The 111,501-nt window shown below is 44.1% G+C and overlaps 8 protein-coding genes across 26 annotated transcripts; 3 read left to right on the plus strand and 5 right to left on the minus strand.

The window, feature by feature from the left end:
- Positions 1-3,019: 3,019 nt before the first annotated feature.
- Positions 3,020-4,902, minus strand: LOC106751300 (receptor-binding cancer antigen expressed on SiSo cells-like). Its single transcript, XM_014632171.1, has 4 exons — positions 4,465-4,902; positions 4,118-4,270; positions 3,945-4,055; positions 3,020-3,863 (listed from the first exon to the last, which is right to left on the minus strand). The coding sequence occupies exons 1-4, from the start codon at positions 4,627-4,629 to the stop codon at positions 3,672-3,674; spliced, it is 621 nt and encodes a 206-aa protein (XP_014487657.1). The 5' UTR covers positions 4,630-4,902; the 3' UTR covers positions 3,020-3,671.
- Positions 4,903-4,997: 95 nt separating this feature from the next.
- Positions 4,998-8,470, minus strand: LOC106751304 (waprin-Thr1-like). The gene is made up of 4 exons (XM_014632181.1): positions 7,368-8,470; positions 6,713-6,781; positions 6,426-6,596; positions 4,998-5,681 (listed from the first exon to the last, which is right to left on the minus strand). Exons 1-4 carry the CDS (start codon positions 7,372-7,374, stop codon positions 5,587-5,589), a joined length of 342 nt encoding a protein of 113 aa, XP_014487667.1. The 5' UTR covers positions 7,375-8,470; the 3' UTR covers positions 4,998-5,586.
- Positions 8,467-11,776, minus strand: LOC106751303 (waprin-Phi1-like). 5 transcript variants are annotated; one of them, XM_014632178.1, is made up of 3 exons: positions 11,709-11,776; positions 9,334-9,611; positions 8,467-8,672 (listed from the first exon to the last, which is right to left on the minus strand). In XM_014632178.1, the coding sequence occupies exons 2-3, from the start codon at positions 9,563-9,565 to the stop codon at positions 8,467-8,469; spliced, it is 438 nt and encodes a 145-aa protein (XP_014487664.1). In that variant the 5' UTR covers positions 9,566-9,611; positions 11,709-11,776. The 5 variants fall into 5 exon arrangements, with proteins under 5 accessions (XP_014487664.1, XP_014487662.1, XP_014487666.1 ...); XM_014632176.1 differs by lacking the exon at positions 11,709-11,776 and adding an exon at positions 10,143-10,433; XM_014632180.1 differs by lacking the exon at positions 11,709-11,776 and adding an exon at positions 9,850-10,126.
- Positions 10,582-85,709, minus strand: LOC106751295 (phosphoinositide 3-kinase adapter protein 1). Of its 8 annotated transcripts, none has more exons than XM_014632156.1 (19): positions 84,349-85,709; positions 41,457-42,557; positions 38,329-38,388; positions 35,846-36,263; positions 35,404-35,625; positions 35,010-35,284; positions 19,547-19,703; positions 19,085-19,472; positions 18,453-18,749; positions 18,091-18,226; positions 17,722-17,912; positions 17,259-17,328; positions 16,458-16,766; positions 15,295-15,735; positions 15,066-15,179; positions 14,745-14,839; positions 14,337-14,556; positions 13,595-14,185; positions 12,299-12,416 (listed from the first exon to the last, which is right to left on the minus strand). In XM_014632156.1, exons 3-19 carry the CDS (start codon positions 38,336-38,338, stop codon positions 12,322-12,324), a joined length of 4,029 nt encoding a protein of 1,342 aa, XP_014487642.1. In that variant the 5' UTR covers positions 38,339-38,388; positions 41,457-42,557; positions 84,349-85,709; the 3' UTR covers positions 12,299-12,321. The 8 variants fall into 8 exon arrangements, with proteins under 8 accessions (XP_014487645.1, XP_014487642.1, XP_014487644.1 ...); XM_014632158.1 differs by lacking the exon at positions 84,349-85,709 and having other exon boundaries at positions 41,457-41,597; positions 41,657-42,975; XM_014632157.1 differs by lacking the exon at positions 84,349-85,709 and having other exon boundaries at positions 41,457-41,615; positions 41,657-42,975.
- LOC106751301 (J domain-containing protein) lies at positions 45,187-56,350 on the plus strand. 5 transcript variants are annotated; one of them, XM_014632174.1, is made up of 5 exons: positions 45,187-45,359; positions 46,679-46,920; positions 48,418-48,519; positions 48,633-48,749; positions 48,994-56,350. In XM_014632174.1, exons 2-5 carry the CDS (start codon positions 46,837-46,839, stop codon positions 49,216-49,218), a joined length of 528 nt encoding a protein of 175 aa, XP_014487660.1. In that variant the 5' UTR covers positions 45,187-45,359; positions 46,679-46,836; the 3' UTR covers positions 49,219-56,350. The 5 variants fall into 5 exon arrangements, 3 of the variants coding, with proteins under 3 accessions (XP_014487660.1, XP_014487659.1, XP_014487658.1); XM_014632173.1 differs by having other exon boundaries at positions 45,187-45,346; XR_001375038.1 differs by lacking the exon at positions 45,187-45,359 and having other exon boundaries at positions 45,419-46,920; positions 48,994-53,119; positions 53,207-56,350.
- Positions 61,804-96,640, plus strand: LOC106751298 (guanine nucleotide exchange factor for Rab-3A-like). Of its 4 annotated transcripts, none has more exons than XM_014632169.1 (9): positions 61,804-62,072; positions 89,775-90,316; positions 91,214-91,511; positions 91,597-91,845; positions 92,179-92,417; positions 92,668-93,051; positions 93,572-93,674; positions 93,762-93,828; positions 94,397-96,640. In XM_014632169.1, exons 2-9 carry the CDS (start codon positions 89,973-89,975, stop codon positions 94,474-94,476), a joined length of 1,764 nt encoding a protein of 587 aa, XP_014487655.1. In that variant the 5' UTR covers positions 61,804-62,072; positions 89,775-89,972; the 3' UTR covers positions 94,477-96,640. The 4 variants fall into 4 exon arrangements, with proteins under 4 accessions (XP_014487655.1, XP_014487653.1, XP_014487651.1 ...); XM_014632167.1 differs by lacking the exon at positions 61,804-62,072 and adding an exon at positions 80,482-80,731; XM_014632165.1 differs by lacking the exon at positions 61,804-62,072 and adding an exon at positions 80,482-80,663.
- A 95-nt stretch (positions 96,641-96,735) lies between these two features.
- LOC106751299 (methyl farnesoate epoxidase-like) lies at positions 96,736-100,282 on the minus strand. Its single transcript, XM_014632170.1, has 8 exons — positions 100,198-100,282; positions 99,539-99,836; positions 99,117-99,305; positions 98,838-99,018; positions 98,603-98,720; positions 98,057-98,237; positions 97,708-97,967; positions 96,736-97,620 (listed from the first exon to the last, which is right to left on the minus strand). Exons 1-8 carry the CDS (start codon positions 100,280-100,282, stop codon positions 97,439-97,441), a joined length of 1,494 nt encoding a protein of 497 aa, XP_014487656.1. The 3' UTR covers positions 96,736-97,438.
- Positions 100,283-104,550: 4,268 nt separating this feature from the next.
- LOC106751290 lies at positions 104,551-110,080 on the plus strand. Its single transcript, XM_014632151.1, has 5 exons — positions 104,551-104,592; positions 105,500-105,565; positions 105,630-105,796; positions 106,849-107,682; positions 107,788-110,080. Exons 1-5 carry the CDS (start codon positions 104,551-104,553, stop codon positions 110,078-110,080), a joined length of 3,402 nt encoding a protein of 1,133 aa, XP_014487637.1.
- The last annotated feature ends 1,421 nt before the right edge of the window (positions 110,081-111,501 follow it).

Consider the following 111,501-nt stretch of genomic DNA (forward strand, 5'->3'; position numbering starts at 1 on the left):
ACAATAGTATCTCTTTGTGAGCCACGTTTACATGATTTTAAATTTATGTTTCAATATGAGTCATAATTGAGTTTCTTGTCATTTATAATACAACTCTTATCACACACTGTACTATATTTGAAGATAAGGGAGCACTTCACATCTAAAATTCATACATGTGGTTATTGTAAAAACCAATAATCTTAAGAGCTCCACACTTATGCATATGTAACGAGAATTATATATTTAAAACGTATATATATATGTCCCACGTAGATATATATATCTTACAGGTCGCTTATATTTCCGTTTGATTACACAGAGCGTCGGCTTGGTCGATCAGTGTTCTCGCGCAGAGCACGGCCGTTTTCCTTCCAACTGACGAAACTACCGTCCGTCGAATCCGTCTGGGATACGCAGTGTATTCAGGATCACACCTCTGTATAATGTTTACTCAGCTCGAACTTATCGGTTCAGCTATCAGTTTGGCTATATCCCGTTTCTCCGGCGCACAATGCACTTCGCTGTCTTTCCCCGTCGCGGTGCACGTTTATTTACTATTGACATGTCTAATATCTCTCTCTCTCTCTCTCTCTCGAGTTCAATTGGAATCTGCGTGTCAAGGCCTGTGTCCACAAGAACTCCCGACTGATATACACGGGTCCGACCGAGTGTAAAGAGGGAGATCAATCAATCCGGCTGGCCTTCAGCTGGTCTCCAGCTGTCTCCAACCTGCTAAAGTCTGGGCCTCGCGCTGACGTGCGCGCTTCTTCCTCCTACGTGGATCGGCTCGGTGTCCCAATTCACTCGAAATCAGGCGGACTAACTCACCGACGCGCCGTCGCCGTTGTCGCTCACGCCGCCGGGGAATAGCTCACCTCTGATTGTTGACATTTCGCATTTGCGTGTGTCGTCGTCGGTAGAGGTGACGGAGACGATTGGCGACTTGACACATGGCTGTGAATCACGTACACACGGACATTTACACGCTCGGTTCCTCTACGCGACAGAGTTCGTATTTGCGCGTCACCTGATCGCCCTGTTATCAAAATGAATCAANGCGACTCGACACATGGCTGTGAATCACGTACACGCGGACATTTACACGCTCGGTTCCTCTACGCGACGGAGTTCGTATTTGCGCGTCACCTGATCGCCCTGTTATCAAAATGAATCAACCGCAACTTTTCGCGTCGCCTCTCGGGGATTCCTTTCCTTTCCTATCGCTCGATAAAGCCCGTCTCGGACGGTCGCGATGACGACACGGGTAGGATTTTACGCGTATGTATGAATGTGTGTATGTGTATATGTATGTATATATACGTGCGTATCGTATGCCCCTCGTCGATGCGCGNATTTTACGCGTATGTATGGATGTATGTATGTTTATATGTATGTATATATACGTGCGTATCGTATGCCCCTCGTCGATGCGCGTGCACACGTGTGCACGGTGCTGTGATGCGTGTGGGAGTGAACTGGGAGCGAACGCGGCAGCGGGAAGCTCGAAAGCCGCGCGCGTTGCGTTTTGTCAGGCGCGATTGATTTTGCAAGCAAGATCAAACGATGTTACGTCATGTTCTGCTGGAGCAAAAAAGGTAGGAGCGGAATTCAATGGGAGAAGGCGTATCGCATCCGACTGAATTTGCCGGATTAGTCTTCCGAGAAACAATCTGTGCGAGGTCTGTTATATAATAGGTCTGTCCCTTTTCACTGAACTGGCTGCACTAACTGATGCTGGTTCTCTTCCCTTCTTTCTTTCACCAAGCCNTATAATAGGTCTGTCCCTTTTCACTGAACTAACTGAGGCTGCACTAACTGATGCTGGTTCTCTTCCCTTCTTTCTTTCACCAAGCCTTATTTATATTGTATATCTGTCTCTTCTCAAGTTCTACAAGTGTGGTCACAGTCGTTTTCTGAACGGTTTGAGCACTTTTCGGCAGTTGCACGAACGCTCGCAATCGAGAATCACTGCTGCATGAACGCTCACAATCGATAATCGTTNATGTGTCCACAGTCGTTTTCTGAACGGTTTGGGCACTTTTCGGCAGTTGCACGAACACTCGCAATCGAGAATCACTGCTGCATGAACGCTCACAATCGATAATCGTTACTTTTATCGAAGATTTTGTTTTTGCACGTTGTGTAATGTGATCTCGTTTGCTGTTATTATTTATTACTGCGCAGGGTCTGAGCGGTGGTCGATTGTGAGCGTTTGTGTAGCTGTCCAAACTGTTTAAAAAACGACTGTATATTAATTCAACGAAAAAGAACAGATCTAATAAATCGTACAAACACCAATTATCAGTAACGATCACACATCAATGTTATAATTTTCCCCTCAACAATTGTTACATAACATACGCGTTATACTATATTTACATTGTTGAGTGGGAAATTATAACGTAGATGTTATGTCACTGTTAATTAGTGTTTACTGGGTCGGAATCGGATGTCGGAACGCAGCCGACGGTCTAATGAGAGAATTTATTTTTCGAAAACACGTTCTCATTGCACCACCGGCTGTGTTCCGACATTCAATAGTTACGACATACGATATTGCATNAAATCGGATGTCGGAACGCAGCCGACGGTCCAATGAGAGAATTTATTTTTCGAAAACACGTTCTCATTGGACCACCGGCTGTGTTCCGACATTCAATAGTTACGACATACGATATTGCATAACAGGCCTAAAAGAAGTTTTGTCACATATCGTAGAATTGTTTAAAAATTGATTTAAGTTAACATTTGATTATATCAATTGTACAAAAAATATTTATGCATTTTAGTGTTTCCTGCGTTTGTAAGTGCATTTTCTCTGTGCTACATTAACGATATTTGTTGATTTTTACTTTCTAGTGTTTTGTGTTTGTGTAATGTAATCAGTTACAGCATGAAGTAACATTATTAAGCGAGAAAATATTTCGCAAAAGAATGATTGGTCTTATATTTACCAAGGAATACCTTCGAAAGGTAGTAGGTTTCAGGATTCACTCACCGAATTTGATATACGGGTATACATAGGATATCCTGAAAATTGAATTTTTAAATCGAAACAATTGCGTAGTTTATTACGAAATACTTAAAAATCCATGATCACCGTTATTCTAATTACGTATGGATAACAAAAAAATCATGACAAAATCTACAACAAGTTAAAATATTTACTAACATTTTTTTTCCTTTGTAAGATCAGCCTCCTATAAATTCTGCCAGTACGAAGATTACAAATTCGTCAAGATTACAGCGACATTCGTGGTAAGATGAAAAATCCACTCGTTAAATCGCGTCGACTTATTATAAACTTGCAAAACAGTTATTCTGTCTTATGTAAAAGCTAAAACATATCACACTCGATACTGTACAAGATTCACATGGAATGTTTACAAATATTATGGTTTTTATGAGGACAGACATGTCGACATCCCGTTTACTCCCGAGAAACGTTGAGAAAACCTACACCCGAGTGTTTAAGTATTGAGAAACCGTTGCGAGCGTTCGCACACGTTCAGATGAAGTGCACATAATGCAACTTCATCGTTCTATTTAAAAATAAACGTATTTTACTCATGATATAATTAGCATGACTGAGCCAATTTCTAGATGGAGAATTTCCAATATGTGTATGCCATTAGATTGTACATTATTATGTATTTTGATATTAACTTCCATGTGTTTGTGATTTCGCATCAGGAGCACAGTTTTGCGCCCAATACTGGCGGTTTTACTGTACGATCCATTCTTTTCTGCTGCTGCTCAATCAGCCGTTGTTCTCTCTCCCTCCTTTTTTGCTCTCGCAGCGCTTTGGTAGGGTCGCCGAATTCTTCCATAGTGTCCACTTCCCAGCCAGTAGCGTTCTCTTCCCATTCACCTAATTCATTCTGTACATGACCCAACATGAATTTTTGAATTATGTTCGAAAACAAGATCTAAATTATCCGAATTTTTAAGTATAAACTTACAGTTGGGACAGGATCCATGGCTATGAATTTTGTGGTGTTACGAGATAAGCCATCCATGTGTTTATCCTTTATCAGGATTTTTGTTTGTCTAGTGATTTTTGGGGTCATATCCTACATAAAGTTCAAAGGTCGTATTTCTAGCTTATCAAGATAACAGTGTTATTAAGAATTACCTCAAAAAAGTTGAGCTGCTCTTCAGTGGATGTTTCCAGGGGTTTGTTTACTTGCTGACGATACTGCTCTATTTTTGCTTGTATCGTATTAACTGGTTTGTCAGGTATCACGACGACTGGATTTTCCTCCCATTTGTCCCACTGTTCTAATTCCTGAAAGAAATTTCCGATTAGCTGAATCCTAAAAAAAAATTACCAAGAAATTAAAACAACAAAAATCTAAAAAATTGAACCCTTTTCTTTTCTTTAAAAAAATCATAATCTATTTACTTTTATATCATCATCTCAATTCTTGTCATTAAAAAACTGATTATCGCCAAGATATGCGAGAAGTGTAGCCAACTCACCGTTGAATTATTTAAAACATTAGGTACCACGCCGACCGTGGATAGAGGTACGGAGTCGCAGGAGGATCTTCTTCGGCGGCGAAGGCAGCACATCGCCCTCTTAAATATGCCGAAGAGCAACACGAACAGGGCCTTGAGCCGATTTATCAGAAACTCCACAGCCATTTTCGAAGGAGAGCTAACCTCTCCCTCGAGCCGGAGGAGAGCTAACCTCTCCTGGGAGCAGGTATTTACGTGGTTATCGGGCGCGAGTGCGAAATCGGCGATCCATTCTGCGAGTCGAGTCGGTGCGATTACAAATTACATCGTTTCACGATTTTCTCGTTCGAGTTACGTCTTCTTCAACGAAAAGAATTAAATTTCAGTCCGCTATCTTACAGACGCACATAACCTGTAGGCTCTCGCGACGATCGCGCCATCTGTCGGCGAATATCGCTCGGGTATCGACGGGGATCGAACGATCTCGATTCTTAAACTTCGATTATTGAAACTGACGACGAATGAGAAGGCAAATGGCGGGCAACGCACCCAGGTCTTAACGCAGTGGCAATATTTTATTGCTTTAAATCGTTACAGGTACAGGTATAAACCTAAAATATCTGAATGTCTATTATGGTAGAATTGATCTTCCGTCGGATTGTATTATAAGTTCGCTGTCAAAGCTACGTCAAGCTTAATATGACGGGCGGAACGACCGTTCTCAAAGCAGAAGCGCCAAAATACACAATCGAGTCTCTTAATTGTCAATCCGTTTTATTCCTTACACTTCTGCTGGCAACTGTCGATCCGGTACATGTCGTTATATAACTTTGATGGTACTTAATGATACGTTCTACCGAATCTACTGTCATCGATAAACATAGACTGTAGGATTATTCAGTAACTTTCAAGTCGGCAAGGTCGTCGTTATCGTTTCGTTGTCGTTATGTAGCTCTTTCCACTATATATTATACCTGCGCAGAGACAACGTTACGATAAACGACTGTCGTTACAACTGTCGTTATAAATCACAGAATAGGCCTGCTGGAGACAGCGAGAGAATGAGTGTAATTGTTATCTGTGCAGTGGGATTACGTGCGAGACAGTCGAAATTTACGAAGGGATTCGGTAACGAATGAGACATTACGCCCGTGTACACTTCTCACGTCTGATGTTGCGGTCGAAAAGGCACTTCTCGTTCGTGTTGCATTTCACTCCGTTGCAGTAAACGGCTTGCTCTGCAGCGAAAATGGCAGTTTGGCGATCGAAAGACTCGGTAATTTCACAATTTATCTACTTCATGTATACGCTTTTGTATTCAAGGTGACTTTCACCAAAGTCTGATTGAGCTAATCGACGATTTAAAATTGCTGTCACACAGAGAGAAAAAATATCTAAAGAATAAAAAATTTGGTGCATACTAACAAACGTAGTTGAAGTTTGGGGCGATTTTCGAGCGAAAACTTAAAACAAATTATTTTTCAAGTTTAACCTCGGTAAGAAAACAAAGATATGCACAAAACAATAAAATTGTACAAAACGTGTCAATATTAACATAAATAAACAAGAAAAACGAAAAAGATTGCTCGCGTGCGGAAATTAACACAAATTAAAATTGTATATTCTATTTGAATACAAACATTTTTTTATGTAGATTTATCAAATAAATATATTATTAGTATCACCGATTAAATATTTTTTACTTTTTAGATTTTTCTCTCAGTGCAGTCAATTGTTACCTGCTCTATTTTTTGCTCTATTTTTTGCCAACACAGACATATTAATTTTCCACTTATTGTTGAGCAAGTTACAGAATTTGACGAAAGTCATCTTCGTAACTTGCGATGTATCGTTTATGTTTAAACTATGATTTATCTTTTTTTTTGCGCAAAATTTAAATGTTTCCTTTTCTTGGGTGGAAGTACCGCTCGAGATTCGTTGTAATTGAAAAATCGAGCGTCATGCGAAAGTTTCATACGTACGGTTCGACCCCTTGTATCCGCTGCCAGTGCTGACGACGCTAGGTTCGGCGCATGACGTGTAGCCGCATTTGTTCGTGCAGCACTTCTGATTCAGAGGACACTGCGAATCACTCATACATCTGGTGCCGCAATTGCTCACGGTGTTTTTCAACGGGCAATTGCCGCTTTTATCTGACGATAAACGATAAATGATAATTGCGTTGTGACGACGAGGATCAATTGATTATGCAGATTCATTTTTATCACCCGTTATTTCTTATATAAGCGTAATTAAACTATTTGCTTACAAGTCACCTGAGCATACGCGCTGGTTACCAGCAGAACCAGCAGCACCACTATGAGGAGCGAGATATTTCCTGCAAAATCAAGTGTTAGTTCCAATATACGTGGTTATAAAAACAATTCTATCTGTAAAACGGAGACTCCTTGACGCGTTGGAAACACACTCGTCGTAAAACAATAACTTTTCGCATCTACTTCGTAGCTTGAGATGTATCTTATCTTTACACTACGATTTGTCTACTTTTCTTGCGCAAAACTCTCTACTCCTTTTATCCCGAGTGGAAATATCGCGCGAGTTTAGATGGGATGTAAATTTGCAAAATCAATGTTTACAATTTCCGATAATTTATAATGGGACAATATTGCATATTTGTGCCGCGATAACTGCGCGATATTTTGTAATCGTAAATACTGACACACTGAAGAATCTTGGAATTAGTATTACAAAAATAAAGTACACATTTTGGCACACGTTTCGGTACACGTTTCGGTGACAAAATTATTAAGAAATTGTTACCGATTTTTCTCCATGCACCAAGACCATGTGACCAAGACGCATGCTAATGACGTTGTTTGGAAATTACACGGTGCACTTACGGTTGCGTAAGGAAGCGCGTAATATCGATCGCGGCGTTCAAGGCTGCACGCTTCAATACTTACGGTTCATTTTGCAAGTCGCTCTCGAATAACTCACTAAAACTCCGGCTTCGATGTAGCTTCTAGCGCACGAGGATAAGAGCACCGGCTCTTAAATCCTTTCCACCACCACCGTGACGATGATTGAGTAAGGCGAAAGGAGAGGAATAGCGAGGAATATAGCGAATAATAAACCACGATTACTTTGGCTGTACTGTTTAATAACACGCGATGATCCGGGAAAACGGTTTTTCCCAGATATATCGATACGACTTTCTTTTAAACCGTCACGGTTCCTCACATGTCGCGCACCGCTACTTAAGAGATATCAGCGAGAGGCATGTGCGCGAGATTACTCGCCGCTCTACAATCCAGCCACGTAACTGCGTTTATTCGCTACCCGTGACACTCGTTCTTTTCGTACGGACACCCCACCCTCTTCTACTTCAGCGCAAAACGATCCGTTCTCCGAGAGTACCGGTTTATTTCATTACACATTCTTGTAACGGTACGATAATCTTTATAATGAACAAGCGAGCGGGATTGCCGATTCTTTCGTTGGTTAAAATCTACAATTAGTCGCTCGTACGTCCTATTCAAATCGCGACAAATGTCTTCGTTTTAATGCTGCCTCCGTGCAACCTTGGCCTTTGCCAATGTTCTCTTAGAGTTATCAATAAGTGCCGATACATTATTATCATTACGTCTCGACGTAAATGTGCGCGGACACTTCGATAACCTCGTCTATGATTTGATCGATGCAATCTTTATTGATTTTAGTCGTTAATATTTTGGTAATTCGATTTCGAGCAGATTGGAATTACCGATCAATTTCTCTAGCGACAAAGAAACTCTGAAAGAATTCGCACGCTGATAAGACGAAGCAGGATGCAGTGTTTAGTCCAAGACGTATATTTCATAGAAAAGTATATAAATATATTGTTGGCACTAGAAGTAGCATGGCACAAATATCGAATATTCGTCGATCTCGATCAAGGTGAGAAGTAAGGGATATAAAACTCGCTTTATTACCGCTGCGCAGACGCAATTTTTGCGCAATGAATGGCAGCGCTGGGTTAATTATACGCACAGAGTGTGTAAGAATGATTAGATCAGTAGCTTCTTAGTAATCATATCCGAAACGCGGCGCAACCGGTTCAACTGGAATTTCGACAGATTCCACCACTTCAATGTCCGGCTTTTGGCAAGCTAGGGCTCCGCATCGGTTTTTGCAACACTTCAGGTTGCCTCTACAATCGCCGTCGCTTCTGCAGGTCGACGTGCACACCCATCTGCCTGTCGGTACCGACGGGCAAGTTCCTGGTTTCTCTGCGGAGAGAATGATTCGAAATTTTCTTGTATATAAATCGATAAACCCGCGACAAAGTTGATATTTCGTTTTTCTTTGCTTTTTTTACGAAGACTGTTACAGCGTTCCATCAGACAGATTTCGATATGTTTTCAAGGACCATCTCGCGCTTAAAGTCGATTCGCGCGATTAAACATTTTCATAGAGAATTTAAAGTAGACTTTCTTATCCTCGAAGGATATTTCTGAAACGGAGAAAAATAATTCAGAGGGACGACAAATTTTATGCTGCCGTAGCAAATAAATAAATACACGAGTGTTTTCTAGGTACCGCCCAATATTTTAAGAGTTAATTTTTAAGATTTAAAAGGTCATTTTATGAAGAAATGAACATATGTTTGTGTGAACTCTTTTTTATGAAATGACTTCAAGAATCAACTCTTAAAATATTAGGCTGTGCTTAAGAAACATTTATATATTTATTTATTTTCTAGTAAATATGCATCACCTCTCTAAATTATTTTTCCCCGTGCATTTAATATTTTTTCTCGTTTCAGGATAAGTCTATAAACACGTGTATTTTTTATAAAGTTTTAACTTTGTGTGATTGAAAATTAATCAGTTACGCGATCGTTGTCGTTTCAGATCGAACAGTTTGACGTGACGACGAAGGATTTCTTACCTGGTTGGTTAGGTCGGGCCATCGTGACAGGCATGGAGCATATGGAACCGCCGCATTGGGTCGGGCAACATTTGCCGAGTCCATCGCAGTGTGAGTCAACGAAACAGGAATGTCCGCAGAATTGCACAGGTAAGGCGGGTGGGCACGATCCTTGCTTAGTGGGATATCTATTTTGGCCCGCCGCGACAGAGATCGCCGCCACAAAAATTAGACACACGATCAGCAGCTTCATTCTTTCGTCGTCTCCGGGAGCCGCTCGGGATCTCGTTATTCAGAGGCTTTGCATACGATAAATATTTCATTACATTAGTATAAGCATACAGGTGGAATATAAAATAAAACCTGTTTATTCAGCGGTAAGAATATCTATTGCGTATATCAAATAACGCTCGCCAAATGTCGCGACTCGATCATTTTTAATTAATATCGTTGGGGATTATTTGGAGAGTAATATGTTAGATTAATAACGATCAATCACACGATACATAATTTACGTAACGGCGAAGAAAGACACACATTCCGGTTATTTTCACTTCTCAAATACGGAAAGTCGAATCGGGTCGGATCGAACGATGACAAATAATATATTTTTACGAAATATATCGCGAGATGCAAGATCATTCGCGTTTTTTCACTCGTGTATCTCAACTTCTTTCTCTTATCTCCGACTGATTCTTGCGTTTCACTATTTCGCAACGCGTGCAACATCGCTGCATTCGTGCAACAGTCACGCGGAAGGACAGCGAGTTTTTTTTCGCACGGCACTTGAAACGCGCTTGAATATTTGCTGCTATTTGTTTATGTCATACTTTGTTAACGTGGTAAGTAGTAGCCGGTATAGTAACAGTGGTGATCGATGCTTTGTCGTTTTTGCCGCTCAACAGAACGGCACCTCTGATATATACGCCCATCGTCGTCAGCTTCGTTTTTCCCCTTCCACGACGATCGTTAAATGCTTCCCCATTCACGTAACTTTACATGACGCACTTTACATGACCAAAATATCTGATATAATTAATATTTATTCTAGAGTTGCGTGTGTTTTTTTTCTTTTTTTTTTTCTTATAAACGTAGCTTCCTTCGTATAGCAATAATCCAAATTTTTTTACTCAGGAGCGTTATCAATATTTTTCCATCAAAAATGATAGATAATATATAAATGATTATTTATATTTTTTATGCAATTTGGAGGCGATATTTTAGAAATTTACATATATTTAAATATGTGAAAATATCAATTTTTTACGAAGTGAAAATGATTCATTTTTTTTTAATACGATTGTAACGGACAAATTTTTTGAACGTAACCGTTGTCGCCACAGACTTTATCTCTGTATTCGACGAGCCAGATATGATTTCGAGCACGGCCGCGTATTATAATCAGAAGGTGGTGGCAAACCGCAACTCTGATTGGAATTCTAATTAACAAGAAAGTCCCAATTCGGCCGGAAGGAAAGAAGTGCGGTTTACCGGTCTAAATGTTTGGAATTTTACGCGAACTTTCCGTTAACGTCATTTTGACTTTCAAGGTATCAAATTTGTCCAAAAAACAAGGTTTTCTTTCTCTTTTGTTTTTCTAAACGCGATGTTCGTTGCGAATATATCGAAAGAGGCGGTGTACCACATCAGCTCGTTTAACATCAATGGGTCATAATAGCTTATCCCGCGTATGAAGACATAAATTCAAATTAATCAACGTCGTTGTTCCTCTCAGCTTGTTATCGCCGCATCTCGTGAGTCGTAACGAAAATGCGTGGAGAAATTAAGGAACGCTATTGGATATGTATTTTTTTCTTCGTGCTATTTTATCTCTTTCGCTACATACATAAATATATATAAAATAAAGTCACATCGGCGGGAATAATAAAAAAGTGGTATAAAACATTCGCGATTCACGCGTTGGTCTTAAAATTAAAGATAAATGCGTTCTTGGTACTTTAAAAGTTTCGCTGATTGCGAATGTAGCGCGATATATTCTTGGAAATTGAATCCAACTAACTTTGCCAGCTGAGATGTCGCGGTATTTTTTTTAAATTAGCTTTTGTACGAGCTAATCGAATTAACACCGCTGCTTTTGTACGAATAACATTACGAGGCGAGTGGATTCGTATACTTCTGAAGTTTTGCAAATTAACCTTATCTCTGAAAACGAGTATAGGAGCGATAGTAATTATATACTAATATCGTCAGCCACGCAAGAATATCTCCTTCGGCATATCTAAACTACGTGACGTATAATTACTGAGTACGAGTACGATATACACAGATAAATCTCAGTGATTAATGTTAATTGTGATCTGAGTTTAATTATTAATATTACGAAAGTTCAGTCGTCGCTTAATGCGCAAAAAAGGAAAACGCGTTACACAACGTACACACAAGAAGTTCTCTTGAGAGATACTTGCGCTCGCGCTGATTTCCGGTTCCTACTTCTTAGTCGTGACTGCAACAGACAATGGAGAACTCATTAAACACAAATCTTAAGGTAGCTTACGACTGCGAAATTACGAAATACGCATAATTCTACTTTGATATCGCGACATATTTATGTATATACGTACAGATTGCAAAATCAAATAAAAAAATTAAGCATTACATAGCTTTGGGAAAATCATTGAAATTCACATTACGGCCGAAATTTTTATCTTACTCGCGATTTCAATGGTTCCTCATACTGTTCGAATAATTTCTTTCATTTATAATTGACTTTTAATCTAAGAAGACTTATTTATTTTATTGCTTTTATTAATTTTGTTCGAATGATTCGATTAGTCGGTATGCACGACCGCATCAACCGCAATCAACCGCTCGGTTTTTTCAAACGGTCTAATGATCGGCCGAACAAGGATCTTTCACTTCACAGACTCGCTATTTCGAGAATACACACGTGTATGATGTCACTGAAATCCTTCTGAATCGCGATTCCGTGAAAAATTTCTTTAGTCCTTTTGCGAACGATCTTTCTCTTCAGAAGATCATTTCAGAGAATCATTGAAGTCTTCCGCAATAGGTCAGTGATTCATCTCGCTCGAGAGTCCACGTGCGATTCGATGTCCGACGCTTATCTAGACTTGCGAATCTACCTGGACGAGAGCGGATCCGGCTTGTATGAGAACACTTAGTCTTACTCATTTTACTCATTAACCCTCCGTTAGTCGCAATACTTTTCATCCATGAATGGTCGCAATATATCTTACAGATACGCTAATATTTTCATTGTTTTCCTTTGCTTCTTGAAACAATTTTTTCTCTCATTAGCACTTAGCACTCGTTAGCTAATAAAATCAGATACTAGAACACGTAAAAAACAATAAAGAACAAAAAGAATGAAGAAAAATTGACAAGGACGAGTTCGACTTACAGACCGTATAGCAATGACGATACGTTATAGCCGGAACGTCTGTTGGATATTGTGACTAACGAAAAGTTAATAACAACGACCGTGGATTAATCGCTCATTAACATCGTGAATTTCATTTAGCTTCAATGTCTCTCTCTCTCTCTCTCTCTTTCTTTCTTTTTTTTTTCTATCTATCTCTCTTGTTCTTTTATATTATAAAATCTAAATGATAAAAGTATAAGAGAAAGTGAGGAAATAGAAAAACATTGTGTTGCAATTATTTCCAACGTTAATTATACCCCACGTTAATTATCAATGATTTTACACTCTTGATTTTATATCTCTTTATCGAATCAATCGCGTTAACACGTTGATTGCCACGGGTCCATTAGTAACCGATATTACCGCGCTTCATTAATTTATGAGATATAACCGATTGCATGTAACAAATTAAATATATAGTCGATAGGGAATCAACGTACACGGAGAGAAAAGATTGGCCGAATTAACGTGACGAAGAACAAACAAAATATGTCTTACAATATCAATCAAATCCGGTTATAAAGGTCACAAAGTCTGTTTCCTTCAACCAAAACACGCTTCGTTAGTTCATTTTAGTTCATTTTATCACGTTAATTAAATTAAGCTGAATTAAATTCAACGTTAGTTAAATTCAACCCATTTTTTCCTCTTTGTACGTTCCATAACTTGTTTCATTGATTCCCTTTCGGCTGTACATATTTAAATAAACTCTTCTTCTATGTATCGTGAATTGCACCGTGTCTACGGTGATTCAAAGTTCCTAGCACCGAGATAAACGATGAAGATCAGCGTGGCAGCCAACGTGTTAATAATAATGCGTTCCTGGTCGCACCAGACACCTTGTGTCCGTGCGAAATTATTCAACACGAGAAGTCGTACCTCTCGGCGGTACAGGCGGCGCGGGCAGTTTCTTTGGTATGGCACCAAGGACCTTGACGGAGTCGTGACCCATATTAACAGCGAGGTTCATGTATTCCGGCATTCTGCTGCTCTCGCCGGCCTCAATATGCACGTTCGCCGAGCCCGCCGGCTTATCTGTCTGCTCGTATTTCATCGTGGTGTCCTGCTCGCTGCGAGCAACGAGTGCGGCGGAATCGACCTCGTCGGTGACAACCGATTGCGCGAACACCGGCGTTCTCGTCCTCGAGGTGTCAGGAAGACACACTTCGGCGACCTCGTCGGCATCATCGCGATGTTCTCTCGCGATGTCCTCGTTCCTCGCGCAAGCGGCATCAACGTACGTCGATTCATGGCTCGTCTCGCTCGGGACAGATGTTCCCAAAGGGAAACTCGACGTAGACGCAGGCTCGATGTTCGTGTAACTATTGTTGCCGATGTGTCTCGTCACCTCGGCCTCGTCCAGCTGGTTCGACGGGACGACGACGTTCTGGGCGAAGTCGAGACACTTGGAGAATTCACACGGCGAACTCGGTGTGGCCGGTTCTCGCGGAGAGCCGTCCGCTTTGAACGCTGCAAGAGAATCGAATGATGAATTATTCATCTCGAGATATTTAGCGGCGGAGTGTTTGAAGGAACCACGTCTCGGCTCTTCGAGAGTCCTTCAGACTCCGCTGCGTCTCGTTCGGCGTGTAGTGTTCGTGCAATTGTTGAATGGCGTTACCGTGAACAGGTAATCCCGACGGTGGGAACGCGATATAGTACTCATTGTCGTCGGCCTGAGACGGCGATTGCGCTACTCGGAACTCGAGGTCGCGCGCGATGGAGACACTCGGCGACGGGGAATATCCGGGTGCAGGTGAATACCTGCCCGTGAACGGTTTAGGCGTCGGTGGTATCTCGTAGGACGTCATGCCGGCTTTCTCGTCCCTGAGATTTTGCAGCTGAAAGCAATTAGCACGTAAATATGACTATGAAATATGTGAATCTTATTCTGCCGATATTATCCTTCGCCTTTTTTTAAATGTAGAAGAAAAACATTTCGAAAAAAGACTTTAGAGTTAATGCGATAATGAAAGTCGCGCGTTTGGCTAAATTAATGATCTATAATTATATGATACGTTAGACATACTCTTCTCTCTTCGGAGTCGGAATGGGTTCCGCTGTCGCCCAAGCTCGTGCCGCTGCAGCCGCTGACGGTGCTCATTCTACCGGATGAGGACGAACCTGAAGAATAGGATTTACCATGAAAATTGCATGCAAATACCTAAAACACGAAGGGAACATTAGATATATTTCAGATATTCTAAACGGATATCTGTTACCTTTATTCTCAAGATCATATAAGAGTAAGCTCTTGATGGTATATTTAATATAATATTTAATACGATATATATTTTATACAATATTTGATACACAATTATTTTTACTCTGTTTAATTAATTATACTTACTGGAGACACTACGAAGACTTAAGCTACTGACAGGTCGGCGATCGGCTAAACCACCATTGACGCTTTCGGGCTTGCCCGAAGGCGAGTCGACGGCAACGCTGGCGGATTCCTTGTCTGTAACAAAAGTTGGTCGGATGTGTCAGTTGTTATTTCACTTTGGCGTCCGATCGGTTGAAAATAATCAGATAAATCTACTTGGCATATCTTGTGACACTTGTAATGCACTTGCCTTTCTTCCCTTTGGAGAAAAACTTTCGTATTTTGTCGAAGGGCGTCGCGGTCTTCATCTCCTCTTTCATCTTCTTCTGTATCCTATCGTATTCCTCCCGCATCGCCATGAGCTGCCGTTGCTTGTCCTTGAAGCTCTGCTGCACGTCGTTGCGCTTCTGCCAGTTCTCGACGAGCCTTTCCACCTCGGAGATCGTGAAGACGTTGTTCTTGAAATCGTTTATGATCTCCAGCAGCTCGTCCTGAGGACCCGACGGTTCTCTGGACTTTGTGCTGCTGTTGGACGACGTTCTGCCATAGGGAGGAGGCTGGCTAACTTTTTGACCGGAATTATCCTCCCGTACCGTCGTAGAACCTTGATGATACTCCAGACGAGTGCACTGCGTAGGTGTGCCTGTTCGAGATTGCAGCTTCGTCGAGTTCGTAGTTGACATTTTCGCACCTGTGTATGTATATAATTTATCTTATTAGAAATTTATGAGGCATTACTCAACGATATACATCGCGAAAATTATAAAGTTATTTGATGATTTGAATATCAAAGGGAAATTGAATGTTATAAAATAATGTATAGCATTAATGTGTTACGATATAGAGAATGTTAGATTAATTGATAAATAACGTAGCAGTGTTCTCGGGTGCTCTTCGCCAGCTAAAAGTCACGTGACCTCGGGAACAATAACTCACGTACGTATTCAATTACTCAACTATCAAAATCGTCCTTGACACGGAGGTAAACGGGTCGGGAGATATCGCGCGCGATTTTCGATTCTTCCAAATCGATCGAAACACACGTAAGACGCGTTATATTATTTTGGGCGTGCAATCATTTTGTTGGGACCGTCTTGAGTAGTGGCAGTATTTTTGAATTGTGAAGGTAACTATCTCTTGTTTTTTTGGTTGGTTTAAAAGAAAAAAATACATTTTTTAAGCTTCTTTGTATTCAATTCGTTGACATCTATTTATATAATTAATCAGAAACAAGAAGATCCGACGGATGATAGTGCGAAGTTACAAATTTAGTCAGAACAAATATAGAGATTAATGGCACGTATTCATAACGTCTAGTTGGATTAAAAGTCAAACGAGGAAATTAATATATCGGGATCGCCATTGTACGCTGTAATGAGTAACGATTGTTCGTATAAAAGCTCTTAAACTCACCGGCAGGGTACATTTTCATGTAACCCTGGAAAGTGAGGTCCAGTCCATTCGAAGAGTTATAGGTCGTAGGAGTGGACGGTAATATTACTGGTGTAGGTGTTGGCACGACTGAGTAATTAGCAGTCAAGGAATTGCTCATGGTTGTGCTGGCGGTTGTCGTTTGTAAAGTCTGAATCAAAGTCGTTACTGGTCTCGCGATTGGCGGCACCAAGTAAGCCTCACTGAGGGGTCTTGGTCGACAGTAATCCTCGTTTTCGTTATTGGCTTCGTTCGCGCTAGCCGATGGGACGTCCGTTGCTGAGTCCTGATCTGTTTTAAAACAGCTTCATAGTACACTCGTTTTCAAAGCAGAGGGAATAATTCGAATAAATAATTTCTACAGGAAAAAATCTCATTTTCTGTAACTGAATAGGGGAACCAAATAAAAACTCAGTGACGAGAAATGATATCTCTATCGCAATTATGCGACATTCTTGTGAACATCAGCTGCGTTACTGCTTATAGCTGTACAACTCGGTTGAGACAGCTGAGAGAAATTTATTGGGTAGAAACCTCTTACAGGAATCTTCCTGTTTTTATAACCGGGTTTCGTTTTATGTGGTTCTCAGGCAACAAAGAAAATTTAGTTATCCTAACGGAGTTGTTTTTTGCGTGTACTTTAGTTTTTAGACAAGTGATGTGTGAGATTTTAAATGCTATGGAATTTAGAGGTCGGAATCTGATTTTGTATAATTAATTTTAAAGTTTTTTATTGCAGAAATTAATACGAGAGTATTGTTTCGTGATATTTCGATATCGTACCTGTTGGTCGATTCGTCGTCTCGCTCATGACTTTGAGGTAGCTGTACATGTTGGTGAACTCGTTTATTTGCTGGAGTTCCATCCACCGGGATCCCAAGTCACGCCCGAAACATGCAATACAGAGTAGATACGTTGGTTAATTCACCGGTCGCGCGAGATTGCACGATTCGAAGAGCGCGAAATTCGGACAACTACGGAAAATCGAGCTCAGCGAATTCGGCGCAAAAATTCGCGGGTTGACAGATGCAACGTCACACCGGTATTAGACGGTGCAGCGTCGCTATAGGCAAGCGTGTTTCTCTCCGAAATATTTCTATCTCTATTCTAAGGTTAGATCTAAGTAGCGTGTACGCGCGTGGCGTACGTCGGGACTTGAGAAAAGCGAAGAATAAAGTGGATCGCGGAAGTACCGATTGCGTGTTCGATAATTTGCGACGTCTGTCTAAAGGCGAGGTTTTTGTACCATGTAGCCCCGCAGCTGATGCGCCAGCCTCGTGTGTCCGCCCTGTTCCGCGAGATCGGCGGGAGTCAGCTCGGATACGTTACGCAGGTCGCACGCTAGCTCGCCGCCTGGACATTCCAGCAATTGCCATGCCAATTTCTCCAGGCCGAATCGCGCGGCGAAATGTAGCAATGTCGGGCTCTCTTCGGGACCTGAAATAATAAGTCATAAAATCGAAGATATCTCGGAGACCAGAACTTTTCTGTTGCCTTTTTCTTTCTACTAATACGCGAGTTCTCCCCGAATTAATCGAATTAAAATTGTACACTGTTAATGAAGCTGGATCACGTGTGTAATTTTCATCGAATCGTTAAATTAGGGACCACTTACTCGTGTGATTCTTATGGGTAGGCACCAAACCACTCGGCGTTGATAAGAGATTAAAGTGGGGTGGGATGTTCTTCTGAAACGCGTGGACCATCCAATTGTCCAACTGCTCCCTGTCGGTAGAACTGAAGCCGAAAGTCTGCAAGAAGGAAAACAATCTGAATGAACTATTCGTCGCTTTCTAATCCAGATTAAATAAACGTCTGACAATATATCTATTGTGGTTAGATATTTTTTATAAAATATATTTGACTATATTTTTATACTGAGGAAGAGAAAATGAGAGAGAAATCAGACTTGACTCCGTTTTCGTGGTAGTTCAAGATGAAAAATTAATTCGCGTAGAGATCCGCGAGTTAAATTACCTGGCACATGAATTCGAGAGGATTGTCGTGAGCCCTGAGGATCTGATCGAGTTCTCGGAGCCTGCTCTCGCACTTGACTTGCCTAACGCCAAGTGAACAACCGTTCTTGGATATTCTTACGCCGACTAGCATGGATACCTCGAGGCATCTTTCCGGTATCGAGAATTGCAGCGCGTAAGGATTCCTCCTCTTCACGTTACTTATATCGATCGCATCGCCGCAACGGTCGACGACCACCGAGACTTGATCTTCGGGAGTCAAGGGATCGTTCAACAAAACGATTATCCTGTTTTGTCCCTGAAGACAAATAAAATTTGTTATGTCGAATCCTCGTCGATATTTCGAAGAGTCACGTCTCTGTCGCATGTTTCAAAAGATCGCGAAGGACGTTACAGGAATAGAGACTGTCCTTTTATCAGTCGATCGCCTTGAATTAAATTTTTGGCAAAAGTACAAAGAAAAATGGACTTGTATATTAAAAGATCAGAGATGACAAGAAAAGGAAATAGAAGAGAAGAGAAAGAAGATAAGAAAGAGCAGATATGAAAAGGGGAACGATAGAGGAACCTTCTGCTTCGTTTTAACTCGAGAAGCTCACTCGAGTACTTCGAGTACCGCCATTATGTACTTACCAGCTTGACCTTCTTCGGATGCACGGAGAATGCAGTCTTGTCGGCCCTAAGCGCCGGCGGCGGCGCGGTGCCCAGAATGCCGACCGCCGCACCCAATAATTCGCCCACGAACGTCTCGTCCTGGTCCTTCACGAAAAACTTTCTCCACTGATCGTAACAGACCAAGCTGGACTTGTGACTGTCATTGACGTGGCTATCGTGAACACCCAGCATCATCGCCAACACCTTCTCGGCAAGCAGATGTCTAGTCAGATGAACTGCCTGCTCCGGACTAATACGGACGCGTTCCAACAGAACTGGACAGACGACGATGATCTGGAGACGGGAGGAACGGATCCTCTCTTCCGTTCTCGGGGCTATCGGTTCCTCGATCGCCACGTGATGCACTCTGAAGACGGAAACGCTACAAATCAGAGATGTACCTTCGTGATAGACGGGTCACGAATTTAAAATACTCATTACCTGTACGGTGGTCGCCCTTGCTGCCGACTGATTTGCTCGAAACATGCCGACAGGTAGTTGATCCACAATTTCGAAGCCTCGCTACCTTTGCTAGAGACGAAGAGAACGTCGTCTTTCGCGTGTCCGTCCCTTGACAAGGCCGTCGCCGAATGCGATCCTGAAATGAGATGAATCACTAAAAATTTTAAATACTTTGCTGAGCAATCCTCCCTCGCTTTCCTCCACCTTCTATCTGGCTTTCTGGGGTAGCGATGGAAATTGTGTGGATAGCTTTATGCTATCAAGTAGAGAAATATGGACGACGAGAATATTTTTCTATTTTTTAGAATAACGATAGGTGAATCATGTGAATAGTTTTATCAATCGGTCGACGTATTACTTCACATTTTTATCAAAGCCCGCCTTTTGCTCCTTTTTTCAGGAACGGGTGCACATGCGGCTAACAACTATGATTAAGTCTTATCGTATAGGGAATTCTGTTAAAAAAAAAAAATATATAAACTCTATCGTTGCTTTTATCCATGATGCCGATTGACTATTTCAAAATTTCGATCTCGACACGAATCGTTTCTTACGTGTCTTGCCGGCTAGAGGTTTTAATTTAATTATACTAATTAAATTTTATCACTGTCGTAATGAATATGTAATAGCGACGATGGTGTTGCTACAACAGCAAAATTATTTTTCTTTGTGTATATATTATATTCGTATATTATTATCGCGCGATACAATCGTTTTAAACAGTGACAATATTCTATAGTCTTAAGAGTACCTCAAAAGATATAATCTTAATGTAGTCTTAAGGATAATTATCATTTTTTCTGTTTTGTTAATTTTAAAGAGAAAAACACGCAACTTTTCTTTTTTTATTCTTGCTACGTTCATATGAAATTTATCGATATAACTAATTAGGACATTTATTTTTTGTTTTAGATCTATCAGAACTTGCGGCTACACGATGAGTGCGGTTTCGGTGGCCATAGATGTCGTACCGGAGGAGCCGGTTCAGGCCGAGCGGGGTCGGCTCGAAGGTAAGTTTACTGACTTTCCATGCTTTCGCATTAAAATCCTTGCGAAAATTGTGACGTATTTGTCGAGATAAAAATCATTAAATTCAAATGGTCGCAAAGAGTTAACTCCACGCATTTTTCTCGTCAAGCCTTTAATACCCCATGTATAATCAGCAACATTATATTTTTTGTTTCAGCCTTGTAGCAGAACGTGGCCGACCCTGAGTTCCCGATATTTTGGTGAATAAAAAACATAAGTATGACAAGTATGAGAGGTGGTGGATTTGTCGGTAGTGAGTGTTTGCGAATTTTCAGTAAAGTCAATACGATTTACCTACACTAAGAGAAAAGTATTTAGAATTTGTGACTATAATTGCATAGGGAAGTAATTATAGTTAAGAAAATCATTTTTGTAGTAAGCGCCACTATAGTTAATGTTAATTACTTTATGTGTATATTGTTATTATTATTTTTTGTTAGAACAACCAGAAATAAACAGTTTAATTGGCGCGGAAAATAATTATAATTTTAACGAAATTAACCATTTTTCTCTCAGTGTAGTTTATAGATATTTGTATGTTGGGTTTTGCATGTATATATTTATGTCGTCATGAATACACATCATAAATACACCGCTTGAAATAATCAGAAGGTCACTTTTAAATATCATGTTTTGTTACTTGTTAAATTTGGTTCACAATATAAAGTTATCCGACAGAACTGTTTATTTAATGAGACCTATCGTAATTATTTCGAGCAATATAAGATGCGCATCAGGATTGCACCACCGTACGTCGGATTCGCGATCACTTATTTCCTTCGTCATCAATTTTGCGATTGTCGCGATGTTCGTTTTCCTAAAAGCTTCATATGTAATCGGTTACAGTTTTATTTCAGTCTAAATTACTTCTGTACTCGATATTTATTGTTCCTTCCTAAAAATTAGAATTTACGCGAAATCCGAAGCACGTTTGTTGAAAGCGTAATCGTTTCCGCGAAACGGGATTACTTCTTTTTTTCATTCTTGATTTTATTAAAAGCGCCGTCGTTTTCAGTTTGCGACATTTTACATATGACTCGGAGCTCGCGCAGTATATTCTCATTCATGAAAAAAATATTGTAGTAAAAAATTGTCGCAAAATTTAATATAATGCTGGACCATATTATGACTAAAATTATGATGTGTGTTGTAATCTTTATCGATGTACATCATGTATACATATTACTAAAAATTAAGAATAATTTCGATAATAATTTCGGTATAATCCAACATTATAAACTTTTATAGTAATTTTTGTTACAATATTTTCCCCGTGTAATAATTTAATTATCGATTTAACTTCGATCATTAAACGCGTAAAGTATTATCGCGGTCGCGAGTGCAGTGAAGTGCAATCGACGTGGGACGACGTTTGCACACCTGGAGATTGGATGCTAAGGAGACTGAATACCTGGACATTGTTGGACATCGACGCGCAATGGTGAGCGTTGAAATTAAACGCTCGCAAAGAGCCACTCTACATAGTGCATGCTTACATGTAAATCGTATTGATTGCTGATGACAAAAGTCATCATGCGAAGTTTGCGCAATTGAGAGAATGCGAGATCCTTGAAGAAGACTTAGGAATTGAAAAGCCCGCGGCAGTGCGTATTTATAGTATCTAATATATTTAATTTAGTGTGACGCATACCGCGAAACACGCAATGTGCCTGGATATAATGAGTTTTGATGAAGTAATGTAGCAGATAACGTAACCATTTCGCACGCGATAACAATGGCTGCGTTTTGGGTTTTGCGAAATCCCACCGTATAAATTCCAGCGTGCACAATGTGTCGCATCGGTGACCCGAATTAATCGAACGAACTCAGTGTGATATTGTAGACACGTAATATTGGTCTGCATTCGATAACGTAACGATTTGAATTTCAGCGATTTCCAGTCTTCAAAGAGAATTCGTATTAATATCCTAGAATATAATGAATATTAATATTTTCAAGAATCATATATGGGAAAAATTCAGTTCCTGCAATTAAATAGGGAATATATGAAAACTCGGTGAAGAGAAATGTTATCTCTATTACCGTGATTGAGAATACTCAGTGTGAAAATTGTGTGTGTGTGTGTGTGTGAGTGAATTAAGTAATTACTACTTTTATTACACAAAATAGTGTATCATACAGCTATAGAAAACTTCATTTTAATTATAACTAATTACACGATAGAAAATATTAAGAGGAAATATCGAGACGCTCGAAAATCTACTTGGTTGCTTTTAAATCATATTTTTCTTTTCATTAACCGTAATATTTTTCCAATTTGAATAAAAATCGTAGACTAGTTTTGAAAGAAACATTTTGCAACTTTTCGCATTGTTTCTTTCACAATAAGTATACAAATTAAACACTTTATTAACTTGCTCCGGTCTCCGTACGGAACATAAAGATTTCCGTAGGAGATTTCTATTCAGTCAATTGTTCTCAGTTATTTCAGTTATCCGAGTTTTAATATAGCTCAATGTGCAGACCAATATTTCCGGTCGCGATAACAGAGATATCATTTCTCGAGTCTGATTTCTCCCATTCAGTTACATAGACTGAGATTTTTTCCGTGTATTTGCACTATATATCGTAGATTTATAAATCTTAATAGGTAAGGCGCGAGACAAATGGAAAATTTGTGTGATTTTTATTCCATTCGCGGCCACTTTTACGCCCGGTACGTGACACGCGTGTAGCTTCCGTTTTTGGCACACTTCCGGTCTTAAATCCGTAATTGCTGACCGACTTGAGGGTTTCAATGACGGTGAATTTCACAGGAGAGAAACAAAGAATAAACAAACGTAAATCTCTGCCTATTTGGAAAGGAAGAAAATTTATAAGGATTTTCAGTTTTTGTTCCACATGGAACATGTAGTCAACATGCAGTCACTTTAATTCGACTACCTTTCCAGTTTGCCTTTTAAATTTACTGTATTACTTGAGAGATGCTTTATTGTGTTATCTTCGCGACACATAATTGTCATAAATCGTGTTTCGAGGATTTTGTCTTGATTCTTAACCGTCAAAAGTATCCGGCGGTCTCGACGAGAGGAATTGCAGCGATAATATCGCGAGAAATACAGTCGGTTTGTAACGTACGTCGTGGGTCGCTCTTGCACGATGATAATTGCTACAAAAAGATCAACGCTGCTTTCTTTCTCCCTCTTTCTCTCGACGAGACACAGGTCAGATCGTTTCAAGACGAGCGATTCGCTACTCTTTCTTGCAATTATCGAGACGATACGCGCCTCACTCACAATTCGCACGAGATTCCGCTGATTCACATCGTTTCTCGTTTTAACTTACGTTTCACGGCGGACAGATCCAGGAAATTCGGTCTGTTCCGTCTCCTCGACCGGGGACTGGCGCAGATCGCATCCATTTTTAAAATCTTCCCCGTTTCTTGTAGATGGAACTTGGTGCTGATGTTTTCAAAGGATATAGCATCGAAGAAAACGTGTCTTTACTACCTTTCTCTCTTTTTCTCTCTCTCTCTTTGTCGCACGCAAATTAATTTTTCAGCAGCCGGAAGCAAACATCGAACGATTCCCGGCGCTAAAATCGCCTGGTATATTCCTTGCACATTTTTCTAACACGTTTTTCCTCGTGGTATCGAGAGACTTCCTCTCTCCCACTCACAGCGACACGAGGATGAGTCCGCGAACGACGACGAACGACTGTCCGATAGTGTCTGCCTCGAGAGGATATCGTACCGTTTATTTCGAGGCCCCACCCGCGCGCATTGTTTTCACGCTTAGCCACGGCGAGGTGAATTAGGCGATGCCCATAATTTTCCTCTGACGTGCGGCGCATACGAAGTCTCGGCTTCTCCATTCGAATCGTCCGATCTCCGCCGACTACGTCAAACAATGACGGTATTATTATACAACCGACCGCGGCCAGCCGACCGACCGAAACTGGCAACGGACTTAATTAGATACCTCCATAATTATGTCTTGTCTGCGTAATTTATTTGCGTTGCCTCTCTGTAGGTGTTTGTCTCTTTCTCTTTCAAGATACTTTTTATTTATTTACGTTTTATTGTCATATTTCATAAAATATAATATTCCTTTTTCTCTCGAGTCGTAAACTCGGATACCTCAAAGTTCAACTCAATTGAGAGATTTTCACGAATGAAGTTGGCAAACTTCTATTCGCAGACCATACGAACGCGCCGAAGGGAAGTAAGTTATCAAGTGATCGATTTATTACAATTTTAAGTACCGACGCGGTAGTTTGTCTGGTTATCGAATTGGTAGGTAAGGAAGATAGTTTGCGTCAATATGACGGTACCTCAACTTCATTCACATTCGAGTCGTATTGTTGGTTTTGCATTTGATTAACATATCGCGTATCCTGCACCGGGTGCATCGGAATGATAGCTGACGTCTTCAGAAAGAATTCGTGAAAGACGTATCGCAAATTTGCGGGGGAATAAATAACGTCGTACATTCTTTTTCTTTTATTGTCACATTAATACACGGGAAAAGAATCTCAGTATACGGACGAAACAACTCCGTTAGTGTAACTGAATTTTCTACCTAATTTGCTACTTAAGAACCAGACGAAAATTCGTGCGTGAAGTTTCTACTCAATCAATTGCTCCCAGTTATCTCTTTCGACGAGTTTTAATATAGTTCAACCTTTTCAGTAGCGATAACAAAGGTATTTTTTGTCACTGAAATATTTCTTCAGTTACACGACTAAAATGTTTGTCTATGTACATATAACTGAATAGGAACTAAACGAAATTTTCATGATAAGAAATGATATCTTTGTTATCACGATCGAAAATACTTGTTTATATATGCTGCAATCGAGTTTCTGTTTGGTCTCTATCAACAAAAAATCTATTTATACTAATAGAGTTACTTTTTCGTGTATAAATAGTATCTTCTGCGTAACATATATGAAATTTCGGAAAATTACATTATTCTATATAATTAATTTATAATATTTATACTTTTAATTATAATTATTATGATAATAAAATTTAACATACATTTCTTCAAATATCGTAAATTTTTGTTATAAAACTTTTTGGGGTAAAGTTCTTTGCAAAATCGCTTTATTATACTCGTTTCCTCATAATTGGCTAATTAATTTTATTATTATGAGCGGAATACGTGAGTTCGTTCCGAAAAATAATTACCGAAATACTCGGCGCTCCGTTTGGCGTAATAATCCTCAGCTTTTATCTTCATTTTCATCTGCCTTTTGCGATCAAATAAATCAATACACCGATCGAGCTCATTCGCACATTTCCATTCACTAAAAAGGAAATGAAATTATTAACCGTGTCTGAAACAAATGATCACACGATACACGATCCGACTCGACGACGTGATGTTCTCGCGTCAAGGACGAAAATTAAAGCCGGCATAATTTTGGCGAGTTTAGATATCGCAAGCACGTCGAAACGATTTCCGCGTAACAATGCGAAATATATTCTTTCCGCAACTGGCGCATCGCAAATTGGATTCGCCAAAATAATGCCAGTTTTAATTATTGTTTAAGGAATTTGATGGGGGAAAAGTACACGAGCCTAGCGAGGATAAAACCGATCTCCAACGTGACGCGCGACGCTACTGAACGGACATTCGCGTCCGCTTCTCGTGTCTGCATCGCGGCGTGCTTCTCGGCGCAAGCGCAACGCATGCGATGAGAAATTCTCTGGATCCACGTGGCGATCCATCGATCTTGAACTTTATTAACGCACGAAATATGTTTTCAGCGAAATTCGAAAGACAAATTTTATTTGCATCATTTCCGGGTGAAAAAGCTAATGAAAAAAAGGAAGGAGGAAATGTTCGAAGTTTCATGTCGATCGTCGTTGTCGATCTCACGTCATTCGCTCGTATTGCGACTTATTTTACGCTCGTTATGTTTGAAGAAATGTGGCGCGCATGATGAATAAGCGAGAAAATATAGCGTTGGTGAAACTTGCTTTCAAAGGATTGCCGCACGGAATTCCGCAAGATAATTCGCATTATCGCACACTGATAAGGATGTGCCAACTGATATATCCCAAGAGTCGTACCTCCGTTATTTCAAACTCTATATCAGATTATGCCTAAAATCTAATTCGTTCTTCCTCTATTTAGATCAACGCAATACTGCATTATCAATCATTCATTATTCAAACTACGCGTTTATATTTAACGTGCGATTTCGCTCGTTAATTCGAGCAACGTTCGTCCGCGAGGGGGCCGAGAAACATAGAGAACGGAATCACTCCCGAGGTCTTTATCGTCCGTTTACGCTCGATTCATAATTTCCTAAAAGTGGAGACGCAAAACAGGGCTCCCATTCACAGACGAATTGAAATTCCGTTGGCGCGACTCGACTTTTAAAAGGCGCCGGTCAGTTGTCGGACCCTTTCACTTCTGTCACTCCTAAATCGCTTATCGGTCTAATAAATGCTTGACCGTGTGTATAATATTGATCACTTTTTCGTAGAAAAATTTGATAGAAGCGATACCAAGACAGAAGGAGCGGTTATTCAAGAGACTTTACTTCCATGAAAGCGGAAAGATTGAAAAATAAAGAGAAAAGATTTCATTGGAGCGTTTTGCGTTAATCATCGACGGAAGGAACGTTCGAATTACTCGTTTTCAAATTCGCGTCTCAGAGTCACGAGAGATGAGCGTTAGCTGCTCGTTAGCGAAGGAGCACCTGTCGTAACTGTCGCGCGTCTGAAATGCGGCGAAACCGCGACACGATGTTCGAAGTAGCGTGATAGCAACGCGTCCGCTTCTAGGTCGACGTATAAACGTCGCGCGCATATCTAGCCGCGGTTGTTACAGAAATTGGGCTGCTTCAATTAGCCAGATCAGAAGAGAAGACTGAGTCACTCGGTCGGGGGACCGGCGAGAGAATAATAACCGTCTTGAGGTCCACGAGAGAGCGGTTCCTCGTATCTTACACTCGAGATCGTCTCTGCCCTGCACTCGCTTCCGCTCCGATGCGATCCGTTGGCGTACCGTGATTCTAACCCGACTCCTATGTTAAGCCTTTAATCCTATAAAACAGTAGGAGCTAAGATAACAAAACAGATTCCGGAGTCGAAATTTTAGACCTATCTTAAATCTTTAATTTCGCGACATAGTAGGGTCTAAGATAGCAAGATAGATTCAATGTCGTATTTAAATAAAAGAAATATTGCAATTAAAAGATTAATTTTCATGAGAAAAAGAAAAAAAGAGAAAAGAATAAGAAGAGCGAGGCGGATAGCGCGGAAACGTCGAGCGGATGCGAAATCATCGTTTGCGCACATACGCCGACGCGCTCGCGGTCGTGTATAACCGTGGCATTCGGATCACGCATACATGCGCGCGTCATTTATAAATTTCTCGGAGGGACAGAGGACGATAAGTCTCGGCGGCGTTTATAGGTTCTCCGCTTTCTCAGAAATCACGACTGACAAGAGAATCGTCGGCCGTTATGGGGAATAATGACCGATAAAATTTTCTCGTCGGAACGTGGCGTTCACACACGCTCGCATCCAGGCGGGGACCATTCTCGGCGACGTCTGCGGCGAGCGTTCGGGAGCAATCTCGCTCGTTGAGAGAAGTATCTTTCTACATGTGGGAAAAATCACGGCTCGAACGTCACGAGAAACGAGAATGCCGCGCATCCATTTGCCGTCAGTCCCGGAGGATGTCTTCCTGTAATCAACTCATGGGATTTTCGAGAGAGATCTAGTCGCGGGCTGTCTTTAACAATTCTCCCTACAGAGACTTAATCTTTTGTTAGCCGGTCGGTCCGGCACCTGAAACAATGATGCAGCGAAACAGCCGCGGAGAAATAGAATTGTTATACCCGGTAAGAGGATTTGATTTTTCTCATTGTGCTTTCCTTGGCGTGCCCCATCTGATGTCACGGCTTATTTGTAGAATATTTTAAGGATTTACTTGAGCTTCCCCTTCTCTGCCCTCTTGGCCTCTCGGCCTCTCCCGGGGAACGGAGATTTCCCGCACGTTACCGGGTGTAAACAGTGTTAGAGGTGATGCAAGGTGAATAAATTCTTCGGCAACGTCGAATGTTGTTTCAGAGGTGGAATCTCGTTAGGAATGGTTTTAGAGTCTTGCTTCTCTTCTTTCTTCCCTTCTTCTTCCTCCCCCCTTTTTTTAAGACGGAATATGAGAAGCGTGTAAGGATACACATGACTCAAAGATACAACCGCCGCGCTCGCGAGAAGGTACGCGCGCTGCGTGAAATCTCCCCTCAAAGCAAATAGTGTGTCTTCCTATCTGGTCGGGTGCGTGTCTTATTTTAAGCTAGAAAAAGTATAAATACGTGTTCCGTCCATTGCCCTGATCCTCTTTTTATACTTTCGGCGATCTGATGGAAAACAGTCGCGTGCGATGTCGAACTCGATCAGCTCTCAGTGTACACCCGCGGTCGGTGATTTCCGTCGGAATGTACAAAACACCAGGAGAAAGCACATTTCCGCAAAAATGTTCTCTTTTATTAATCTAATTACTATCTGGAACGACGAAAGGTTAATTAACAACGGGACCTGACGCCTTACGGTCACAGGTTCCCTACAAAAATAGCCGACGGGGAAGCGATCGAGATTATCTCGTTTACTTCGAGCACCGGTTCATGAATCCGCAGGGAAAAAGCACGACGAAACTACTCGCCATTATTTAATTATATAGTTAAGACCGTGCATCGTGCATATACATTTATAGCCGTCGCGCGTGAATGTGTGCACGCACCCGCAGGGGGATACGCAATACATGCGCGCGTCGTATTGCCGATGCACCTCGTAAACAACTTTATTTATGAAGCAATGGCTCATGCTTCTCTCTGATCCTGCGACACGTGAAATGTAACGCGCAGACATTTTCCATGAAATTTTCTTCGGTGTCGCGCAAAAATATTCCTCACGTTTTTTTCATAAGGTAGCGTAAAATGAATTTTTCTAGAATTCGTTGAATTATACGTAGATTTAAATATGATCTAATTGTTGGCGCAATTATAAGTAAATTGACATTCGGAGGCTGAGATATTCGCAATTAAAGATGACACTTTTTATACGTATTCCTTCAGATTGATGTCCTATTTTTAACATCTATTTTTCATTTCTTCCAAACCACTTTAGAAACAATTTAGAATTTTGTTAAAAAACTATTGTAATATTAATATTCAGACTAATATAAAGACATTATATAAAAATTTCTGAATTATTGACCATTTTATCTTAAAAATACAGCGGTGCAAAGTTCATAACTTATAGTAAAACTCGAAATACATACATATACACGTATTTAAACACTTTTATATACTTCTTTCTATTATATGTGTATCTCTATTGAATCGAACTAATGCATAAAAATGGTATTAATAAAAAAAAAAAGAGAGAGGAATAATATTTTCGTATTTGTAATATTGTGCATATATGTTTATCTCCACTTGCTTCAAATTAAAATGAATTATTTAAGTAGTGAGATAAAAATATAGGAACGTAATTTTGCCTGATAAGTGCTAAATTTATAAGCGGCCCCCTTGATGCGCCACTAAAAATACTCTGCGATACAACTCTACCTTAACTCTTTCTGGCAGGGTTGGCGCTTTATTTTCCAAATGTTCCGCACTCCGGGAAACATCGCGAATCGATTCGATAGCAAATATAATTCGTTCGACTATTCGCGGACTCGCGGCGCGGGATCGATGTGCGAGCGGGAGTTATCGGCGAATAACGGCGGACGCGCGAGACTTTCGGTTCGCTGGATAAATCGCAGTTACCGGACATCGCGTATTGACCAATCAAAGCTCGTTTATGTACTTGATGGTCGTTCCAACTCTGATCGCGCCTCTCGAATCCCTTTTCAAGCACGAATCTAAATTGACGTTTCAAATAAAGCCGGCGCAACGTGTATTCCCGGTGGAGAAATTTTCAGTACCGCCTTCCCGATCTGCAAAGCGCGTTCCACTATCGACCTCTCGATATCGGTCCTTAAAACCCCTGCATAGCTTCCGATACATGTGTACGTGTGCGAGCATGCGCATGTGTGAGTGTGTGCGGTTTCTATTTCTCCATGTAAAATAGCGGCGCCGAGTATACATTGCGCTTTGAACTTCCATGCAACGTTACGTCAGTCAGTAAAATAGAATACGTGTTACCGCCAATTTGTTAATACAGCTCGCGAAATTATTTATTTATCGATGTCGAGTTAATGAGAACACATGTGTGCGACAAGTGTTCGTCGAATTTAACGAAATAACGCGATACGTCTGGTAAAGTGCGAATGATTGGCGGTGGTGAGCTTTCGAACGGTTTTACGGAGAAGCCGCGTAGTTTCACGCACGTTGGTCTCTGGACAAAATCTCGTGAGCGAGATGTTTATAGCGCACGCGCGCGAAAACATTGAAGCGAAAATAGCCCTATACCTGTCCTCCGGATGTTTGCGCCATACTTGGAACGACGATGACGACGATTTCGCGCACACCCCGTCGCCATGAAGAAATCCGGCAACAAAAGCCGAACGGAGTGCGAAACCGTGGCGCAGGTGCGAGTGGAACACGCTTCGACATGCAGAGCTGGGCATTAATTGCTGCTAATTACACCGAGGCGATTCCTGCGGTTTAATTAACGCGATTTTCGAACTCGCGCGTCTCGAGAAGTAAGGGGGTAATTAAGGAAGATTAATTCCCCGAAGATGTATCATCCGAGTTTTTATTATCGGCACACGCACGCGGCAGAAAGAAAGGTCAAGCGTGGATAAAAATAAAGATAAAAGCAGATGCGAAGAGAGAATCTCGCTTGAGATCGCGACGCGACGTTGTGTATCGTCAAAATACGTTGCCAACTCGTTGCTTTATTACAAAAACGCCGGCCGGGCTTGTTTTAACGCTTCGATGAGAGCGAGCGAAAGATTTAATCTCTATATATTATAATTGTGTCTATTATTATTAATTAAATTAATTGAGGCTAGTCTCCTCCCCCTGTCCTCCCCCTTCTCACTACCGTCGTATCGAATTCAGCGCCGAAAGTTGATTTACCGTCGTGCCGTGAGAGCTCGATGTCGCGACGTCTCATGGTAACTAACTGTCAGCGCCGGAAGCGCCGGATTCGTGCTGGAGTAACACCAGGAAGTACAACCGGTAAATAATATGAGGATGGAATCGAATGCAGGCGGAATGCTTAATCTCGCGGTTATTGACCTCCGCCTTCCAATAGATTTATGTGGCTCGATCTATCGCTCTCGACGCACGCTCGTTTTGTTTGTCTCTATCGCCACGACGTTTGTTCCTTTGACGGGCGATACGAATTTTCAATTCTCGCGAGTTAATACCTCGCACAATAACCTTTTTTTTTTTTTTACATAAAACTCTGTCAGTCAACTCTTTTCATCGGTCTTTTTCCGCTTTCAATATCTCTTTTTACATTTCAGTGACGTTTTCCGATATGTCTGTTTCTCTTTGTAAAATCCCCGACATTAGGGAAATTTGTCATATAAATTCGGCGTGTTGAAATTCAAGAGTGAGTGAAACATCAAATTACTAGTTCTGGCGAAGGTAGGTCCATTTGTGAAAATAACCGACGAGTGGAACGCGATTATTCATTCGGACCTATTTTTTCTCGGGTTAGAGAGGAAAAAAAGTTTACGGCACGAGGGAGCGTATTCTTTCGATGCGTCTGTAGGATGTGTGAGAGTTCCTACACGACCTCGTGTCAACATATGGACGGATATTTCCGTTTCGTGCTGGCGCAGCGACACGCTGTGCGACGTGTGCAACGGAAGGCACGTGAAAACACACTGGCATTCTACAAACGAAACCAAAACCACGCGAGCACGTTCGGGTATCTGCTTTTCCGCAGCACGCGCGATAACGTTTACATCGCAAATAAATAGCTCTTAAAGAGAGGAAGAGAGTGAATGAGAGACAGACAGAAAAAGAGAGAGAGAGGAAAAATGCGAATTCTCTGAAACAATTTCGCGAATAAATATGAAAACCCCGAGCGAAAAATCATCGAAACCGTGTGCGTGTTGTCGCTGAAATGCGTCGTTAAAAAGAAACGACATTCGACTTGAAATCTGACGGAGTGGCCACGTGGAAATTTCTCCGCTGCGATCGGATGCGCTGATTTGACCCAATTACTAAATCAATTAATCGAGATAAAGAAAATAATTGCTCGGTATAAGATAGATTCCTGCGTTATTTATTTTTACATACTTTATTACACGAACGGCCAGCGGCGCAAATGGAATCGCTATTTCTTTTTCGCGGTCCTGCTGCGTGAGTTTCTGCAATTCATTTCCGGCTGTAATTAAATAGCGGCCGGATGCTGGCCGAGGTCGTGTTTTCGCGTGTAAAAAACACGCACGGCACGATCTAACTTCGTCCATTTGACTTTCTTGATTGAGATCCCGCGATAGCTCGTGCATGTGCATGTTTTCACAGACATTTTCTGTGCGCGACATAATTGAGATGTTAATTCTTACAGGGTGAAAATGAATTTAATTTCGTTTAATTTCATGCTTTACTCTCCGTCTCTTTCTCTCTCCCTGTAACTTTAGACTTTCTTTGTGTAATTTTCTCTCTCTCTCTCTTTCTCTCTCTTTCTTTCTCGTTTTGTAACTTTAAAACTGCCCGAGCCTCGACTTTCCCCGTACGAGGGGAAATTAATTTTACACATGTCGGCGAGTCCTCCGTTGTCCGTGTAATCGCTCACGTAACGTCGTAAATTTCATAGTGTTATGGCCGCTCGTCGACCGACGCAATCGGCCATCGGAAAGCGGCAAAGTCGTTCGCCGAATACTAAAGGTTGTGAACTTCCGGACCGGATTTCAGTCGACCTATGGTGAGCGTGAGCGTTTACCTGCTAACCGGGATTTTATCTCTTACGTGATCGCGAGATCGCCGGATATCCTTTACGGGTTATTTATCTTAAAATCTAATTCGAATTTCAAAGACGATCGCGCCCGTGTGCGCGAGTAGAATAAATTAATCAAAATGAAGCAATTATTATGGCGGTATCTGTCGCGATCTGTTCCTGCACGATGTGCGTAGAAGGGATTAATGGCATCGACCATTTTTGTCACGACATGAAAGAGAGCATCGTCGCATAATAGAGCGAAACGTCCAAATTTGTGGCCAAGATCCTATTTCGCCAACTTCATAATTATAAAAATTGTTGACATACTTAAATAATTTAAGTTAATTTATGCCCGATTTTTACAATGGTAAATTCAATTGTGCAAACTATTTCCGTTTCCCTGTAGAAAACTCTGATCAAAATATAAATAATGTCACATAAAATATTTCTGCGTACATACGTATGATATCAACGATGGATCTATCTTTGGTGGACTCGAAAAAGTTTGGCCGAGTTAACGGCAGTGAAAATACTTCATTTTTAGATGTAAATGATAAAAATAGTCGTAAATTTTTGGGTGGCTTTAGTTTTCTTTCTAAATGCCTCTGAAAGTTGGGCAATTTTTCAGGAAACACGTAATATTTAACGGGCATAAATTATGAATCCTGCCAAATTCTGCTAAGTTTCTATGCTCATGATATACTTTGCATGATACTTGAACAGATCCAAAAGAGATCAACTGCGCATGTGCTATTTTAAATTAACTATGACGTTGTATTTATCAAAATTTTGGGAAACAATATTGAAAAATTATAAATCTTAACATTTTTTCCTCATATTGAACCACTACTTTTTTCTCTCAAGTCCAAGAAGAACTTTCTGCTTTTTACACAGAGACGCTTAGTTTCCCTTCGTACAAAAGCTGTCCATTGAATGTGGACCATCGTGCGACACCTCCTACAACGTCACTTCGCATCATTATGATTGAAGGGTCCGAAAGCGACCCGAAAGTGTCGCGTGAACAGAAATTGGAGAACAATCGATGCCAGGGTGCTGCGATCGAAATTGTGTCACAGTGCCTTCGTCTTTTATAACGCACGGTCGTGGCGCACGCGTGATTTGCGCCTCATGCGGGCGTGCGACAGACGGGACGTGGGAATGCGAGAACTCTCCACTCGAGTGTGCCGTCCTCTCGCCATAGAAATAATAATCATCGTCTTCAATGAGAGGAGGGAATTTGCGCGGCTCTGCGATTTCCGCGGTCTCTTTTTTGTCGTGCCGAAATTCAGACGCGGATTGGAAAAGTCTTACTTGCGATGAGGTATAAACAATGTTATGTAATTTAAAAAAAGTTCATTTTTCTTCATTTTTTCGTGGAAAGAAATCGAAAAAAATTGCGAAAGAATGAAAAAAATTCGCCGTTTATTTTCCGAGCCTATAAAACTGTAAAAAATTGGAAAATATATAAATAAAACAAAATCAAAGAAAATGAGAAAGGATGGTAGGCTCGTTTGATTTGGGAAAGTAACGTGACTAAATGACAAACGTTTCGACAAAAATCGTTGAAAAAGTGAAGAAACTCACCCTTGTTGGACGAGTTCTTGTGCCTTCTGCGCCTGGTCCTGGCGCAGGCTACGGGTCCTTCTTCGTTGCAAGGACCGCCATCGGTATCGTCGACCGAAGCGGCCGCCGCGTCTGTTTCCAGCGCGTTTCTGGATCCTGTCGTTTGTTGTCGTACCATAGTCGCGGCGTTACCAGATGAGGCTGTTTCTTTTCCGAGGAAAGTGCCGATCGAGTGCCTTCTTCGGCAAATTGTGGTCGAGCCGGCCGCTGGTAACGTGGACGAAAGATTGTAATACCTAGAAAGGATTCCAGGCTAGGATTTATTGTTCAGCGCGATCCTTTTCCTTTTTGGAGGAAACACGTTGAGAGTGAGTGGCGGATAATAATGCGGCTAAAAGACAATTTTTTCACTAACCTTGCATCGTTAGCACTGAGGAAAACCTCCGCAGTGTCATCGTCATCGTCGTCGTCGTCGTTGTTATTGTTGCCGTTGCCGTCAACGTCGCTATTACGATCCTTGGAATTGCCCGTCAAACCGCAGTAGACCATGTCGTTGGATAAAAGTTCGCTCGCGGATTTCAGGACTCTTCTGCCTCGGCTAGGTCGATGTCGGTCTTTCTCGGAATGCGAGTGCGACCTACATCAATATAACAATTAACATACTCTCTTAATAACAGAAAGCGCGAAGATCGAATCGAGCTGACGAGTTCCAAGTTCGATTAACAAACTTGCGATTAATAAACGCGGTAATCCACGTACAAACGCAACGTTAATTTTTTTTTTTTAATTTCAATCACAACATCAAAGAGATTCGGATCAGGCTGCTTTCGATCTTCTTGCTGAAGAGCGGTGCTTACCTGTGAGGCAAATATGGCGACGGTGGCGCGACGTCGGACGGCCTCGGGTCGCCCTTGAGGAACTTCTGGGTCCTCTCATGATCCGCGTTCGCGCTCACGGACCTGAAGAGGTTACGGAAGCTTCTCCTCTTGCCACATCCCGGCTGCACCGCGCCGTTCTGCGACAACATCGGCGCACGCTCCTCCGTCGGCGTGGACGCGCCCGACGCGTTGCCGCGAGCCTCGTGATGCGTCAAGACGCCGGACGTGGATTCCGCGAGGGCGGCATTTTGAGAGGTCGCAGCGCCCATCCTGTTGTTGGGTCTTCTCCGGAACAACGAGGTGAGGCCGTGGCCCCTGGTTGACGTCGCCGTCGTCGTTCTCGCCGACGACGACGACGACGCCGCCTCGCCGGACAGCGAGAAGTACGACGGATTATCTGTGAACATGCGGATCGGATGGTCGCAGTTCGTAAACTGAACTCGCAGCAGAGAGACCTTTGTCTCTGGGATTTAGCGAGGAGCTAGCGAGTGTTTATATGTTCGCGACCTTCGCGCAAGTCTTTGGCGTAAACACCAATACGAGGCGGGTCTGCGGGTCGGCAAATCAGGCGAAATTGTGCGGATTTCCACGATAAGTCCATTGTTAACGCTTACGGCGTCACTCAAAAGCAGGTAAACGGGTCAGTTCCTTTCGCAAGAGCTTCCGTTTTTTTCTTCCCTTCTTTCACCGAATTCGAACCCTGATTGTGTCAAGCAGACGAATGTGAGGCGAGATTCGAATTGCCTACTTCGGAACTCGAGATATTAAGGTCCTAGTGTAGTTTGCATGTTTCCTCGGCACGAACCGTGCTACGTCGTGCGCAGCACCCCGGCGATACACACGTGGTCGGAACGCGTCAGCACGCCCGTCGAATACGGAATGAGGTGTCCCTCTCTCGAGACGACGTCGACGTCGACGTCGTCGACGGCCGCTCTTCTCACGGTTTGAGCCCACGACCACGACTAGACCAATAGAGAGTCCACCTGCGACTGTGGGAGCCGCAGTTACGTACGTTCATGGGACACCATGAACGAGCCTCACTACGATGGGTCTGATCAGTGGGGGGTGGACCGGACCGGACGTTGCTTTGTTCCCCCACTCGCTAAACTGGCAGGAATACGCGGTAGCTACACCGGAAATGCACCACCGCGATTCACGATCCTCCACGCCGTTATTCCACGCAGAGAACGAGAAGGAAGGGAGGGAGGGAGGGAGAGAGAAAGAGAGAGAGAGAGAAGTGTTTATTCAAAGTTCCCTCAAGAACATGACAAAAAAAGTACATATTATCAGTAATAAAGAAAATGCATTGCAAAACAAAATAAACAAAATATCAAAATAACAAAAATATATATAATATCAAAAATAAAGAAAGGAAGCGTATTACAAGTAGTTTAAATAATTAAATAAGGTAATACTGTTAGGTTTATAGAATTATAGATGAGATAGCGAAACGTCTCACCCCTTATATTGGTTATGCATTGATCTCCAATAAATATATAAAATATTTGCTTCTAAAGCTCCCAATCGAGCTTGCAATTTTAATATTAAGTGTGATCTGGTTTCAACGGTCCGCGGCAAGGCATCAAAAAGACCTTTTGAGAATCTCGGCTCAGCACATAGGAATAATCAAAATGCTAGCAGGTGTTCTTAGGTCACGCAGAATCATTTCTAAATCTAAGTTCTCGATACAAAGAATGAGGCTTCCCAGAAATTAGAATAACTGTATAAACAAAAATAATAATAAAAATATAAACAAGGTAATCCGCAAGTACGTCTCAGATTAGCTTCCGACCAGCGGAGTCTCTCATAGAATGGTGTGATATATGTGTCTTTTCTGATCTTAAAGATAAATCGTACACATGCAGAGAGAGAGAGAGAGAGAGAGCTCGATTCGCGTTTCGCACCTACGTTTTTCTTCGGCGAATTCGAAAGAGCTTTTCGCTCTCGTTGTCAGCTCAGAAATCGTCGAAGCGAATATTTTTCTCGCGACACGTAAAATTAGATGTTTCTGCGAAAATAAGATTGCGCGAGACGTCGTCGATCACTCGGAGTGTGCCAAATCCATCGAGTTACTCCTCGGCCGTAGATTTTCTTGAGAATTGCAGTCGATCTCAAAGTCCACTAGTGATCTTTCAGTTGCGAAATCGAGAAGTCCTCGCGAAATACCGACGAACCGTTCGATCGAGAAACTCGACGAACGATCGTGCGGCTTGGAGGAGCCGGCGAGCCGTCGCGAGTTTAAATTCGACACCGCGAGCTACCGCCAAATTGCATTACGAGCACGATTCGCGGCTTCGCCGAAACGACCGTGACGTACCGGCTGCTGTTTGTCCGCGTACGGGGTGTGAGAGATGCGGGAGAAGCGCGATTATGCGTGTGTACGACGTGTCCGGCGTGCTGAGCGCGGGTCGCCGTCGCGATCTGTATGCCGCGATCGCGCGCCGCCAAGGGATAAGACTCACCGACTGCCATGATGACCTTCTCTGCAGAAGAGCGTCTCGCTAGGGATGCCGCGGGGATACCTGTCGACACAAAATCAATTATAGTCAGTTCGCGTCGCCCTCGCCGCCGAAATTCCGCAGCGGTCGCCCGCGGATTTTCGCCGGCTTTCACCTCCTCGATAAAGAAGACACGCGAGAAAGGGAGAGAGAGAGAGAGAGAGATAGAGAGAGAGAGAGAAAGGGAAAGAGGCCCCGTGAGACCAGTCGTCGGTGCTTTCATTCATCGCTGAAAATACGCGCAAATATTATATTTAGCGCGGCGATGCGCGCATCGGGCGCGCGGGAAACTCGACCCGCTTCCACTCGTAGAAGGGGGTGGAATGGAGAAATGGGGGTCGAGAGCGAACGTGGCTCATTCACGTTTTATGCACGTGACATTATCACGTTGCTCGCCGCATGTCGCATCCGCCGTTATTATCCGGGGGGAGGAGGAGGGGAGGAAAGCGACCGGTGTATCTATCAAATCTATCTCGCTTTATAAGAGGCGATTTCTCGCTCACCGCTTCATGAAGAGATTTTCTTCCATTAGCGAGTGTGAACTTTAACGACCGGGATTGTTGTTCCTACGACTGTCCACCGGTGTAATTGTGGGAAATTATGGGAGTGTGTTTTACAAATGTTCGTTTTCATCTGAAAGGCTCGTACCTTCGCGTCGCGCAACGAAGATGACACAGATCAACGTTCACCGGCCAATTGTTACGACGGCAAATTTCAATGACCCGAAATGCAACTCGGCGCGCGATATTGTTCGATATTATTCTCGACGAAAACGTCTTGCTGCTAAAGGGTCGCGTTTGTCCGCGTGCGCAATGCTGCGGAATAATTCCCCCGGGGTTATATTGGGTTTGTATGACAATTATTTTCGTCGAGCTGCACGTGGCTGCGACTAGATGACATTAGCCGAGAATCTCCGTGTTTTCTCGAATTTAGTTCAGCAAATACGCGCCGCCGCGGCAATTTTCTGCCCTCATAGTTGCTGCAACGATGGTGGTTACTATTTTCGTACAGCCGGGAGAGGCAGAGAGAATGTGCCTGGTGGAGATATAGACAAGTGGAGAGATAGAGAGAGCGAAAGGGAGTAAGGGAAAGCGAAAGATGCAGAGGGAGGTCAAAAGAGAGGCGGGAAAGAGAGGGAAGAAGGGTGATCGTACCTACGAAGCGTTCCGATATACCCCTCCACCAAATGGATCAGCTGATGGAAGGAAGAATGTGATGCTATTAATACACACGGACGAACGTCGAGATATATTCTCGTATCACTCTTCTAAATCCTCTGGAAAAGTCCTTTTAGAAAAGATCCTTTGAAAATCATCCTTTTAGAAGATGAAAAATCGACGATTTATCACATCTTCAGGAAGATTTACCTCCACGAGTTATAAGGAAGAGACGATCATTAGGACGACGATATTTGTTGTTTGACTTTGCTCTTTATCGATTTTCACTAATGTCTCACAATGTCTCAAATATTTAGTCATGACGCCTAATAATGTGCCTTAAATTTGATGCCGATGGTTATGTTTATGAAACAGGTCTATACCTCACGCTTGCTTTGCTTGTGTTTGCGGTCGGCTTTGCCTATATTTTTGTAAAAATGTATGTGTGTAGAGAAAACGCAGAGGAAAAGATTTCTTTGAATTTAATAAAATTTCTTTAATTGAAACAACATATTGTATGTTTGTCTTTTGGAATAGAGCAATCAAACGAATGTTTGATTCAACAAACAAGATTGTTTGGTTTTTCAAATAATAAATATCTTTACGTCAAATAACAAATTTCTTTTGTATTTTCATCCAAACATTAACAATAGTTATCACAAGCGATAAATTATTCGAAAGAAATAACATTATGTTAGAAAAATTTCAAAGAACTTCGTTTCAGAAGAACAATATTTAATACATAATGAAATGAATGTTTTTATTGAAGACCAAATATATTATTTCCTCTAAATAATATTGTTTTTTCCATCAAGCAGCATGGTTTACTCTAGTGAAACAATATTTTCATTCAAGCAAAATGATATTTGATGATAAATTATGTTGTTTATGTTAAACAAACCCGAGTCAAATAAACACGTAAACTAAGTCCAAAAAAACCTTTTTCTCTGCCTATATAAGTACGTATATATACGCGAAACACATTTTTATTTATCGCAAAGAAGGAATTTTTCGTCTCCGTTGATTAAATAAACAAATAAATATTAGGAATGATCGTGCAGGTGCAATGCGAAATGCCGCTCTTCTTCGCGCTTCTTCGCTCGACTCGCGAGGTAACTTTTGAAAATGGGCCCGTAGTTCGTCATACTTGGTCGAAGCTCGACTCGTGCCGCTACCACGGCTAGACGCGCTTTCTCGAACAAATCACACACATTCGCCGCTATTAATAGAGGACTGTTCCTGTGACCGTCGCGGAGGACCGACCGACCAGCCGGCCGCGCTAGGCCGCGCCTCGTTGCATCGCGCCCGAACTGCACCTGCAACGCGACTCCAGCCCGATAAAAAGAGGCCTGTATCCGGCGGTGCACGTGCTCCTGTAAACGAGCACATGTGCGGCACACGCTACGCCCAGAACGAACGCGGCACGTTGTTCAACAGTCGCTATAAAGAGCTGGTTGAATGCGAGCGTAATCGAAGAGTTCCCCTCCGGTGGAACGGCTTCGTTCCACATTGCTCGTTTCCTCATTTCTTCGTGTTTACCATTTGCCGTCGAGTTTTTATCGTTATCTCTCCGCTTTTCCCCCTCTCTCTCTCTCTCTCTCTCTCTCTGAGAAAATGAATTTCTGAACCTCGTGTCCAGCTGAAGGTACAAAAGGTCGAACTTACTAAATCGCTCCCGCGCGATTAGATATGCATGAGATAAGCGCGTGTAGAGCGCGTGAAATGGACGAGGGGTGTGCATCGATACGAATCGAAGGAGCGATTATTGTAATGTCAGAAAACCGCGGAAATCTTCCCGGGAGTTTTCGCGAGGGAATTTGTTTCTGACGCAAAATTAATCTTGTATCGCGTGTGCTTTGTCATTTACATACATTAGAAGGCGTGAGTATGCAAATACGAGTCTAAGAATCTTACAACGCGCGTCTTTCGACTCACCTTTAGTGTTCCGCCGTTAATTACGTCCGCATTGTCCGGCCCTCATGCGTTCTGCGTCTTGCTCGAGGTCATTCGACTTAAACCCGCGGCGGAGAAGAAACTTGCGAGAGGAGAAACAAGTCATGTCCACTTCGACGATCACTTCGAACACAAAGCGAGCTGTCGGAGTTCTTTCATTTGAATAAATTATCACCGATTACCATTGATTCCTTTTATTGTTACGTGTCGATGAATCGTTCCTTCATATCACACATGAATGATCGACGAGGCTTCCTCGAGCGTTCCTTCTTCTTCTCTCGTAACAGTGTACGATCGTCGCGGAAGCACTGCTGCAATCCGACGTTACGGTCGTCGTCATGCGCATCCACGCACGTTTGACACTCAATTAACGTAGCCAATTACGATCCCGGCGGAGGCTAGCGATGACGATCAATCATCCCGTTGCTCCAGACGCGTCGGAACGCCGCTCCGCTCGATCACAAGCCGTCAAACATCAGAGAGATCGCAGCTTCCACTTGTTCTTCTTCGTGCTTCCGAAGGCGACTCGAAGTGCCCGCGAAGTGGAAAAGCTCGCGGCGTGCGGAGACGTCGCGTGCTCCTCCGGGGAAGCTCCCCGGTCATCACACGTCGCTCGCCGAGCGAGCTAACCCGCCGAGGTGGATCACAGATACTTCGTCAGGGTCGTGCTCGGTCAGGGATTGTGCGCGGGTACGGCGCAACACTTCACGAAGCACTGACAAGCCAGGCCAGGAGGGAGTCCCATCGGCGGCACTGCCATATGATCGCTCGCAGCTCGTGCTCTCCTTCTCTTCTTCACTGCCACCACCCACGCATCTGGCAGTCGCACCGAAGAAACGCCCATGTGCGCCTCGCGTACGAAACGCTATTTCGGGATAGACAAGGACGGCGAAGTCGGACCGAAGGACGCCTTTGCCGTCGGCGCCGAAGAAAAGCGGAGGTGCTCACGTGTGCGAGCTCTTCTTACAATCCTCGCACGAGGGTGCCTTTTTTCCCCCGCCTTTTTCTCTTTCCCTCCTCTCAAATCTATTCCTGCGTCCTATTCGCACGTTTTGTACATGTGATCGTTTTACCGTAGAGGGTCTAATTAGATCGAGCAGAGCAATAAGAAATTTATAATCTTGTGCAAGAAAAAGCGATTACTTCGGTTATCGTGAAAGAACGGTTATGTCGGTTATTATGAAAAATTTCGAGAGCTCTATCCGTGTCGCTTATACCTGCTTATCATGTTTGAGTTAGCTCGGGTTTCCATCTTCCAGGTCGAGATTTCGAGCTCTTTCGAGAGTCTTAGGGTTTCGGAGGTTTTAAAAGTTCCAAAGCGGTATCTACAGTTTGATCTCATATTCAACTTTTCAAACGTTCTCTATAATTATTTTTCACACACATTTTTAATTAAGGGATCAGTTTTTTTTAAATTTGTTTAGTTTTCAAAAGAGTCTCAAATTGGGAATTATTTAAATATCAGAACTTTATTTTGTTCAAGACAAATATATAACTGAGAATTAATTGCTAAAAACATAAAAAGGAAATTATGTATGTAACATATATATATATGCACAAACACGCTTGTCCAATGATTTTAGTCAATAAAAAAGAATCGTCTTATAAATGGAACATTAGTTGTTAATAGACTTTAAAACGATTTTAAATATAAGATCGAATTAAAAAATTCTACGTTCTTTGTGTTTTAAAATAAGATTTTTATGGTCTATACTAATAGTTGTCGCTTGAAACTTAATCTTATGCGAATCTTATGTGAGGTATTCAAGTTTTAACTTAGGATTAGACCGAAGTTTTTCAATTGTATCATATGATACATCTGATGTTATAATTGCAATTTAACTAAAAAACTCACATCTTATTTGGAATTCAAGACTGAGTATCTCACTTGAAGCAAGTTTCAATTAACAAGTATTAATATGGACCTAAGGACGATATTCACAGTCAGATCTTATATTTAAAACCGTTTGAAGTTCATCTTCAGATGTGCCATAGCCAATGAAATCAGCTGCACAGAATCTTAAGTTTAACTTAAGACAGTTTTAAATATAAGACTAGCTTATGAAATTCCCGGCTTAAGTGTCGAAATATTTATTCAGAGCATTATTGTTGATATAATGATTACACTCGCATTTATCAGTATTATCATTATTATCGTAAGCCAATTTGGGCCCCTCGATTGTCACATTCGACTTCTTCGAGTTGGCCGACCCGAGCGCATTTACCAGAGGTTCAAAATATATCTGTGCGTACACCTGGATATTTAGCGGTAATCTCGAGTTGGGAAGTAAGGCCAGTGCCGCGTGCGCACGCGTGCACGCTTGCGTGTCTGTCACGCATATGCGTACGGAAGCGGAGCGGAGCATGTATTTCCTGCCCGTGAACGTGCATATTTCCTCGAGCGGTGAAAGGGTTCGACCCTTTCGACACGACGCCCTCGGCCGTGTCTCGTAAAACCCTTTGAGTGATTACCGTACCGTAACTCTCCAACACTGTCAGGGACTACTTGATTTAGCTGCGCTTGCAGCGTGCAGCAACTCGCCCGCATTAACGCGCATCTGTTCGAATCGACGGCCAGCCGTAAACAAATCAGAGGCCGCTCCTAATTACGGACCTAATTCGTCACGAAGCGCAGCACCGTTCGTGGTCCTGCGATATTCCGACCTCGGTCTGTGAATTGGCGCGTGTCTTTCGGAAAAGTTTCGGAAAGCGACGCGAATGAAGTGCAATTCTCACGCAACGATGATCTCTTTGCCGCCTCGTTGGCAATTTTTCTATTCCGTCTGCTGAGCAGAAATCGCCTGTGAAAAAAAGAATACATACATACATACAAATATATATATGCACACGCAGGGACACACGATGCGAACGAACGTTAAAAGCGCGTTTCCCGGACGCGTCGGATTCGATTTGTCAAAAATTCAGTCTGCCAACATACAAGTTTTGCGGATGCTATTGGTGTCGACCTGACATGTGTCGACTACGAATGGACATGCGCCTCGGGAAACCATTATAGCACTGCTAGTGAGCTCAAATTTCTTTTTCTTCCGTTCTTTTTTCTTTTTCTCCTCGCTATCTCACGCGTGCTCGGTTGTGCGTCCGTTGAATTTTCAGAAGGTAGATTGTTCCCTTAAATTTAGCTTAACGCGCACGGTAGGCAGCCTCCTCGCAGCCTCTTCGCGGGAGTAAGAGGAATGCATAATGGATCCATACATACACTCACGTTTCGTTGTTCTCTCCCTCGTTCTTCCTCATAATTCTCCGTAAAATTTGAATTTCTAATTAAGCCCGTATGTAGGCGCGAGTAGCGCTTCATCAATCGCCCTTCGTGTTCGCGTGTGACAACTTTGTCTCGTAACTTTTGACGAGTTCGTCTTAGCGCGACCGTTTCTTGCGGATTATTAAATTCAATTATTATAAAAATTTCTCGCACACTGTCGCGGGTTCAACATTTTTTCTCTCTTATATTTTCCCCACAAAAGTGAGAATCCTTTGAGGATTATGTCACGGATTAGATTGGAAAGTAGACAGAGTAAAGAAAAAAGAATTTTTCATTTCTGTTTTCGAAGTGATTCCTCCACATGTCCACAGATACATCCATTACCGTGAATTCATCGCAACGAGTAATCTGTGTTTGCTCGATCGGTAAGGTTGCGAGATAAAAAGAGGTTCAAGGTTGTTTAACCTCAAGTGAAAGCCGCGGGTCTCTGGAATCTCGTGTCTACGTCAGTAAGACGTAGATGCGCTGCGCTCTCGATATCGCATGGAGCTGTTCGAGAACTCGTACGTTTTCGCGTGCTCCGCTGGCAACTTCGTCTCGATCCTCACGGGAGGATTATTAAAGTTACACGTGACATCGAATATTCGTGCTCGTAAGTGTTTCTTGTAAGTGGCTCACATACTTGTCCCTTCGTCGGGAAGAAGTGATTCCGGTGATAACCGTTAGTTTCGAAATCGATTCGGACGCGTCAGTAACTGCGACGATAACGGCGTTCCGCGTCATTCGAAGGGGACCAGTCATCGCTGATTGACGTCGCGATGATCGTTCGTGTTAATAGTGCTGTCAATTTCGATTACTCGGGTACTCGAGTACACTGAAAACTGAGTTTGGTTGGGTCTACCTGACAATGTATAACTTAACATGTTTTGGTTGAAAGAAATAAAATTTCTAGTCCTCATGTACTAAATTTGATTCTAACAATTAGAAATCCTGTTTCCTTCAGCCAAAACGCGTTTGGTAGTTCATTGTTAGGTAGACTTAACGAAACTCATTTTTCAGTGTTACTTGGGTCTTTCGGTAACTGAGTATACGGCTAAATTCAGACGTGATAAATTATTGATTGTCTTAACGATAACAAATAATAATAATATTTGAAATCCATATATTCAATTGCTGAAAGACCCGGGTAGTCGAAATTGACAGCGCTAATCTGAAAGTGAAAGTGCTTATTGAGCAAACGTTTGCGACTTGATTTTCTGACAGAGAGCTCCAACTTGTTTCGCCGGGAAAAACGCGACGTGCGAGAGAACGCACGGAGTGAAACCGTGTTCGATATATCCGATGTGTCAATTGGAAAACGCGAGTTCCACTCGTGCCTCGAGCGCCTTTGCGAGGCGAGACGCAAAAAATCTTAATTACCTCGACATGTATCGAAAGGCGATTTCCTGCCTCCTCCTGTCGTCGAGGTCTTGTATGCAGAGCCGCATACATGGTCTCTTGCTCTCCCGGAGAACTTAATAATTTCAAACTCGATCTAACAGATCGGAGGGAGGGAGAATCAGGCAATTCCCAAAGAGGGTCTAAGCTACGAGAAACAAAACGCGAGTTTCGGTGAATTATGTTAAAGTCGTAGGTTGCGATCACCCGATGGAACGTTGACGGGGTGGTGGGTGGGTGGATAGGTGGTTGATAGGCGCACGAGGGGTGAGCCGAGTCGCAACAGGCGCGCAACTGCGCATAGGATGTATATCGTGTAAAAGGGAAGAGAGAGAGAGAGAGAGAGAGCAAACGAGCGAGCGAGCAAGAGAGAGAGAGAGAGAGAGAGAGATGCGGGCTCGGGCTTTTCGAATACGCAGTCGCGTGGAATTCCCCGGGAATCGGGTCTTTCCGGGTCTCGGCGACACGGTTTTCCCCTCACTCGGCGCACCACAGCGAAGGCAGGTAGTCGACGACGCGCTACTCACGGATTCACTCACGGCAACAGGTGACGGGATCTCGACCGAGTCCGGAGGAGCGAACGAAGCAGAGATCCACGAGAGCGGAAATCGCGATCGAGCAACGCGCGGGGAACAGTTTGGGCGCGAGCGTTCAGCAGCTCCGTAGGGCGAAGGTCGCGAGAGCGAGGATCTTGGAAGGAGCGAGATGAGTGTCGAGGACGTCATCAATTACTCGCCCAGTGAGGAGGAGGACTATTACGCACTGTTGTCCTGCGACGAGTCTTCCACGGTGAGAGACACGACAGCACATTGACAGTGGATTTCTCGCGAATAATTCGGCGAATCTCGATCGGCGAGCATGGATTTAGTCTTTCCTTCGGGTTTTTATATTGGACGCGTTGTCGCTTGTATCAAAGAGATCGGACTCGGTCCAGGTTCGCTGCAAAAGGTCGCGGGGAACGGACGTTTGTTGTCGTGGAAATGTCAGATGTGTACGCGTGTAATAACACATGCGTGCTAATTACGTCGGTCACTCACGACGATTTGGAATATTGAACGCAGCTCAAGTTGACATTTCGCATTTTACGTTAGAACATCTCGAGCTCTCATGTTTACGTAACATTTTCCGTTTTTATTTCGCGCTCGAAGGAACACGCTGGTTCACCGATGTTCGCCCGATCACACCCAGGAACGTTGCGCATTAAATTAATTTCGCGCCCGTAGCGAGATAGTTAAATTAGAGCGTCGACTCGCCCACGTAATAATCGGATCCCCTAAGGAAACTACAATTTAAACTCTCCATTAATTGAATTCTCGATCAACACAATTACGTTGCAGTCCCATTCGCTCCTAGTTCGCACGGTATATACGCTGAAGTTGCGGGTTGCGCAACAATCTTACCGTCGAGATCGAATCGTATCCTAGATCGAGCGCGAGATTGTTTCATTTGTCGTTGGTACACTACTCGTCGCCTCGATCACCAACGATTACAACAAATCGCCGTTGGTGAATGTGAGAGTCTCTTTTTCTTTCTTTTTATCGGGACAATGTCGCAACGGTATTTCGTAGAAATCGAAATTGGTTGAATGTCGCGCCAGAATTTACAATTTAATTGTTTCGCGCGTCACGCCGCTCTTTTTTCTCTCCTATTTTTTTTCCTTTTTTCTTTTCATAGCTCCTACGCAGCTAATATGCAGCTGGATATTGAAAAGTTTGTACACGAATGTGAGCGACGGAAAGGTCGTTTGCCTTTCAATTTCGCCGAGTTTACGTTTTGCTATTGCTATCTCCGTCGAGCTCTTGATAAAAGCATCAGCTTCGCGTCGACAAATCGCGTCAGCGTATTCATAGCGTTCTCGTTTTCCGTTGACGAGTACCATTAAGCGCGTGATTTTGCAGCATACGATTGGAATATATACAAATGCGTGCTTAGAGAGATCAGTGCGATTGAATATCGAGAGGGAGAACGGGAGAGGGAGGGAAAAAGAGAGAGAGAGAGAGAGAGAGAAGGAGAGAACGAGCAGAGCGGAGGCGTGAAAATAAAATCGGACTAAAGCTGAAGATAAAGGCGATAAAGCCGCTCTCTCGTTGTTATTCCGTTGTAGCAACATCTCCGCATCGCTCTCGACACTGTATAATTTATTTCAATCGAGAAACAACAACGAAACAAAAAAAAACAATAAGAGTCGACGACGCACGAGATTCCCGTACATAGCATCGAGTAGATTAATCTCCATTCTCACCATTCGACGTCTTAGCCAATTCCCGTTCGATTTTGCAAAATCAGGTTGAGCAGATCACAGCGGAATATAAAGTGCTAGCGCTTCAATACCATCCGGACAAGAACGAGGGTGATAAAGAGGCTGAGAAGAAATTCCAGCAGTTAAAGGTGCGTTCTTTCCCCTCAGCAAGTCTTCCTCCTCTCTGAGCCAAGTCGAACGATCTCTCGATCGGGATGGTCGAACAGAACCGGCACTGATTTCCCTTTTGTGTGTATCGCAGTACGCGAAGGAGGTTCTCTGCGACCCCGAGAAGAGGATCAACTACGACAAATGGCGAAACAGCGGTATCAAGATCAGTTACAAGCAATGGCTCGGCATGAAGGAGCATGTGCACCAGGTGAGATAGGCGATAATTTCGTGCGAATCGATGCCGCTACCCTCGCGACAACAATGCTTTGGACAATGCGCTATGTATAGCGTATATATATGTACCGAGACCGGCGCGGTTCATCGTCCATTTCACGTCTCGTTTCACCTTCCCCGTCGTGTCACACCTCATCACACACACACACACACACATGCACGCACGGCCGTTCCGTCGCGATTAATCCTCCGAATCTTCTCGCGTTGTCTCTCGCTAGACTATGCACTGGAGCACGCCGAAGACGAAGGACCGGATGCTGCCGGACACGAGCGGAGAAGCGGGCGGCTCGCCAGCTCACCTTAGGAGCCACCCTCCAAACGTACACAGGAGGGCATCGGAGGGTGGGGCCACGAATCTCTATTACCGTTCGGGCCACGGGGTCCCGTTCAATTGTCAGGAGCCCAGCGAGATCGTCAGTAAGTTTCGCAATTATGAGATCTAAGGAGAAAGAGAAGAAGTGAAGGGGGCAGAGGAAGGGAGAGAAAAAGAGAGGAGGACCGAGTGTCGTCTCTCGTCGGGACCGACTCCACTATTACCGGACGTCTTTATGGAAGCAAGAGTACGTACTGGACAAAGATCTACTTGTATACAAATGTCGTACAGGGCATTGGTCGGATCGCGTTAACATATCGGGCATGCTTCTTCGCCGTTTCCTTGCACGGGAAACGAAATTTCGTTGGATTTACTCGAAAACGAGCAAACCGAACGCGTTTTGGTGGAAGGAAACAGGCGGTCATTCAACAATTACGTCATGGAATGTTTGGCTATTTTTCACTCTCCTCCTCCCTTTCGTCACATTTCGTCACAAAGCATTTGCCTTCGTTCAATATTACGTGATATGTGGAACTATCTTCTTTCCGTCGGCACGTAGAGTAAGAAAAATAGCTTATAACCATACTATAATACAACAATAATTATACACTACGCTACTATCTTTTACTAAAATATAAATAATTTTTAGCCAAAATATTAAATTAATTATTCTATTTTGTAATTCTGATTAGTAAAGTTCTGTTTTTAAAAGAATAAGTATTTAAAAATTAACATTTTGATTATTATTTTGATTATTAATATAAAACCATGTCAAAACGTGAAAAGTTTCATCAAATGTAACCAAATGTGTCACGAATCAAACAAAGTGAATAATCGTGGACACCCATATTTGTTATGTCATCTAATGTGATATTCCTTTACTGCCCCCTTGTGGTATGATGGTAATTGTTGAATGCCCTTTATGTACCAAATTCAGTTTTGAAATAACTAGAAATTCTATTTCCTTCAATTAAAACGCATTTGGCTCGTTTATTGTCAAGTAAATTTCATCGAACTTTCTTTTCCCGTGCGGATCCACCCTATTCTTTCGCAAGATGTTGCAATCGGGGGAGGTGTCTCTATCGTTTCCGCGCTGTCGACGCACAGTTTCGGTGACAATGGTGATAGAGTCCGAACAGTAGTAAATATCTTAATCTCGGGGGGAAATCCTTGCCGCTGAAGGCGCAACAAACCGGATGGTCTCTCAGCCTGCTGCGTCTCGCCGGCTCTCTCGTTTCCTTCCGTCGCTCAGGACGCTTGCCGACTCGATCCAACGAACAGCCCTGTACGCGCGGTACGTGCTCGCGATTGCGCGTACGTATGTGTCGCCTTCAGATTTATATTTTGTTATACTATACTAAGCACGATGAGAAAGAGAGAGAGAGAGAGAGAGAGAGAGAGAGAGAGAGAGAGGGAGAGAGAGAGAGAGAGAGAGCGTGTGTGTGTGTGTGTGTGTGAAAAAGAGGACGAGGAAAGGACCAGAGAAGGCTGGAGGATTGGTTTGGTATTATTTATAGCTCTCTTCCCGAAGTCTCTCGAGTAACGTCCGATATCGTCTGGTCTGGCGAATACCGAGTCGTGAGTCTCGAGTTCGCGCATTCTATGTGTGTCTCTCAATCTTACGAGGTGTTTAGCGACAGAGATGTTAAAACGACGTGTAGTGTCGGGGGCTGTATAGTTTATCTGTGATTCCGCGAATGAGATTTTTCCACTATAGAGATTAACTGGTCGTTCCAACCGTTAAACACTCTGGAAGGTGACACTTGAGCGCGGCCGGTGTCCTTCTACTTCGGACCCCGTTATTCACTCAAGGACGGTATTCTCAGTCTGCAGCTTAACGATAAAAGTCGCATTTCAAACTGTGCGTTGTCGCTTTCCGCGACTTTCAATCGTTGACACAGCGACGATTGTTACCTTCGACGTGGTCACGCGGCGGCGATTTCCCGGCTAAAAATACAAACTTGAAATGTGTTGCGCACGCACGTTGCAAAACGTTGCCGCCGCGATGGATGCCCGTTAATTGAATCAAGATCTTCCGGACGTCGCGAGCGTCACCGAGCGTTATCGAATTCGTCGGGCGCGACGTTTCGATTTTCCCCGCGACGTTCGCGAATTTAGAGACTCAAGGCAACAACTCAAAGAGAGGAATCCCAACGGAGCGCTCAAGTGTTTCTTTCTACGATAGAGAACAGATCGACGACGGCGCACTTGTACCTGTGTCCTATGTCAAACGCAAAACACATCGTTCCCTCCCGACGACAGTCAACGGTTGCCCCTTGTCCCGAGTTCCCGATTGTTAAAATCGGTGCAGGGACCGCTCGCGAAATTCGTCCCGAAATCGCAGGGGAAAAACCGGGAATCGAGGACTGACGTTGATCGCGGCACGGTCGCTTATCGACAGTACGAAACCTCACGCCGATCATTTCAAATCTCCATTGGCTGAAACTGGACGCACACAATAGATAAACAAATAGGATTTACACGAGAAACTCTCGGTGGATTCGCGCGTTCCAAATTCGCCGCTGCATCGCCGGCTCGCCGTTGATTTAACTTGTTGACCGTTACGTTAAATTCACCTACATTCTCCGTCGGGTCCATATTTCCCGTGTGTTATTTTAACTTTAATTTAAGGGAATCAATTAATGCTGAATTAATTAATTAATGGTTTATGGAAATTTGGGGGTTATCAATATTAATGATTGGAACGCAGAGAACGGAGAAAAATTTTTCGCTGTCGTAACAAATTGCTTGTTACTATAATGACAGCAAAAATATTTGCCTGGACAGCAAAAGGATGTGTTTGGGCAGCAAAGAGATTTGTTAGGAATATTAATTGCTAATTATACCAACTAAATTTTATTGCTGTCGCAACGATATTTTGCTACAACACAATTATTTTTTCCGTGTGACAAACCCTTTTACTGCCATTAGTAACAAGTAATTCCTTGCGCCAGCAAACAATTTTTCTCCGGGCAGTTTGACGTTGAAGGAAGATCGTTTCACGTACGTCTGAAAAAGTCTGACGAATAAGTCTGACGAATAAGACGAATGAGTGCGTTATACTGTCAAACGTATTATCCTCCTATAAAACGTTTAATAAAACGTATTCTCACCAACAACCGCGCTTGGCTCTTATTGGTTCTTCTATGTTTTCCGTGATTGTTTATCTTGAGAGCTTTGCACAATTTAGTTTGTTTACGTTAACTTTACCGTTTCTACCGATAGAAACGGCAAAATTGATAAACCAGATATTTGCAATCTTACAAGTACTTGGTGAAATTATTCCTAATCCGTAACTGAAGCCTTCACCCGCAAAAGGATGACGTTGCTCCCGCGAAAATTCTCGTATAACCCAGATACGAGTGACGTGGCAATCAACGTGTCGAATCCTTGAGCGAGCGAGCAATTCGGCGGATTCCCGGTCAGTCCTCGCGAGTAAAAATTGCACGAGCGTCGCGTTTCCCGCCGATTCGATCAGCCGGTCGCGTTTTCTCGACGTTTCTCCGATCGCGGCGGCAGTCGAGCGTTACTCGTCGGTGAATTGCGTTTGGCATATTATTGAAAATGCCTACTTATTAACCGGTAATTAATAATAACACTTAGCGGCAGTTAACCCTGGATGTGTCGATGTGTATAATCTTATGATAATGCGATAAGCGTGCTCCTCCTGTATTATCGGGTGGCGGCTTCACACGACGCTGCCCGTCTCGATCAAAGACGTCTGGATCACGAAGGATCGAATCGATCTTACTCTTCCTGAGAGAAGTGTGCGATCTCTCCTGTCGATCCTCCCTTCGGATGATGCCCGAAACACATCACGTCATCGGTCCATCGCGTTTTCCCCGTTTCGTTTCCGTGTTCCGGATGTAGTATGACGACAACGACGATGACGACGATCCGACAGAGAGACACGCCTTAATTGTGCACGAGGTAGGAAGACAAGAGGATGTAAGCGGAGAGTATTAATTGAGGCCGTTGGGTAAATCGGGGGCTTACATCGCGCCTACGCCGGCTAGCGAACGGCTAATGCGGTAGGTAAATGCCAATATAAGGATGGACAAAATCGATATCGCTGATAACGAACAGTCTAAAGACGTTTCCTTCTGTTTTAAATTTAGATCGTGCGATCGATTGTTTCCTTTTTCCTTCTTTCCCAAGGATACACAAGGTCGTCGCTTCTTCGGTGGCTCTTGAATGAGGCGGGACGAAGGGACAGTTGTTTAACACTGTAAATAATCAGACATCGGATACGATTGTGGGTCAACAAGGTTTCCTCGGGGGCCTCAATTATCTCCCGCTTGGTTTCCGAGACACGTGTTGGCACGTGTGCACATCTATCAGGACCCGTTGCCGACTCTGATTATTTCGCTTTTAACGTCGCGGCCACACGGAAGCCGTTGAGGAAGCAGGTCAAGTAGCGGAGTCGTTACTTGCTTACCTTGTCGCGAAATATCGGACTCGTTGGCTGTATCGATCGCGCGCGCCTTCGAGGAGACTCCAGGAATCGGCAGATTGCGCGGAGGTAGCGAGCTAAATAAACAAGGACCGCGAGTGGAGGCCAAAGGACCGCCGCGGGTTCGAAAAACACGACGCTATCGCCTTTATCATTCTCCCACTTTTTCTTAGACCCTTTGACGAGGGAAGGTAAACGCAGATATAGCTCGTTGCTCGACTTGTCTCTCCCTATATATCGGCCTCGTGTAAGCCCGACATTAGTGCGCAGTCAATCGAATTAGTCGAACATGTAAGCGTTCGCTCGCGCTTCGTGGGATTCGCCGCGCGATCGATCGATCCTTCCCTGGACGTGGCGCGGGACGATGGATGCGCAGTGAAATTAAACGGCGCGACTTCGACGGCAGAAGTGCATTTAGCGCAGGCACGCGTAATGGGCGTGAGAAAAAGAAAAGAGGAAAAGTCGGGCGCGTTTCTCTTATCTCGATTCGCGTCGTTCGTTAAAAACGACGTGCACTCGGGAGGTGCGCATCAAGCTAAATTCAATCAGTGGTTGGCCGGTGTACTTTCATTGTGCATTCATTGGACGCGGGGATTTCGTTAGGAGACTTTTCCGTCGCTCTCGCGGACGGCCACATTAAATCCAGATAAGAATCGTACGAGAGCGTGCCGCGGAAAGTTTTAATCCGCGCGAATGCCTCGCGAACTTTAAGATAGGATAGATGGTAAAGCGTCACTACCGGGCAACGGCGTTCGCAAAATTCCTACGCGGTCTGGTGTGCAAAATCCCACGAACCTCGAAGAAAGCGGCGAACTAGGTCAATAAGTCAGTTAAAGATCATCGAGGAATTCGGGGAAAACGGAATGGGTTAATGGAATACCTCGCCATCGATGTTGGCGGTAAATGAGAGGATTATCGATATTTATTAGAAAATACACAAGGTTATACACCTAAATATATTATATTTCGCACAAAAGCGTACATAAGCGATGAAACGATACCCACCGAAAAATAAAGGAAAAACAAGAGATAAAAATAAAAGTTCCATTCGATCGTTATCACTCCATCGATGGAACGGACAGTTAGAATTGAAATCGAATCAGCGACGCGTTGATCGCAAACGCGAGAACGCTGTCGACATTTTAACGATTTCTCTCGGCGGTCTGAATTGTTTCGCAAGAAGAACCTTCAGCGCGATAAAGAGAAACAGATCTCGCGATAGAGCTTTTTCGTGCTTTTCGAGGGAAAAGAGTGATCGTTCCGCGATACGTTCACGCAGACGAGATTTAGGATCGTGCGGCCGACCGTGTCCGGGATCTGTTCCGGAAAGTGTCTACTGGATCACCCTGTACATGTGCTGTATACTTATATTTTTCTAGACGGGCCCGTGCTTTTGGCCTGCGAAACATTGTTTACACCTCACGTACCTATCTGTCGTTCGTGATTGACCTATCGCAAGCTCCTGAGACAAAGGTCGGAGGAGCCTATTGAAACGCCTATCAGTACGATGCTCAGACGCGATCGAAGACCTCCCTTCGTGTCCCTTTTACGTTTATTGCACGTGCATTTACGACGTCGCGATCGGATAAAGCCGAGGAATTTACACCTTCTCTCGATAGGAGGAAAATCCGATCCCCCTCGTCTCTCCAGGGGAATCCTGTGAACGCTTGGCGATCCGAATTCCAAAACAAATCTCATATTCTCGATTTGAGGCTGAGTTTCCTTTAATGGAAGTCGAGTTGATCGGATTGGTCGACTTCTCGTCACTCTCGACGTTCCTTATAAACATTCTCTCACGATTCACGTTCGATACGGAATTTCGAAGTTGAGATTCAATTGCATATCGCTGTGCCAAATTCTCCAAAATTTTCCTCGTTTTTCCATCAGTCGGCGTGTTTACATGGTTAAAATGGTGCTCGTTAGTGGAAATTTTTTTAACTGATTTTATAACGTCGATCGCGTTTCCCAACGTTTATACAAGGATCAATGTTTATATTCTGTTAATGTTTACATTTTAATGAACGTAGTCACCAAACACTTCGAATAATTACTTATGAAATCGTTTAACGTGTAAAGTATAGCCACGCGTTATCAAAAACAACGGATTTCCATTGTCAATGATAAATCGGTGAATTGACGTTCTACGCGTGGACATTCGATCACTATTGCCACATTTTCAAGACTGCTCGTTCCGCGTTAATTGATCGTTGATTAATATTCAACGCGATTGGTCAGGACATTGCGTGTATCCTTAACAAGTTGCATCTTATTATCGTTTGGAGTTATATATAAGTTTTCATTCGAAGAACACGATGCCAAGAAAGAAAAATAATCCTTGTTTCTCGGGAAACGCGAGGGAATACTCGGCAATATTATTACACAAGTCATTTGTTCGGTATGACTTCAACAAAAAAGTAGTTCATATCACGTTGTGGTGAGTGTTAGAATGACCAACCGCCGTGAAATTCTGAGTTTCTCGAAAAAAATGATTGTTGTCATTAAGTAAATACACGAAATTATTAGAAATAAGTGCGCGAAATCCTTGACTCGCACGTTTCGCGCAGCTTACTGGTCGGCGAACGGCGTTTCCTCCGATCGACCTCACGAGTCGCGCGAGATACTTGTGCGCGCGCGCGCGTGTATGCGTGTGTGTTGGACAGTGTGGATGAAACATAGGTGTGTGCATGTATCTATATATATTTAGATACATAAACAAATACATATATTGTATATTCGTCTCGCGCTGGTCGACGCGGCGATGTGTTACTCGTACCAATAAAAGATTCAATAAATGTGTTTAATTATGAAACGTCCCTTCGTACTTTAATCATCCCCGTAGCGTGCGCGATCGACGAGTCACGAGGAGACGTGTGCTCGATTGAAAAATTTACGGCGATTCGCTGTTCGGAGAGTTATCCTGTAACCTGCATGTTCGAGACGACACTTCCAGACGACTCGCCCGTGCCTGTACAATATTTTTAGCCTTGTCTCCCCTGTGCTTTTTATCTCTCCTTACTACGACACAAAGCGCAAGAATATTGCGCATCGCGCACTCGCGATCTGTCCGCGATGCAGTTCCCATCGCGTCTAATAATTGATCGTTCTCGTTTTATGGCGCGTTTCATTAGGGAAATTAGCTGCTTTCAGGTTAATCGCACAGAGGCGTTGCAATGGTAACGACGACAATTGTTGGCCACCGAAGGCGACAAAGCGATTATCGCTGCTTCCGTATCTTGCTATTTTCGCCTCGGAACGGAATGAAAACTAATGTCACGCGATTAGCTGTTTGTATCTGCTCTTTGTATTTTATAACTGTCACATCTTCGGCGATCACGAGAAATTGAAGCTATTATAACACGCGAAAATGCGATAAATCAATGTTGGCGCGCTAAAAGTGTTATATTCAAGTAAATATGTGCAAGTGATTATTGGATTAAGTAAATATTACTTGAATATAGCATAGTGAAAGAAAAAAAAGACTATATTCAAGTAATATTTACTTAATTTAGGCAAGATAATTACCTCAATATTTTTATTACTCTGATACTCCTTAATATAAAATATTTACTTAAATGTGGCACTCTTTTCTTTTAGTGTGTGATCGGAAAGCGCATTCTTACAGATTGCGATCAATCTCGAATGATTCGGCGATCTCGCGTTCTTTTCCCGCGGATTTCTACGTTTCCTGTCTGTCGTCGGATTATTATGTTCGATTTGGCCGTTTTCATAAGTTACACGGGGAACTTGATTTCCCATGCAGAATTGGAGGCTCGACGCGCGGCGCGCCGGATGATTGGGAACTGGAGCGAAACATTTTGCTTCTCGCTTCGGAGGCTTCTCCGCAATTTCGGTCGTTTATCTGACGGCTGCCTCCTCTCGGTTGCGATTTTTGCTGGTGTGCCTACCTAACTGCCCCGCGGGATCGATTCGGAACGCATGGATGAAGTATCCGACCGGGACCGTGCACGTTGATTTCGGGCTTTTCTTTCGGGTCTTTTCTTTTACAAATCTTGTCTCTCTTAAGGCTGTGGTGCACAAAGAACGTAAAACGTAATACTTAAAACGTAATACTTAAACAACATAATACTTAAACGTTAAAACGTAATACTTAAACAGGGAGCGAAAACGGCCTGTCACGTTTGAAAATCGTCGAGAGAACGTATTCTCTAAAGCTTTTGGAGTGAAATGTCACTTGAAACGAGTGAAAATTCATTCGTGAATTCAAGCGACAGTGAAAATACATCTATCCAGAATCAAGAGAGCGAATGTTTAAGACAAATTGTAAAGTGGATTCGCAACCTATGCGATTGAGAAAGAAAAAAATAATGGCCGCAAATCGCGGCAGTTATAGCGATGTACGTAAATTATTATTTGCGGGAGCATATAAATATTTATCGTATATTACGCACGGAGAAGAAAATCGATAGAATCAACGAAAATTTGCTTAAACGAATAATAATTTTTCAAGCACCACTTTTTAGTCTATTGAACAAATTATACAGTTGCTGCGACGAGTTACTAATTGATTCAACGATTGCGATTTGGTCAGTGACTAAATCAATGCAACGTATTGTTGCGCCAATGCGTAATTTGTTCAGTAGACAAAATATTTTTTTGAATAAGAGTGACCGCCGATTTTGTCGATCCAAACGCTTTTTTTCTCAGTGTACCATGTGAAGAATTTTTTGGGAAAATGTACGCGGCGAATTAATCTTCCACGAATGAATCCTTGAATCTCAGTAATTAATAGAAGCCCCTTAGAAAACCTTCTCTAAACAACAAAAACATTTTGTTCTTTTTCTTATGTTGCGAAAATATGAATGATGGCTGAGACATTATCTTAATTTGTATACATCGTTACAAAACCGTGATTTGGCTCTTACTGGTCATTATTTCTTTCTTTCTTAGATCTTTCTTAGATCAATTGAATATTTCAGCTGATTATAGAGAGTGTGAATGATTAGTTGTTCCAGTCACGATGGAGTTCGTCAGATTCGCTCTTCAATTTCTAATGAAAATATTCACTCGTCGATTCAGAATGGAAGAATTCACTTTATATGAGCGAAAAGCCACTCGACTTTGAGTGACTTGGCGCATTTTACTTTTCGAGTGGAATTTTATCTTGGCTCATTTTATTTTTCGAGCGGAATTTTATCCGGAGGAATTTCGAGAGTATACGGTAAAAATGAATTGGTTCTCACAGCTGAAAACTAGCTCCCACATTAAAAACTAACTCTCAGATTGAAAACTAGCTCCCAGAGGTAAAAATTAGCTGTCCATATAATACGGAATAAAATCCAACTAAAATTTGGTTAATTTAGCTAATTCTTTGTGTTTCTATACCTAGTTTTTAGCTTCCACAGCTAAAAACTGGATCTAACTAAATTTTAGTTGTGAATTGTATTATACGGATAGGATCATTTCTCTTCTCCGTGTAAGTCTATTATGTTGAAATTCTCGACTATGATTCGTCGATTCGTTTATTGCTTGAGCTTTTCTGCTTACGTTTTTTTTTCAATACCATTCTTATTATTTACGAGCGAATCGTTAACATATCCAGAGATCATCGAGGACATGCTTCGGCCACCGGATATCCTTGGGATCACACCTGACTACGGAGTGTACGTGCCAATATTCCGCTCGCGGAGTCGCCAGGTAGGAACACCGCGAATTCATTCTTTCGTCCGTTCCGAAAGATAGAGAGAGAGAGAGAGAGAGAGAGAAGCGTATAAATACACGCCTCTCTGCGCGCATAACTGCATACAACGCACATCCCTCCATTGAACTGCAAACAGCTCTTTGAATGCCATTATCCTGCCTACGTTGTTACTACTTAACGTCCCGCGAATGTGGCTGCATTAGATAACGAGAGCCGGCCGTTGTGTTCCCGATCGGCTTTGCCGGCGACAGCTGCTCGTCGGGAGCGCCGAGGCTGTGTGTCAATTTAAACTTTGACCTACCAGCACCGTTCTATACTGCGCTCGCCATAGTCTACCTACGCCTCTCCCTTTAACCTTCGCGCGCTATCGCCGACCGATTTCGTTCGAATGGAATTTAATATCTTTCATGTGTGGCGCGCCGCCATGTCTGAAAAGAAAAGGGGAAAAAAAAGAAAGGAAGAGGAGCAGAAAGAAAAAGACGTAAGCAGATTATTTTATTATCGCCGCGCGCATTATTCTGCGTCTACGACCTTACGTCGTACGTCATTCGTAGATTTCATTTTATCGACGTGGTAAAATGTTACTTTATATGCAAGAGGGTGCATTGAGAAGCGGCGTTCGATCGGCGATTTAATCGCGATTCAGTTGCGATCTGATCCCTCATAAAAGGTAAAAGTGGACTCAATTCAGTAATTTAATTCAGCAATTTCATTAACATGATAGAACCGTGGCTGGGTCGTTTTTTACCTACTTGCGGATTCTTTTTTTCCAATTTCTTTGAATTTTCATCACTGGGAGGTCTTTACCTATAAAGCAATCGAACGATAAGGTTCATTATAGTTCACGGATAATTGAGAAAAAAGAAATGAGTCAATAGTGACGCATCCGCGGTTGTAGGTGGGGAAAAATTGCCGCGGTTTTGGTATTAATTTAATTCGATCATTTCTTCCTTGAATTGTTTAACGGAAGATTTTGATTCGGGTTGACCTCGTCCGTTAAATTCGCAAATGCCCGTGCCTTCTTATTCGCTACACGTAAGCCCCGACGATTTCGTCGGCTCTCACTCGCAGCGAAAAAGCGCAAAGATACGAGCGTGACGCGCAATTGGTCACTCCGTGTGGAGCTTTCGTAAAAAATTGCGAAAATGGGCAGCGGATTAGGTCGCAGCGGGGAGACCGGGTCGGCAGAAGTCCGGAGTCAGGTGTCTTCTTTATTATAAAAATACTCCCTCACTCGTCGGGCCGCATTTCTCGTCTTTCGCGAGGGATGATATGAGGCGAGAGCGAGATGAGAGCAAGACGACCGGCTACACGCTGATCCGCGACAGCGCCGAGCGGAAGAGACGTAACGCCACTCCCCCCCACCCCCCATTTAGGAAGGGAGGCGAATCGATATCGCCGCTACTCCCGCTGAGTTTATATGTATACACAGGAGAGCATCATTGTGTGCGTTTGCGGTATGATTGTTCCACGAGGACTCGCGTCTTTCGGATTTCATAAGGGAGTCGCCCAAACGACTCTATAAAGCCGTCGCGATAACGAGATGTGTCTTCTTCTTCTTCTTTATAGGTATCCATCTGTCTTTTCCAGAAACAGTGTCATCGCTTTCTTTTCCTCATCGCCCCCTCGCTCCTTTTTTTCCTCTTTTCCGCTATATTTCATACTTGCTGTAGCTCGCTGCTTCGTACTGTAGCCGCGAGACTCGCCGAGAGGGCGTAAGCTCACGGCGAGGTCTTCAAGTCTACGCGACCCCGATAACCGACGTGGTGCTTCCATCAACCGACCGTTCACTCTTCTCCGACAGTGTCATCGTGTTGTTGCGATAATATTCGCGGCGAGCGGCCTTGCTGCTCGGCGGCTGGTCTTACCGGCAACCGATACACAAGCCAACGACCTGCAAGTGGCAGGCTTGGCAGATCAGACGGTTGCCCTCGGCTCTTCGACGGTGCTGTCGAGTACATTTGCTGTCCGTTGCTTCGAACCAGATCTGCCTTTACTGCGTACGATAGGCGGCGTACTCTCACCTTTGACCTAAATACCCTTCGTTATTCATCGCCGCGAACGGACGTGATGTCGAAATTACAAAGCACAGCCGACAGGTTCTCCTTTCCTCATTGTTACTTCACAATTGACCAATTGATTCGCGATTCAGACCATCTCCGCGTTCTCGGACGATCAGGCGGTCGTTTGTGCGTCTCAAAACGTAGAGAATTAGAAACGTAGAGAATTAGAAAGTGAGAATGACAAAAGTGAACAGATTTACTAGAATATCTATAATTTCATCGATCAACACTTAATCTAGTGAATTTTCTAACTTTTGCAATTCTCACTAAGTTTTGGGATGCGCAATCGACCCGCAGGTGCGAGTGATCCGTCAGGTCGCGAAGGGAGGTCACAAGACGGAGTATCGTCGGAGACAAGTCGCGCTTCCTCGGATCCGGTCCGCAGAATCGGGAGAAACGCGAAGGCCGGGTGACCATCAACCGACCCGCCAGGCGCGCTCTTTCTAGTTCAGGGCTTCGCCACCAGCAGGTAGTCCACGGCGTCACGACGTCGCTCGCGGCACCGCGTCCCGTAAGGTCAGTCTGCGCCGCGGCGTGTCGGACATCAGGAGTGGATTGATTCGCGTCACCGACCGACCGGTTTGACAATACGCGAGTGTCTCGTGGCTCCTGGGCTGAGAGGCGGGCTGCGATCCTGCACCTGCATCACGTCGCTCGCGTTTCCGGCTCGCGCGTCCTTCGCGAATTCCCAACCTCCTCCTCCTCCCTCTATTTCATCTTCCTCCCCTTTTTCGTTTTCCTTTTTCGCGATCGTTTGCATTTTCGTCGCGGATTTCGGACGGCAAAGCGCGTCTAACTGTGCACCGCTGGTAAGTACGTCTGGTCGCTCCCATTATTAGAATCGGACCGTATTCGTCGGATCGATACTGATTCTCTCATAGTCTCTCTCTCTCTCTCTCCCTGTCACTCTCGCCCGCTGTCCGTTCTCGTACTCTCCGGATGCTGTGCGAGATTTTCCGCCTCCCATCGCGCGAGAAAATCTCGCGCTCCCGTCGATCGGCGGTGCATCCCGCCGTCGCGTCGTCTCGCTGTCGGAGCGGACGCGCTTCTTTGGCAGGTGCGCCAGCGCGATTCGAGCGTTTGTGCGAGCGCATGGGACTCGTTATTTACTCTTCCTTGTCTGCGGAGAGTACGGGGGATCTTTAGACGCGGGGGAAACATTGCACCCGAATCAGTTTTCGATATTTGAAATCGCAGCAGTGTCGGGCAATGTTTATTTGGCGGAAAGAGATGAATAAATAAATAAACAAACGCTGGTTTCCGGATTTCGAGAGCTGCGCTCCCGGCGCAGCAATGGGAAGCATGTGTCCCCCGTCCGAAAGGTGGTCGCGAGCCGGGTATCGGTTTCTCGTCCCTCCCTCATTCTCTCTTTCTGGAAAGTCCGTGATTTCGGAGCTGACCGGCTTCGGGATCTCGAGGCCTCGATATCTTAACGAGCGAGCGATCGGGTTTCCGGCGTGCTCGACACGGCGGAATCAAAACGCAAGCGTGCAATTAGAGAAGCGTGCACGTGAGAACGTATCGAACTTTCTATCTGCTTGTCACGTCCGAGAGCGACGGGGGATAAATTGACCCGGAAAGTCCGGAGGCTGCTACTGAGAAAAATTTCCACCGGATGAACCGATTAATTCATGTATCCGATTGTTCCTTTTCATTGTCCGATCCGAGTGACGGACACTTTTATCCGACGAAGCGTCTGACGAAATCGAATGATCGGATATTTAATCGGATACATCCGTTTGCTGCCTTTTAATTGGATTATCCGACCAGGCATGATCGGACATTTTCCTCAGTATGGATCCCGGCACCAGGAGATACGCCGGCATCTTCTCCTTAGTCGCGCGGCGGCTAGAAATTGCCGGCCCGCCAATTTTTCGCCCGGCCCGGCGCCGCGTCTCCTCCTGCGGAATGCGTGCGTGGGAGCGAAAACGCAGCAGCGGGCGCGCGGCGATTTAAAAAGTAGGTCTCCGCCGCGCGATGGTATGCTGCGTATCGCCTTGAGCAACGCGCACCGTCGTCCCGAGAATATCAAATAAGGATTCAGTGCTTTTCGCTCCTTTCGACTGGGTTACGTAAGCGAGACGCCGTTTTCCCGTTACGTCCGGTCCGGTAATCGTGACAATAAAGAGGCGCGGGCGCGCGGCCAGGCTTATCATTTTATGGGCGTTCGTGAAACCGGCCGCGATTGGCGGTTTATTACTAACTGATAACAGTATTGTTTATGGGGGGAGGGGGGGGCGGGGCGTTGCGTTTGAAAGCATGTACCAATTCCAAACTCGGATTTTTGCGACCGGATGAAAAATCCAATCGCTGATTTCCCTCCCTCCCTGTCGGCCGCGAGACAGATTTAAATTCGGAGATTTTATCAGCGGGACCGGCGTCGGTGTTCGCTAAGCCACTTCCCCCGAGATTCGTGATTAAAGGCGGATGAAAAAGGAGGCGGAAAAAGAGAGAAGCGGAGAAAATCGGATAATCCGTGCGTGTCGCCGGCGCGCCTCGCGATTTCGCGCAATGTAGAGATTTCATTGCGTCTCTGCTTGCGCGCGCGCGTCGCGAATTAACGTCCGCTGCGAATTTCTCACGTGTCACCGCGTTACTTTCTAAAACGCCCCGATAGAAGCGAGAAGCCGCGAGCCGAGCGTTCTCGACGGCTGTCCGAGGAATCCGAATCGACACGATCGTGTCGGTGGGAATCGGTGACGATCGGCCGCCGATTCACAAGTCGCTTCGTGAGATCACGTCCGAGAGCGTCTCGGGAAATATCGCAGCACGGTGCGGGAAATAATAATTCGCGATAAGAAATAGCGAAGTCCCGTTATAACAACTCGAGGCTCTCTCGCGGCCGTCGCGCGGCGATCGCGTTTGCGCGCGATTTTCCCGGCTGTATTTCCCTCGGCGAAGCCTTCGAATGTAACGTCCGTTCGCAAGCACTGCAGAGGTTTCTCCGCACTTTCTAATCGCGCGAAAGAAAAAAACGATCGTGTTTGGTATAATTAAAAATTACCTTTCTACGAGGTGTTGCGAGGGAGAGCGTACGGCCGGTCGTCGAATCTGCGTAATGAGTCCCGATGTTGCGTGTTCGCCCGACATTCACGCGCTAATGCGAAGTCATAATATCGGTAACATCTAGTGAAATGTATTTTCGGAGTGATTACCTGATAACGCGGTATACAGAGAGGGCCATGTCGTATCGTGAAAGTGAAATCTGGGCGTTGCGTTGAGAGAGGAGAAGGTGGTATTATGGCCCCCTTATTTTATAGAATAATTTCGTTAAAAATCAATATTTTACCTTGAAATCTTAACGATTGCATCGTTCAGTGTTGTTCAATCGATTCTAGACTCAAGGTTATGAAGTATTTATTAGTTAGGACGTTATTTATAAAAATGTACTGCATAATGGGTCGAAAAGGGACAAGGGATGGTAATGTGACCTACTGTTGAAACAAACATTTAAAAAATTGATTTTGTTATAACATATATTTATTTAAAAGAAATTCCCTTAGAAGGAACAACAATGAATATAACCGTGAATTTTTAATGTAAGTACACTGACTTGCTTGTCAGAAGGTAGATACTAACTGTCAAAAGAATAATTTCTGCAAAACGAATTGACTTTTAAACTTAATTCGAATTATTAACTTAGTAATAATGAAATAACTACTTCGATATGAAAACCTCGAAAAAGAGACCGTATTAAATCTATTTTAGTGGGGGAAATCAGATTAGGGATCCATAAGACCTACAAGGACCATAATACCACTTTTTCTTCTATATAAGCGAATTAAATCAATGTCTCATTTCGGGTCACGAAGAAGCCGAAGAAGAAGAAGACGGCGCAGATCGTTACAGATTTTCGATAACGCTACTACAGAAATGTATCGTGCCACTAAAATAAAACGCGAACGTTGCAAATTCAATAAATATTTTGCAATTCCGAGTCACGAAGAAGAAGAACAAAGAAGAAGAAGAAGAAGAAGAAGCAGCAGCAGAATTTTATAGACCCGTGATATGGTACTATAGAGATGCATCACGTTGCGAAAGTGAAATGCTTGCGTTACGAATTAAATAAATGTCTCGTAATTTCGAGTCACGAAGCAGAAGAAGAGGCGGTGGCGGCAGCGGCATTTTACAGATGCTTGATAACGTATTATACACACATACACACACATACACAGAGAGAGAGAGAGAGAGAGAAAGAGACGTGCCGCGAGAGTGAAACGCGGGCACTGCTTTGATACATGCACGCACGAGTGACATGAATGTCTCGTCATTTCGAAGCAGAACGACGAAGCAGAGGCAGGAGAAGAAGCGACAGTAGAAGCGGAGAGAGGAGGGAATAATTCGAGTGGAATCTTACGGGCGTTCGATTTCTCCGACGTTTGTTTCGTCCGCCGAATTGCAGCAAGCATGAGTAGCATGAGCCCACGGTTCATCGAACTTTAAATATAATCCGATGGGAGGTACACGCATCCGTGGTTCCCAATGCTTCGGCATCGATGTGCGACGATAGGCGCGTGTGTGTGCGACACAAACGCACACACACAGATCGCGAGAATTCGCGAATCGATCGCACGCGTATCACATATTCATCGCGCGCTTTCTACATTTTTTACGTTCGTTTGCGTACTTTCTGTTTCTATTTACACTTCGCACGTTTGGGTATCGGCGTGGTAAACCGGATAAATTTTTCAATGCGGTTAATGCGTAGCAATCCCACCGTAAATATCGATGACGCCTCCGGTATCTCCGCCGTCTGCCCGTGCGAATCGAAAGCAATTTTTTAACAGAGCCCGCGCGAACCTCCAGGAAGTCGCGTCCGCGACGAAGAAGTACCTTCACGCGGGGGATTCCGGTTTTTTATTGAACTAGGAAATAAGAGAAAGCGGCGTGATGCGCTGTCGCGGGGAACGAGAGCCGGCGCTGCGGCGCCAGCGGGAAACCGATTATGAAAAAAGGAGGAAAAAAGGCGCGAGAGAGAACAAAATAATTGACAATCGTCCGTGACAAGGACAGTGACATTTATATTCTATATGCGCGACAGTCCCTCGGGAGCGACGATTTGATTGTAACGGGTGTCGGGCAAATGACAATGTTTCCTGAAAAAGAGAGAATTGGAAAAATGTGGGGGGAACCTACGAGAGACGAGAGAGCGCGAAAATGAGACCCCGTGGCAACGGCATGACAATACAGAGATCCCGCGAGTCTAACGAACCTTCAACTCGTTCTCTCGTTTCGTTATATATAAAAAAAAAAATAGAGCGAGAGAGAAAGAAAGAGAAAGAGACAGAAGGAAAAAAAAGAGAAACAAGGAACGGCGGATTAGCCTCTCGACGAGCGAAACGCTTCGCCGAAACGGCGTCTCGTGCAGCGGTCAGCGCGGTAAATTGGCCTTATACATCTCACCGTTACATAATTACGTAGTGGGAAAAAAAGAGAAGAGTAGATGAGACGCGTCGTCTAATTTTACTCAACAGCAACGGCGGCTGCGTCGGCGGCGCGCGATGTTCCGCGGCGTGCGCCCGTGCAAGACCCGCAACACCTGCGCGCACGATCGGATAATTAGTCCGGGAATATTCTAGTACGGCGCGGCGAAATACGATCGCGACGCGGCTAAGCGAAGTCCGGCCTAAAATATATCGTCGCTATATGGGATTTCTCTTTCGACGCGAAAGCACTCGCGCTCCGCTCGAGGTGAAAGTCGGCTTATTGTACAGCGAGCGTGCAAAGTGTCTCGTTCGGATCCTCGTCGTGCGGCATACATATATATGCACAAATATGTATACGTGTAAATAAATCTATACATATACATATATATATATATATATATATATATTTGATACATTGCTGTAAATTGCCTCTACGCGTTCATTAATTGCCGCTCCGCAGGAAACAGCGCACGTTATCCAGCAAGAAACGGCTACTCGGCGAACGTTCAGCGCTTGCTCGCTCGTGTGCGCCCATGGAAATTAGAGATTGGACAAACATGGCGTTTCAATTAAACTCCGAGTTAATAGCAATCTATCGTATCATATCGGGATAAAGTGTGTATATTTCTATGCCGGCTCGATGCAAGGCGGCTACCAGAGCATGAAGCCAGAAACAAGTGGATTAAGGAGTAAGCAACGCGAGACGAATTAACACAGAATCATTCCGACCGACGGTTTAACTATGTACTACTGCGCGCATCCTCTCGCAGATAAGGGAGATATTCTTTTAGATTTATTTTGTTTTTCATTACCCAAAGAGGAAAGCACATCTTTATTTATGGCGACGCGAAGCGCGCTGGACGAGAAACGAGATCGCTCCGGACACGTCTCGCGAATAAACGCACGGAACTCCGTCGGAATAAATCGCAACGTTGCGATCGATAAACGGTAAACCCGACTATTGTCGAGAATTGGTACTCGTCGAGACGTGAAATTGCCGAAATATATTGCACGCCTATTTCGCGTATTTTACGTGATCTCAGAGTCGCGACCCTCGTTAATTACGTCGCTTGTGGAGCCGACGGGCCAAGCTTAGATAAGCCTTTGCTTTGAAGCAAGACGTAATTAACGTGCCCCTGTAATTGTCAACGAAGTAACGCGCAGCCCGGTGTGTCTGTGGAAGCCACTGCACTCACTTATCTTTAATAGACGACATAATTGCTGTTATTTCGCGGCTGATGATCACGGCACAAATTAGTACTTCGCGCAGGCGGTGTACGCGCGTGCGCGGCCACACGGAAAAAAGTGCGTGTTACGGCCACGTCGAACGGAACTCGGGGGATATTTCGTTAGGATCTACGCGAAAAAGCCACGTTCGCGCCGAACGTTTCAACCTGACGTTCATTTCCGTTACTCAACCGTTGCTGATTATACCGCGCCGAGATGAGATCCGATCGCAGCGAGTTGGATTGCCGCGATTACGAGAAAGTGACGAAGGATCGTTTTGCCGCTCGAAAAGCGATCGTTTCGTACCTGTCTTCTTCCTTGTCTCTATTCCCTCTCTTTCTCTCTTTCTTTCTCTCTCCTGGAACTAAGAAGAACGGTCGTATCGGCGTCTGAGATCAACTAGAAACTAATTAGAAAGCTATCATCGAATTTTCTTTTAATCTTGTCACAATAACCCGTATTCTCCGTTCTCTTCGTAACACCTGTGCATCCTTGATTCTTGATCTTTATTTTTGGTTTTTTTGATTTCTTGTTTATTGATTTTGATCTCATTCGACTTACTGCTGATACTCGAGGTATATACAATACTTTGAACAATTTTCCCCGAATTGTCTTTTCTATTTCTTTCTACTTTTCTTCCCTTATTTTCTTAGATTTTCACTGGGATCTCGGTTTTTCCTCACACATGCCTTATGCAACGCATTTGGCTTCTAATACGTAGCATTTAGTTCATTCTTTCGTCATTTACTCCTAATGTTCTCTCTGTGTCTCTGTTACATCACATTACATTTAGTTCTTACGTAAATTTCCGCAGATTCCTGCTTTTTCACTTGTCTCGCCTTTACTCGTCACTAAAATCATCATTAATATCATACTGCGACATAACATTTGTCTATTCGAGGTCTGGATCGCAGGGTTAAATAAATACTCGAATCTATTCTACTCTCTCCCATTCTGGCGCGTGTCACCCGGAGAGAAATGTTACACGCGCGAAATATTTCGACAAAGTGTTGCAAGTTCATCTCTTTCGCACGCCGATTGTGCACACGTAGAGGTAGAGAGAGAGAGAGAGAGATATCGCGTGTGTTTCTTATTGAGTTAATTAGTGTGGATTTACGTCGTTTTCACCGTTGTCTAATTACACGAGGATCTCAAGACGACGCTTATAAAATGCCGCTTGCTCCTTCGCCGAGCGTGATAAGCCGGTGCGTGGAAAACACAGCGAGCTACATTTTCGTTTCGCGATCGCGCCGCGTACGATAGAAAAGACAACGCGCGGGTGTATTACGAGTGGAGGAATAAATTTTTTCGTTATCAACATACGGCCCTGAAGTCCCGGATGCCGTTACTCGAGGCGGGCTGTTCTACTTGCTCCCTCGCGCGCTCGCTCTCTTCAGCGAGACTTTGTCAGCCTTTCTAAAGCGAGTCTCAGGGCTGGCGTAAAATATTCCCGAGGCATTTGCAAATCACCTTGACGGCGACGGCGACGAAGTTCGTCTTCTCTCGTCGCGACCGACCGGCGCTTTGATGAAGCACCGTCATCATCGTAGCGCGATTTTCGCGTAGTTGGCGAAATAGACAAATCAATTCGTGCAGTCGCCGGACAAATTGTGCTCGTACATTAAACATGTGTCCCGTTTAAGTAATGTCCCGGTTTCCTCTCCTGGTAATATTCAAAGATTATCAACAGCGTCGTTATCGTCTTATTTGTTATACACTGAGAAGAAAATGTTCGGTATTTATGAACGTAATTGTACGGTGAAATAATTATAGGCGGGGAAGCCATTTTTGCAGCGAGGGCTGATACAATGTTTGCCATAATAAACTTGTGCACTTATTTTGCTTCTGCTGCTTATTCCGCTGGAAAAAGCGAAAAAGATATGGCTGGCGCCGGAAATTACTGTAATTTTACCGGGATTAAGCCCATTTTTCTTCTCTGAGTGTATATACTGAGAGGAAAACTTTTGGTATTTGAGATTATAATTGCTTAATGAGATAATTACACTGTAGAAAATGATCTTTTTAGTAAACGCTAGTACTAGTTGGCGGTAATGACCTTATATACATATTGTTGCTACTACCTTTCGTTGTTGGAAATACAAAAGGATACGGTTGACGCAGGAAACGACTGATTTTATCGAGATTAATCACATTTTTCTCTCGGTGTATGCTCACGTCACCGCTGAAACTTTGCCGCTTATTGACCCATTTTGTCATTTTTGCCTATTTCAACAAATGACAGTAGTTTTTATTCCTTGGAACGATACACTTAAAAAATATAATTTGTTATAAACAATTTATCATAATACTTATATTTTAATATTATTTGCTTGTGTGACCGCAATCTTTTTCGTTTTCTTACTTATTTATGTTAACATTGATACATTTTGCACAATTTTATTTCTTTGTATGTCTGTTTTCTTTACTGAGGTTTAATTTGAAAAAGAACTTTTTTAATTTTTACTCGAAGATCGCTTCAATCAAACTTCCACCACATTTTGGTTACTACAAACGAAACTGTACAGATTAGGATCCTTCGTGGCATAAAAACATGGAGGAAAGTCTTCGCCGTCGTCGTTGTTTAGTCAGTGGCAACAATAAGTTGTCCGAAAAGTTTTAACACCGAAATTCTAAAAAATTACCGCTCCGATCTCCCTTACATTTCCGACGCTCGAAATATCCGGAACGATCGCGCGTAAAGAGCATAATGAGGGACTCGATCGTGTGTCTCCTCACCATCATCATTACCATTATCATCATCATTACCACCGCGGCGCACAATGGGAGAAACCCGAGGCCGCGTGGAAAGCGGCATGCGGATGCGTTAATTCTCCTGAAATGCCACGAGCCTTTTGTGTCACGACGCAGGAGTGGCGGAACGGAAAGAGTGCCCGGTCTGTTGTAATCTGGAAAACTCGTGGCGCGGCACGTACCGGCGCGTATATAATGGATGGAAGGCGGGATGGAGGAGAGGAGCAACACAATGGTGAGCGCGTGCGACGTGTGCAGCGCCGGGGCGCCCAATTAATTTGCTTTCGCGAGCTTATTTGCGGGAGTGTCCCGGCTGCTGGCCGATCGAGTCTCGTGCCTGCTTCGCGGTAATTAGGCGATCGCGTGGGCAATCACACGATCATCAATCCGAGCGTCGGAGTATCCTCGGCGAACGCGAACGCGAGTTGTGCGAGTCGAAACGGACTTCTTGTTCCTCCTTCTTCTCCTCCTCTTCCTCGGCTTCGAGGACGCCCTTCATTCACTTTTCACCAGGCAAACAGCAATTACTACGATCCGTGGGGATCGCTCGTGTTTTGTTTCGTCAACCGGTTCCGCGACGGCGCATTTTCGAAAACCGGTTCAATGAGACCGGTGAGAACCGGTCTCCGTCGGGGGTCTTCCTCGCGTATGCGCGCGGATTATCGGCGATAACGGAATCGCGACAGTCGACGACGAGGCGTGGTAATTAACATGCGTGGTCGCGCGATGAAAGTTCAGCGCGAGCGTCCGCGCGTCTGCGATATATTTTTCTTTCCTCCTCTCTCGCTCGCTTAGACAAAGTCAACGCGCTCTCTCGTGACGGAGGCACCAGCTGCGGTGCGTACGCCGAACCGGTTATCGGGCCGATAATTACAATGTTACGTGACGCGGTGCAACCCGAGCGGATTTCACGTGCGTGAACGTACGATGCGCGTGGCTGGAATTTTTGTGACGTGTGAGGACGCATGTCTTTAATTACGATTAAATGCGAGAAACGCCCGCACGCGATATACGCGCATAATACGATTAATTAGCGCGAGTGTCCGAGGACCGTTCGAGGGCGAGCGATATGATTGGACGTTAGTTGGAGAGGCGGAACTAATGACTTCTTCCACTATTTAACCGAGTTGCCGTATATATATTTATGCCGCTTCCGTACCGTGTGATGTATGGGCCCGTTACGAGCTTTTTCCCGCGGCTCGCCGCCAACGCTGCCGCGATATTCCCACATCTTCCTCCTCGTTTTTACTTAAAATTCGGGGGAAGTGCGGAATGCTTTAATCGTGACACGTATTTTACACTTTTCAGCAAACATCTCATTTTATTCAGTCGATAAGAATCGCATGGATGTATAGTGTACCGAAGGTGCGAAATTTCTTCGGAGTGAAATGTCACTCAAAGCGGGTAAAAATTCATTCGACGCCACGGCGGAATTATCGTCACTCAAAATCAGAGGGCAAATGTTGATTTCACGTTGCAGGATGGATTCTTGATCCATACGAGTAATTTCAACTTGATTTTATCTATCTTAATTTTGAATCCATAAGAAGATCCCAGCCGTTCAGACGGAGATTTGTTTCAGTAACGGTGGGACATGTTAAATTCGTTCTTCAATTTCAAATGAAAATATTCACTCGGCGATTCAGAGAATGGAGGAATTCGCTCCGTGCGGGTGAAAAACTCGCTCGATTTCGATCGACGCGGCTGTCAATCTATTTCTCGAGCGAAATCTCTCCCGAAGTAATTCAGAGGGTGCTTCGTTTCGTCGGGACAACAAGAATCCACGAACGAGAGCCAGTCGTGTCGCCTCATAACGGATGCTTCTTTATAACCCATATGTGACATTCGTCCCACGCGTCACATGTTTCGACACCAATCTCGTCGCGTACATCGGCCTCCAAACGTTCCTCCGTTCTACATCCACGAAATCTCGATACCGTGGACCTTCGCATTAGGCGGCGACACTTTCACAGCCGCGACACAGATTTCTCGAGCTCCGCTCTTTCTCAACCCTCCTCGCGTTCCTCGGAGGAAGCGCTCGTGGCGTAACGAGTGGCCGCGTCCGACGGGATAACGAAGGATCGCGGGTGCGCGAGGAAGAGAGATACGACCGCCGGGATTTTTACGGACAAGTACACGAGAGGTATCTTGCTTATGAGTTACGGGTACGGGAAGTCGTGCACCGCCGAGTAGCCACCGAGCGTGGAACCCGTCGTACCGGTTTCCCTCGGATTCCGGTCCGCGGTGCCGTCGAACCGGCGAGACCGGGTGAATGTGCGGGGCGATTATTGTCCTCGAGCCGGCCCTGACGGAGTACTCGAGTGTACACGAGTCGAAATTTGAATGCTCCCTGGTAGAAATTGAATCTCGTGGATATCTAGCCACGAGATAGTGAATCTGTGTTTAACGTTGCTGCTAGTCAGTAATGTAACCTTCACTTATCCTAGCGAGTAGATAATGACTGGACAAATAAGTTAGCTGATGGTTTTGACTTTTTTCGCCACTTTCAATCGTACAGATTTCACTTCAAGACTACCTTGAACAATTTATTTTGACGTCAAAACGGCGAAGACTGACATTTAAGATTAACGGACGTTTGAGATTATTTCAAGGTTAAAGTAGGAAGAAATTATATTATTTGGATTGAAGCTGAACCCATTTTATTATCTTAGCTTCTACTGTGTTGCAGAATTAATGGGTTAACGCAGGATTAAAATTTCGACTCTACGGTACTGTCGCAGGTTTGGGTCGGATAACTTAGACTATTAATCTCGCGCGGGAGCAGTCAAAAACGCGCAGGTCCGGCGTTCGCGTCCGTTCGCTCTCAAGCTGTAATTGTTCGGGAAAAACCCGTTGGTTAAGCGCGCGAGCAATTAACGTTGGCTTTGAAAATGCCGGGAATCGCGACGGCTATTTTACGCTCTTCTCCGTTTCACGCTTGGATCTTCTCCCGTTTCACAAACGGGTCTATCGGATCGAAAAATCTGAATAAAAAAAACGCTAAAATTTCCTTTCCTTTCCTCCCCTTTTAGAAAATACACACGAGCGCGAAACGGCTTTTCCATTTCCCGCAGTTGCGGTGAGCGTATCGATCGGTCTCTTCCCGTTCCGGGACATTTCGCGTTGTTTTTGTTGCGCCATACGAAGTTTATGGCTTTCAGGGCGACTGGATGGAACGGCTCGTGGATTCTGTTTCAATTTCATCGGGACTCCGCGAGATTCCTTCGCGTGGAATAGCGCGGAGCGATTGTCGCGCTGGTGCATCTCTCTATTCGATGCGCGATAAGGTGCGTCGCGCTTACGTGCGCAGCGTGCATCGTGTCAGTCGTAGATAACTAAGAACGCTCGCAACGCGAGGGGGACGCTGAGAGGGGAAATTGTTGTGTGTTAACCGTGTATAAATCTCGCTCGCTTTATCGTATCTGAAGTCGGAAGTGACGCGTGTCCGACGTAGAATGGAATACATTTTCGGTAACGGAGGAAAGTTGTCGCGGACAGTCGCCGCGACAGAGGAAAGCGGAGACAAACTCACGTCCACGGACTGAAATTGCCGTATTAAGTGCCGCATTACGTCAACGTTCTTTCCTCGTTGCGACAGACAATTATCGCTTCGCGCAATTATCGCGCAAAGAAAACGAATTCGTTTCGACAATATCGGACACTACGTAACGACGATCTTGTTGACACGCTTGCATCGATAATATTGTTGTCCGCGTCATCGTTATTCAAGAAAAAAGAAATATGGGAAAACTCACTCAGACGGTTACCCAACGTTCATAACCGGAAATTCTTCGTGCGCGCTTCTGCGTGCCGTAATACATGTGCTGATCGACGAGGATTCGTCGATCACGAACATGTGTGCGCTCGACGTTACGTTTAAGCGGCAGTAAACTTTAATTGGAAATATATTCTGCGATCGACGATAGTTCCATGCGATTCTGGCTGGAATCTTTCTCCTCTTCTCTCTCTCTCTCTCTCTGTCTGGAATAATAGTTCCGGCTTATAGGCGACTTAAGAAGCGAACGCAATTAAGCAATTTCAAAAATGATCTCGGGAGAGGTGTAACGATCCCACGGCCTTGTACGCGCGGTATCGCATGCACTGTGCGGCGTTTGCGCTCTTTGAAGCGGAATAGATGCGCTCGAGTGCACTTTCTCAGAGGAATTCGCTCCCCCTTCGATCGGTATGAACTTTAAACCGACGTATCATATGCGCGACGTAATTCGCCGTACGTAAATCGATACATTGCGAAAATTCCTGTTGACGCTACGTTAAACCCGGTGTCCTAGATTCACGCATACGAGTGTCGTTAGCACATTCTTCCGTTGTGAAATTCAGGACCGATTTTGATCCGGCGAGAGCGCCGAATTGTTTCGCGAATAGAGAGACGAGCGAAGAAGCATCGGAGAATGAATAGAAACGAAGGGTATTGTCCGCACGCTGGGCAGATACAGACAGCGGAGGATTGCCCGCGTGCCGAGTAGAGACAGTCTAGGAATGCTCGAGCACTAAGTAAATGCCGACAGGCGAGTATCTATCCGAGCGTCGAGTAAATACACAGGGAAAAATATCATTCCACCGCTGAGAAAAGCAATTACTCAGTTTATTTTCCTTCTTTTAAATAATAGCTTTCTTCAATTAAGAGAATGTTTTTCGATAACAGTCTCAAAACATATTCATCAAAAATTTGAGTAAAGCTCACGTATTCAAAAAAAGAATTTATTCTCTTTTCAGGAATATTGTAATATAATTACATATCTTATTGAAGGAAAGTTAAATTCTGTTCATTTAAATGAATAAATCTTAATTGGATTTAATTTAATATTCTCCGAAGTATATATTAAACACTTAATTTAATCGAATTCCGAATATATTTGGAATAAATTCGATGCTTATGACGAACTTATATAATATTATTCGCGGATATTTAAACTTACGAAATATTGAAACTAATGAAACAAATAACATTTACTTGGATGCGGCATGTGCTCTTTTTTCGCTACACACCGTAGCGCTGGCCATGTGCTGAGTAGATACAGACCGTCCTCGCGCGCATTCGAGTAATGTTCGTGCGTCAAGTGGAGACGGACACTAGCGATGACCGCGTGCTAAGTAGATATGGAGAGTCTAGCGCTGATCGCTCGTGAATAGATACGGACGCTAGCGCTGGTTGCTCGCGAGTAGATACGGCCAGTCTAGCGCTGGCCGAGTAGATGCGGATAGTCTAAGGCTGGCCTCGCGCCAGTGGAACAGTCGAGTACTGTCCACGCGCCAAGTAGATATGGACAGTCTAGCGCTGGCCGCGCGCCGAGAAGATACGGATGTCAGCGTTGCCCGCGCGCTGAGTAGATACGAGCAGTCTAGGGATGGCTGCGCTCCGAGTAGATACAAACAGTCTAGGCCACGTGCCAAATAGCGGCGATCGGCGATCATGATTTCTGGTCCGTAAGTAGACACGGATAAGCGACTGACGAACTAAGAGCTCCGAAAGCATACGCTTCGATGAGGATGCTGAATGCAATATTATAATATTTCTGAAGCTCGGTTTCTCACCGAGATAGACGCCGGTTGTCGCGAACTTTGGGAGGCAAGAAACGTTCTCGCGTTTTTCAGGGAAAAATTATCATCAACCACATTGTTGGAGGCGTCACAATGCCGACCGTCCGCCCATCCGTCCGTCGTTTTTCTAACGACCTCCGTTGCTCGGGCCCTCCCTCCCCCCGGATAATTTTGCCTTTCTTCGCGTTCCTCACACTTTCTCCCGGCTTTGTGCGAAACACACGCACGAGAACCGCAGAAGCGCGACAGAGCGTACCCCAGCGCAAAATAATCAGCCGTGAGAAGCGCGTTACGCGCTCGCGCACGAGCGAGTGGGCGAGTTCGTTGACGCCGGCGGATGCGGCGCAACACCGCTATAATAAAATAATAAACCCATTATGTGTATCGCCTGGCCGTCGTCCATTGTCCGAGGCATTTGCTCTCTGTGACCTACCTAACGACACGATCCTGTACACACGTGAGCATCGACGGTGTGTTACGAGCTAGCGAGAGCGAGCGGGCGAGCGACAGAGAGAAAGAGAGAGAGAGAGGGGGCCCTTTTCACGATGGAATTCACCGCGAAGGCTCGTGCGCAGTCGGGTCACGGCCCGAGGGGAACGCGAGAACGTGTATTTACACATGATCCGTGCGCGATACTGTCGCCGGAGTATAGGCACATAGGAGGCGTCCCTACATACGGCGTATGTAATATCGGGTATGCGTGCGGAATTTCTATGGCCACGCGGACTCGCGCTAGGTGCAACGACTGCGCGTTTAAAAATAAGCGCCGGTGGAAAAGAGCGCGGTGTTCCGCCGCGTCGCCCAGCTCTTCAATCCGCTGGTGCAGCTCGCGGACGCTTCCACGCTCGGCTCTCTCTCTCTCTCTCTTTCTCTCTCTCTTCGGTTGCGCGGAATCTTCCCATCGAATCTCGTAAATAACCGACGACGAAGTGTTTAATCTCCCCCGGGGATTTGCTCGAGTTGTTGCGCGATGATTTATTGGCTCGACGCGGAATTGTGGAATCAGTTAGTCGTAAAGCGTCGTAAACTTTAGTTTCTCTCTCTCTCTCTCTCTTTCTCTCTCTCTCTCTCTCTCTCTCTTTCTCTTTATTGCGCGTTCTCGGCTATATATGTAACGCGATATATTTGTTAACAGAGCCGGTTAAAGACCTGTTCGATAAAAAAAGCGGCTTTATTCGGCGCCGATTGCAGTTAGATAATTCGGTGCGGGAAACGCTGTAAAATAGTAGGAAGCCCGTTGTCGCCGCTATTGCCTAATCGTTCATTCATAACGTCCTGTCACGCGAGGAAAATTCGTGTCTCACCGTGTGATTTGCGTTTCGTTACGGTGCCGATCGACCATTCGTACGCGAGTGTATCGGCGATACATTCGTCCGCACATTCGAGTACTCGAAGATAAATGGAGTTTCGCAGAGTTTCACGTCGATTCGGTAATTTGCATGTAATAATCGGCGTGTACTTTCGCGAGAGGGCAAAACTTGGAGGAGCGTGCAGAAGCGAAACGGCAGGCACGAACTTTACGTCGATGTCGATCAACAGGGCATTTTTTTCCCGCGGATATTGCTTCCTCGGGTTTAACGAGAGGGACGTGCAACGTGAAAGAAGTTCCCTCAAGAGTTCAGCCTCTTATCCCGAAATTCTAGAGCGCGGCCGGCTCGTGGTGAATATTGAAAGATGTAATTTAATAGGTACCAGCCGCTGCTGAAATATTAACGGAGCCTCAGAGACGCCGCGCAGCCCATCCTTGAGCATGAATTTTTCAAGTTCCACCGTCGGACAGGAAATGCTCTCTCGGGGCCGAAGTACCCTGGGAGTTCTTTCCAGTTGGCGGAAATTTTGTCCGCGAATTCCGGCCCGACCTATCCTGAACGCGAGCGAGCCATTTCTCGCGCGCGCACGCGTACCGACGTGCGGCTGTCCAACGTGAGACGAGATCGACTTCGAAACTGACGAAATGGTACATAAATAACCGAGGATACGTCCGACACACGTACGTGTACATTCAAACATGTGTATTTGTGTGTATGTGTGTGTATGTTTACTACACGGCGTGAGGAACAGCGACCTCCGCGAATTTAGCCGTTCGAGAAACCGCGACTCGAAAGAATTTTATTTTAAAACCCACCTACGGGTAATCGTGAGGAGTCGTTGGAAGAGGGGGAAGACGGGAGAGAGTCTTATCTGAAATTTCATCTGTGTTCTTCATTCATTAAAACTTCCCGCCTGTTGTATTTAACGGCCTGATAATTAACTTCGCTAGTAAACTTCTGGCACGGAAAAATTGGATAAACTTTACGCGAAGAACAAGTTTCTCCCTCTCTTTCTCTCATCGTTCTTCTCCCTTCCTATCTCTTTCTCTTCGACGGACATCCTCTTCTCACGGACATTCTATATATTTTTGTGGCGTGTCGGTTCTCCCGACACGAGCGGCCGGATTATTTCGCTCGCCTGCTTCGCGCGAACAAAGCTCACAATTAGGAGGGGAACAATGAAGTTTCAACCCGGTGGACGAGCTTCATTATCGGCCTCGACAGGATACACTCGAGAGATCTCAGCAGGCCCAGCCCGACGTTCCCGTCGTTCGGTCAGGCGCGTTCGCTATTGCGGCGCAAAGAAGAGACGAAGAGGACGAACACAATGTGTCGTGGTTGCGACATAGAAAGAGTTTTCAGTTTGCTCTCGCGGATGGACGGGATCCGTCGTCCACGGTACTCGGCGGATGCAAGTTTCAACAGTCGCTTCCAGTGCCAATTAAGAGCGCAGGACGATATCGCGCGGTGTCTTCTCTCTCCCTTTTCCCTCTCTTGTATCTCGATCACATTATATCACGCGGCTCGCGCTCTTAACGAGCGTCGTTGTTACGAAGCTCTAATACGCCGCGAATAACGCTCCTTCCTGGGCTCCTTCTTGGAAGGAGGGAAATTGCGCACGTCGACTTCGACATTTGACATGTGCGCGCAGGAGGAAACGACGAGCGGACGGTCCAGCATTTAATGCTGGCCGGCCGCGCGCGGATAGGGGCCGCCTTGCATCACAAGGGTCACACTTATCTCATTGAGCCCCATCAAACTCAATTACGGACGCTATAATTAACGTTCCAGCTAGCCGGTCCATTCGAGCACCACTGATAGCTGCGAGAGAGGAATGTTGTTGTCGAGCAACGCGCACGGAAGGACGAGTTATCGGCCGGCCGGAGCGATTGAGAGGCACGGGGCGGCAGGAAGGAAGGAAGGATCAAACGTATAAACTTACGCTGCCAAGTGGAAACACGCACGGTCCATCGACCGACGCCCCTGTCGGAGATGCGAGGCCAATAGGCAGGCAGCGACCCTTGCCGGGTTGCAAGTAGATGCAGACAATCGAGGACTGCCTGTACGCCCCGAGTAGAAACGGACAGTCATCGACGAGCTATTCCGCGCGTGAGAGAAAGAGAATAAGACTCGTCGGTCGATGACGATGATGACGATTATTCATTCGTAAGTGGACACGGACAATCGACGTTTCTCAACGGAGATGCGAGAAGGTAGCCGAAGATGAGGCTTGTCTTCAGCGTCCGAAACATTCCCCCTTTGATATTGATCCTTGCTCGTGACGTTCGTTTTACATCTTCAAATTGATGAGTCTCCTAGACGAGTACATCGCTAGACTGGCGACATTCTACACGATTTTCACATTTAAAAATGTGAATTCACTAGATGATTGAGAACCTCAACTTACTTTACCATAAAAAATGCCAATGAAGTCACATGAATTCGCGATAATAAGCCTCGGCACTACAGAATTTCAGATAAAAATATCAGCTCGCTCGAAGCTATCAACCTTAACATGATAAAATAAGAGGGAAATGTAAAGTTTTCCTCTCCCGAAGTAGTGTACAATTTCAGCGCCTATTCTAGGGTTAAATGTGAAATTGCGTTTTAGATCGACTTCGCGAGCCGTGCGCTTCCTCATTCTCGCGCTCGGCTCTTCGATTCGCGCTATGATTTTACCCGAATCATCCTCCTCCTCTTCCTCCTCATCATCAACCTCATCCTCATTATCATCATCGTCATCATATAACATCTCTGAGCGTGCATCGCGGTTGCGGAACGTAACTTCTCCCGGGATCGCCGCGGCAGGTTGATGATGTACGACGAGGGGGATGATGATCGAGGAGATGCCGAGCAAAGAGAGAGAGAGACAAAGAGAGAGAGGGTAAGCGAGAGAACGAGAGAAGGGGCGAGAGATCATCGGCGGCTTCAGAGTGGGAGGAAATGGCACGCTCAGTCCGCGCCTAACCGTCGCGTAGCGCGGATTCAGTCACGTTCTCTCGAATCGGCCAGCTCTCTCTCTCCGCTTTTGTTCGCCGACTTGGCAATTCGTCGTGATTTATCGCGCAGTTCGTACTTTACGCTCGAATGTCGCTGACTACGTGCTGGTGGGGACTTCGTTTGCAAGGTATGTCGCCCCGGCGAGATTCGACGTAGCTTTGTTTTTGCTCCCGGCAGTATCAGCTGACGCCCTCGGTACGTGCTTGAAGTTTCTTCTTCGTATCGTAATCACCGTGAGAGCTCTCCTTCTGTGCGAGCCTGTCATATCTTGCGCGACGAGGCGAAATGTTTTTCCGACTTCGTCTGCTTGTCAGCATGACGCGAAAGAAATCTCGCGCGGATAGGAGAACGAAATCTTCCACTGAGTTTAAATTACCAGACACCCTCCGACCCACCCGCCCCGCCCGACTTGGCGTGGCGAATTGAATTTAGAACAACGCGACGTGACACACGAGAGCGAGACGCTGCCAATAAATCCTCCTTATGCCGCCGCAGCGGCGATAAATTTTGATACCTACTGGCCGGGCGGCGTTGCGATTAACGCGCGAAGCGCCGGTATCGCGAGTATATATTTTTAACGCTGTTATTCTTTTTCCCTTTTCAAGATAGAACCGGGCGTATCTCGCTCGCAAATAAATTGCGGCGCTATCGTCCCCGTGCATCGTGCGCGCACAAAAATAGCGAGCTCGTCCGGAAGAGCCGACCTTCGACGCTCGATAGCAATTCACTCCGGGGTTCCGGAGGGGGTGCGCCGAGAGAGATTGATAGATCGCCCATCATACAGAATTACCCGGGCGATTTTTCCTAGGAACGACGGGTCTCCATTTGCGTTCCGTATTCGCGGATTGAAATTGCGACGCGTCGAACCGCTGAAGTATGCAGCGGTTCGTTTTCGTTGCCAGAAGTCGCGTTGGAATATTTAGAAAGTGTCGAGGGACGAGCGGCCGCAGCACGAACGTTCATAGGTGGGTCGGTCGGTCGGTTGGTTAGTTGGTTGGTTCGTTGGATGGTTTAACGCGCTCCTCGCCGTCGGGCATTTTTAATCCGCGTTGGATACGCACGATTTATTGGCCCTCCCCTTCCATTCATCGACTCCCTCGCTCGTTCGACCTCCTGAGGGGGCTGATTGAACTGTTTTGAGGTCGCATTGCGCGTCGGTCAGGTGCCACTCCGTACGATTATCGAGCGAAGAACCACGCGCGACCCGTCGAACCGCCTAGTCAAACGCACTTCCGATTATTTATCACCATCGTCCCTGTCGCCCTAACCCTCGTCCGTAAACATTGTAATCGCCGAATAATTGCCCGGGGGTGGGTTGTTGCGCGGCAGGCCGAAACAACGACCGTTTCGGCGTAAATAACCGATCGATCGGTCAAATATACGGCGACAGCTGGGAATTACGCGGGATGTGTGCCTTTCTTATTATAGAATGTAGCCAGAAATACATTATCGGACGAAGCGAGACAGAAATCCGGCTGAATTTGCAAATGTCGGCGGATCGGAACAGTCTCCGATTAGCCCCGCGGCTACGGAGGTGAACTTTCAATTCCAGAACTCTGATTAACTTATCGCTATCGAGGCGAGAGGGCGGGAGCTGGTATAATTCGAAGACAGAGATAGAGAGAAGAAGAGAGAGAGAGAGAGAGAGGTAACTCATGTATTCAGGTGAAACGTTACAACCTTCGCGACGTCTCGCCAGTCTCGCGGCGCATTGTAAACGTTGATTTAATAGCGGATGCGGCGCACCGGTCTTGATATACGTGGGAAACGACTGCTGTATTTCTTTTCATACGCGCGTTTCCCCTCGTTCGCTCCCGCCGAGGCTGCACACGGCTCCGGTCGTATCGCCGTGGCCTTTGCACATTAATTTGTCGTGTTCCTAGGTGGAACATCGTCTCCTCGTTGCTCCATCTCCTCGAATTCGCCCGGCGAATCGAGATCCTCCCTTTACCTCGTAGGTCGTAATCGTTCTCGCGAATTTATTTTCACCGTGGAACGCAACGCACCTTCCCTCGCATCTGCACCATGATGGAAAATAAATCTTTGCTCCCGTGGACTCACGTGGATGGAAAAGGGGGATAGGAGGGGAGGAAAAGAGGCCGGAAATTTTAGTCCTCGCACGTAGTCGTTCCTGTTATTCTCGCTTCCGCTGAATTATCTCGCGTCATCTTTCCCGGCCGCGAGAGCGCACGCACGCTCGGCGCTCGGTATGAATTACGCGATAATACGATATTGTTAGTCGGCCGCAGAAGCGGGGGTGCGAAATGCGCACCGCCGGATTAACCCGCGCGCCATTGTCTCTATCATTCATGACGCGGTGTGTCAATTCCGCAATGGATAAGGCCGAACAACGGCGCCGGTGTTACCAGCTTCCGTACCGCACGTGACACGCAGTAGCCGGCACAAAAATAATACGTCGCGCTGGTACAGTATGAGAACGCGGTTGTTAACAACCTCGTGACGCAACGACGCGCTGACTCGAGCGTATCGCAGAAACATCGAAAAAGTGAAATGACAGTGTTCGCACGCGCGTGTGCATGCGTCATCGGCAAATATCGCTGGGAAATGTAAATTTCCGCCGCAGCCTCTCGTTAACTCGAAAAATGAACGAAGTAGTATGTCTACTTCTTTCTCTTTTTCTCTCCCTTCCGTCGAGAGAAAAAGGAAGGAGAGAAAAAGCACTGGTTTTAGCTATATTTTGTAATTTCCGATATGCCTAATATTTTTTCTGTATATATATATATTTTTTTTTTACTTTTCTTTTATTCGTTTTTGTTAAATGCTCTTAGACCAATATTCATAGTCGGATCTTATGTTTAAGACTGTCTTAAGTTCATCTTCAGATGTTTCGTAGTCGGTGAAATAAGTCGTAGAACATCTGAATAGGAATTTAAGACGGTCTTAAATATAAGATCTGGCTGCGAGTATCGGCCTTAAAGTGCAAAGCATAAAGCGAAAATAAACGCTATTATCTATAGATATGTATAGTTTATTATCGTCATTATCGTTTTGCGACACATTACTGTATGTCATCTATCTTTAGTTTATGTAAACATGTATTTTTCTTTTATTTTCTCTCTCTCTCTCTCTCTCTCTTTAAATCATACATTTCTATTTTTCTCGTTATGACGACTGTCTGTATCATGTATTAACCTCAATTGTCGCTCTTACAGGATTTATCTTAGAGTATAGTAAAATTGAAACCCTATTCTATTCTATCTACCTTACATCCGTGCGAGAGTCACATATATATCAGACACACGTCGGTCTCAATCAGTGCGCAGTAATTATTCCCTGCGAAAGAGAACACAATTCGTAGCTGTCAACGAGGTGTCAAATAATGCAGCCGCGTGTAAAGCGACACGCTCCGATTCATATTTCGGCTTGAGAATTTTCCGGCCGCTTGCGCTCGCTTCAACGCCGCGGCGGCAGCCTTGGGCCGAGCGAGGAGGTTGTTATCGCAGTTGTTTGATCGCAGACGCCCGTGAATTGCTATTAAAAAAAAGAAAGATAGAGAAAGAGAAGGGGGAAGAAAAGAAAGACGAAAACGCGTCGAGCCGGGTTCCCTGCGAAATAATTCCCTCCCTTCTCTCTACGAGGAAATTTGAAGTCGCTGTTCAGATACGACGGCTGACATATTTCTGCGAAGAAGATCCCCGGGTGTCACGACACGACCTTAGCAGATAACTCGGAATCATTATTATATTACGTCACTATATGTCGGTGCTACGTTGGTACACTACTTAACTCTGCGGCCAGGCGCGCAGTTACACTAACAGCGGCGGGAAATTAAATTACGCTCCTCTACTTACATGCATCTGGGTCATGCGAAGTCTACGTCGCTTGGTCTAGTTCTCGAAGTAGATGTACTATTAACACACCGCTATTACGGACGAAACTCCGCGATCTCAGCGCGCAATTAGCAGCGGCGAACTCGCGCGAATCCCGAACTGTGAATCTTCGCCGAACACCGCGCTCGGCCGGTTCGAGAGCGGTTGACGGGAAGTGGAGTGGATTCGAAGCCTTCCCCCCCACGTCAATAGATTATCATATATTTAAATTACGGTCTCTGTGTTTCGCGCTAGGCGTTTTATCGAACGCACTGTAACTTATTCATGAGTAAGTGTGTCTCTCCTTTTCTCGTCTTTCGCTCATTGTTCGGTCGGCGAAACCAAAAAAAAAGAAACAGGGGGAAAAGAGAGCGAGCGAGCGGACATATTTATTCAGCGCGCGCGCGTGTGAATAGGAGATTTACGCGATGAATAAAGCATTATTTCGTCGTCGCTGTGATGAAACCGGACCGCGGGGACGAAAATTCGTCCGCGTAACTAAGTCGCGCGTCACAGGGAAAACGAATTATGGCCGCGATGAGAGCCAGAGAAGATGAGTGCGCGCTGACTGAGAACTCTTCTTCGACGCCCACGCGAGTTTTATTCGAAAATCCCCTGACTCACTGTTTCCGTGCTTTTCAAGGATTCCAGCCGACGTGGCTGCGCGTTACGCACACGCGGCGGCGATCGGGTTTCGCTCCGATTTTCGGTTCGTTTCGTCACAAACGAGCGCGGAGGTCGTCTTCCGGGGTTCATCCTTGCGGACGCAGCATCGAGATTCGCACGTCGGTTATCCGATGATCTTTTCAACTTTCGCTTGACATTTTGCAACAACATCTCTCGAAAAGGATGATGATTTCATGCGAAGAGAGAGGGAGAGAGAGAGACGAGGCCTTGCTTGCGTTCATATTCGGCGGTCGAACGAAAGCAAACATGGATAGGTGTAGGTCCTATCTTTTACCATCGTGGCACGCAGTTCACGGAGCGTGTCTGCGACTGGTACACGGTCGCACGCGGCTCCCCGTGCGTACGTGTGCCTCGCGTGTGTGTAAATGAGTAACAGGTATATACGCACTCACACCATCGAGAGGCCGGCGATTCAGGCCCCGGTGTGTACGGGGCATAACTGGCACACACGAGGCGTGAGAGAGCCGCAAGGCCAGGGCCGTACGCCTCGGCGGCTTTATCGCGGATCTATCCGGCGGTATTTTTTTCACGGGGAACGTATCATCTCGTTAATCGCGCCTCCTGATCTCGGATCACCTCTGCTAATTGGTAATCGAGTGCGGGATTATGAGCCGGGTAATGAAGCGCGCGAAACCGATATCGATTCGCGCGCACCTGCGTTCCCGCGCGTCGAGCACGTCGGGGCCCGTCAGGAGCGCTGGATGATCATAAGTGGAACATGGGATATTCCAGAATCGACGGGGTGTGCAGCACTGTTTCTCGCGTTTCCCGTGAGATTCCCCCGATCGATATTTTCTTAGCGGGAGATTCGTCACCGCGCGAGGTCGTTCCTCGCGACGATCACTACGCTTGAGAGATCTCGAGGTAGCCGAAGTTCGTTGGTTTAAATTCTTCGTCGGAGTGTTTGAGCTATTTCGGACCGAGCGACGTAACGGCTTTCGGCCGTTTATTCGTTCGGCGCTCCGCTTGGTCGATTCGCGAGGCTTACGAAAAACATCGCGAAAGAAAAGGTTTAATATTGTCTCTTGCGACAGGTAGAACGCACGCGTCACGATTCGCCCGTCAGAATTTCACTTTCGTCGGCATATTTCTATTTATATAAAATATAAATTTATACTCTGTATAAATTATATTAATTTAAATAAATTTTTTTCTTATTTACAAGAAAAATTGCTTTGTTCGCGTCAACACCAACTGCCAGCTCAGTTTGTCCGCCCGGCCGGAGATCGACGAACTGGACGAAAGGTCTTTCAATCATCACTGTAACGAAATGTATCCGCTATTCATGTTCTAACAAAGTTTCTACAGTTGCTTCTTTACTTGAAAAATATATTTAGTGCCATTTATGCCGTTTTTCAATAATATGCTTCGCTCTGAATTCATGATTTATCGGTCACACGTTTTGCCGCGCTGGCACGGAGATTTTGTCTTTTGACCGGAGATCGGGAGATTTTCCTTTTCGTGTCCGGAGACTCCGGGCGAAAACCGGGGAAGTGGCAACTCTGGATCAGCACTTATCATGGAAAAAGACTTCTCACAGAGCATATTTTATCCGAAGGACATCCTGGGAAAATCCTCCGGACGCTTTAGGATATCCCTTGAAGATCCCTTTGGGCGTCTTTAGGACACCCCTCTGTGTGCTGTATGAGTTTGAACTCGGTCAAAATTGATTCCATGCGATCCCGTTGCCCGTCGCGCGCGCAATTCTCCCGCGCGTTTCCGAAATATCTCGATCCGACGCCGAAATTTCTCGGTTGCGATTTGCGTGCTGTTTACCGCGCGGTTCTGCTCCGCGACGGTACATCGGCGAGAGGTGTTGCTCGCATAAGCATGTGCCCGGCTGTACCACCTTCTCGCGATCACGATTTAACCGTGACGCAATTCCCGCGCGTCCCCCTTTATATCCACCAAGGAAATCATCTTCGTACGTTTCACCGGCTGTTACATTGTTCACGGTCTCGCGTTCGTGAGAATACGAGGAAACAATCCACGCGATGTGTTCCGCGGATCGAACGGAGTCGTTAGTATTGTCCGACCGTGCCGGGTCGCGAAAATTACGAGCGACTGACTAGGTCTCGCGCGAATTCCTCCAAAGAGAAACGAGCCCGAGAGAGACGGCGAAGATAACGTTGTTGGGTATTTCACGATGAATCTGCAAAGATAGGTAGATTGGTAGGCAGATACATAGATAGATAGGGAGAGAGAGAGAAGAGTATATATTTAACCCTGGAGGCTTCTTGGAATATACAGCAATAATACATAATACTTGGTTGTTTGGTGCCTGAGACGATTAATATACATAGTTATTTGAATATAATTTGCAACTACCCAAGGAAAAAAATTGAAAAGCAAGCAAGTATTAAGACGCAGTATTCTGGTTTTAATAACGAATAAAGGCGAGGCAAGTAAGAAGCAGAAAAACACCGCTGCGGCCTCGCCGGGTTTCGCAATTTTGAACGAATTTTAAATTACAAATTAAATGTATCGTGCTCTTGAGATGTATAATCACTAGAAACATAGAAAGGCTTATAAGAGCCGAGCGCGGTCGTTGTCTGCGAATAAATTTGATATGGAAAGGTAAATGTGTTTCATAGTGCAAACGCACTCGCTGATTTTCAAACGAAGAATCTACCTTTCACGAATAAAGCCTGTATCTCAGTTGTTAATATTAATTAAAACGCAAATTATTAATTAATTAACTAGCATTCATCGATTCCTTTAAATGCGTTTACACTGTCACACAAACACATTTATTCTCCCATATAAAACTTATTCGTATCAACGATCTCGCCCTTCTGTGTTTCTAGTAAACTTCAAATTGATGCGTGCTCGTGTAAAATTACAGACTTTTGGCAACGGTCGCGGGGACTCACTGGCGTCGTATGCAGAAACGATTTGCAGTATGCGCTTCCGCATACTTTTCATGCCAATTAGCGTCGTTCCGCGAAATTAAAGCGGAAGATCGCGCGTATATGTATTCCTGCATTATTGGAAGGAGGTGTGTAACGGCAATATAGGCGTAGTTGCATGCGTTATTAAAAGCGGATTCGGAGAAGATGGCCGAGATATTACAACTAGTCTTTGATTCATTCGATGTAACGTGGCGCGGTGTAATGCATAACGACGCGTCGGATTTGCATTTGATCATTTCGCCGACGGAATTATTATGCCGTGTTCCTCGGGCTCGACGGCTCAACTTCACCGAGGAATTCTATCGACGGAGCTGTAACGCGCGCGTGAACAGAGGCGGCGACCAGGGGGAGTCCCTAATTGCTCTCGATTTGACATCTATCGAGAAGTCGCGCCGGCACTGTTGTACAACGAACGTTCCTTTAAACGCGTATCAACGTGCGGTACGCGATCTGGCACAATGACGTAAAGACGTGCGTGTCGCACGATAGCGTTCATTCCTTTTCATTACGTTAAATTGCATCCCACGAACGTGGACATTAGTTAGTTAACAGTTAGACGTGGTGATGTCGCAGGGGGAATAAGTCAGTTGAAGGAGAATTCCGATGCGTATCTTTCTCTCTCTCTCTCTCTCTCTCTTTCTCTCTCTCTTTGTTTCGTGCTTTCAGGCGCGATATACCGCATTTACTGATTTGCTTTATCCCATTAAGTGATGCAATTATTTCGCAAATGTTTTTAATTAAAGTACCAGTCTGTTTATTTCCCAGAAGTCTCGGATTAATGTCAGAAGTATTTCCAGCGAGGGCATAAATATAACAGGGAATTAGCCGCTGGAAACGTAATAGTAAAATTATAAATTAATAATTATAAAATTATCATTAATATTTTATCCAATAATATTATATTTATTATAATATGGAATACTGCGTTTGACTGTTAATAGGTATGCTCAAAGTAATTGTATTGGACAAACACGTGCGCTCTCTTTTGTTTTTTTTTTCAATTTTTTCCTCCTTTGGATAAAATTAATTCAACCGTTATGATGTGAATCCTCGCGGTGTATAATTTAACATGATCGTGTAATGGCCGTGGCGAATAACAGGTTTATTCGGCGTGGTCGTGGTCGTTAATAGGCTTAAATTTGCCGAAGTTTGCTTATGTAATGAGTAACGGTGGGCACGTGCGCGCTGCACGCGTGTTCGCTGCCCACGCGAATTCGCAATGTATACGAGAGATTCGCGGGGTTATTTATAAAGCGAGGATTTTTCGTATGAGGCTTCGCGCGAGGCAGGTTTCCGCGGATCTTCGCAAATACCGGTAACGCGATCGCGCGTATATTTGTGTTGATATTCGCGTCAATATTCCTGAAAATAAATTATATCGAGAAAAAAAGCTGTCCTTATATATTTTTACGTATACGTTTTAAACCCCGGAGATTGGATAGAAAATACTTGTCAAAAGCTTTTTTAGTTATCGAAAAATTACTGCCGAAAACTTGCTACAAAAAAAAAATCGCTTTATTCTTGTTATTTTATACCGTATTGACTTTAACATTCATTCGTAGGCAATATAACGGTCGAAGCGTTCCGACATCTTTTAATAGTGTACATGGAAATTGAATATATGCACTTGACATCGGCAATTTCTCTCTTCCTCCCTCTTCTTATTGTCCTCTCGTTCTTATAATTTCATTTTAGTCAAGGAGCTCATAATTATTCTCCAGTCGTTTTCTTGTAATTATTTATCGTAATATCGGACTTTCCAATCGTTCGATGTTGAATAACGAAGGCGCTTGATTATTTCCCACCCAGAATTCACTTGCGACTGTCGTCGACGCTCATCTCATTACCGCACTTCCGTGGCGAGAGGAAAGGTGTGAAGACGTTTTCATTCAAGCGCGCGACTCCGATCCAGCCATCTGTCACCCGCGGAGTAAGTCAATGCGCGGACGTCGATAATTCCATCAAGCTCGGAGGCTGCGTCCGGCCTCACGTGACGAGAAGTGTATCATGAAGGAAGTACAGGAGCAGCAGCAGCCGGAGTCAATGGAGTCCAACGAATCGGTTTCCGGCTCGAACGAGTACGCCTACCGACCGCTCACCACCAAGCACAGGAGAGCCGGAAGCACCGGCACGACGGGCGACGAGGAGTACACCACAGATGAAGATGAGCTCTACACAGACGAGGCCGACTGCTCGATCGGCGCCAGTCTGCATCCACCTCATCCCATTCTCAAGTCCGACCTCGCGAGGGCGGCCACGGATCTCTTCGGGTACGCCACTAAGCGCGAGGACGAAGACGAGGAGCCGACTAGTCTGTTTGATGAGGACGACAACAAGTTCCTGGGTGACAGGTGCGTCCAGATGGAACCCAGAGAACATTAAGGCATCCTAAACGTCATAAAGATAATAAGACCGTCTTTGAGACAATAACGACGCCTTTGAGACGTGCGTGTTGCGTGGGAACTTCCACAGACAACCTGTATCTGCGTGCATAGTATATTATTACATAAATATTAGATTGGAAACTATGAAACGGGCGTTGAATAGAAATAAAAATCAAAAAGCGCTATTTTTCACATTGTTTATTATTTTTAATCGAAATAATTTCCATTGGCATCTACGACTTTCTGCCAACGATTGGGCAAGTCGTAAATGCCTTTTTTAAAAAAATCTTCATTTTTAGAGTTAATAAACAATTCAAAGTCTTTTATAATATTGTTTTGGTTATTGTATTTTTTTTAGGCTTCCGCGGTATGGATACTTAATTTGTGGTTTCCGGGTTAGTTCCGCGACCTTTACGGATTTGTTTCCGGTGTTTCGTGAACATTTCAGGTTCACATCTTCATGAACAACAACTGAGACATGGGAAAAGAATCCACGAAGAGCACGGCACTAACTTGGAAGTCAAATTAAATACACGTAAATTATTTTATATTCTTCTTTTTCTTATTTTTCTTGTTTGATTTGAATTGCAGAGCTTCTTTTTTCTTCTTTTAAACAATTTTTTTCTTGTTTGATTTGAATTGCCAGAGCCTCGTAATCATCTTTTTGAAGCTTCTAGAGGCAGTTCGTCACGCATTAATTTGAGAGCAAAGATCAAAATCGACACGTGCACGAAAATTACAAGTGTGTTATGTATTTGAATTTTCGGCCGATGTACGCGATTTAGTGTTGGACGTTGTTAATTTAATTGTTGGTCGTTGTTGCTGTAAAGATTATTGATTATCCCGACGGTTTGCACGCTTCAGTTCCAATTCGAGCAAAACCACTCCACTGTTCACGTACAACGAGAAGCTGCATGGTGTTCTATCGAGACATCGAAGCCTGTCGGACGAGAAGAAGCCGGCGAAGTCTTGCGACAAGCTGAAATCTCCTGAGCCAGAAGTTTTAAAGTCACAGGCTCAGCGCACGAGACCCCTGGATCTCCGGTTGAGCGAAGCTGTTTCGGCGGATAAAGCGAAAGACGAGAATGTCGATACAAGCTCGGCGAAGAAGGACAATTCCCGCGAGTCCTCGAGGAGATCTTCTCTGTCCAAGGATACACAGGTAACGCGTCATCCTCGAAATCCCCGGGCCTGCCGATCGCGCTCCGTGAGTCCGCGAGGAAAATGTTTGCGGAAATTACTTTCAGCCGGAGGCGTTGCCGAAGCAGGAGCTGCTGTGCGTCCCTAAGAAGATCAACAGTCCACCGTCGCCCACCACCCTGCAGTGGGGCAGGGCAGTGGCCGAGGTGAAGGAGCACGCCGTGGCGAAGCTGCAGGAGGAGCTCAAGAGGGCCCACGAGGAGTTGAAACTGAAGGACGAGGAGGTGGCTAGATTGTCGCGCATCAGACAGGACGTAGAGGCCGAGCTCGAGGAACTCACTGCCAGTCTCTTCCAAGTTAGTTCCTTCCTATCTCCTCAAGGATAAATAATAATATAAATAGGATATAAATAATGTTTATAATATAAATAGAGTATACAATCAAGGTTAACCAAGAAAAGCCGAGCGCTCTGCTTTCACACGCTTTTATTTAAAAACATAAATTCTTCTTTATTATTTATTTCTGACTCGTGTTTTAGTGAACCTCGATTGTATATTTCAGGGTTGACATTTTTATTCAATCAAATAGATTGCACATGATATAAATAACATAAACCAGAAATATATAATAACCCACGGAAAGTAGGGAGGAGATTAAGGGTTATCATGTATGGCATGATGTGCTTTTAGGAGGCGCACAACATGGTTCGAGAGGCTAACGTACGCCAGGCGACGGCGGAGCGTCTCCTGGAGGAGAGTCGCATGAAATCGGAGGTGCTCGCGGCCGAAGTGGCCGCTCTGAAGACTCTGGTGCTCACGTCCACTCCGTCGCGGCCGAATCCTCATCTGCATCCTCAGATCGACACGAAGGGCCGCGCCGGGAACGGCGAGGAGAGCCAGCAGGGGCTTTTCACGAAGAAACACCGCAGGTACCGATCGAATTTCGTCGATTTTCGTCAAATAAGTCACGAGTGACTGATTATTAATCACAGAACAGTATCAATAATTGTCGAGGCGGTGAGATTGTTGAAAGATCAATAGCGGACTCAGCTCCGAATAGCTTGATTATCATTTATTAGCACGATCATTATTTATTCGAAGCGTATCTTTATTTAGTGCCACGAGGCACAATGCAAATTAGCGACACGCGCTTAAGGCCGATTTGCAATTCCGATGCAGATCGCCGTCGCACTTCAATCTGAAGTACGGCCGGGAGAATTCACCGCCTGATTCGCCGGTGAAAGAACAAAGACCGCCTTTACCGACGGACAGAGAGGTGCTCGAGAGGGATTGGAAGCGGGATCGCGAGAAGGAGAGAGAGCGAGAGTGCAAGGATTTCGGCCTGGAGGTCGATCCGAGGGTGCACACGGAGTTTCTCAGGTGGAAGGCGAATCCATGCGTCGACAAGAGCGATCTCTTCGTCGCGAGGGTATTTAGAGAGGACATCGACCTCTGCCTGGATTTCCCTAACAAAGAATTGGGCGCCAAAGTCAGGCAAGCCGTCTTGGACGGTATCATCTTCATCGAGGCGGTCAGCGACAAGACGAAACTCGCTTTCCCGAAGTACGTGCTCGTTAGCGACGTTGCATTATGAATATTCATCTTGAGGCTGATTACGCGCTACACAGAGAAGAATATCATTCTACTGCTAAGAAAAGCGATTACTCGCTTTACTTTCCTTCTTTCAAGTAATAGTTACGGCCAACGAAGAACATTTTCTTGATAATAGTCTTCAAACACTCACTACAAATTTGAGAAAAGCTCATTATCGTGTACTCGAAAGAAGAATTTATCCTCTCTCTTTTCAAGAATATTATCTACTTCGTCGAAGGAAAGTTAAGTTCTCGGTTAACTCGAATGAGCAGAAACCAAAATTGGTTCTAATTTAATATTCTTAATTAAGGTACTAAACTTACTAAGATGCAGAATATATTTGGAATAAACTTGATACTTATGAGGAAATTTATATTTGCAGATATATGAATTTATATAATACTTATAACAAGTAACATTTATTTGAACGCAATATATGTTTTCCTGCGTGAATGTATCCTGTGAGATAACGATGATATTGCGCTTTCAGGAAATGCGCGCTGCTGGAGGCACCGCGGCAATGCCATTATCGTATGCGACTTGGCGATCAGGAGAATCAGTGGTACTGCATCTCGCAGATCTGTCGCAATCGAGTGAGTAGGCTGATAATCAGTTGAACTTACATCAGACTTATCTTGCGATGAATCCCGTTGTGTGAGAAACCGCATGTCTTATTGCAGATTATAGCGGTGTGCGATTTTTTGAATTACCTGAGATATGTCGAGCGCGGCCTTGTCAAAAGCTCAGGTGAGTTAAAAAAAAATGCATGAGATAGGGTGTGACGGTGATGTTGAAAAATATTCGCCGTCCAAATAATCGATTATAAGAGAAATATCAACCCTTGAGTATCTATTATATTTTAAATATACTTGCAAGAAAGAAAAATCAGTTTTTAATTAAATTTTTAACATTTTTGTTTATATATATATATATATATACATATAATTATATAACGTCTAGAATAAATTATGAATTGCAATATTAAACTACATTTATAAATAGGACGCGATATCACGCGATGAGAAACGACCTGGCAATCAATACGTTTTTCATTGCCTGTTTGTTATTTTTAGAGAAATGACTGGTTGAAAATAAATGTCTCTTCGATCTGTTAAAAGCAACGACATTTGAACTTTCAAACATTTGACGTTGATTTTCAAACAACGACTTAACGACTGGTTATACGAGTCTTTTATTTCTCAATATCACGGATCGAACGTGATAATAAATATGGCCCGTTGCGGTAACCTTAGGAATACAGTTCAACAGTGTTCGTGCAGAAATAACGATTTCCATTTAAATCTTGCCGTTGCAGTTCATGACATTTACTGGGAGATTACGCGGCTGAGGAAGGAAATGGTCTTCGCGCGCTTGGGCCTGGCATTGTCGTCCTGAGGTTCGCGTAGGCGGGATGTCATCTAGTCTCGAATCACGGCGCGATTCAAGCAAGGAACCCACTGCATAGGGATAGAATCGGTCTGTGGATTGCGCAGAAAGTCGACATAATTCAGCGACAATCTCGTTTTCTCGGCCTTTACGCAGTGAAGGTGCAATAAAATTATAACTTCCGGGATTATCTAGAATCTCTTTATCTCTCTCTCTCTATCTCTCTTTCTCTCTCTTTCTCTATCTCTTTCTTCTAATTCTGCAAGGTAGTCCTGATAACGATGCTTCCAAGAGATTTGCGCGCCGTTTGTCGGAGGAACCGCTTTGTTATTCGCGACTGTAAAATGTGCATAATTTAATGCCTGGAATTTCCCTCTACGATTACCAGTGTTTTGCAGCCGAGGTAACGAATTAATTATCTGTTATTTTTATTTTCTCGCGCGAGGGAAATTTATATTCGGTAAATAAGTCCCGGCGGAACGTTATTCTTACCGCGCGTGAATTCTCTCGAAGGATCGATATACTTCATACAGTAAAAGATTTTATGTCACAAATGATTTATTTAAATTTTTGCGTTACTTTCACGTAGAGGATCTGTTAAAAGAGGTAGACAAGTATATTAAATTAATATATTCATTTTGTTAACGTATTACTTCTTAACATATTCACTTTGTTAAAGTGACAGAAAAATTTAAGTGGATCCTTTGCAACACAATTTCTTATTGTGCACGATAGATTTTTTAGGTTCGCGAACAAATGATTCACGAACAGATTAAGACGACGATCTAGCCGATCATGAGGCTGCAAATACGATACAGATCAGATATTATCGATACGATTCTTCTACATGACAAATGTAAATAATAGAAGAGATTTTTGAGATATTGCGAATGTGTTTTTCTCGAGATTCGACCGGAGGTCTAACTCGGACGTCGTTGAACTCGCTGTTAAATTTACGAACCGGTTAAGCTCTAAACGTTGACGTTTATTCTCATGACATAGCTAATGTTTAATGATTATATTGTAATGTGTACGAAATCACACCTTATCTCTCTTAATGGAGTTTGGTACTAACACAGAAGGATTGAGCGTTCGCAAATTATTTGTATTCTGAATCCTCACTCTCGTGGATTATATTCGATGGTTGTACTAACTTATCGTCCTGTCCTTGTTGTCCCCCTTTTCGTTTCGTGTACATTTATCACAATTTGTTGTACAAGCTTTACGTTAATTGTATTGTGATCAATGGCTTCCGATGAAAATCGATCGACAATTGTGCGAGTCTCATGAGCTTCGAATGTGTTTGTACCGAATCTCTCGAGATCGTAAAACTGTCATTTAGACATAGTCGAAACTTCTCGTTAGATCATGACTACATATACCATAGATATTATCGCTCTTAGGGAAGAGTCATGTCTGTGTGGACCATACGAATCTCAAAATTTCTGATAGTGTAAATAGATTCGAAACTACTGTCGTGTTATACGATCATTCTATACATCTGTCACGTCCGGTTATATCCGGACATATTTGTTTGAGCTCTAGATATATATATAGAAACATATATTATTCTGGCATGTTGACGATATCCTTGCACGAGGAAATTGCGTTAATACGTCAGTTAAAATTGACGCTCATGTCAGTCGTGTATTTTACAGTTGTACATACGAGAATATATATATTTTGTTTATTGCGAAAGAGTACTGCCAACTCTCTCGGCAAATCCTGAATTACGATTCGCCAATCGATTCTTTCGAGACAAGTGAGTCTCCGCGGAACGCTTCCGGGGGATGAATGATTATTTCGGCGCCACGAAGGGCGGCGATTTTCTTTTATGCTGGTACGATCTTTGTATGAAAATCTTGAATCCGTTGTCTTCCATTATTTGTTGACGCTTGACGTGAAAGCGTAGGAAAGCGATTTACAGATTAAAATGATTGGTTCGCATTATTAGTGACGCTGAAGCGTGCAATTTTTGTGGTCAACGATAAAAACCGAAGAACGTCCCCTCGGAGATCGTGGGACGTGAAAAGAAGACTTTCTGTAAGCATTTCTTGTGAATAGACAATGTGTTGATTGTACATCAAGTGTAAATAGAATCTTCTAATATTACTCTTGAGACAGGAACTTGTATTTAAAGAAAACGAAATAAAGGTTATCGCCATTGTACAAATACAGCGATTAATTATTATACTTATTGGTCACGAATAATTATATCGTATTATTAATTTTATTGTCATAGAACATTTGTGTGCATAATAAACTGAGTCTGCTCTGTTCCTTTTATATAATTCAAGGATTCGTGTGAAATCCTTGGATGTAGCAGCCAGGGAATTTTTTGGTATCTGGCAATTAGTTAAAAAAGCAACGGAAATTATGCTTTCAGGAACTTTTATGAGCGTAACTTGCGCAGATGCAATTGCACGACGCATGGGATGTTTTAAAAAGTAGTAAGTAATTTCAGATTCAGTCGGATATATTAAGCGAGTATATTTGGTGGTCCGTTAACTTCTGGCACAGCGAATGTATACGGAGTTGTGTGCAACTTGCTGTTTCGAGGTTGTTGAATGTTGTTATTTTTATTCTATCGTATATTTATCGCGTATTTTTAGCTTTACCATCGACTGGTTTTTCTATGATACTCTTTCAGTTAAAAGTGGAAAAATCCTCTATTTCAAATTCTCTAACCGAGTTCTTGTCATAGTTTAAATTATTATATGTGTTTTGATATTATTTGTACTTACAAGGTAATTCCTGGTGGTCGCGTATTTATTAGATATGGCAATATTTCGTTGTTCAACATTGAAATAACAGTATTTGATATAAAGTTGTATATTCTTATATTGAATGATACATATTCTTTACGTTATATATTAAGTGCGTCACGATCAACCCTTATTTCCCTTATATAAAATTGATATTCTTTATATTCATCTTTATATTCATCAAATACGTTAACGTGCCAAGAAATTTACGTATGTTTAATAGCGATCACGTTTATTTCGGGTGGCGCGGTTGTGAAGCCGTTGATGCCATCTAAAATGGGATCTAGATGTCCTGGGGGTAACATGAACCGAAACTTCTGCAGCAGACACGCGATGAACAGAAATACGCTGTTCCTCGCCAGAGTTTCGCCTAAGCACTTTCTACGACCTGTCAAATTACTGATATTATGATCCTCAGTGTCTTATAAATTATAGAATAAATTTATACGCAGAAATCTTTTCTCGTTGTACCTACCCAAGCTGAACGTCATTAACCAAGGATCCTCGACATACTCGCCCTCGTTGTTGATAAATCTCTCAGGCCGGAACTCCTCCGGATCGCCCCAATGTTTCTTGTCCATATGGACGCTTTTAAAATTTGCCAACAGGATGTAATTTTTCTTTATCTCGTAGCCCAATAAAGTCGTGTTCGCCAGCGCTCGATGAGGGATCGAAGTAGGACCGACATTCGCCAGTCTCGACACCTCCGCTATCGTCGCGTTCAAGTACGGCAGACTGCAGAAACATTTTGCGATTGTGTAATCTGTGTCTGATCGATAAAAAAGAAATGGATATATCTCTTAATCTCATAAGGTTTCGTGTACCGATTTTTGTGCTCTATGCGAGGTAGAGTCTCTTTGCCCAGCACTCTCTCGATTTCCTCATGCACTCTTTTTTGCACGTCCTGTTTCACTGCGAGATACGTTATTATGAAGCCAATTGTGTTGTTGGTCGTCTCTACGCCGGCGACGAAGAGGTCTTTCACAATGCTAATTAATTGTTCCTCTGGAACGAGAATATTCTCAGTGATTATTCGCGCGGCGGCTTCGCGGCTAGCTGAAAAAGTTAATACGCGCGCGCACTCATACGGCGTTTATTTGTAGAGTCGCCCGAGCAAATCGCTCGTGAATAACATCCTCCGTATCTTTTATTTATCATTGTTATTTTCATTCTTTTTCATTCATTATTATTTCCGGTATTCACGCTTTGCTTTTCCGCAATTTAATTGCCGCATTTCTTCGCTCCATTCTTTGAAGAAATTCGCGGCGATGCGAGAGAGAAATTCAACAAACGCTTCGATTCAGCCGTGTTCTATCGCATGGCATCGCATTTTAATTCTCGCTTATTCAATTATCGTAAAGGGTCCGTACCATCGAAATACGATACAGTCGGCTTTGACTGCTCGGCTTTCATTTCCATCAGGTAAACATCGATAAAGTCTCTGAACTCGCCGTGCATTCTAGTTTGCTTGTGCCTAGTTACCTCGCTCTGAAATAAAATATATCTACACACACACACACACACACACATACACACACACATACATACACTTATACATATACACACAGCGGAAATTACATAGCCGAGAAAGATACGCGACTTTACCTTGAAGAATTGCCATGTCCGTGTCGTCCTTTGATTCAGGATGGTAAATCCTGTCGTTTCTGGCATGATGTACCTTAAAAGTGGGAACTGAGTCAATATGCCGCCGGTGACGTTGCTATTTCTCACGACGTCGTCCAATACCGACAGGATCTTCGTTAATTTCGGATTCTCCAGCTCGAATCTGCGAGCATCGTCGCAATGTCGTCAACGTCGCCGATGTTGTCAGCTACGATTACTCTGTCGCTATAGTTGCGTGTATTTCCCAATATTGCAACATACCTCGAGCCAGCGACTAATGTCCATAAACTATTCAGTACGGCTATGGACGTAATATTGTGCAAGTTCGTAATGGGGCCCGACGCAGCCATCGATTCCACCTTGTTCACTAAGGCAACCGCGTCGTTCAATATTATGTCTTCCATCGTGATTTTCCCGAATCCGAATTGTTTCAACGTCCTCAGAGTGAATCTGAATAACATAGAGATTAGATAAAGAGAATTTGAGATGTTTGAAAATATTTCTAATATCAAACAGCTTAAATATTTTTATCTGAGATAAGAAAATGGCGATGTAGATCCACGTTGCCAAGATGGAGTCAATATTAGTATTCATTTAAAGAATATAGGACAACGCAAGTTTGCTTCGTAATTTACGATATTTCTCAAATTTTTGCGAAATGTCTCCGTTTAAGGAAGGAATACCTTCTTTGTTCACGCCAAACATCGCCATCGGTGAATATCACACCCCTTCGGACACCTCCGGTCCGGTGTCGGTACAAAAATCCATTAGATCTGCCGTCGAACTCGGCTCGATTCAACATCTCGACTATAGCACTTCTGTCGGAAACGATAATCAGAGGTTCGGCCATACCGAGCTTCAAACCGACGATTGGTCCGTACATATCGGCCAGACGACACCAAGCGTGAGAATGGAACTTCGTCTCGTCCACTAGACGTTTCAGGTCGAATATGTTTCCAATGATCGGCAGGCCGCGCGGTCCTCGACATTTATCATTATTTTTATAATTATTTCACATATTCCCATATGGGAGGAGCATAGTCGAATTTAAATTTCTTTCATGTTAAATTGCTCTGATATTTTGAATGAGAGGTCGCAACAAGTTCTTTTTCATTGTATTTTATACACTTTTACTTATATTTTTTGCTAATAGTATCCAGACTCTAATTAATCTATATCTTGAGTTTGAATTTGAAATTCTGAGAATCTAATTTTAACAAGGAAGTTTATTTAAAAATCTGTATTTGTACTTATTTGATACAATTATCGAATATAGATAAAACACGTTCATATTTATTTTAATTGTTTATTTTCCTATCGTTTGGTTCATTTTCCGTTTTACCTGGAGGAAATCTCGATGGTCGCCGCCAGCTGTGCAGAATCTTTATCGTGAATATTATCGCCAGACAAATGATCGTAAACCACATTGTCTTTTTGTCCCTCGACGTTGGTAGGAAGAAAATATTAGAAATTCACTTTTTACGGCGGAATCGCGTTTTCCAATTTTGTAGGAATTTCGAAAAATGAATCGTCACGAATCCGAAGGAACTCACATGCAACGATTTCGTGTCGGTTAACTATGCCTCGCCAAATTGTCATTCGCGCGACGGGTCGTCGGTCGAAACTGCATTAATCCTGCGAAAATACCGGCTATATGAGGAAAACGTTACTTTCACTCACATTGGCCAACAGGGTATTGGCTTAAAGTTCGTACCTGTTCATGCATGCATCGTTCGTATATGAAAAACAAACTTACATATATCGCCTCGCAGATGGAAGCTTATGACAGTATGCTCATAACAACCTCCGGTTAGTACATGCGAGACACGGTTTGCGTATGCGTTGGTTGCCTGGTAATTTACCATGAACTTTCTCGCACCAGCCTACAATATTTCGAGTAAAGTGAACGACGTTCTTCGACACGAATATACAGGGTGTCCCAGACCACCCGTCTCACCCGATTTTTTCGTAAACGCAACATTTTAAAGAAAAATGTTTCAGATAAAAGTTTTGTGACTTCGAGGGGCACATAAGATGGTGTCATTGGTTTGACCTTGGATAGTCGTTTGAAGATCACGTGAAGATCACCTTTAATTTCTTAAATAGAAACCCCCATTTTTCAATGCATATTCTTGTAGCTTACCTCGAGAGCTTTCCAAAACGCTATAATGAAACGTTTTTTTAATCAGTACTTTTCGAGTTATGAGGATTGAAAGTTACGGTACCGCCGGCATTAGCATTACCCAGTCGTGATGTATGACATGTCTGATACTGTCACGTAAGGTGTAACAAAATTCTCATTTACCAGCCATGTCGTATTCAAACGCGGAAGCTTGTGATATGATGCTTATTTTAGGTGAATGTGATGGTCAATTTAGAGCAGCTGCAAGATTGTGGCGAGAACGATACCCAGATCGCGCTCCTCATTCGTACAAAGTTTTTTCTCGCTTAGCTAACCGAATTACCAATAAAGGTATTCTTCAACCGGATCACAATAAAGGTAGACAAATTCGACGCCAAGTTAGAGATGAAAGGATGCCGGAGATTCTTGCATCCGCTCAATTGCATCCCTGCCATTCATTAAGACGTACAGAAAGAGATTCTGGAATTAGTCGCAGCACGATCCGTGACGAACCGTGGGGTCCTTATCTCTGTTGACACACACACATTCACACACACAAACACACAACACACAAAGAGGTGTAAATCCGACCGTGCAACCTCCACCTTGGGTAATGCCGGCGGTACCGTAACTTTCAACCCTCATAATTTGAAAAGTACTGATTAAAAAGATGTTTCATTATAGCGTTTTGGAAAGCTCTCGAGGTAAGCTACAAGAATATGCATTGAAAAATGGGGGTTTCCATTTAAGAAATTAAAGGTGACCTTCACGTGATCTTCAAACGACTATCCAAGGTCAAACCAATGACACTATCTTATGTGCCCCTCGAAGTCACAAAACTTTTGTCTGAAACATTTTTCTTTAAAATGTCGCGTTTACGAAAAAATCGGGGGAGACGGGTGGTCTGGGACACCCTGTATATAGGTTTCAAGATTTCAACGGTCAACATATTCCCCGTCTTTCCTTATCTTATCTGTAAACAAGTTAATGTTCTGTAATTAACGAGCGCTTTGCATTTATCCTTAATATCTACTTCGGAATCAATTAGCTCGTTAATTGCGTCAATTAAATCCTTCCACGACGGTTGCAAGTCCGTACGAGTTTCTTCGCGTCTCTCACAAAGCTGACACTTCGCGGATTTCAACGGAGGAGGAAGGACTTTGCGAATCACGCCAGGTCATTCTCTCTGAACGTAACTACGATGACTGAGGAGTATCCGAGTTCGGAAACGAGTACTTCATTACAGAGAACTTCCGATGTCTCGTTTCAGGGAGAGATACGAAAGGGAAAATCGTGGAAAGGCGACGAGGTGATACGTCGAGCGCATTTCAATGTATTCGCATAAGCCGACGCTAATACCGACGATTATCGCGGCGCGAAGCGACATCGCCGAGATATGAGCGACACGTGCGTAATCGTAAAAGTGGAATTTCAATCAGCCAATCTCGATCTTCATCTTTGCCGTCCCGAGTCCGGCTAACACCTTGCGCGATATAGCAGCGTTTATGATTCCGTGCTCGCACGCGATCACCGCCTACTTTCCTCTTCTATTATCCTCGCTCGCGTCTATATCCGTCCTCTTTCGTCCGCTTTCGTCTTAATACACGCCACGATAAACCGAAACGAGAACGAGTCGGCGAGCTGTTCGACTTAACGATCATCGGTGAACCACTAAAAAGCCGCTGAGTTAATTCGACCGCGATTATCCGTTTGAAGTGCGACACACGGGTTATTGACACTTGTTGGCTATTTATCAACGCGCGTCTCCGAAGTTCCATGAAGATTTTTATCGGTCCAAAATAATTGAATATATTTTCTTCTCTCTTTTCATTACTTATTATTTATATTTGTTGTATCATTTTATCTTTTTATTGTTACATTATTTTATCTTAATTTATTCACGTTTACTTTGTTACTTGGATTTTTATTTATATTTATATAGTGCGCATGCACAGAAAAAAGTGCTAGAACCAAATAAACGAAATTATCTTTTGCTTTTTTCGCCTATTAAATCGAATAATATTTTTATCCATTTAAGTATGTTTTGATGGTTTGTAGTAATATTTACTTTACTTACTTAAATTATAATTTACTATATTTAATTATATTCACTACTTCTTAATTTATTTTTTATATTGCTTCTGAAATTATGGTGCAGAATAGTTGCTATGAATTAATCGCGGTCAGCGACTGCGAGATGCTCCGAAGCCGCAGCATCCGCGTACTATGGACGATAGCAGATTATTACATGTCGGCGTTGTCGACGATAAAACACCCGACGAAAGACAAAGGAACGTATAAAGCGATGTTGATCTTACCTCCATCGGTACGCACAATCGTTGACCGCGAAGCTGTGTAACGAGCGGTCGTGTCGAACGAGTTCTAGTGGCGCGATAGGGGAGCGCAGGAGAGAACAAAAGTTAATAATCTCTGTGAAAGCGGGGGCGGTCTAATTTTTCGCGTACGCATTCACCGGCCCATGTCACTCACCAGCACCGAACGAAACTTGGTTTCACGGATTATAACTGTCAGAGTTTAGGAATTTCATTAGAAATGTTTATTTTGCATCTCGCAACATTATAATATAGGATCAGATTTTATTTTAGAAGCGAGTATTCGTATCATAAAATCATTCAAGGACGTAGCTTTATTAAATAATTCACTAGTCCTCCTAACGCTTCGAGCCGAATGCGTCTCTTGCCGACGAGAGCGGAAAAATACAAAGCGGCGGGCTTTTATTGTGCATGACGAACGGAGACTTTCAAATTAAATGTTTCACGGTCAATTATTAATTGCCTGTTAAATTGAAATGAGAATACAGTCAATGTAGTCTCGTCATAAGGCCACTGAGAGAACTATAATGGAATTAGCTTTCGAGGGAACCCCGAATTAAACAGTTCTCGAGTAACCACGGTTGAACAATCTGCCTTTACTTACCTATAAAAAATCCAGTACGAAGCTGAAATTCGAAATAAAAATTCGACGTAGGCGGAGTTACTTGTTTGAAAATAAAGTGTTGCGCATGAGAAAGTAATTAAGACTTCGTGCAAAGTTTTCGATTGATTCGGATTATAATCGAGCGCGAAGCTTTTTGCCGAGGCGATTATTTCGACCGTTGTTCGGTTGTTTGTTCCTGATGCGTTGGCGGATCGGCGGCACAAAAGGGGCCTATGGTGGAGGGATTTGATGGAAGAAGGGGACGGCGGCTTAGTGTTGATCGAAGGTGCCGCTACGTCCAGCCGAGTTGGTACCTGCGACCACCAGACTCCGATTCGGTATCAAACGAGAACTTGTCGCTTATTCACTCGTCGCGCACCTCGATTGTCCGTCGTGATCGATACGAGCGAGAAGAATCGACCGGAAGTATCTCTATTTCGGTGCTCGGTAGGGCGGCTGAAATATTTAATCGATCGAGTAAATTGGCTGCAATAAGAGCGAGGGATCATTCGCTGAGAAGATTAGAAATTGCGATACGGTGTTGGGTGTAGACCGTATTTGCCGAAGAGAAAATCAAGCCAAGGGAGGCCTTGGAAAAGCCGAAAGGGACAAGCGAAGCGACACGTTGACGGCGCGATGCTGGTTCGCGCGCCGTGTATACTCCCTTTTGTCTTCACGGTAGGTCCTCCTCCCGTTTAACTTAACTCGAGATCGTGAAATAACGTTTGAGGAAAAGTATCTCTCGAGCTCTCAGTAAAGCATATCGAAGTATATCGGAATAAATCGGTTTGAAGATATCACAGTTATATTTTTGTCAACTTTTTTCAGTGAATTGAATGTACGTGTCGTATCATAACTAGCGGCGATTTTCTTTTGCATCGTCGATATCGCAAATGTATAGAATAGGGACCAGATAAAAACTCGGCGTTAAGAAATGAAAGTTGATGAGATATTTAACGAGAAACGCTATCTCTGTTACGACACTTAAGAATATTCGTGTGAATATTTAGTCGCATTTTAAAACTCAGTTGAGACAACTGAGGGCAATTGACCGAGTAGGAACTTCTTACAGGAATTTTCCTGTCCCTACTACTGTTCTGAGTTTTCATCCGGTCTTTAGGCAACGGAAAATTAAGTTGTACCGACGGAATTGTTTCTTTTCCATATGCCGAGGTCCGCCGTCGATTCTCGCAGCGCGTTACCACTCTTATCGCACGGTGATTTATACATTTTATTCGACGACGGTGTTCTTACTTTCGTGCCGGTACGGCCGTGTTTGACCGGCCAATTTTCCGCGTCGATTTATCGCTCGACTCGTATGAATCGATTGGGCCAACTGTGAAATGAGCGCTTTCCAAGTTGAGAATCGCCAGGAAATTATTTAATTGTTTACACGCTCGTCGTTAATCATTGTTGGAACCGCTTTGCGAAACTTCCACACGAAGTTCTGAGAAACTAATTATTCACTTGCAAACAAATACGTATAAATTACTCGCGCGCACCGTTAATTGTTCCGAGCAACATCATCGATACGGTAATTCTCTTATCGATTGAATCTCGAACTTTCTTTATTTTACTGAGACAGGTTTGCTGTTGGTTGCGTGATAATGCCGCGATCCCACTAGCCTCTGATTTGTCAGTCGCGAATCAGGTATGTAAGCTGTTAATTTTAATTATCGCCTCAACTCTCCCCTCACATCTGCCCGATTTCATAGATGCGGAATGTATTCGAAGAGGAAAAAATAGACTCCCAGGATAACTGGCGCAATGCTGCCTCGCGGACGAAGAGGAGTGTAAAGTCGCAGAGCAGCTCGCCCGAAGATTCGCTCAATGACAAAGTTTCAATCTCCCCGGAAGACAATGGGTCGCCGAAGGGCAAAGTGTTAGTAATTTGCCGTTTCCTAGTAAGATGTAACTAATATATAATGAAATTAATATATAAAAATGTAACATTAATAATAAAATCAAAGTATTAACGAAGTGTGGCGAGGAGCAACGAGAAAACACGGAGAAAAATAACTTGCTGGCATGGCAAATTTTACGCCGTGGTAGCAAAATTTGTTAGTTATTATGTGGACAGAGAAACAATTGGTTAAGAATACTAATTGCCATTTGCTGAATTATTTTACTGAATCTACACATTATTTTGCTGTAAGAACAAATTAGTAAATGTAAGAAAACACTATTTTGTTCTAACAGAGAATTAACGTGTCCTAAGGACGAATTCGCTCAGTATATTTTCTATCTTGACAACAGACTTGTTTTTTGCTCTAATTACAAATAATTCGCTAATTTGATTACGTCAACTAAATTTTAACGCTATCGGCATGAATATGCAGGAGCAACGATGGTTTCGTTTCATACAAAAAATGAAACGTAATGAACATACTGCACTCAAGTAAATATTATTTGTTTCAAATATTTCATAAGTTTATATATCCGTGAGTATATCATAAGCATCAAATTTAATTAAGATATATTCTGAATTCTAGTAAATTTAACATTCTATCAAGAATATTATATTAAAGCACTACAACTAAAACTTCAGTTTATTTATTCCAATTAGCCGAATTCTTCGATAAAGTTCATAATATTCATGAAAAGAGGACAAATCCTTCTGTTGAATAAGTCATAATCAACTTTTCTAATATTTATGTTGAGTACACTGTAATGCTATTGTCGAGAGAATATTCTTCGTCCAAGAGAACCATTATTTAAAAGAAAAAAAAAAATAACCTGAGTGATTGCTTTTCTTTGCAGTAAAATAAGATTTTTCTCTGTGAACAATAGAACGATTATTTTCTCCGTGTAGTGAAAACCGAGCTCTAAGAGACAGACGATCGGTATCTGCTTGTAACAAAATTGCTCGCGATGCTGGCGTTATGTTGTCACTAATCACACTATCCTTCTTTCCCTCTCGTCTCTCACGCGCAGGAAGATAAATAATCAGAACGTGAACGTGAACACGAACATCCTCCGGCAGCAGCGAGGTCGAACTAAGCCGGTGATCACCGCCACGACGCACAACCCTAAACTTCTAAGCCCTAAACTCGTCGAGTTGCCGGAGGACCGGAGTTGCGTGAGCGTCAGGAAGAAGAACCAGAGGTATTCGAGCAGCTTCATCGGGAACACGACGAGCAAGGGGGGGCTGGTGGTCGACAAGGAATTCGACGATGTGATTGGCAATAACTCCAAGGCGAAGACTACCAGTAGCGTGCACGTCGGCGAGGACATCACTCTATGCTGGATCGAGACGACGACGATCAAGGAGGACAAGAACGTGCGGCCGCCGAAGAGGCTGGTGATCCGCGAATACACGATCTCCTTCGAGAACTCGGCGACCATACCGGATCGGTATCTCGAGTGCGAGAGACTCGAGGGCGAATTGGCGGCGAACGACCCCGAAGTCGGCAAGACCGCCTTATTCGAGGTGATAGACGAGAACACCAAAGCGAGCAGGATCGTCAATTTCACCACGGTCAGCAACGTCGGCGACGTTCTCATCTGGCAACACAAGAAGGTGAAATGCGGGGTCGGGCCGGTGGTCAACAAGAACATCATCGAGTGGCACGATGGCTCAAAGAACCCGAAGAAGCGGGTGGAGATCAAGGTCAGCCCCGAGATACATCAGTTGGCGGAGAAGAAGAGCGAGGAAGAGCCCTGCACCGAGGAGATTGACGAGAGCAGTGAAAAGTACAATCGCACCAGCGAATCGACCGAGTCCTGCGAGAACACCGCGGAGAGCGGTGCCTGCAAGGTGACCACGCAGTCCGACGAAGGCTCGACGAAGCGTACCGAGATCGACAGCACCAAGAAAAAGGTCGTCACCGAGCTGACACCGAGCGACGAAGTCGGTAACGTCGAGATCGGCAGCGACGAGATCAGCAGTACGAGTACCAGCAGTAGCGAAAGTAATAGCAAAAGCAGTATCGAAAGAGGCAGCGATGAGACGCTGATTTTGCCCATCGAGCATAAAGTTCCAACGATGTCTTACAAAGTAACGGTCCCGAGACCGACGAGCACCACCAAAGCTCCGGTCTTCGAGAAGAGTGGCGAGTCGGTTCCCACGGACGAAGATTGCGACGAAGAATCGTCGGACCCGAAATGCGCGACGCCAATAAGCGATGTGTTCTCCTCCGAAGAGTCGACTGTCGAGTCGTCGACCGTCGAGGATAAATCGTCGGAAAGGTCATCCATTGAATCTTCGTCCGGCTCGAGTGAGAGTAGCGTGGCGTCGACGATTCCCTATTCGTCGACTGAACAAACGACTACGATCGCGAAAACGACTAAGAAAAACGTCCCGATCGAATCCGAAGATGTCTCGAATTCCACCGATGTTAGTAGATCGTTCGACCAGACGAAGGAATCTAGCGTCTCTACGCCTGCGGAGACGACGGAAAGTAGCTCCTACGAAGACGTCGATAAAGGAAGTTCCATGAGTAGTATGGAGTTAAATATTAGTACCGTGACTTCGGATGAAGCTGGTCTCGAGAAAATAGTCACATCTACGTTACCAACGCTTGGACTCACCAATATCATGAAGGTACTGAAACACGGAGTGCCGGACGAGTGGTCCGAATCATCCGAATTATCCGAAACATCCGAACCATCCGATTCGTCCAAATTGCCCGAATCGTCCGAATCGTCATTGACCTCGGAATCTTCCTCGATGTCCGAGGAGGAGGAGGAGTCTTCCGAAGAGTTTGAAGACACTGTAACCATCAAGACGATCGACAGAGAGACGACGGTCGAGCCGGAGATCATCAAGAAGCCGGATCAATTTATCCCGACGGTTTTAACAACGTCCTCATCTCGTCCACCGATCGTGTTGCCCCCGGCATCGAGTAGCGAGGCCGATTACACCTGCGAGAATTCCGAAGATTGTGCACGCCCCACCAGTACGTCAGCATGCGACGAGACCGGCGATTGTCACACGACCAGCAGCAGATCCTGCGAGTCCGGCGATTGTCTGGACGAAGAGATCGACTACTCAGATTATGAGACGATCTCGCTTGAGAACGCGACCGAAGCCGTGAGCACGACGATGGTCGCGTTGACCTCCGAGAAGATCGAAAATGACTCGACCGAGATCAGCAGCATCCCCACCACCGTGGAGACCCGAAGAAGCACCTTGTCGTCCATAACCGTAACTAAGCCGCGGCACAAGTTTACGTTGAAGGTGAAGATCCTGCTGGAGCACGTGAACGAAAAAAAAGAGAAGGAAAATTTGGTTGAGGTCGAGAAGAGAATGCTGTTGAACGAGAACCCGGACCGCCATCGGCAAATGACGGAGCTGCTCGAGCAGCTCAAGTCCCTGAATGACTCCGTCAATGTGGAGACCATGAACGCGTTGTTGAACTGCACCAGCCTGAGCAGGCTGACGAAAAACGCGAACTTAATCAAGGTGGAACCCAACGACGTCGACGACGAGAGCCTCGAGGGACGTTCCGAGGACTTACGGGAGCTCAGTTCCGAGCACGCGAATGCTAACGAGGACTCGCAGTATCCTGAGACCGACGAGAAGTTCGAAGCGGTGACTCGAAGACGACGACGGAGAAGTCTCGACGCGAACCTCATGATGGCAGACTCGAACAACATGCTGGCAGAGGCGAGCGGACTCCACATTGCCGAGAAAAGCCGTCTCGATCTTAATGATCTCTCGACGTCAGATTTGAACAATTTTTCCGCTTTGCGGTACAAGCAGCAATATGATAGTCTTCCGACGGAGGAGAATCAGCTGTTCACGACGACGCGTCCCGAGGTGGGGACAATCGACGTCGCGCACGTGGGAGATGAGAGGAACACGACTAGAGGTAAGAACGAGAGCGAAGTGATCACGGAGATAAAGAACGTCATCAACGTAACGAAGATGGAGGTTATATGGAAGACTTTACCGGGAATAAAGAAGGACGTTTCGACTGGACTGAAGCACATGATGTCAGGGTTGATGCGAGGTAATCTGATGGAGGGCGGTAAAAAGCTGGCTGTATCAAGCTTGATGGGTATCCTAGCAAACCCCAAAGACAACAGGATTCACTCGAGGAGAAGGCGAGAGGCCATGGAGGAGGTGGGGCGTTGGTCAAACGAGAGGATCAGGAAGGCGCCGATCTTGGGCGGCAATCTTCGAAGTTTCACCGAGTTCACATTGTACAAAGTTTCGTCTTGAGCGGGCGTGTTCGGCGGGATTTATCTTATCTCGATGTCCCGACGGTTACACTCATTCCCTAATGGTAGATAACAAGTGATCCTAACGAAACCGAGACGAGAGATTCGTCCTCGGCAAAATTTCGCTTCGTATGTTTACTTAATAGTGATAGATTTATGAGGAGGAACCTCTCGCGATCTGCTGAACGTATCTTCCGAGAAATATGACAGAAGAGAGTTTGTGAAGATGACGTTCCCCATTTGCCAAATGAATTCCCGAATTTTTATGAATAAGGCGCAATGTACGTTTACGATTGTAAGCAGGATGTAATCATTCATACGAAATAAATATATGTGTATTGTTATTACATACTTACTACTACTATTACTTATTACTTTGGTATAATTTCCAAGAATTATTTGACCAACGTTGAATCGGAGTCGTTTTGCATTTTTGAGCCTCGGTAAGGGAAGAAAAACTGATATTTAAAGCGTTTAATAATCTTTAACACAATAACGCTCGCCCGATTGTCGCGAGATTGATTATAGCTCGCGCGTTCATAACACTCGAAAATAATTAATCGCGAACAACGGTTGTGCAATCGTACCGGCCGGATCGTGCCTATAACGGATCGCACTCTAACGACGAATTGTTATGTACTTTTATTGTTTCCATTAAGTTGAAAATAATGTCACGACGCTGATAAACTTGACTGTTAAGCGCGCGATAGTCGGAGGCTTGCTTATTATTTGTCTCTCGACTCTGGGCTTGTTCGGGGGCTTGTTCTGGGCGTTCGTTTGATATGTTGGGAATAATAATAACAACAACAATAACAACAATAATAATAATAACTTTATTGGATGGCACAAGTTTTAGTATACTGAAGAAATTACAGTTGTATACAAGAATATCAATTAAAAGGCGACGCATCGACGCCGGCACTATTTCTATTGCATTACTTTGTGCAAAAATTATTTTACAAATTAAATTAAATTACTTTGTGTGAGAGAATGTATCTACTCGTAGCAGAACGAGAGGCATGAAGGAAAAACGCTGAGCGAATATTAGGCGGAAGAAAGTTATAATATTTAACTGCAATGTAAGAGAAAGCTGCTTGAAATTTGGTCGAACGACGACGAGGAAGCGCTAATTGATATATTGCGAACGAGTCTCGCACAATCGTCAGCATGGAAATCATAATTAAACTTAATAAAGTTAAAAAGTTAAGAAGAAGATAAGAAGGTGATTGGAGTCGCGAAGGAGATTGGAGGACGTAATATGATTCAATATAAATAGATTATATGATTCAATATAGATATGATTTAATATAGATGTAAGATGAATTGCTCATAAATCTGTTTATGATTTCTAATTACAAATAATTACATTCTTTATCTGTGTGTGTGTGTGTATATTTATGAGGGAGGAGGGGGGGGGAGGTG

Source organism: Dinoponera quadriceps, unplaced genomic scaffold (genome assembly GCF_001313825.1).
Source record: "Dinoponera quadriceps isolate SergipeBrazil2010 unplaced genomic scaffold, ASM131382v1 scaffold10866, whole genome shotgun sequence".
NCBI lineage: Eukaryota > Metazoa > Arthropoda > Insecta > Hymenoptera > Formicidae > Dinoponera > Dinoponera quadriceps.

Excerpts from the sequence above, each read along its gene's own strand:
- LOC106751300 (XM_014632171.1), bottom strand. The coding sequence starts at position 4,629 with ATGGCTGTGGAGTTTCTGATAAATCGGCTCAAGGCCCTGTTCGTGTTG. Across the intron at positions 4,271-4,464 it reads ATGTTTTAAATAATTCAACG|GAATTAGAACAGTGGGACAA; the intron begins GTGAGTTGGCTA and ends AATTTCTTTCAG. Across the intron at positions 3,864-3,944 it reads CCATGGATCCTGTCCCAACT|AATGAATTAGGTGAATGGGA; the intron begins GTAAGTTTATAC and ends GGTCATGTACAG.
- LOC106751304 (XM_014632181.1), bottom strand. Across the intron at positions 6,597-6,712 it reads CGCGTATGCTCAGGTGACTT|ATAAAAGCGGCAATTGCCCG; the intron begins GTAAGCAAATAG and ends GTTTATCGTCAG. Across the intron at positions 5,682-6,425 it reads CGGATACAAGGGGTCGAACC|AGCAAGCCGTTTACTGCAAC; the intron begins GTACGTATGAAA and ends TTTTCGCTGCAG.
- LOC106751303 (XM_014632178.1), bottom strand. The coding sequence starts at position 9,565 with ATGAAGCTGCTGATCGTGTGTCTAATTTTTGTGGCGGCGATCTCTGTC. Across the intron at positions 8,673-9,333 it reads GGCCCGACCTAACCAACCAG|AGAAACCAGGAACTTGCCCG; the intron begins GTAAGAAATCCT and ends TTCTCTCCGCAG.
- LOC106751295 (XM_014632156.1), bottom strand. Across the intron at positions 17,913-18,090 it reads TACCCATAAGAATCACACGA|GTCCCGAAGAGAGCCCGACA; the intron begins GTAAGTGGTCCC and ends TTATTATTTCAG. Across the intron at positions 15,180-15,294 it reads TTTCTCCAAAGGGAAGAAAG|ACAAGGAATCCGCCAGCGTT; the intron begins GCAAGTGCATTA and ends CTTTTGTTACAG.
- LOC106751301 (XM_014632174.1), top strand. The coding sequence starts at position 46,837 with ATGAGTGTCGAGGACGTCATCAATTACTCGCCCAGTGAGGAGGAGGAC. Across the intron at positions 46,921-48,417 it reads CCTGCGACGAGTCTTCCACG|GTTGAGCAGATCACAGCGGA; the intron begins GTGAGAGACACG and ends TTGCAAAATCAG. Across the intron at positions 48,520-48,632 it reads AGAAATTCCAGCAGTTAAAG|TACGCGAAGGAGGTTCTCTG; the intron begins GTGCGTTCTTTC and ends TGTGTATCGCAG.
- LOC106751298 (XM_014632169.1), top strand. The coding sequence starts at position 89,973 with ATGAAGGAAGTACAGGAGCAGCAGCAGCCGGAGTCAATGGAGTCCAAC. Across the intron at positions 90,317-91,213 it reads AACAAGTTCCTGGGTGACAG|TTCCAATTCGAGCAAAACCA; the intron begins GTGCGTCCAGAT and ends TGCACGCTTCAG. Across the intron at positions 93,052-93,571 it reads ACGAAACTCGCTTTCCCGAA|GAAATGCGCGCTGCTGGAGG; the intron begins GTACGTGCTCGT and ends TTGCGCTTTCAG.
- LOC106751299 (XM_014632170.1), bottom strand. The coding sequence starts at position 100,282 with ATGTGGTTTACGATCATTTGTCTGGCGATAATATTCACGATAAAGATT. Across the intron at positions 99,306-99,538 it reads GTTTGGCGTGAACAAAGAAG|ATTCACTCTGAGGACGTTGA; the intron begins GTATTCCTTCCT and ends TATGTTATTCAG. Across the intron at positions 97,621-97,707 it reads GTTAATGACGTTCAGCTTGG|GTCGTAGAAAGTGCTTAGGC; the intron begins GTAGGTACAACG and ends GTAATTTGACAG.
- LOC106751290 (XM_014632151.1), top strand. The coding sequence starts at position 104,551 with ATGCTGGTTCGCGCGCCGTGTATACTCCCTTTTGTCTTCACG. Across the intron at positions 104,593-105,499 it reads TACTCCCTTTTGTCTTCACG|GTTTGCTGTTGGTTGCGTGA; the intron begins GTAGGTCCTCCT and ends TTACTGAGACAG. Across the intron at positions 107,683-107,787 it reads GCCTGCAAGGTGACCACGCA|CGACGAGATCAGCAGTACGA; the intron begins GTCCGACGAAGG and ends CGAGATCGGCAG.